Below are 113,393 nucleotides of genomic sequence, written 5' to 3' on the forward strand. Positions count from 1 at the left end.
CTATGGACAACATCTAGTCGGCATCTTTTAAGGTCGTGTGTATACTGCTTCTTCGTGGAGGTCACTAGTTTTGTGGAGGAGTTGTAAGGCAAAATGATGGATATAGGGGGGTGGTGTCTCTCTTCAACATTTAAAAGAAAATCGTTTTCCAAGGACACTGTAAAGTTCATATTAGAGCTGAGTACTAAGTCTAATAAGACGCCTCTTCCATTAAAAACGTGATTAATTTGTTTGAGACAAAAAAGTTCCATCAAAGTAAGAACCACTCCAGATGATGGAGTGTGGCCTCTGTCCAGTGGATGGTCCCAATTAATGCCTGGAATGTTGAAGTCACCGACAATAATGATATCAGTAAAATTCTGGCCGGAGGACACGACTTCTTCAACTGAGGAAAGAAAGCTGCTGTACTTGGAGACGTGCTGATGTGGTGGTATATAGCAAGCTACTAGAAGCCAGCTAGTGCCTTTACAAGGTTCAATTTTAACCAGCAGATGTTCCACTTCTTTTACATTTGATATCAAGCGAGTCGAAGCTATATTATCTTTGATGGCAACTAAAACACCTCCTTTGCAGGACTTAGAACTGGTTAGTGGAGATCGATCACACCGGTAGATAGTAAAATTGTCGGGAGATATTTCTGCATCGAAGACATCATCTGAAAGGTTTGTTTCTGTCAAGATTATTATGTCAAAATTACACATAGAAATGGATAGTTTGATGCTGCCTAATTTACCCCTCATGCCATTCACATTCTGATAATAAGCTCTGAGATGCCCGTTGGATGTAACTAGTTTTTTGACTGCTTCACAATCTTGGGAACGCCACTGTGGTACTTGATGGTGAGGTCCTTTTCACCTGCCTTCTTCCTTTCTTCAAGCGTTGATAAAAGTTCAGTTAAATGCGTTCGCTCCATTAGTGTGCGGTCTCGAGTGATAGCAATGGTGTGTCCAGGAAAGGCATTTGCACATTTATCAGGATGAAAGTGTCTGAAGAAAGTAAAGGCCTCTTCAGAGTCTGCGAACGAGAGTTTAACTGGGCGAGGTTTATCAACAGCGTGCTTACCGATTCTCATCACTTTTGTGATGCGGAGATTATTTAGTTGGAGGGCGTCAAGAAGGGTGTTCATGCATTCCTTGTCGTGATCAATTTTTGCTTGAATTTCATTTTTTGTGGATTCAGGAATCCCGTGTAGAATAGCGTTTTTACTTCGTTGGGATCTATCATTCATTTCTTGGATTAACGTATTGGGGTCGTTAGACGGAGTTTTCTCTAACAAATCAACTTTAGAAACTAGATTATCGATTTTAGCTTCATTTGCAGACACCCGTGGTTCTAGTTTCGCTATTTGTTCTTTTATTTGACCAATGTCGGATTTTATTTCGGTAATTCCATGAGACACTTCAGTAATTTTCTCTATCTTATCAGACCAACTATCGATCTTGTTCATTAATTTATTGAGGCTAGTCGTTAAGACAAGTAGGGGATCTTCGCTCGGGGATGCGCAATCAACTCTGCCGCAGTACCATTTTTTGTTGGCATCCTTAGAGAAAATAGAGTATTCGCTCTTGGATAAATTTACACAGATGCGATGAAACCAGCGAGAACAGTTAGATTCACATGCAATTCCCTCTTCCGAATCCAGAACCGTCTTCATGCATATTTTACACGTTGTCTGAGAATGAGCCATGTCCTGTGGATATTTAATTTGGCCGGGGAATATTTAACACAATGGGATCCTTTTGAGAAAATCCCTGGTTAGCCACTCAATCCACCAGCAAGAGAGCCAGATAAATGGAGTTTTTATATAGTATTAAAAGTGGAAGCAGAGAACGATATCTATAAGGCTGTGGCCAAAAAGTAGAGTAGCGCAGATCCCTCCGTGGCTCATGTGACGTCAGAGCTTGTTGACAGTAACACAGGGGGAAATGGAGTTGACCAACACAGGTTAAGTTTGCAGACAATTTGTTGTTAGCAGCTAGGGTAAGTGTCAGTTTGTTATTCGACAGATAATAAAATGAGAAATTGCTGGATTTTACACATATTACAATGAACTCACGAATCAATTAGATAAGGACTATGCTGCAGTGGAGACAGAGGAAGAGTGAGAACTGTGTTTAACCCGCTAAAAGTGGGAGCAGAAAATCATGCATCCGATAAAGTCAGCCATCTTGAGTTTTTTGTCTAAATTTTTAGACAAAATACTGTTATCAATGGACTGTTATCAATGGAACACCAATCCTTCTTTGTAACGGTCTATTTAAAGGCACTGAATTCTCTGCAGTGATACAGGAATGACTGTCACACAACTGTGTCGCTTGGTCAGTGGATATGATTGTTGGTGACGTCATATGATTATTGGAAAAACTGTTCTTTACTTTGTGGTATCACTGTAAGTTATGCACCCTAGGCCTATGTATTATCCATTATGCATTATCCTATTAGCTTATATATTTGTTCAATTATAAACAGTTAATGAAAAATCTGTTTTTACTTTACTTTCACCTACAATCATAAGAAAATTTAACTGTCGCATTTATGTTTAAGCTATTTCAAGAAAAATATACCGGTAATAATTTTAACTAAGTTATTGTCTTCGCTATAGACCGGTGCGACATTACAAAAGGTGGAGTTAAATATTATGAAACAAGAATAGGCTAAAGCCTTTATTATTTACAAACAAGATTGAAGAGTATTACAAAGTAAATGATCACTGTTTAACAGGTTTGTTTCCATGGTCTGCGCGTACTGTTAACCAAGTGACAGCCAGTCTATAAGATTAAATTGTAAAGGCTACTTTGGCCCGTGGCAATAATCGCGGCGTCACATAATATAGGCTAACTTATGCGACGCTCGTTAGTGAACGTGTTATTGGCACTCGTGAGCCAATGATGGTGACATGCTGGCTGTGTTAACTAATTTAAAACGTTTAGCTGATGAGAATGTAAGTCTTCCTAAATACGCCATTTCTATTATCATACATGGGCAATCTGTAAGCTTATTATATAGCCTAATTTTAATATAGGAATTCCACACAACACCATCTGTTGAGCTTTACCACTGTCCAGTCCACAGTAGGCCTAGGCCTAGTAGGTATAAGTGAAGAGATGCCTTCACCAGTTTGGCAATCGCTCACAATATCTCGAATTGTCCCATAATTTGATCCAGAATTTATAAATTAATGGCCGAGTATACCACCTTGCCCTAGGGTGGCAAAGTCTAAAACCACGTGTTTCGTTTTAGTCAATGCTACGAAGGATGTCCACCTAATAAATTTTGTTTGTTGGACAATCTAAAATTTGTTGGACGTTCTAATCTCGTCAAAACTATTATCTCAGACTTACCATTGTGTGGAGCAGCAAGTTAAGTTCACAGAAAAGACTAATTCAATCTGAAAAGATATCTAGATTATTACAAACTCTCGGCGACTCAGGTCGCTTCACTGAGTTATATTTTCAAGTTATTTCTTGCAACAGAAAAAGGCAAAAATTAAACTGCAATGTTAAACGACAACGACACACTAATTGTAAACAAAAACAGGCACCAAATAGACGCGAACTTGAGGCGGCCGTAATAAAAACGTAGTACGGACGATGTACAGCCGGCAGCGTGGGTACTTTGAGGTTATGTCAGTTTCTGTTTACATGCTAAAAATAGCTTCCGGGAAAAACTCAAGAATCGAATGCCGTATTGACCATATCCCGTAGCATCGACATAAATTCGACCTTGTAGGATAGCGACCATCATGGATCCCACCCCACGACAAAAAATTGGGAGAATGGGCAGTAAAAGAACATGATTCCCCAAAAATGTGGTGTGGTTTTGATAGTGTCTCCGGCTTTCAACTTCCATGCAGGAGGGACGAGTTTTTGATTCAAGGCTCACCCACATCACGGGGTTTGACTTGTTTGGACCCCTTTCGCCAAGAGTCTAAGCATTGACTACAAGAATAGATCAAACATACTCCTCAAGGATTATGTTTAATCTATGCTATAATTAATGACATATCACTCTTTAAAAAAATACTAGTCTACTACAAATAATGTGGGTGTAGAGAGGTCGTTAGAAAATGGCAAGTATATACCAGTGTAATTTACAAGAGTAAAACTTTATGAAACACACTTGCTGTCTACACTAGTAAAAACCACTATTAATACTAGTCCCTACACTAGTAACTAGTATTTTACTCTAGTAGGTCTTTGGAGGTTTTTGAAACGTATACTTGTAAAATACACTAGTATTACTTGTCCATGGACTAGTAAATACTACTGGTATTTTTATAAAACAGGGCCCAGTAGTTAATGCGTAATTGAACTTCAAACAAACAAACATACAAACTTTCACATTTGTAATACATATATAGGCGCATATTGAGCTGTGCGGCCATGGTGGAAGGAAAAAACAGCGGCACGGTCCCGGCAGTGCAGCACAACACAGGGCAGTATTGGGTAAAAAGTCTGCGTTGCACAGTGGACATCGCATATTGGGAAGCAGTGTGTCGTACAGTTCTCGTATCTGAGTGATACAGTTTCTTAATGTGAGCATGTTGTTAAATATTAGGATTTGAGTTCTGAGTCAGATTCGGATGCTGATCTAAATTTATTGTTACTTCTTCAACAGAGAACAAGAAAGAAAGGGCGAAAAAATGTGCAATGTTTAGTGATTTTCGTATTTTCCCCCAGATTTAATTCTTGTAATTAATCTGTATATACTTACATGACTGGTAACGCAAAAACTGGATAAAAACGCATAATTTCTATAAATTATCCCCTAGATCCACCAAATCTGCTGGTAAGAAAATACGAAAATCACTAAACATAGCAAATTTTTTCGCTCTTTCTTTCCTCTTCTTTGGAGAAGAAGTAACAATATTATCATGCTACTCACATGCGATAACGGTACGAAACTGCTTCCAAATATGCGATGTCAACTGTGCAACACAGACTTTTTTCCCAACGACTGGGATGGGTGGCGTCGTCCTGTAATCCAGCTACTACTAGGAGGTCACGAATTTATTGTGGATAGGCATGCACTGTGGATGCGATACTCCCTGGTGTGGATTAACGTCCGCACGAGTGAGTACTACGACTATCCGCAGTACTATCCTGATAACTAGACAAATTCGTATATACCAAGGCGAAAAATGTGGTTCGGATTCCACTATAAACTGTAGGTCCCTTAGTTGCCATTAGCTGTATGGGCTATTAATTAACAGCTGTGTCTAAGGAATGTCGGCTTTAGTCACTAACAAGACTACAAGATCGTGCCACTCATCTCCATTCATACTTGGCTTAAAATACCTACTACGTATGGTCGCCATTTCATAATACCCCCGCCGCAGCAAACCTGCAGACTAAGCGAATTTCCATTTGACTGATTGGATTTACACTGAAATGTCTACTTAAAAATATAACATTTATTCCCGATTTAAATAGAATTAGTTTAACAAGTACTTAGGTTTGCTGCATCAGGGAGGGTAAAACTGTTTTTTTTTTGTAAAATGTTAATAGTTAGTAAGAAATAAAAACATTTTCCAAATTTGATCAAAATATGTTCATAAACAAGCAAACTACAACAGTTTACTCATTCTCCATAAAAATAACATGGGAATTTTAAATTTACAATTTTTTGGAATTTTCTCCGTAACCATTAGGCGCATAATAACGCTTCAATATACTAAATTATTTGTTTTTTGAAGCTCTACAAAATGGTTTGGAAATAAATTGCTAAATTTTATGTTTTTTGGGTCAAAAATGGGAAAAACCTATTTTTACCCCATAAAACCCCCCGTAAACACCCGTTCCCATGGTCCGATCATGCTGGATCGCGAACTCGTTCGAATAAACGTAGGTTTACACGTTTGTACCAAATTTCATCAAAATCGGATCATTTTTGCTCGAGTTATCGTGCTGACGGACACATATATATATATATATATAAATATATAAATATATAAATATATAAATATATAAATATATATATATATATATATATGAATTTGAACGGATGGTGTTTTTGGCCTCTAGGGACCTCAAAACGAAAAAAAAAATCGGTCCCGCGTCCAGGTCTTACCATGAGTACTACGGTAATAGCTTATTCCCTATATGGGAAATTCGCTAAAAAAGTATTAAAGTATTAATGCTGCCCTGTGCTGTGCTGCACAGCTCAATATGCGCCTGGGCTGACTCGGACACAAGTACGCGCAGTCCACGTGCGGGACTGCACTACCATGCCCTGCACTGTGCCACAATATGCGCGTACCCTAGCGAAAACGTGGTTTACAAAAAGCCTTGTGCTGCGCTGCGCTGCTCTGACTGCGTCTCATGAGCCAGGCGTTTGGCCGGCACAGATTGAGACGTACAAGCGTCTACATCCTGACAATCACTTTCTCACAATATCGCAGCAGAAAACATTACCTAAAGAAAGTAAGAAGAAATAAGAACTTTTAGAATGGAATGGAATGGAATAGGAATTCCGAATCGTTTAATTTCTAATTTCAATGTTCATGCTGCATATTTATGCCTTTCATCTGGTAGCACTAAGCTCTTAGTCTTGTGTAGGGCTTATTGTAATTATTTACGAAGTCAATGAAATGTTATAGCAGCATAAATAAAATGTAGGTCTTCTCTCTGTATATCTTACTTCTCTGCCTGCTTAATAACGGGTGGGTCCCATATGACTGACATGACATCCCATCTCTAGTAAACCGTGTGATCTGTCTCATACGTAGGCTGAAACGACTTGTCTCCAAGGATTTTCTTGTTACAGTCTACTTGTCACTGTTTCATAGCCACATCATCTATGGTCTTGAGCTGTGGGGCCATGCCTCAACCTGCACTAAAATCCTAGTCCTACAGAAGAAAGCTCTCCGAATAATAGACTCCGCCAATGATGAAGAGCACTGCAAGCCCATATTCAAGAAATTAAGCATATTTACAATCTTCAACCACTATATCTTAGTCAGTCTTCTTCACATTCATCGAAATTTACCAACGCTACCAATACGAGCAGACCAGCATAGTTATAATACCAGAAGGAAAAAACACATTGACCTACCTTTCTGTAGACTTACCAAAAAGAAAGACTGCTACCCTGTCCTGGCTATGAAATTTTTCAACCTACTCCCGGCTGCCGTCAAAGAACTAGAACCAAGGACGTTTGAAAATAAAATTGGGACTTGGCTTAAAAACAACCCCTTCTACACACTTAATGAGTATATAGAAGCCGACCACTCCTCAATAAAATGAAGTGACCTGCCGCCAAATTTTAATCAAGATCTAAGAATTAAATTTCTCAAAGTTGTTTGCTGTAAATATATGTTTTGTGTAGTATTGACGCCATCTATCCAGTTATACTGGTCAACGATGAAGAGAAAAGTATGAAGTATGAAGTATGAAGTGTCAGGTAACCTGATCGCCAACTGCCTTGTGCAGTTGAAGCGCGATGTGTTGGCATAAAATAGGTCGGGTGAAGAGCTGAGCTCCCAGCTTCATGAGGCGTGGAATCATGCTACTCTAATGGTAAAGAGTGGGTTACTGTTATCCTGATTCCTGAGTAATCATACGGTGCATGTAGGGAGGGACGTGAAATTGAAATTGGTGCAGTTACGGTCAGTTCACATCCCCAGTCCCCACCACCAAGGTGGAAGGAGAGTCCCCACTAATTAATTATGGGTTCAAATACTCACTTAGGTGGCGTACCCATCTCATTTGTTTGTAATTTGGTTAAATTGTAAATTATCGGCCGATAATTTTTGATGATTCTAAATAATAGAGAAAGAACCAAAATCCCCCTACTTCCAGTCAGTGAAACCAGTTAGTGATGCCTTCATCAGTCTCTTTCCTTAGTTTCATTTTAGATGTCATGGGACAATATCAACTTACTTGTCGAGCTAATGAGATGTCGACATAGACAATCGGCTCTTAAGAGTACACCTTTTTCTTTTTACTCTTTCCTATTCTTTACATTCGGCGTCGTTGCCGGTGTGTCGTTGCGTTGCTGTTTCTGGCGTTTCTGCCATCTTTCTCTCTTTCTCTTCCGCACCACCACTGGAAACAGTTCAACGTGATGGTCCTGCCTCCTTCCTGCCAATCTTTTCTTGTTAAAATGTAATCTCTGAGTTATTAGTGAATTTAAGTGATGTACTGAGGACTTGTTTCAAATGGACACTTGTGTTCTGACCCTGCAGCTATTACCATTTCAAGGTAAATATTGACAATATAACTCTTAGTAATCAAAATGGCGTCCAAGCTAGGCCTAGGGCCCGAGACCGATGACCAAACTCGATTAAGATTTCAAGTGGAACTTGAATTTGTTCAGTGCTTAGCTAATCCAAACTACTTGAACTTTCTTGCGCAGCGTGGTTATTTTAAAGATCAATCGTTTATTAATTATTTGAACTATTTAACCTATTGGAAACAAGCAGAGTATGCCAAGTTTTTGAAGTACCCCATGTGCTTGTACTTTTTGGATTTACTTCAGTATGAACATTTTCGGCGTGAGTTGGTCAATTCACAGTGTGCTAAATTCATTGATGATCAACAAGTTTTATTGTGGCAACACTACACCAGGCGAAGAATGAGACTTCTTCAAAACCAGTCTGATGCGGTGGCGAATCTTCAAGCGACCAGCAATGTTTCTTCAGGTCCAGGATCGAACAATGTTAACAACATCACTAATGGAACCGGCCAGCCTTCAATGAAGAATGCGTAGACCACTCTAAATGTATCTTTGTATATACTGTATGTCCATTTAATTACAAGCTTGTAAGTTAACTTTAATCCTAACTTAGCCTATTTAGGCTACCTAAGTTACTTGTGTTTTTTCCGTTAAAATTAATGTTTTGTCTTAAAAATGAAAAACCTGAAAACTTTTTTTGATTTGTTTATAACTGTCCCACCTAAGTTAATATTTATCTTAAATTTTACACAGAGGATACGCGTCCGGTAACCAGACGTGGATTAGGCGTGCGGTAGTGACGTCACCGGGTTGTGGGGTCCCGGAATGCCATTACCACAACGATACGATGATCGCCCAGCGTTGTTCGGTGGTGTAGTGGATAGAGTGCTCGGCTGATATTCTATAGGTAGGTCCCTGGTTCGAAACCCATCGGAATCTTTAACTTTTCGTCACAGATTTTGCTTTGAATGTAATTTCTTCTTAACTGTACATCTTTTGTTAGAATTTTTGTCATTTATAATTTTAGGCTATGTTATGAAGAGAATTGAACCTTCATTTGATTTTTTCACTATCAGCAAGTTTGGTTGGTTAGGTTAGGTTATTACAGTAACTGCCGGACGCCTAATCCACGTCTGGTTACCGGACGCGTATCCTCTGCGTAAATTTTAACTAATATAAAAGGAAACTCAAATGATACACGTACGGTAACCGAACGTGGATTAGGCGTCCGGCAGTGACGTCACGTTGTGGGTGCCCGGAAAAACATTAACACAAAGATACGGTGGAATGCTGTCAGTGTTCGTGGTGTAGAGTACTCGGCTGATGTTCATGAGGTATTGGCCTACTTAGATCGAATCCCATCGGTGTCACTAACTTTTTGTCAAAGATTTTGCTTCACTTAACTTACGCTAGAATGCCATTTCTCCTTAACTGTAGGCTACATCTTTTGTTAGCCTACTTAAAAAGAGGCATTTATAAGTAACTTTATTTTATGAACATAATTTAAAAACTTCATTAAATTTTTTCATTAACAGCAAGTTTGGTTAGTTAGGCTAGGTTAGGTTATGACAGCAATTGCCGGACGCCTAATCTATGTCCAGTTACCGGACAGGTATCCTCTGTCAAAAGGAAATTAAGGCTAAGTGAAATTAGGCTTACCTTAAACTCAACTTACGGAGATAAACTCACCTTTAACTCATTAACTTATTATGAAGATAAAAACAAAAAAGAGTTAGTCCTATTTAAGTTTAATTAGGTCCAGTAACCTTAACTTAGTTCTTAGGTGTATAATTCGAGTTCTAGGATCCCTAAAAATGTGTTAGGCCTGTTGGACTAACTTGACAATTTTCACATTTTACTTTTAAGATAGGCTAAGTTAAGCCTAACTTACAGTAACTTACAATTCCAATTATTAAATCAATTGAGACCGTAACTTAAATCCCATTTAGGTAACATAGGCCTACATTTTTAATAGCTTTTTTTAAAGGCCTACATACAGAAAATAAGCAGAGAAATGCTAAGCTTTTACTTACTATCTGCGAATGCAGAACATGTCTATGAAGATAAGTCATCTCGATCCAAAAAATTAACTTATGCTTTGTTGTGATTATGGAGGACGATTGTGATTTTACGTGACCTCAGGAGACAATAATCATGTCTTCTTAGCCTAACCGCAGGAAATAAGTAGCCGATGCTATTCAAGATTTGGCCGCAATCAGGCAAAACTTGAATGACTTGAGTTTCCATGACAACGGGCTCTACTTGACCCAGGGAGATATTCAAGATTTGGTCGTGATTAAGGAAAACCGGTGACGATTTTTTCCTTGACCGAAGGAGACGATTGATGTTTATGTCTACAGGACTGTGAGAAAGGTTTTTTAAGTTTGCTGTGATCACGGCTTCTGCCTTCTTTTAGGCATGTGAAGTTACAGTAGAACCGCGGTTAACCAAATTCGGGTTAACCGAAACGGTTCCATAAAATAATGCATGGCCAAAATATAGGCTAAGTTATAGTAATGTTAAATACTTAATAGTAACTTCAGTTGTTTAGTTTAAAGTATTTTCTATTTTAACCCATTGTAACATTTGTATAGCTGAAATAAAATACTGTATTATAAAGACATTGTTTTAAATTCAATATTTTTCCAACTCACTGGTAAAGTTTAGGCTATTTTTAGCATATGACTGGTTAACCAAAAAATTAGTTGCCAGAAACTGCTCTTTCCCCTTTATTTCGTTGGTAATTATTCCGTATAGGTGCCTCCAAACGAATTTTTAATTTTGATATCTTACTTTATAGTTTTTTACCTCCTGAATCCAAATATACCATTATTTTTCACAGCTGATGAATATTTCTCAAGATATCGCCGTAATAATATACAACATTACAATAAACAAGGTAGGATGGATGCCATTTAAAAGTGGAATGTACTATGGGTATTTTATCCTTATTAATGATTTATTGATTTATATTTCGCCATTTAGAGATTACATACTAAAATGGTGCTATTCTAACATAACCTTTAACCTAACCAAACCTCTAGAATGTGTAAGCAAACTCCTTTTGATGTCAGAAAAGGTATGTCAGGGTGATAGGTCGTGCTTTATGTGAATTGGTGACTGCATTAAGTCCTTTGAAGGTAGGTTAGATTAGGTAAGTTAAAGTTTAGGTTATAATGTATCAAGTTGTTAGTTTATGCTACCTGCAGACTATTTTTGTAAAATTAAAATCCAGAAAAAACACTTCAAATTACTATTTCAAAAATGCAAGCATTTTTGAAAAAGTACTTTAAAGTGTTTTTCTCAGGATTTTAATTTTACAAAAACAGTCTGCAGGCAACATAAACTAACAACTCGATACATTATAACCTAAACTTTACCTTCCTAATCTAACCTAACTTCAAAACACTTAATGCAGTTACCAATTCACATACAGCACGACCTACCACCCTGACATGCCTAAATAAGAACTACAAGTAATTAGTCCACCAGTCCATCTATATCCCCATAATGTGACGAAATTCCTATTATAGAGAACATTAAGTTATTTGACTACAGAATCACTTGAAATGTTATCCATCCTATCTTGTTTATTGTAATGTTAAGCATGTTTTTACGGCGATATCTTGAGAAATATTTATCAGCGGTGAAAAATAATGGTATATTTGGATTCAGGAGGTAAAAAACTATAAAGTAAGATATCAAAATTAACAATTCGTTTGGAGGCACCTATACGGAATAAATACCATTTCGTTTAACCGGGGTTCTAACTGTACTGTGATTTTATTATTTCAATTGAATTTTTTAAATTATTTCTCTAAGCAGTTGGGATAGTCGGTGATTCGTGTAGTAAGTTACTGGTAGTTAAGTTGGATTCCCTTGTAGTTTTACTGTTCTATATAACTTATTTCTTATCTTCAAGAACACATTTAATCCTACGAATTTTTAAAGCAAATTTATGAATTGCATTGGACGCCGATTAAGATTAATGTAAATAATGTAATATAGTCTAACTTATGATAAATATTAAATTTATTTATTTTTTTTTATTTACAGTATTTAGCCTACTATAAAGTTAAAGTTGTATATAACTTAAGTTAAGGTATGAAGGTGTTTTAACAATTATGGAAGAAAATACACTAAGATAAAGAATGTTGATACTTGTGTAAATCTTCACAATTAAAGTATTTGAAAAATAAAATTCTTTAATAATATTCCCTTACAAAGCTGTAGGCCTAAGTTTAGTTAAGGTATCCACCTTTAGAATTTCTATATTTTTTAATTAGGGTATTTTGAAATTATAATTTTAGTTAGATTTTAGCCTAGATTCCATAAAGAGTCTACTTGGTGGCACGTTTTTCATAAAATCACTCTACAGACTGAAGGATAATCTAACTTAAAATCTTACATGAGTATTCCCTTGTTTGGAATAAAAACAACTTTATATAAAGTAAAAAATTAAACTTGAATAATATTTTGTTATAATTTTTAAATAATTTTTTACTGAATAATGGTCCACTTAGAATGAATACCAATTTAACTTAACTTATTGCTAAGTTGAAGCAAATGTCAACGCCTGGCTACCATCAAGTTTGTACTTGGAAGCTCACAACAAGTCTAAGGTAAAATAATCATTCTGTTCTTAACTAAGTAATTTTGGTACACACTTATAACCTATGGTACAAAAGGTATGCTTGGTAAAAAGGCAATGTTATAATTTTGTTGATTTTTGATTCAAGTTTCAGCAGAATTTGAAATGATGCATTATTACATGTTAGACTTATGAGTCTCATTGATTATACATTTTGGTCCGTGTTTCTGATCAAATTCTGCAACCAACTTTGTCTCGTAAGAACTTATGTAAGGTTTTTAAGATTGAAGGGAGATAACAATACCGAGGCTAATTAAGGCATTTTCATCTGAAAGATTATGGTTACTAATGAATAAAGTCCAGCCTAATTCAACTAGTCCAATCCAAATAATTTTGAATACAATTTAAGTTTGACATGCTTAACATTTTATTTGTTAACTATTTTGCTAATGAAATATTTATATCGTTGATAAATAGGCTTCTGTGACCAACTAATGTAGGTAATCATGTTCGGGCTGATTGTGGGATTCCTTTAAAATAAGTCTCACGTTTTAGGCCTCTATCCAAATTTGGGCTGAACAACTAAAGTAGGCCTACCCAATAAAAATCTGTGTTAGAAATCATGGAAGTGTAAGTTAAGTTGTAAACTGATGTTTCCTGTGATGATAAGAGTGTCTGAATATTTTGATGATCAAACACCCTTCATAACCCTTTAAGAAGATCTGAGGAATCATCAAATTGTCGTAAAGGAGCTTGAAGGCTGATTCTGCCTGAATGAAATGGCTATGTTCGATTTGAATCATGATTCAATCAAATTGAGCCATAAACCTAACAGCTTTTCTAGTTATTCATTATTGATTTATTTCTTAGGAGTCATCTCTTATCAGCAAGACTTGCGTATAGGGCTGTTTGATTCAATTTTTGTTTAATTTATTCTTTTGTTAATTCAAGAGAGCCTTTTAAAATTTTGGGGTTTTTTAATCACAGAGTTAATATATATAATAATAATACATATAATGTAGGTATTTGAACGATCAGTAACAATATTTCTCAAAATAACTTCAAATTTGGCTGGGATGTTCATTTCCAAAATCTAAACAAAATCTGTCTACAAAATTAATCTGAAAGAGTAACCTTAATTATTTTTTAAGAAGAGTTTATTAGGCTACTTAAATTCCCTCCCTCCCCCTTAAATTTGAATTTCTCTTTCGATTCTAAATGAGTATGTTTTAGTAGACAGAACAATCTCAGAGTCTCAAGATATGAATCCAAATTTTAAAACGTTAAATACAAATAGAGGCCTGTGCTGCTATTGTGCTATTAATTTAAGTTTCCTGTGATGATAAAATGTCTGAATATTATGATGATCAACACCCATAATCCTCTAAGAAGATCTGAGGAAACATTGATTTTTTTTAATGAGTTATTCAATGGACATCTTTTATATACTTGTTAAGGATTCTGAAAAATCAACCTCAATATTATCTCTGGGAAATCTTAAGAATTCAACATGTTAAGGAAGTCAAGCAAAATTATAAACTACACCACACCAGGGTACTGCTTATCTCAACTCTGCTAATCCAACCCACCTGTTACTGTTAGGGTAGGCCTAAACAAAGCTACATGATGTGAAATACCAGCCAAGGTCTAGGCCTACAGGGAAGCAGGAATTGTATATACTTAAGTGTTGTATATACTTGTGTCCAGGAAATCGTAAATTTTGTTTAGAACCGTGATACTAAATAATCGCCAGTAGCCTGTTATTCATTAAGGGTGTTCTGTTGAAGTAGAATGTGTTGGTGTAAAGATAGTGGTGTCTTGGTCATCGTGGGAGCAGTATATGGACGTTACAGGTTATAAAATACATTTTTTAATGCAATTTTACAGCATATCCAGCTAATCAAAATAATTAAGTAGGTACAATCCTAACAGGGTTCAATTAGTTTAGATTAATAGGACCATTGTGTATCGGGAAATAAATATGGTTCTAGTTAAAATCTGATGTTTCCTGTGATGATAAAAGTGTCTGAACATTCTGATGATCAACACCCTTCATTACCCTCTAAGAAGATCTGAGGAATCACCAATTCATTAGCAAGGGAGTTGTTTAATAATCATATTTTGTATGCCTATTTATTAATTAATCCATATAATTTACTTCAAAGTGACTCCATAATTACTTCAAAGTGACTCTTACCACAGAAAACATACTACTATAACCCAGAATGCCAACTGCACGGTAAAAAGCATTAAGTGTTTTGAGAGAGCTTTGCCTGTCAATTCGTAGACAGCGCCACCAGCGTTACTATGCTGAGTGCATGGCAACGCTGGTGGCGCCGCCTACGAATTGACAGGCAAAGCTCTTTCAAAACACTTAATGCTTTTTACCGTGCGGTTGGCATTCTGGAGTCACAACCCTTTCCAGTTCCAGCATTGCCAATTAATGCAAAGGGAACAGTTAACTTACTTATAGAAGCCATTTTGAATAACTAGCTTACATTAAATTTCAGTGAAAATGGAGGTTCCTTTATAATTTTGTTATTTTGAAGCGTTAAAGAAGAAAAGAATTTATTTTATAAACAGAAAAAGACGAGCATAATTAGTTAAGGATTGATCATTCTAGAACAGTCGATGAGCGTGAAAGCCATTTCTGCTATCAAAAGGAATTTTTGAAATGTTACATATAGTTAGAACAGTTTCATTTCAGAATTCGTCTATCAAACGGGGATTTTGAAATGTTACAGCAAGTTTGGTTAGGTTAGGTTAGTTAAGAACAGTTTCATTTTATAATCAATATGGCAGATAACGTAAAGTTGATTCCATCCATTTCGGCTAATAAGGTACAGTAGACCCCCTCTTAACCGACCTCGTATTAACCGATAATCGGATTATCCGCCTTCGATCGTGAAATAATACAGTTTGTTTTACCTGACCTTGCTTTGAGAGCAGTTCGGTTTAACCGCCGCTTTCTAGGAATCTCGGCATTTCCGCTCCCACGCTGGGCGATGAGAACTGAACCATACACTTATCTCCACAGGATATGACTAAGAATAGGTTATTTTGTGTTGATCACAAAAAATATAGCATGGCCTATTATCAGTTTGTCATCATCGTTCGTTATCGTAGCTCGAGCACATTTGATCTGATATGTTATCTGTGTGGCAAATTTATAACATCATAAAGTGCGTTACGATTTTGAGAACTGATTATCTTATCGCTGGAGTAAACACACAACGCAACTTGTAGGGAGGGCAGGGAAGAGGGGTTAACAACTCCATGGTCAAGCTAGTTTCTGTGCCTCGAGCCTCCAGCCTACAGTGAGAGGTTATAAATAAACATCCTATCCCTTGTAACAAAATGGTTGCTTGTATCTTTAATTTAGACAAATGGTTCTGTACTGTATTACGATGGATTTAGAAAGCATCAATTAATACATTACAGTACTAAAGTTATTAAGATAGGAATTTTATTGACTGTTGCCTAGTATTATAATATATTCCACTGAAAGTAGGCCTATTAGACTTAACCGTGTAATGTGTTTATTTGTGACTTTTCTATCAATACTAAAAATGAGATAAGAGTAGTTTAATTTATAACTAATGCAAAAATGACTTCAAAATATTGATTATATAATTCCAAATGGATAGCATTTCGTTATGTTGTGATTTTAGGGATTGCCCGTTTTAACCGACCTTTTGAGTTATCCGACGTAGGTCCGGTCCCATTAGGGTCGGTTAAGAGGGAGTCTGCTGTACTACCGTTCCTAATACTAGGTTTTCTTTGTGTGCAACCTGTTCCCAAATATTATAAAAGTAACTGGATTAGGAATGTAATGTGACATAATTTGGAACAGACGTGCGCACTAGCGGCTCCTGATAACAGTCACCAAATCCTGTGAAACTTAAAAGGAGGACTCACTAATCATCAATAAAAATTTGAGTTACGTAAATCTATGCTATTCCCTTAAATCATTTTGAAAAAATATCAAATTACTTTGTTAGGTTGATCGCTTGGTAAAGTGTAGGCCTAGGCCTATTATAATTTTGTGGGGTTTTCTGACTATTTTAAAGGCAATTGTGATGTACCAAAATACGAGGGAAATTTAGATAAAGGCTACCCTATAAAAATAATTGTGAATAAAATATTATTTTGTAATCTTGCTTCAGTTACCGAGCTAGTTTTTCACTTGTTCAACAAACTGTTATAAGGCCTGGGCTGTCAAATGTTAATTTTTGATTAATGGATAGTAATATTTAGTCACATTTTAAAACCCGTCTTAGAAATTAAACCTTGAGGCTTAAACAAGTAGCCTATCACATTTGAAGAGGAGCACTAAAACCATTTTACCACCCAGACAATTGAAGCACATTCAAATTCAACCCAAATTTCTAATTTATGCTGTGCAATTATAATCTACAATTAAAATATTTTACAGGTTGACAAAGCAAAATGTATCTGTACAACTTGACTCTTCAGAGAGCCACAGGGATCACTCATGCCGTCCATGGAAACTTTTCCGGCAGCAAGGTAAAATCTTGTTCCTTAACCTAAATGTATCCAATAGCATATCATAAGTAATTAGGTTTTAACCATTTAAACCTGACTATAAATGTTAGGTTATGCAACATTTTCCTTCAAGAGAAACATTTTTAAAGATCAAAATAGGTTAGAAATTATTTCTATGCCTTTTAAAACAAGTTACCGTGAACTACTTTTTTATGCAATGTGCTCAGATGTTAGCTTTGACTATTACCCAACTAGTAATTGCACTCTGCATTCAAATAAAATTGTCTTAATGTTTATGATATTATCAAGTATATCGTCTAACAAAGTTATTTCTGTCGTAGACCCAGGAGGTGCTTGTCTCTCGAGGCAAGATCCTGGAGCTTCTGCGGCCAGACCCCAACACTGGCAAGGTGCACACGTTGCTCACTGTCGAGATATTTGGCATCGTACGCTCCCTCATGGCCTTCAGGCTCACTGGCGGCAATAAAGGTAGGTTCGACTGGATGAAGTACTTGACAATTTGTGCTGTTTTCTAGATTTTTGGGAAATAAAACCCCTAGATTGAACGTTTTCCTTTAATTCCTAAACCACTTAATAAATATTGTGAAATTAATATTCAACACTGCTGGTTAGTTGGTTTAATCACTAAATTATGCTTATAACGCTCCATATCTTGTAGACTTGATGATTAACTGACATAGGCTAGATCTTGAAATAGTGTCAAGTTGACCCTTTCTGTGGGTGTGTAGAAAATTTTGATGACATTAGATACTTACCATACACGCTATTTTATTATCAAGTGTTGGATCAATCTAAAATGTAATTATTGACCCTCATTTAAACAGGGTGGTCTTGTTTTCAGACTACATCGTAGTGGGCTCGGACTCCGGCAGGATAGTGATCTTGGAGTATCTGCCCAACAAGAACATCCTGGAGAAGGTACATCAAGAGACTTTTGGCAAGTCTGGGTGTAGAAGAATTGTCCCTGGACAGTACTTGGCTATTGACCCCAAGGGCAGAGCTGTCATGATCGGTGAGTGTCCGTGGTGGACGTATTTAGAAATACACAAGGGCCTAGAAAACTAGTTAATGTAGAGGTCATTCCAGTGGAACGTGGTGAAGTTCTAAGTATGGGTCAGATTTTCAATTTTACAAGTGGCGGAAGTCAAATTGTTGTTACAAACAGAATTTGAAGTGATGAAATTTACATGTTAGACTTATGAGTTATCCATGATTTCAACTATTTGGTCCGTGTTTCTGATCAAATTCTGTGGCAACACTCAATTTCAGTGGTATAACAAACTATTTACTTCCGTACTATTTATTAAGAAAACTATTTTATTCTAATCAAGGTGTCCCAATATTTATTTTGTTTCCAATTCAGGTTTGCATTCTAGCCATTGGTCTATTTACTTGTCTTTGGTAGCCAGCAATGTTGATTTCAAATTTAAAAGACAGAGTGCTAAATTTACTTGATATTTTAAATAAGCAGAATTTGAGATGATGTGTTATTACATGTTAGACTTATGAGTATCTATGATTATACATTTTGGTCCGTGTTTCTGATTGAATTCTGCAATCTTTTTGTAAAAACCTTTTTTTGTAAAGGGTTCTCTAGTTCTCGATCAGTCATTATATTTTTACTCTGTTTTTTGGGCATTTTGAGGCAAATGAGTATATCATAGCTATTCTGAAAACTATATTTTCATTCAAATTCTATATCATTAAAGGTGCACCAACTTCTAATACATTCAAGGCTTTTGCCATGAGTGCTTCGCTAGTTGGTAAAGAAACACCATATTATTATCCTTCTGGCAGATTTTTTAATTTGACAGAGTGGAATTGATATGGGACATATAATATATTTTTAACTTGATGAGTTTGGCTCGAAAGGAGTATGAAAACTCATCTGAAGAGCCTATTAAAGGTGCCTCAGTCACCCTTGCCTATTAAAAAGCTTGGTGTCGTTAAGTTTTGAATGTGAAGGCAAGGAATTCTAGTTTGGAAATTTCAAGTAGCCTACTAGCATGTAGGGCTTTGTTTTTAAAAACTTGATGTTTCCTGTGATGATAAAAACGTCTGAACATTCTGATGATCAACACCCTTTATTAACCTCTAAGAAGATCTGAGGAAACACCAATTCACTGGCAAAGAAGTCATTTTAATTATCATAAGTAGCTCTGTTTCTGTAGGCTAATTTTTATAATTTCTCTTAAATAAGGAGCCAGTCACTAAAAGTCACTTCTAAGATCCTATTGGAGCCTAGTCACTAATTTTAGACAACATAAATAATTTTGTTTGGACATTTTCTGTTTCCGCATATATTAGTAAAGACTTAATTTGTTGTTCGTTACAAATTTTTTATAAAATAGTGAACCATTTGCTTGTTTTATTTTGAAAATAGACCACATAATGATGCTATTTTATGTCCGTGTTTCAACTGAGATCATTATGATTATAATACAACATAAACTGAATGTGGTTTTATGCATTTTTGTTCCAAATCAAGGAAATGTTACAGATATAAAGGTAGCCTTGAAACATATATGAAATATCTAGTTTGGAAACTGTAGGCTAGGACTATGATTTTTAATTTAGACTGTTTATATATCAATATTTCTATATAATCCCTCGAGTTTGTGCCTCTCCATAGCTTAAAAGTTAAGCTTAATTAGTTATTTTACCTAACCCGCCATGTTAAACTTCCCTATCCCAAGCGTGATGTATACAACTTCCTTACTTCTCGAGTGATGTAAAGTATCAAAAACTCACTCGGTGATGTAAAGAAACCCATTTAAATAACATTGAGTGCATAACTTAAAAAATATACCTCTATGGAGCCAATGACATTCAACACTAGAAATCAGCTGTGCGCTTGAATTTTATTGTTATGCTTTAAAGTATTTTCCTAACCTAGCTTTTGTTTGTAAAAGAACGTTACTGTTAGAAGATGAGTGAAATGGATAATGATGAAAAATATTGTACGTAAACCCATGTATATTGTCGGGTCAGGTAAAATCTTGTACGTTACACGTTACGCAAGAGCGTGTAAAACATCACTTAGGTGAATTATGCAACTCGCCTCCGCTCGTTGCACAACATTCACCTGCGTGATGTAAAAACGCTCTTACTACACTTGTAATGTAAATAGCTATTAAAAACTCAACCACATAATGATGCTATTTTATGTCCGTGTTTCAACTGAGATCACATGATTATAATTCAACATAAACTGAATGTGGTTTGAAAAATCCTGTCTGAGTAAGAACAACTAAGGAAGTTTTTAATATCAACTGTTCAATCATTTTTTACTTCAATACTCTCTATGATGACTAAATAATCTGAAAATTGTGATGTCTAACACCCTATTTTACCTCTAAGAAGATCTGAGAGAGTAATATTCATTATTATTTAATATTTTCATACTATCTTCATTAATACATTAGTAGCTTTAGGATATAGAGGGATATTGAAATTTGTTGTATCGAAGTTGTGAGTTTATATTTGTACTTGTTCTTCCACAGGTGCTATAGAGAAGCAGAAGCTGGTATATATATTGAACAGAGATGCCGAGGCCAGATTGACCATCTCCTCACCCCTTGAGGCCCACAAGAGCAACACTCTGGTCTATCACATGGTGGGCGTTGACGTCGGCTTTGAAAACCCCCTCTTTGCCTGTCTGGAGATAGATTATGAGGTACGTTCATCGTTGATAAGTCTTTATAACTTCGGTCCCTGAGATCCTGGGTTCAAATCCCGCCAAGTTACCGATGGATTTTATCCAAGTGATAATGCCGCAACCCCTAGGTCTAGCCTGAAGTAATGTGAAAAATTAATAACGAATCACACAAGTTTGCCTCAAAATGTCGTAATTGACATTTATGATTTCCACGTGTGTATATCAACTGGTGTAAAGCAATACAGTTGGATCATTATTTGTGATTTAACTCGCTCTTATGCCATACATTCTATTTTATATTATTTAGGTTAACCAATGTAATTGTTTTGAATTAAATTAAATAGTTGGATTAGACATAACAAGAAATTATACAGATTTATTTTAAAACTTAGATCATTAATCGACTTGTGTTTTTTATTCTATGAATTTTGCCCTGAAAAGATGTCACACATTTCACCAAAAAAATTGGTCAAAAAGGTCACTAAAAAGTGACCCCTGAAACACCTGTCTGCCTTTTCAGCCCTTGGAGCTATAACTTGCTGTGATTATTTGTAGTTCATGTATTGATTTAACAAAGTGATCATAGCTTTCAGTGATGATTAAGTTACTGAGTAATTTGTGATGTTTAACACCCTTAACAATCCTCTAAGAAGATCTGAGAAAGCATTTAACTTATTTTGTCCTGTCTAATAAACGCTGAGCAATTTGCTAGTTTAAAGAACGAAGCAGAATTTTAATTGTATGACTTTAGAAGTTTTTGATATTGTGGGAGAAGCTGGAGTAACTGGGTAAGCTTCTTGGAAGCACTGAGGTTTACACACCATTAGATTACTGTTTTTCAATATCATAACCAAAAAATCTAGTGTTATAAAATTGACAACGCAGAGGATACGCGTCCGGTAACCGGACGTGGATTAGGCGTCCGGCAGTTACTGTCATAACCTAACCTAACCAACCAAACTTGCTGATAGTGAAAAAAATCAAATGAAGGTTCAATTCTCATCATAACATAAAATTATAAATGCCAAAAATTCTAACAAAAGATGTACAGTTAAGAAGAAATTACATTCAAAGAAAAATCTGTGACAAAAAGTTGAAGTTACCGATAGGTTTCGAACCGGGAACCTCTCGCATATCAGTCGAGCACTCTACCCACTACACCACGAACACTGATGGCTGAACATCGTATCATTGTGGTAATGGCGTTCCGGGACCCCCTACCGGACGCCTAATCCACGTCTGGTTACCGGACGCCTAATCCACGTCCGGTTACCGGACGCGTATCCTCTGTGTATTGACAAACATCTAGTTTATGCCAACAGCTGATACCTACGTTACTGGGTGTACATAATGTACAACATGCCAAAACAAGTTTTAAAGTCTTCTTGCAGCATGTAAATGATAAAACAAAAAACTATTTTCAAATATAATTTTAATAAACTAAAACTATTAGCTGTTGCACGTTAAAGTTATTTCCACATAAATACATATATCACACAAGTTTGCCTCAAAATGTCATTATGGACATTTATGATTTCCACGTGTGTATATCAACTGGTGTAAAGCAATACGGTTGGATCATTATATGTGATTTAACAAGCTCTTATGCCTTACATTCTATTTTATAGGTTAAGTGTTACAATTCATTTAAAATGTAGTTTAGACATAATAAGAAATTATATTATTATTAAAATTGGTCTGTGGTTGTTAAATTCTCTAAAATTTCCCTTTGAAAAAATGAAACATGCATTTCACAGGTAGCCTAATTGTTTTTGGCAAAATGTTACAAAAAGTTACTGTTTTATATTTAGAGGAAAAAGTACTAAGCTATAATTTGCTGTTCTTGTTTCAATTAAAGTAACCTTTAGCTTTCAGTGATGATTAAGTTTTCTGAGTAATTTTTGATGTTTAACACCCTTAACAATCCTCTAAGAAGATCTGAGAAAGCATTTCACGTAATTTATTGTTAAGCCTAATAAGCGCTAAGTAAATCGTGCAAATATACCACTTGTTTGAATGTTCTACATGAAGTTGTTAAGTTTGACGACGTAAGTTTTGACTAGCCTAGAATTTTTATTTTTTACTTGAAATGTGCTGTATTTGGGTGGCAAGGAATCGTTAATTTATACCTTATTGTGGTGGTTTCACTTTTAAACCAAATGGTATTAATTAAATATATCGGTTCTGTTCACACAAGTTTGCCTCAAAATGTCATTATTGACATTTATGATTTCCACGTGTGTATATCAACTGGTGTAAAGCAATACAGTTGGATCATTATTTGTGATTTGACTAGCTCTTTATGCCTTTCAGTCTATTTCGTAGTAGGGATAAAACATAATTGAAAATTTTATATTGATTAGGTATCTTATATTAATTAAAAACCTGAATGATAAAAAATGTTTTTTTTTCTTCATGATATTAGTTTATATTTGATCATCATATTCATAAAGAAATAATCATAATTTTAACAACAATTTAACCTAATCGTAAAAGGAAGGAGTTTGGGTACCATTAGTTGTAAGGATTACAATAATGGTTGTAGTAGGGTAAAATATTTCAGGACTTGTCCATCGTTATTTTAAATTGCTTATTGCTTGTGTGCTCAAAAGCCTTGAATAAATAATGTGATTGTTTGCAGGAAGCAGACACAGACGTGACAGGTGAAGCTGTACACAAGACACAACAGACGCTGACATTCTACGAGCTGGACCTGGGTCTGAACCACGTGGTGCGCAAGTACTCCGAACCACTTGAGGAACACGCCAACTTCCTGGTGTCCGTGCCCGGTGGCAACGACGGCCCCAGCGGAGTGCTCATCTGCTCAGAGAACTATCTGACTTACAAGAACTTGGGCGACCAGCACGACATTCGATGTCCTATACCCAGGAGACGAGTAAGTGGATGTGAATCAGTTTGATAACCTATGCCACTCATCCTTGCTTACAGCATGTACAATCCAAATTTGAATGTTTTTCAGATCATTGCGGTATAAGGTGGCAGTAGTCTTCTTCTTTGCGGACTATCTTCTGCACCATTCTTAATATTACCTGGCTGTAGAATGTTATCGGCCTACTACATCCTATAATTTTCCAAAATAAAATAGCAAACCATCAAAATTTTTAATTTATTTGGAGAAATCTGCCCATTTCACTCAAAAAAGAGCACAACAGACCTAAATTTTATACGACTAAAAATTGTTTTAAATCCATGGCTGTGTAAAAGAATTTTCACAATAATATTTCATTCTCAGTAACTTCAAACTACATAATGATGTTTTTAATATCCGTGTTTCAACTGAGATTCATGATTATCAAACCTTTCTGAATGTAGTTTGTTATCAACTGTGAAGTCATATTTTTACGTGATTTATTTTACTTAGCCTAATGACTTTAATAAACAACATACTATATTAATGTTTTAAAAAATCTTTTTGCTTTAACAACACAACTTCTACTGCTTACACCCAACTAATGATGAGTTTATTGTGCTTGCTTGTATGAAATTCTGATTAGAAATTCTTCTCTGAAGTTGGAAATCATTGAGATAAATTTATAACTATGGTTTATTGCTTGGTTGATTATCAACAATAATAATATCATACAATTAAATTATTGTTACAAATCTTTTTGTAGTAAATTATTGTTTAGGGACTCAAGTTGCTCCAGATTACTGAGCGGTCTCTAAAATCAGCCATTTTGACAACTGTAAATGCTGCTAGATTGTCAAATTTTCTATAGAGAATTATATAGCAATTTTTCTAACTTTGCCAGGCCTCAAGTGATTGCCAGTGCACTTAGAACCATACTAAATCCAAATACTCGCTCAGTAAAAATCTCTTAAACAGTGGTGAGTTATCAGAGTATAAAGCACTCGGGTATCTCCAGCCTGTCTTGTGACATGTTGGTCGTAGTAGTGCTACAGTAATGTAGAACAGCATCGTTGGTGGTGAACATGTGTTCATCTCCTGGTTATATGTCTACTACATTGTTTTGGGCGTTGATCAGGCTGCAATAGTTTGTTTTGTATAAAATTGAATAAAACCGATTTGATCATGCACTAACAATCAAACTGTTTCCGCAGAATGACTTGGATGATCCGGAGAGAGGAATGATCTTTGTCTGCTCTGCGACTCACAAGACCAAGTCCATGTTCTTCTTCTTGGCTCAGACTGAACAAGGCGACATCTTCAAGGTACATTTCATGCTATATTTTGCTAATTTTGATTTAAAACTTTTTTTGTATTGTGGTGTAGGCTAGTTATAAAAGGCTTATAGCTGAAGCTCACGACAATATTTGAATTGAAGATGTAGTTAGTTGAATTGTAGAATAAAATTTTGTACTTAGTTACACCATGGGTTCTCTTACTAGTATCCATATGTTCAAACTGGGCATTAAATGTAATAAAATCTGAATAAGAATGTTTTGGAAAATTGTGTTTCTGCTATCAATGTGAATTTAAATACCGTAGTTAAGGGATTTTTGTCATTGACCGAAATCCAATGATGTTTTCCCAATCGTGGGAAATGATAATTATAAATAAAACCATGACTAGGGGAGTCTGTCACAAAATGTTTATGTGATTTAGGATTAAAGTGTTTTGAAAAATAATTGAAAGTTTAAGGATTAGTCAAAATTAAGCAGTCATAAGAATCCATCGTCACAGTTAGTTTTCATTGTAATTTGTGAAGACTGTACAGTTATTTATTTTCTACATAGGTTACGCTGGAAATGGATGAAGACATGGTGACAGAGATCAAACTCAAGTACTTTGACACAGTACCTGTAGCCACGGCCATGTGTGTTATGAAGACTGGGTTCCTGTTTGTGGCTGCGGAGTTTGGCAACCAGTAAGTATATATTGTAGATTGTAAGGTAAAAGCCCAATTATTTAGTGACATTCATAGGCTTTTGTCATGTGAAATTTTACTCTCTAAATCAGTCCATGGATTCACTATTCCCAGAGTAGCTAGAAACACCATATCTTGAAAAAAGAAAAAAATAAATAAATCTTCAATTAGACCTATGGTTTTTTCATTTTTTTGACATCCAGCTCAAATTCTACCATGTATTATTATGTATTGTTTACATGGATTTGATTTGAGCTGTGTATGTTGGATAAATAAGGTGTATAAAACTTACATATAAAATGTAAAATCTGGCGCAGTAATGTTCTCTAGGAATATTTCAATAAAGAATTTGTCTATTGTCTAGACTTATCACTCAATAGCTCAGGAGCTAGCTTGGAAATGTACTTTGACATGGCCTATTCTGGAAAGAATATTTTATTGATCACTGTAAATACTAGGGTCAGAATATTGCTGTAATCGCCCAGGTTAAATTAGGGATAATCAGATTTTAGTGGGATGATGCACAAATGCTTGACCTTAGTGTAATTCAGGATCGTTCAAAAGAAAACTCAAAAGAAAACTAGATTTTAATTTGTTTGTAAACTTGTTGATTTTCATTTTTATTAGGAAATATATTTATAATTTATTTATCAATGCTCCTTGCATGCCCGGATAAGTTTTTACTTTTAACCAAAGGTTTTCAAAAGCCATTTATTTGCAATGTTCATCACACCAGTTTGCCTCGAGATGTAAATTTTGACATTTCTGATTTCCAGGTGTGTATATAAACAGGTGTAGATCATTTTGGTAGAATTTTGACACTTTAACCTCATCTTCTTACCTTACATGCATTAACAAATAACATTTAAAGATATATCAGCTTAGCTATTCGTAAAAGATTTGATTTACATTCAATTGGTAAACCTATCAATTAAACTATTTCTGGCATATTCAATTAGTTACAAAGGATTAGTTTGCTCGGTAAAACTATGCAGACTTATATGATGAGCAAGCGCTTTGAAGTGATGCTGTCTCCCTAACGGTTGAGACCTCACTACTGTGATTCTTCTTAAGTTTTCAATCTGATAAGTCTAAAAATTTTAAAAGACTTCTAGATGACATCACCTCAGGTCCATAAATGAAGTAACATGTTTCTGTATTTTAAACACCCTTGGTTAAAAAGATGCTTTCTATGATGATCAAACATTCTGAATTGTGATGATCAACACCCATCCATACCTCTAAGAAGATCTGAGAAGGCTTGGTCATTTTGTAGCAGTACCAAATTAATCACTGTAAAAAAATAGAAATGTTGTCTTTCAAGGATTGTAAAGGTTAAGACTCGTCTAAAACACCCTATGCGTAAATTTAAGTGTTTTTTCCTTTGAGTCAAAACTCAATTGATATCTGTCGATGTTACTCCTTAAACCCAACTAATGATGAGTTACTTGCGCTTGCTTGCATGAAATTCTGATTAGAAATTCTTCTCTGAAGTTGGAAATCATAAAAATAAATTCACAATAACACTTGTTTTATCTTTTAAAAGTTCCTATTTAACAAGCACTTCTTGGTTAAGGTTTTGCCACAGTACCTCACTTAACAGCTTGCTCAATGTATCTGTGAGATTCTAAATATCCTCAAAGCACACCTCAAAATACTCGGAAACAACAAGTAGGTCATGGGCATAGCACGTAGTATAATTGTTTGTTTTTGTGATGGAAACACCTGATTCTTTGTTAAACTTCCCATAGTTGTCGGTTGTCTTAAATACAAGATTTGATGACCTCTTACATTCTTCGATTTGAGGGCAAACAAGTCCACTGTAATTTTGTTTGAGATGGGATCTTAAGTTTAATCTCTTTTCAATTCAAACAACTTCAACCCAACTAATGATGAGTTAATTGCGCTTGCTTGTATGAAATGTGATTAGAAATTCTTCGCTGAAGCTGGGAATGGCAGATTGAAACAAATTATATAAAGTAATACTAAAAATCTTAAATATCTTCCTGTGATTGCAAACATTTGTCTATTTCAACAGCAACAAAATTGATAAATAAAAAAAACAACCAATAATTTTCCATTGATCCACTTTAATTTTTTTTTCAAACCCAACTAATCGCTAAAATACTTAAGGAAAATTATCTATACATTTCTTTATTGTAAAACCACATGTTTTACAACATATTTCACAAGTTACATAACTTTAAAATAGATTAGGCCTAATTGAACTCATTGGCAAAATTTGAAATGATGTAACATTACATGTTAGACTAATGAGTATCTATGATTTAAAACTTTTGGTCCGTGTTTCTGATCAGATTTTGCCTTTATTGTGTTGGTAAAATGTTGTCTTGCTTGTTGAAATATTAAAGTACTGATCAAGATAGCCATTATAGCGTCTTGGGTTTCTAAGCCTTCACTTTAGCCTTGAAGCAGATATTCCTCGTTCAAGGTCACCTTAATTTTATCACTACAGCCACAGGCTTGTCCTAACGACTTTAACGTATTACTTTTAATATGCTATGTTTTTTAATTTTTATTTTTTAATTATTGCTTTAATTTTAATTTTTAAGCAAATCAGGTAATGTTGAGTTAAAAATTATTAATTAACACAGATAGATACAGTCGCACATTAGGGAACAATATTGGGCTATCTTAATTAAATTAGTTCCTTACCAACTTCTAATGCATTCAAGGTTCTTGCTTGAATAGTTTCGCTAGTTGGAAAAGAAATGCCATATTATTATCCTTCTGGTCGATTTTATAGTTGGACAGAGTGGAATTGATATGGGACATTTTATTAAAAAATTGTAATTGTATCTTAGTTCTTAATGGTATTGTTTTTATAATAGTAGAGTATAAAATTAAATCAAGGATTAATATACAGGGCTTTAAAAGTAGTAAAGATGAAAAGCCCAATACAATGCTGTAATTTTTTTTTTATACTCCAGCAAAGCAATGGTGTTGGAGTGATTGATTTTACTTTATGCTTTCTATGATGAGTAAAATATCTGAATCGTGATGATCCACACCCTAATTAATCCTCTAAGAAGATCTGAGAATGCATAAAGTAAAACAAAAAAAGTGAAGTGATTACTGATTAAATGTTTGGTATTATTATTGAAATTTTACGGCCTTAAAACTGACGACTTACATAAAAAATCTACCCATCCCAAACCTAACTAACGCAGATACAGCCAAGTTGAATTAAGGTCCAATGTAAGGCTATCCTCTTGCCAGCGTCTTATGCATTCAAGGTCACGGGAGACAATAATGATGTCTACACAACGGCGGGAGATGAACTGAGAATTTTTCCACAATCGCTTCACTGCTTCTGCCTTCCTTAACGGCTCTAATTACTAAGTTTTGGGTTTTTTAAATTATTCCTGGAATTGATTCGGATGATTGGCGATAAGTAATTTTATAGAGTTACTTGCTAGCATAACTGAGAAGGTGTCCAGCCAGGGACTTAACAATGGTTGCACAATATAAAACTGATTCTCGTCCTATTGTCGGACTTCTCCAGAGAGCTGATTTATTGATGAGAAATGTCAAGTTCTTGTCCTCAAAAATTATTTAAAAAAATCTTAAACCACCGACATGGCTTCTTCCTAAAATACAACCTAAATATCCTCAAAACACACCTAAAAATACTCAGAAACAATAAGTAGGTCATGTGCATAGCACGTAGTATAATTGTTTGTGTGGTTGAAACACCTGATTCATTCTTTAACTTCCCATAGCTGTTGTAACTAATAAGATTTGATGACCTCTTGCATTCTTCGATTTGAGGGCAAATATTTTTTATTTCAAATTCAAGTCCACTGTAATTTTGTTGGAGATGGGATCTAAAGTTTAATATTTTTTCAATTCAAACTACTTCAACCCAACTAATGATGAGTTAATTGCGCTTGCTTGTATGAAATTCTGATTAGAAATTCTTCGCTGAAGTTGGGAATCACAGATTGAAACAAATTAAATAAAGCAATGCTAAAAATCTTAAACATCTTCGATTGCAAACATTTGTTTCTCTCAACAGCAGCAAAATTGATTAACAAAGATCTATACATTTCTTTATTCTATTGTAAAACCACATAGTTTACAACATATTTCACAGGTTACATAACTTAATAGACTAATTGAACTCACTGGCAAAATTTGAAATGATGTAACATTACATGTTAGACTAATGAGTATCTATGATTAAAAACTTTTGGTCCGTGTTTCTGATCAAATTTTGCCTTTTTTTGTGTTGGTAAAATGATGTCTTGCTTGTTGAAATATTAATTTACTGATCAAGATAGCCTAGTGATATAGCGTCTTGGGTTTTTAAGCCTTCACTTTAGCGTTGAAGCATATATTCCTTGTTCAAGGTCACCTAAATTTTATCACTACAGCCACAGGCTTGTCCTAATGACTTAAACATGTTACTTTTAATAGGCTATGTTACAAATTTTTTAAGCAAATCAGGTAATGTTGAGTTAAAAATTATTAATAAACATAGATAGATACAGTCACACATTAGGGAACAATATTGGGCTATCTTAATTAAATTAGTTCCTTACCAACTTCTAATGCATTCAAGGTCCTTGCTTGAATAGTTTCGCTAGTTGGAAAAGAAACACCATGTTATTATCCTTCTGGTCGATTTTATAGTTGGACAGAGTGGAATTGATATGGGACATTTTACTAAAAAATTGTAGTTTCATCTTAGTTTTAATGGTATTATTTTTATAATAGTAGAGTATAGAATTAAATCAAGGATTAATATACAGGGCTTAAGAAGTAGTGTAAAGATGAATAGGCCAATGCTATAATGCTGTTATACTCCAGCAAAGCAATGGTGTTGGAGTGATTGATTTTACTTTATGCTTTCTATGATGAGTAAAATATCTGAATCGTGATGATCCACACCCTAATTAATCCTCTAAGAAGATCTGAGAATGCATAAAGTAAAACAAGAAAAGTGAAGTGATTACTGGTTAATTGTTTGGTATTATTATTGAAGGTTTACGGCCTTAAAACTGACAACTGCTTTAACAATCGACCCATCCCTAACCTAACTAACATAGATACAGCTAAGTTGAATTAAGGTACAATTTAAGGGTATCCTCTTGCCAACTTCTTGTGCATTCAAGGTCACGGGTGACAATAATGACTACATAACGGCGGGAGATGAACTGAACATTTTTCCACAATCACTGCTTCTGCCAGTTCTAAGTTATAGGTTTAAAATTATTTCTGGAATTGATTAGGATGATTAGCAATAAGTATCTAATGTGAGGTTGAATTTTTTTATATTATAAAGTTACTTGCTAGCATACCTGAGGAGGTGTTTAGGGACTTAGAAATAAAAGGTTCCACAGCATATCGCAGATTCTCGTCCTGTTGTCGGATTTCTCCAGATAGTTGATTTATTGATGAGAAATGCCAAGTTCTTGTTCACAAAAAATATTTAAAAAACCTTAAACCACCCCATGGCTTGCTTCTTTCTAAAATATAACCTGGGCTGAGTATAATCAGTAAAAACACTTTCTATGATGACACAATTTTCTGAACTCTTGATGATCAACACACCCTCAATAACCCTCTAAGAAGATCTGAGAAAGTGTATTTTGATGATAAAGTCAAATAGTATTGTAAATGAAAATTATAGTATTTTTCAATAAAACCTCGACTTTGGCTGGTCCATTTAGATGGAATGTCTACTTCATCTTAAAGTCAATGATAATATCTATATGATAGTTTCGGGAATTTTCCTTAAGTTCTTTATCCTACAGATTGCTGGGTTGATTATTCTTAGTTAGTTGATGTTGATAATCAACATCCCTGTGTCTCTTGCAGCTACCTGTACCAGATAGCACACCTGGGAGATGACGATGATGAGCCGGAGTTCAGTTCGGCCATGCCTCTGGAGGAGGGAGACACGTTCTTCTTTGCCCCCCGACCTCTCCGCAACCTGGTGTTGGTAGATGAGATGGACTCTCTGTCACCCATCTTGGCGTGTCAAGTGGCAGATCTTGGTGAGTCTATCGTTCACATATTAAAATACAGTTGGACATCAATAAATTTGAACTAACAGAGGGGCAGATGCAGATATCATTCTTTTTGGTTACTCGGTGGTTTGAATTTAAAGGCTATTTTGGTTTAAAGAGATCTACAATATTATTTTATTTATTACTGTCATCGTAAACTCTATAACCCTAAATAATTATCAATTGTTTTCTGTACTTTAACAACACAGTGATTGCCAACTACGAAAAAACAACCAGACAAATACCTACTATTCTAAGGATAAAATACAAAGGGTTTCAATAGCAGATAAGATGGGCAGGTCAAAGCTGTATAAATTTTCCCTTCCTGTATAAAGCATTGCTTTATTCTGGATTTACTTTATGCTTTCGATGATGAGTCAAACATCTGAATCGTGATGATCAACACCCTAATTAATCCTCTAAGAAGATCTGAGAAGGCATAAAGTAAAACCAACCAGAATAATTTGAAGCTATGATTGTTGGTTAGCTGTGATTTCAGTTGTTTTAATTTATTGCAAATGAGTTTTGTTAAGTTTTTACTGATAAAGTATATTAAATAAATATATCTAATAATTTACTGAATCGTGAGCTGTCTCATTTACTGTTACTCATTAAACACAGAATGAGCCTGAAGAACATATTCATTTAAACCCTTTTATAAAATATGTAAATTAATTTTTCACAAGTGGGGTTACAAGTGATGATTCCTATAACTAACTTCCCAGAATATAATGACGGTAGAAACCGAGCTTTTTAACACTGATGTACCCCAATTAGTGGCCATTGTGTAAAGTAAACTTTGTGCTCAAATCATACAGTCACTAATGCTGAGTTACAAAATATCAAATGAGTTAATATACCGTAAATGTCGTGTTTTGTTAAAAGAAATTTTGATTACAATATTTCAGATGGGAGAAAACCACAACTGGCACAAAGTCTTAATTAGTTTCTTGTTAAAACGGGAAAAATTAGCAAAGTGTTTACTTGAGTAACCAGTGAGAACGAATGGATGATAATGATGATTTCAACAAGAAAATTCCAGAATAAGATGATGGTTCAAATCGAGCTTTTTAACACTGATGTCTACCCATTCATTCTCATTGAAATACAAAATATTACAACCGTTTTTAACATAATGTTTTAGTCTGTTGTTGTATTATACTTGTATATTTGGATTGTGGATAACATTTGATTGTTGCAGCCAATGAGGATACGCCCCAGCTGTACATGGCCTGCGGGCGAGGACCAAGGTCGACAATACGAGTGTTGCGTCACGGTCTTGAGGTGTCAGAGATGGCTGTGTCCGAGCTGCCCGGCAACCCCAACGCAGTCTGGACTGTGAAGAAGAGAGTTGATGGTCAGTAGTGGTCAAGTTTATATGTAGTAGTTTGGTCACACTTACACTATGTTGACAGACTCATTTCAGATTGCCAGATTGATATATGCTGGTTATTTGAATCACAATTACTGTCATTTTATGTGTCAAGTAAAATAATCATGGGTATATAGAACCTCTCCTATCTTATGGACGTCAAGTTGCTGTAAAACACATGGGTAGTTAAATTAATTTTTTATTACAGTAGACTCTCACTCATCCGGATCGGCCTTGTCCGGACTCCCGGTAGTCCGGATCCGTAATCGTGATTTTTTTTAGTGGCACAGTACAGTAGTAGTCCGATTATCAGAGCGAAACAGGACCGAGACTACCTCGAATAATAAAAAAAATCGTATAACACGGCGGTTAAAATTATTACCGGTGGAAGTGCATATGCCCGGGCTATCATTACTGTGGACCTGGAACAAAATTTGGCCGAAAAGATTATTACCGGTGGAATTGCATATGCCCCGGCTATCATTACTGTGAACCTGGAACAAAATTCAGCCGAAAAGATTATTACTGGTAGAATTGCATATGCCCGGGCTATCATTACTGTGGACCTGGGAAAAAAATTCGGCCGTAAAGATTATTACCGGTGGAAGTCCATATGCCCGGCTATCATTACTGTGGACCTGGAACTAAATTGAAAAAAAACGGCCATATACAGTACTGTGTATTTGCTCGACTCTCGATAGTTTGGATTTTTCGTAATCCGGACTGGACGTCCGCCACATTAGTCCTGATGAGCAAGAGTCTACTGTAATAGTTAAGATATGGGAGGTATTAGTGTACCGTATCTTTTTTTTTTGTTTTTCTCTTGCACTTATTTTGAAGGCTAGTTGACTTTTGTAACTTAATAATATATTCTCTTTAAAGTTTTGCTGATCATAATTTTGTTTGACTTCATTTAATCATAAGGGTAATTCACAGGATGAAAGAGGATGAAAACTATTATATTGCTTCTGAAAAGTGTGATGTTTACAAATCGAGCTTTTTAATTCTGATTTCATCCTGTAAAAATAGTCATTTGCTTTAAAGTACTATTCCATATTCACATTTTTTCATTGGGAACGTTAAAAAAGTTGTACAACTGTTTCACATACATTTGATTGTGTATTTTGTTACCAATGGTAGTTTGAACTGTTGAGCTATGTATCTTTTTTGTCAGCTTTGCTGTTAACATTGCACAATCTGTCCCGTCAGTGAATGTTTTCACATACATTTGATTGTGTATTTTGTTACCAATGGTAGTTTGAACTGTTGAGCTATGTATCATTTTGTCAGTTTTACTGTTAATATTGCACAATCTGTCCCGTCAGTGAAAGTTTGCTGATGGTCCACTTCAGTGCAAACATTAAATCCAACTTGTCGCCTCTTGCAGGAAGTTGCCTGCACGAGTGAATCAAGGATGGAACATCGATAACAAAATTTGTTCCGATGAAGTGAAACATCGCGTAGCTTAAGTGATGAGGCAGTAATTGTGTTTATAGATAATCAATCACACATTTTACGTAATTTTATTTTCCATGATTATCAAGAATCTATGTAGTTGTTGAGAAAATAACATTCGCATGTCTTTGGCAACTTCATAATTTCCAACTCTTCTTTGGACGCCTAGGGGCTAGTCTTCCATCCTAGTTTTTCTTCCAGTTTTGTTTTATTAGCTGTATCACCTATACTTATCACAAAATGAGCAGTCCACGTCAAACTTATACCTGAGTGTATTGCTTGCTGCACTTTCTTAGACCATTGTAATAATAACGTTAAGTCCTATCTTGATTGTAATGTGGCTTAACCTTGCTAGATTATTTCCATTAAAGACACACAGTTTGAAAATTCCAAAATTAATTTAAATTTAATTCTGATAGGTATAGTGAATAATGTTATCAGTTGGAAAATGATGAAAGATTACTAACAACCAGAGAATAATGATGGTGTTAATCGAGCTTTTTAACCCTGATTCCAACTGTTTTCAAAATTTAAAAATCTACGTTTGCAGTTGGTTAGAGCTATTATTTTGAGATTTTTTGGTCTTTAAATGTTAGGGGTCTGCGGGTCAGACTTTTTTGGTTCGGGTCGGGTCGGGTCGGGCCGATAATTTTGGTCCTCGGGTTTCGGGCCAAAATCGGGTCGGGCCAAAAATTATTAATTACCGGATTTTTTATATTTTTTTAACTCCTATCTGTGTTTTTAATATTACTTGAAAATAACATATGGGGAAAAATGTATTTATGTATATTATTTCATGTTCATAACTTATTTACAGCTTAGAAGTTGCCTCAACTGCAAGAAAGAAGAAAATAACTTTTTATATCAAGCCATTCTTTCCCATTTTCATAACTGTTGAAATATCTAAACAGCTATATTACAACAAGTTTGTAATGGAACTTAATATAAAAGGATCATAAACAAATCAATTAACCTTATCACAAGTTTAGGGCCTGTGGACTGGCTTCAAGACTGCAAGCAAGAAGAAAATAAAAATTCTATGTTTCCACCATGCAATATGAATCATTCATTCCCTGCCTCCTAACCTCCTAAGTACAAAAACCTCACACTTACAATAGCATTATTAGTTACATCATCATAAATAAAGAATTATCTATTATTGGCATTAGTAGGCCTACAGCTTTGCATAGGAATTATTTTTTATAGGGCCTAAAATAGTAATAGACTAAGCAACATGACAAGTGGAGAACTCATTGAAGAAAATATTTGTGTAAACTAATTTACTATAAAACTCTAAAACAGTAAAAATAGCACACATACATTGTTTATGGTATAGTTATAGTAAAGACTGTAAAAATTGCATATCATGTCATAGGTACACAGTTATAGATACACAGTTATAGGCACAGTTATAGGTATTGCAAGAGATCCTAAAACAACTGATTTTAGCTAATAAATGAAAAGAATTAAAAATCCATAAACTCAAGTCAAACAATATCACAATTATTAGGTACCCAAAAAGGAACTCTTAACACGTTGAGTGCGGGCATCATCAATAGATGATGTCCGACACTAGCACTGGTGGCGGACATCAGCTAAAGCTGACGTCATGCCACTCTCTCCACATTAGTTTAGTGTGAGCTCAGCCATTGCCGGGGAACGTTTTAATCGTTATCAGTCTGTAGCTTAGATTATAAGCTTTAGTCTGGTGTAGGTTGGTACTAAAATTTCCCGTAAAATCCCGTCTAGCAATACTTTTGTCCCGGTTCCGGCAATTTTCTCTTTTCAAGCCACTTTACAAAGACACTGGCTACGAATCCAGGCAGTGCTGCTACCTTTGGGTGTTTCAGTGAACTACGACCACTCTCGGGCTAACACAGCACAATCACCGCTGCTCTTTTTTTATTCGTCAGACTGAAATATTTGAATGCCAATCGCGTTCACCGATTCAGTTGCGCTGCGGGGCTTCGCCCGGGCCTCGCCGCCATTATCGAGCGCCTGTTTGAAGGTTTTCCGCACTGAACGTGTTAATATATAGAAAATTATATTAAATCAAGAGAAAAGAAAGTTAAATGCTAATTTGGCAACATAAGCAGACAGCAGAGACATTATAGTGCCCTAATTAGCAACACAACTCAATGTTTTTATACTGTAAGTCAATGTTTTTGAAACCGTAGGGTCTTTTTCTGGGAAGGAAGGGTAGTATAATGTAAACAAAAAACCATGAATCACTCTCACAGCCGGCCCGGGACACTCAAGGTTACAGACCCTCCCCCTCCCCTCCCCTCCCCTCTTACACAACCCGAGCCAGGCCCGGGGACACTCAAGGTCATAGACCCTCCCCCTCCCCCGCCCCTATTACACCACCTGGTTGTTCCAATTGCTGACAAAATGCAAGTAACGAAACAAGGAAGTAGAGACAAAAAGATATATTTTCTTTATTCAAAAATATAAAACTGTTACAGATAATTTATAAAGAAATTAATTCATGGTAGTTTGTGTCTTGTAAATATTGTATTGGATCTTAGAAATATCTTTTTTGAAACTCTATCTAACCTAAGAAAAAAATAATTTTACTGATGAAAACTTTCATAAAATAAAATTATAAAATATTTAGGCCTAACCCTTTGTAGACTTGCTGATACTTGATACTTTAAAAAAAAATGAAATAGTGACCATACTATGCCTAACCAGACGATCAGATGTGTTGTTTTGTTTTGTTACTGAATGACAAAAAGGACAATAGGAAAATAAAAGAACAAGATACAGATCTGTACACTATATAAGATATTTCTTTTGTTTATAATTTATTATGTAAATAAAATACTAAAATATATTTTAAACAATAAATAATTAAAATGGGACCTCTGGATAAATAGTCTTTCTTTTGACTTCGTTTTCTTTGCACTGTTGAGTCACGGCTTTTGTTTTGTCAGTAGACGACTGGCTCTGGCTAGTGACAGTAAGGCAATTGCTCTGTTGTGTCTTTGTTCTTAAACGTGAGCAAACTTAATATTTAATTCTAATTTTAACATTTTAATTCCTCTGTAATAATATATAAGAGTGTTTCTTTGAAAATTACTTATTATAACTTTGAAAATAATAATAATTTTTTTGGCCCGACCCGATCTTGGCCCGAACAAATCTCTGACCCGACCCGGTCTCTCGGGCCTTCCGCTGGCCCGACCCGACCCGAAAAAATCGGGGACCCGCAGACCCCTATTAAATGTGTAACTGGGCCAATTAATGTGTTAAAAAAACACAGTTCAAATATTTGGCTTACAGTTTTCCATAGCTAAATAATTTAGGCTATTCAATTCAATAATATTTACAAATTATAACAAACTGAAGAAGATTTTGCCGATCTTTGCTAAATCTATTTGGTTTATTTGTAACATAGGCTATTAAAAAACACAATGGCTTCAATAGTTTCTTGCACCAATAAAAAATTTGTTATCCCTTTATTACACCTAATTAACAAGTTTAGCTAAGTCACATGATGTAGACATATTACAGTGGAACCTCAATAACAAGTCCCTCTTGATAATAAGTGTAATTTTCAAATCCTGTTGAATTTATTATAGCCCTAATCAAATGCTATTGCAAACCTCGATGAGAAGTCTACCTTTATAACAAGTCTTATTTCATCATGCCCTTGAGAGACTTATTGAGGTTCCACTGTTTTACTATGAATGCTAATTGATAAAGTAATCCATTATTCATCCTACATATCTTCATCTTCTAGTAGGCGTTCTCTATCATCATCTATTCATGGAGAAAGGACCTTGTTCAATTTTGTTTTGTATTCTCACATTTCCAGGCAGGCTGGCGGTTGGCAATGCTGATGTTATTAAGTAAAAGTTACTAACTTAACTGGTGTACATTAAAAATTGATTGTACACCAGTTGTTTTGTTTTGCAGGTTTCGCTGCCTTGACTGCCCGATAGATGATTGACAAGGTAAGAAAGAAGACTGGAGTCGAGGAGAAATTACGACACGTCATGATTTCAAGTGCTTTAATTTCCAAGTTTACAAATTTTTAATATACCAGAGGTTTTTGAAGCTATTAAATTAGGTAAATTAGGTCCTGAAATCTGCATTTTCTTTTAAAAATTTAATGACAGTTGTAACTCAACATGATGATAATTAAACTGAAAAAAAAAAAAAATTGGAAAGCTACTTTCTCAGTTTATTTTATTTATTTTTTTTGTAAAGATGAAATTAGAGCAAGATTAATAAATAATATTAAATTTGTAAACCGCACTATTTCTTTGAATTTTAATAATTTTAACCTCTTACATTAAGGTTATTTAATTTGAAAATGTATATAATAGTTGTTTTACTTTTTCTAAATTATCCAAGTATATTTTGTATTCAAAAGTAACATCATAAAAACAATAATGAAGAACCCAAGATTTAATTTTAATTGTGGTTACTTTATATTGATGTAATATTAAATAAAGTTAAAACTATAGGTTACAATTATTGTTAACGTCTAAATGTTGATGACAAATGTTTACAAGTGCTAACTTAAAACTCTATTTCAAGTAAATTTCTGGGTGAGGGGATAAATAAATATTCAAATTTTAAATTGTCTAGTTTTCAGTCCTTTTTCTTTCAAAATGGCATGGATTTGGGTGCCAATCTGCCTAACCAACAAACTGTTTTACTTCTTCCAATCAACTGTCTTCTTCTCTTCAAGTGGCTCTCGACATTCTCATGTCTTTGTCCACTTTTTAACTCTTGTAAATTAATACCATTCGTTGTTATTTTTAATTGCTTACATTGGTTGACTCTTAAACAATCAGTTCAGTTCCACCTAAAATCATGCCCTAATTCAGCCTGTATTCTCATAAAACCATGTAATTGTCTTGGTACCTGAGTGGCTTATTGCCGTCTAATACATTTTATATCATACCTTCAAATCTGAATATTGTTGGTTTGATTCTGATCGATTGTTCTTTACTCAGATGCAATTTATCGTTAGGCTGTCCAACAAAAAGGTTGAAGTTAGCAATACGACTTAAAATCTTTTAAAAAACACCAATTGTATAAATACAACACTCGCAATGATCATTGCTCATTCAACATCAGTGCGGAGCTTGTTGCTGTGAAGTAGAGTGTTTGTGTTGCAGATGAGTTTGACGCGTACATCATCGTGTCGTTCGTCAACGCCACTCTAGTGCTGAGTATCGGAGAGACTGTAGAGGAAGTAGCGGACTCCGGGTTCCTGGGGATTACTCCAACCTTGAGTTGTTCAGCTCTCGGAGACGATGCTGCAGTTCAGGTGAGTCAGCTGTCACTGTTGTCATGCGCTATATGTCATTGTTGTTTTACATTGAGACCCAGGACGGTTTTTATAGAATTAAAGCACATCGATTTTCAGCCAATTGTGCACGTTAATGAGGAACTTAATCCTCAAAATTGTAAAATCCCAGATAAAATAATGAACTTAATGATTTTCCTTACTGTTGTTCCCTGACCTTTTCCTTGCGTCTGGGAGTAATTTCAAGGGATCTCAAACAAAATGAGCCATTCGAAAATAGTTAAATGACAATGAAGTTAGTTGACCTGTTGTCGTTGCTGGTCAATCCAGTCAACCTGCTCCTATTCTTTTTATTTTGTTCCACAGGTTTGTAAAATTTTTTCTATTTACCGAAAACCAAAATCTCTGTTGCAGGTCTACCCCAATGGTGTGAGACACATCAGGTCTGACAAGAGGCTGCAGGATTGGAAGGTGACGGGCAAGAAGCAGATTGTCAAGTGTGCTGTGAACCAGAGACAAGTGGTGATAGCACTGACGGGCGGGGAGTTGGTCTACTTTGAAATGGATGCGGTGAGTCCTAATAACTTGACTGTCTTGCTGTATGTTTCTGCATTTCTTTTAAAATCATCCTACAAACTTAACTTATGAGATGGTTTTCATTCTACAAAGTTTGCTATCAGTACTCCACCTAAATGTATACCAAAGACGGTGCAGTAAGACTTTGTTGAAAATAATGGAGGTTCCACACATTTTGTTGTCAAAACCCTCGTAATCTGGTTTTATAACAAATGCTCGTTCATTTTCAAGATGAGCTCATTCGCATCTATCAATCATGTCCTGGTGATCTAAAGTTTTGGTTGTAACCTAGGTAGGTACTCGTTAAACCAGTGTTATTTAAATGGATTTAATTGCAAATCAATTCAGATAAATGGAAATTCCCTTAGTCGGGAGGTTAGCTACGGTGGGGGACCAAATTGATCTGATTCTCAACAAATCTTTGTAAATATCACAAATAATATTTTTACACTGAGCATTGGTTCGAGAGGCATTAACACATTATATTACATATTTGTTGTCATCCTAGTTTCAAGAACAGGAATTATATCAGCAATGGCTCCTAACTGGCATTAAACAAATAAGAAGAATTAATTGGATAAAGGAGACCCCTGAAGTAAATCAAAGCTAAAAAAAAGCCTAATCAAAGTGTGTCTAATAGTGTGGGGGTGTGGCTAATCAAAGTAAAAATTCCATAGGCCGAACCGTAAGCATGGTAGGTTATGCTGAAACTGGGAGTTCTTTCATCTTATAACAAATATATCTACTGTACTGTAAGACTCTTAGTATGTCCATAACTTAGCTTTTGTTGAATTTTCAGATGTATTGTAAAATTTTTTTAGACCAGATAACTTGTGATTTTTAAAAATAAAAACTGATAGTCCACTGGGATGCCAAATCATTGATTGAGAGAAATGTCTGGTTTTGTAAATAGCGTAAATACCTTGACGTGGCTCTCACCAAAAACAAAGAATTTAGTGATCATTTATGGGTACTTTGACATTAAACTGACCACATCCATACAGGCTAGGTTATGTTAAGTTTGGTTAGGTTATGTCTAGACTATTAGTACTTCTCAAAAATATGTAAAAACTTATTTCATAGCCATTAACACACTATTATTTTGATCCAATAAATTGCACATTGCCACTGTTATACATAATGTATAACGGGAGTAGAGTGTGCATACAGTAACAGGCAGAACATAGGGGAAACGGTAAGATTCAGTTGAAGGGCTGTCAAGTGAAGTATCTTACCTGGCTATGTTAGCCTTACATTTACAATATGTCGACTTGATAGATAAACTTACAACTCTCTTTTTTCTTCCTGAAGTATTGTTAAGTAACCCAAGTGAAAATACCAAAGCTAAAACTCCAAAGATGTACGGTATCATCTAATTTTGACTTAAGAAGAAGCAATTGAATAATAATTCCAACTTTTTTCATTCTTATAACAAATGGGATAGCAGGGTAGCAAAGTCCCACAGGAGACAAAGTAATGTGTTTTTTGTCTGTTCTAAAAATGCTTATTACTACTCTCACACCCCCAGTTACATGCTATGCTAACGAGTATTGCACGACGTCCAAATCTCATCATGTCCAAAAGTACATTCTGCAAGAAACATAGTCTTTCTACAAGCTTTGGTCGTCGTGCGACAGCGCACTTTATACTCTTAAAAACTTAGCAGTAGCACCACGTCCAAAGCCGCTGCCAATTGTACGATGTCCATAACATCAGCGTTTGGTTAAGCTAGGTTAGTAAAGAGGTGGTGCAACTGCTAGTTTTTTAAGAGTGTTAAGTGCACTATTTCACGACGATCAATCTCATGACGTCCAGAGCTTGTATAAAGACTATGTTTATTGCAGTTACTGTACTTTTGGATGATGAGATTTGGATGTCCTGCAACAATCAAATACTTTATATGTGATGTCGCGAGGCAGCTCAAGAACTAGATTTAGGACGTCGTACAATGTATCCGTAAGATATCCAATGCTCGTTAGTTCACTGCCTCCATGGCTGTGGTACTTCCAGTATATTGGTACATCAAACCCTTTGATTAGCAGGGTTGGTGTTTTGATTAAACAGCTAACCTTACTGTCATTGGAACAATACTAAACAGTGTTTAACAGACCTGTTTATTCAACACATCAGAAATAGCTCTAGTGCTAATGTATTAGCTATGCAGTAGATGGTAAGCAGAATCTCAGTGATGTGTTAGTTCCATTTTTTACGGTCTTGTTCTTGACAGAAAACGGTTCTCGGTTCCCTGTTAAAAAAAAATTTACACACACTAAAATTTCAATATCAAACTACCCCTTTTAGAAAACACAGATTAACAGAGACATTAGACATTATTTATTTGCACATAACATTCTTTTAGATATGATAACATAAAACAGGTGCATTGTCAAAATTGAGCCTAGACTAGAAAAATACAAAGTACAAAGTAACAGGAAAAAAATAACTAGCCAAATAATGTTAAGAAAATTAAAAACAAAAAATTAACTCAAGGGATGGTTATAAAATTCTTCTATTTTATAAATATGAAAGATGAAAGAGATGTTCACTCACAGCTAGAGTCGTAGTTTATAAAATAATACTGAAAGGAGTCCAATGCTCGTTAGTTCACTTCCTCCATGGTTGTGGTACTTCCAGTTATTGGTAAAGCAAATCCATTGATTAGCAGAGTTGGCCATTGATTTAATAGCCAACCTTACTGTCGATGGAACATTAATATACAGCGTTTAACAGACCTGGAAAATCAAGGAAATTAGTTTGGGGTCAGAGAAGTTTTTAAAAAATGACTGAAAGTCACCAATAATGTCCTGAAACAAAAAATAGTCAGGGAAGAGTGTACGTTGTGTTTGTTACCTCAAAGTAAAAAAAACATTACCAGGGTGTCTACCAGTCGGGAATTCCGGGAAATTCGGGAAAAAGTCGGGGATTTTTAAAGGTCGGGAAAAGTCGTGAAAAAGTCATGAATTTCGGCCGAAAGTCGGGAATAATCTAAACTTTCAAAATTAGGGATGAACGGGTCCCAAAACTTTAAAAAAATGTTCTGGATCTTATATTCCTGATCATTGGGACGGGATTACATTTGAGGGGTGGGGGATGAAATGAAAATGCATCGGAATTCCAATTCGATTCAGTGATGATCAAAATAACGATTTGAATCATGGGCATTCAGTGTCCATAATATACGTTTTTGAATCAGCATCCATATACGTAGTTGACTGTTACATTGATAATGTTACTTTGACTATCAGTATCCATATAACTTATTGACATTATTCAAATGATTGACATTAATTATATAAGCTATTCATTGAGATGAGACATTGCTTAGCCATACAAGTTATTACCATCCAAGTACATGGCATACACTGAGACATTGCTTAGCCATACAGGTTATTGCCATCCAAGTACATGGCATACACTGAGACATTGCTTAGCCATACAGGTTATTGCCATCCAAGTACATGGCATACACTGAGACATTGCTTAGCCATACAGGTTATTGCCATCCAAGTACATGGCATACACTGAGACATTGCTTAGCCATACAGGTTATTGCCATCCAAGTACATGGCATACACTGAGACATTGCTTAGCCATACAGGTTATTGCCATCCAAGTACATGGCATACACTGAGACATTGCTTAGCCATACAAGTTATTACCATCCAAGTACATGGCATACACTGAGACATTGCTTAGCCATACAAGTTATTACCATCCAAGTACATGGCATACACTGAGACATTGCTTAGCCATACAAGTTATTACCATCCAAGTACATGGCATACACTGAGACATTGCTTAGCCATACAAGTTATTACCATCCAAGTACATGGCATACACTGAGACATTGCTAAGCCATACAGGTTATTGCCATCCAAGTACATGGCATACACTGAGACATTGCTTAGCCATACAAGTTATTACCATCCAAGTACATGGCATACACTGAGACATTGCTTAGCCATACAAGTTATTACCATCCAAGTACATGGCATACACTGAGACATTGCTTAGCCATACAAGTTATTACCATCCAAGTACATGACATACACTGAGACATTGCTTAGCCATACAGGTTATTGCCATCCAAGTACATGGCATACTGAGACATTACTTGACCATACAGGTTATTGCCATCCAAGTACATGGCATACACTGAGACATTGCTTAGCCATACAGGTTATTGCCATCCAAGTACATGGCATACACTGAGACATTGCTTGACCATACAGGTTATTGCCATCCAAGTACATGGCATACACTGAGACATTGCTTCGCCATACAAGAAGTTATGTATTCCTTGTAGTTCTGATTCTATCCTCTTATTTTATCAATGTAAACCAATTGAAAGATTCAGTATTTAAATCTTACAAAGTTTTTTATTTGTTTACACCCAAACATATCTTTATTTATAAAATGAATAAAATAAAATAGGTAACATACTTAACAACATGATGCTGCAAGTAAAAATTATGAAATAGGCAAGAAGCTCACTGATATTTCCAGAAATACTGGTTCTTCTAATGTATTATTGAAAACAGATATTTCACTCCACTGAGAAGTATGAATAGAAAAATTCCATGTTGCTTCGAATCGAGTTACATCAACATTTTTTTAAATCGAATCGTTGCTTTGAGTTGAAATGTTTTGCTGCTTCACACACCCCTACATTTAATACGGGATTTTCTTGGCATGTGATACGTTTCGGTCGTCAGTGATTTCGCTAGGTCATAAGTGACAACATATGTTGACGAAGGTACCGTGACCGCAAGACGGAAAAAGGTGTAGTAACATGGAGAATGGACCGAGTTTTTGGTCGGGATTTATATAAAAATGGTAATGAAAAGTCGGGAAAAAGTCGGGAATTCCATTTGAGAAATCTGGTAGACACCCTGATTACAAATCCATTGATTAGCAGAGTTGGCCATTGATTTAATAGCCAACCTTACTGTCGATGGAACATTAATATACAGCGTTTAACAGACCTGGAAAATCAAGGAAATTAGTTTGGGGTCAGAGAAGTTTTTAAAAAATGACTGAAAGTCACCAATAATGTCCTGAAACAAAAAATAGTCAGGGAAGAGTGTACGTTGTGTTTGTTACCTCAAAGTAAAAAAAACATTTTTTTTAGTTAATCCTCCAATTAGTTAATATTGTATAGAATCCAATGCTCGTTAGTTCACTGCCTCCATGGCTGTGGTACTTCCAGTTCATTGGTAAAGCAAACCCATCGATTAGCAGAGTTAGTTGGTTTTTGATTTAACAGCTAACCTTACTGTCAATGGAACATTAATTTACAGTTTATAACAGACCTGAATGGTCAGGGAAATTAGTTGAGGGTAAGGAAAGGTTTAAAAGACATCATAATATTTTTAGGAAAATGTGGCTAGCCTGAGACCATTTTCAGTTTTCAAATACCTTTTAAACCTTAAAGATGGTTTCCTTTATGGTTAACTTCAACAGTGCAAGGTGTTAACTTGTTTTGTTGATTGTAGACTGGAGAGCTGAAGGAGTATGACACACACAAGGAGATGGCTAGCGATGTAGTGTGTATGGCGCTGGGCAACGCACCTTCAGGCGAGCAAATGTCAAGGTTTCTGGCTGTCGGACTTGCCGATAATACTGTCAGAATCATCTCACTGGACCCTGATGTAAGTATAGTCTGCAATGATTCATAAGTGTGATAGGAGTCATGAGGAATCAGATGAGTTTGTAAGCTTTGCAATCAAGCTGTTGTTTTTGTGTGCAATCTGAAAATCTCAAGTCCATTGAATGAGAAATGAACCAGATTGGAAATTCAAGCACCCTAATTTGAGAATGAAAGCGCTTAGTATATTTTGTTACAAATTATGGTTGTTGCAGGACGGACTGTCCCCGCTGAGTATGCAGGCGCTGCCAGCTGCCGCAGAGTCTCTGTGTATTGTAGAGATGGGGGGAGAGGAGGGAGGTGGCGGCACGTTGTACCTCAACATTGGACTGACTAATGGAGTGTTGCTGAGGACTGTGTTGGACCCTGTGACTGGTGACCTCAGTGACACCAGGACACGGTACCTGGGCAGTCGTCCTGTCAAACTCTTCAGGATCAGGATGCAGGGCAGTCAAGCGGTATGTCCCTACATTTATTATAGTGTTTTAACTGAGGATCGTTGGAGTTTTAAATAAAAAAAACTTATCTTCCGTGGTTAAAAGTACAAATTCGGTGAAATATTGTAATTGTTATTTCTTGGTTTGGGAGATGTCTGGGGGTTGAATTGGTGAAAGTACTTACTATAGTTTCTAATTTGCTGAAGAAATCTAGATGTTAGAGGCAAGGTCATATTTAACTTAATTGTAGCTTGTCTAAATAGATTACTGCACATCCAAAATTTTAACCAGTATTTTCAACAATGCAGTCTATTCCAAAGGTTCAACAATCTACTTAAATGTTGAAGCCGACCTTCAAGTTTTCTAGTTAGTAGAGTTTTTTGTTTCCTGTGTTATTTCTTTTGTGTGTGTGTGTGTGTGTGTGTGTGTGTGTGGTTTTTTTTTTACATATGTGTGTGGCATTATATCATAATGAAAGATAAAATAGGATTTTAGGTTGTGGCACCTCATTTTTTTTCTTCTATTTACCTCTTTTTAGATAAAAACCTACACCAATAAATATAATTTGTAGCATTTTACTGAAGCAGGGTTTAAAGAGCTATTTGAACTTGATACATAAAGTATAAGCTTAGAATTGAATGTGTGTTTATAAAATTTAAACCAGATTTTCTCAATCCGGTAAAAAGAATTTTTCTTTTGTTTTTGGAAATACTGGCCAAGATATACTCTTTCTTACTTAATAAGCCTACTATCTCAACATAATCAATAAAACGTTTACCCTTGTGTTCTATGTCCCACCTTAATCATATGACAAAATTTTAACAGGCAGCTGTTAGTTCATACAACTCTTTGTCCAGGTGCTGGCCATGTCAAGCAGGTCGTGGCTCAGTTACAGCTACCAAAACCGGTTCCATCTGACTCCGTTGTCGTACGAGTCACTCGAGTATGCGTCTGGTTTCTCCTCAGAGCAGTGTCCAGAAGGTATTGTCGCCATTTCTTCCAACACACTGCGGATCTTGGCTTTGGAGAAGTTGGGAGCTGTTTTCAACCAGGTTAGATTTCAAACTTACTATTTCATGACAGGGGTGGTAAGAAATTGTTATGGTAAACACAATTAAAAAAATATTAATACCCTTTGAAAAGTACCAATTAAAAAAATTAAACAGAATTTTCAGAACTACTTTTTGTTTTAGGTGTCTTTTCCTGTAGAATACACACCAAGAAAGTTCATCGTGCATCCAGAATCTTCTAATTTAATCATTTTGGAAACCGAACACAATGCTTACACTGAGGAGACGAAAAAGCAGCGGAGAATACAAATGGCTGAGGTTGGTAGACTACCTTATTATTTTAAATTGAAAATAATTTCAAAAGTGCCGATAACTAAAGCCATTCATCACATTTTAGTAAAACTTGCTCTATTTGCACATGAACCCTACAGACTCGATATTTTGGAGACTGTTTCAATTTGTGCATACATTAAAATGTTTGCATACAGTGCATCAAAGGAAGACGTTTATTATTTTTTCCTTAGTTACTGGCAAACAACATTTTAACATTGTGTTTGTGGATGAAATTATCGATGTCCGTTTATCAAATCTTTTATTTATGATAAATCACAGATAACTTTTTTCTACTTGTTTGATGATAGTTTTTATGAATTTCAGTTGATTCTTTACTCCATACTATCTTTAGGCTGTTTGGTTTCGTTTAACCTTTATGGATAAATCCGTCTCTTATTTGTTTTAAAATATAAAGAGATGATCCCCTTTTTTATATTTTTTAATACTTTATTTTATAGTGATTAGTGTTGACTTAAATGTCTGAATTGTGGCAGTTTTGCAAGGGAATCAGTTCACCTAGGCTGTATATCTCTGTTTTTACTCATTTTGCACATGAACCCTACAGCCTTGACATTTTGAGGACTGTTTCAATTTGTGCGTAGAATAATGCTTCATACAGTATATGAGAAGAAAATTTTTATTTTTGTCGAGTTACTGTCAAGCAACATTTAAGATTATTTCTTTATGATAGCTTTTCAGTGTTGTAATAATTAATTTTAGACAGTTTTATATAATCAAAATTTATAACATTGTGTATGAGTTGAATTTAAAAAATGATTATTCTGAAAATAACAAAATTCAGCACACATAGACGTTGCTTATCAGTCAAGAGAAGTGAAAAAGTTGTGTGCAAAATAAAAAGAGCAGCTGGGAAAAGAGACACTTGCTGGTAGGTGTTGTTTGACAAAGGCGTGCCACAACATATTTTATCAATTTAAAATTTCTATTTACACAGTTCAGCAGTTAGAAGTTTTTTGGGGCAAAATGATGATGGTGACACTCTTGAATTCTGTGATATTGATGTGTCCTGCAGTTCTGACTGGCCCTTGAAATAGTAGTTGTTGCTGACTACAATTTGATTATGCTGTGAACAGAACAAGAATGAACTTGATATGTTTTTGAAAGGTATGTCCTGAAAATGACTTGTTGTTGTACAGGAAATGCAGGAGGCTGCTGGTGAGGAGGAGCAGGAGCTGGCCAGAGAGATGGCCGAGGCGTTCCTGACAGAGGATCTGCCAGAGAGAGTGTTCTCTGCACCCAAGGCAGGCGCTGGTATGTGGGCCAGTCTCATCAGACTGTTGGATCCTGTCGAGGGCAAGACTCACCTCGTTCATCGGCTGGAGCAAAACCTCTGTGCTGTCTGGTACGTCAACTTTTTTTTTTCAACTTTTACTTAGTCCAATTCTATCACTGGTTATATCAACGGTGAGTTAGTGGCTAAGTGACATGAAATCAAGGTAGCCAGTCGGGTTTGCTAGTATATTTCATTGTTGTAAATAAGTTATTTTCTTGGTTTGAATAGTAAAAGTACATTTTAATGTAACACTTTAATAAAGACAAAAATGATGATAAAAGCACACAATGAAATCTGTGATATTTAGTGTGTCCTGCAGTTCTGATTGTCTTAATCCAAAGAACAGGTTTTTATCTTGATCATCTATCACGTTCAAGCATCACAATTATCTCCTATGCAATTACAGCAACATTCTGATCAGCCAATCCTGCAATCTCATGTTTGTTGTGAAGTTCAGCACACTTTAAATGTCTTCTGGGATGGCAATAATATCACACGATTAATGACCTGAAAAAATGTGTGAATTATTTATGTATCCCTAAACTTGTCATTACTCTGTCTAGAATCGGAAAAGAGAATTTAAGTCAACATCTTAGTATTAGAATTAAACCATTTTAAATGAGACTAACCTCTAATTTTGATTAAAAACTCTTTAACTCAAGTTAAAAAACTCTTTTTTATCTCAAGTGATGATAATAGCACACGATGAAATCTGTGATATTTAGTGTGTCCTGCAGTTCTGATTGTCTTGAACAAAATTGCTAGTTTTATGGCAGCATTGAAGCATAACTCTCCAACTATTTGCTGATTTTTTTCTTGCAGTCTGACACTGGTCAAGTTTGCAAACCAGCCAGAGACTCAGCAGTTCCTTATCCTGGGTGTGGCCAAAGATCTCCAGCTCAACCCTAGACAAGTGACTTGTGGCTACATATACACCTACAAGTAAGTTGACATTCCCTCCTCCCCTAGTCTATTTTATTCAGTGCTCTTTGGTTCACAGTTGGTAATCTTGACATTTCCAATTCATTTTAATGTAAAAAGTATCCTTGATGAAATGTGACAAAGTTTCCTCAAGATATGTGCTTGTTGTCTTTTGAGTTGACGTTTACTTGCAGTATCCTAAGTCAATGGTTGGAGTTGTAGGTGATGATGAGTAGCGCAGGGGTCCTGAAACCAGCTGGTATGTGGGCTGGCAGGCTCGGCCGAAAGAGAGTCGAGTCTGGATTCACAGCGCTTACTGAACCTGCATCTAACTTAAAAGTTTTTTATGACGGTTATTACATTAATGTTCAAAGACGGCTTTTGTAAGTTCGGCGACTCAATGAATTCGTTCTTCACATTTGTTGATTCTAAAAGAATTTTTAAACTACTGTATTAGTGTTAAGATTTAAAGGTGGTCACTTGTAGATCCATCTACTACTAGTACCCAACTGATGATGAGTTATATGCGCTTGCTTGTATGACAATCTGATAAGACTTTCTTCTCTGAAGTTGGGAAACAGAACGAAACCAATAAAATTAATACGCCAGCTATTTCGGTTTTGATAAGTTAATCTACTTCTCTACTCACTCCATTTTTGGTCGTAGTTAAAATGTTTTACTACCTGTCAATCGTAGTCAAATGATGTGTGTTTCCAGAATAGACGCAGCTTGCACACAACTTGAGTTAGTACACAGGACCCAGGTTGACGAGGTGCCTACAGCAATCTGCGGCTTCCAGGGTCGTCTGCTGGTGGGCGTCGGCCGCATGCTGCGTCTTTACGACATGGGCAAGAAGAAGCTTCTGCGCAAGTGTGAGAACAAGGTATAACTATGATCAGTAACTTTAAAAAGGTTTTATAGCCATTTTTGTGAACGATTTACAGTCGTTGATCTGAGACACCGACAGATTGTTGTGAAACAAATTACTGATTTATTTTGAGTCAACTAACGTTAACCGGGTTAACTTGATAGGATGGCTTTACAAGTAGGCTATAGAATCTTTTATTATGTAACATCAATTATCTCAAAACGCAAAGGAATTAAGGAGAGAAATAAAATTGTAGGCAGTAATGCTTTGTGAGGGGCCCATTGAACTTTTTTTATAAAAAAAAGATTGTCTATGTAGGTCGGATGTCTACTTCAGTATCCAAAAGTCATTGAAAGGATACATAACACTTTTGATATTTCGTCCTGCTAAAACTTCTCAGTGTACATTGATGGTTCATTTGTCATCGATCTTAATTGTATAATTATTATGGAGCATTTCTTTTGTGGTGACCAATTATTTTATAGGCCTACCTTCAAGTAGGCCCTGGATGCTTACTTTTCTAAAGTAAACAATGAACTCGATCTTATAAAACCAGCAACCATATTTTTTTTTTTTTTTTTTTTTTTGGGCTTTATGGAAGTGGATTTTTAATCTTAATCTTGGGGACAATTACAACTTTCCTCCTTATGTCAATATGAAATGAAACAAATTCATTGACCCAAAACTTGTGCCAGATAACAAGCTCTTTAAAAATTCTGAAGTGCTTACAGAATTATATCTCAAGGAATGATCAATAATGTGACAAATGTGTGATCACACTCGGGGGTGCTACACGTGTTGTTTTCAACATGATGTGATTAAATAGTGTGTACATGAACAGGTATTGTAGAGGAGTATAGTTGATCACTCCTGTGTTCAGCTGGCTCTACATCCCTTACATTCTTATCGATCAATTTAAGTCACGTGTCAAATCTGAATCTAAAACCCATTGAATCTCAAGAAACTATTTGACATTTTAATGATCATGTTTCTATGATCACCAGTGATGCCCATCAATGATTTAATGTAATGCATTAAATGTGTTTATTACACCTAAGATAATCTTCTCTCAGGTTTCTCTTGGGCATGGAACAAATCACACGCTTATTTGTATTGCTTTATCACTTTGATTATTACCTTGAATTGTAAACACATGTTCCAGCACATCCCTAACCTGATAGTGGATATGAAGGCCATGGGACACAGAGTGTTTGTCAGTGACGTGCAGGAGAGTGTGTACTACGTTCGCTACAAGAGACAGGAGAACCAACTCATCATCTTTGCTGACGACACACAGCCTCGCTGGATCACCACCACCTGTGTGCTCGACTACAACACTGTCGCTTGTGCCGATAAGTTCGGCAACATATCTGTGGTACGATATCTAGTAAAATTCTCACATACAGTGCTTTTTATAGGATTTAAGGTTTGGATAAAATCATTTATAATTGTGAGAAGGATTATAATTCTTCCCCACCACCACCACTTGCAGTATAAACTTGATTATACAAAACAATTGGGGTCATTCGGATAACTGATTTTTCCAGATATTCGGTCATTGACAGTAAAATTGAGATGTATTACTTTACTTGTCATTGATGACATTTGATTTGAATACATTTTACATACATTTTTTTACTAGTTTTGATTGTTTCCTGATTAAGTGGTAAATCATAGCAGAAATTCTGCTAAAAGAAAAAGTCAAAAGAACTCTTAATTGGTATCAGGCAATATTTCAGTTTCACACCTCATTGCCGAGTACCACCTAGGCTGATTACATTTAAGGATTACTCAAAGTAATAATAACAACTAATTTCCTGTAAGTCTCTGCCGGATCATCGTCTAACTGTATTTCTGTGACAGATCCGACTGGCCCCCAGCATTACTGATGATGTAGATGAAGACCCAACGGGTAACAAGGCTCTGTGGGACCGCGGACTGCTGAACGGAGCCTCACAGAAGGCAGACTTCATCACCAACTTCCACATTGGAGAGACAGTGATGTCGCTACAGAAGGCCACTCTAATCCCCGGGGGTTCTGAGTCGCTGGTGTACACAACGCTGAGTGGCAGTGTGGGGGTCCTCGTACCCTTCACTTCCCACGAGGACCAGGACCTGTTCCAACATCTGGAGATGCACATGAGGTCGGAGAACTCTCCGTTGTGTGGCCGCGACCATCTCAGCTTCCGCTCGTATTACTACCCTCTTAAGGTACGGCCAGGTCAACAAATAGATGTTTGAAACTTGTGCAGTACATTACAAACTTGGGGTAATGTTGACTAATGTTACAAAATGTTGAGTTGGACAAAATCGTCAATTAAATTTAAAGTAGACATATCTAGTATAGTTCTACTTTTGCAACAGCACATTATTGAAATAAATCAAATAAACTTCATAAAAATTCAAGGTCAAACTTCTGGAAAGTGCTCCAAAATTTAAGTGCCCCAGCCTTATGTCCACAGATAGCACTAAGACCAAATTTCAAAGTCAGTCTACTATTTCAAGACAACTATGGAAAGCTACACAGTTTTGTAGTTTACCAACATAGTTGCTGGTAAGGCTTTAGGTCGGTAGATATTTATGTACACATCGGTGTCTGTTTAAATTCTTCAATTATTTTCTGTGTTATTTCATTGTTCAAAAAGACTATTCCTGGTTCTATAAAGTCAACTCCCAAGTTTCTATCTGCATAAAATTTTGTAAAAAAATCATGTTTTTAACTGTTTTAGTAGTGGTTTTTCATCATCAAATTTTCTTCTAAAAACTTGTGGGTATACTAAAAGTTGTAGATAGTTAAGTATAATTCTGTTAATTTTTGTATTTATTTTTTGCAGAATGTGATTGATGGAGACCTATGTGAGCAGTATAACGCCATAGACTCGGCGAAACAAAAGAGTATTGCAGAGGATTTGGACCGAACACCGTCCGAGGTATCAAAGAAGTTGGAAGATATTCGCACAAGATATGCGTTCTAGACAGACATTTCTTTGCACACCTTGTATTATAGTTTTAACATGTCTAACTTTTTGTACTTTGTATTAGAGCTTTATTTATCAATTTGTTTTGGATCTCCTTGTATAGTTTAAGAATAAATAAATGTTTTAAAATTAGCTGATTGACATGTTTCCTTCTAACGTTCAAACCTTCTTCTTGATTTATTGATTGATAACCTGTATTAGATGTTTATATCTGTTAATCACATCCACCGAAATCAAACTTGCCATTTGACATTTCTACCAGGAGTATTTACTCATTCAAGCTACTAGTACTTTGACCACAACAGCTTATTGCCTGAATACGGTACTTTACATTCATTATTATCAATGATTTTTTCAATATATCGATATTTTTGTTTTCGGGTCTATTATGAATTCACAACAACTAACTGATCTTGTTTATGCTAAAATAGTCTATTATATGGATTAAGAAATGAAACTGTTCTAAGCTAACATAACGACTTACCATTTAAAAATTACGTTTGGGTTTGATAATAGAAAAGGTACCCAAGTTAATCACGGAATTTTTAAATGTTACAGCAAGTTTGGTTAGTTATGTTAAGTTATTTTTTTTTACAATTTCATTTCATTATTGTCTGTACTGAACAATATTTATCAGTTGTCAGCTGATATGTTTCAATTTGTTAATATTGATTCTTCGAGAAAAAAATCAATGAATGTTCCCTTTAACAGGAAAGTACAGTACCCTAAATACTGCAGCAGTGGGAGCTTCAAAGGTTTGCATATGCAGCAATATCCTGGTAAAGATCTAGTAAATTAATCTTGTTTTGTTTTTTAAATGTAATATAATGTGTTTTGAATACAAACTCTAACATTTAGGTGTGAAAAAATGCTTGGTGAATATATAGCTACCAAAGTTGTGTAGAGTGTTAAGAAACCTGTTTACCCTCTACTGAAAAAAAGTACACAAGTGGATAAACTTTAGGGAAGAGGTGAATAATTTTGTAATGATCTGCAAGGACATAATTTTTTTGAATTGAATAAATAAGAGATAATCTCTTCCTTATATAGTTATGATTTTTTGTTACAAGTCATATATTTGACTTAAAGAATGTCCTGTAAGTAAACAGCCAAACTCCCGAGATAGTTTTATGGGTCATAATTAACCGAGAATGAAGAAGAAATTTAAAAAAAATGCCTTGTTGCTGATTGTAGCAAATTGTGAGAATTTTCTATTTTGTTTTTTAGTATGTAAAAATGTATACAGTACCTCCTAAAATATCAAAGATATCTTTATTTAAAATTTTGTATGTACAGTGACTAAATAAAGTAGCAATAAGCTACTTCATTAAAATAAAGTATTTGTAAACAAATAATAAAAAAGAATATTTGTTTAAAATGGCAGTAATTTTAATTTTTTTTTACCAAGATTGTAAAAAACTTTGCCAGTTTCATATAAAAATTTCAAGACAGGGTAAAATGCCTAAATTTTGTGTTTCTACCTACTTAAAATTTTGGATTTACCGCAATTGTACATGGCGACAATGACGTTTTCATGACTATGGAGACGATAATGATGTCAGTATGTTTATTTTAATTTTTTGTAAATATCCCAAAATCACATCCTAAGACGCTAGATTCTAGTCCGGGCCTGTTTTACACATTACTTAGGCTAGTCCTAGAGGGTTGCAACATTATGACATAGATAAAATCAATTAGTGATTGGCAGGGATTTGAACCTAGGATCTCGGGCTCTGAAGCCCTAAGCTCTACTGCTAGACCAGCTGCTCCCCCCCCCACACATGGACAGTAGAGCTAATAATAAATTTCTGTCACGTCATTTTTATTTTAAACTCTAAATGACCTGAAACTATTTTAATCATATTGTAAATATCAATATATGCCAGTGTGAAGACCACTGACAGAGTTCACTGACTGATGGATTGAGGTGGATCTTGTCCTGTCTCCTGTCCTAGTGCACAATACAGTCAGCCACAAATGGGCATTTTGTCCTCCCTGCTTGGTGCTCCAGAGCCTGTCAAACCTGAGTTGGAGTTCCTAATTGCAGCATCCTAACTATGAGCTTCTCCAGAGCCCCTTGGCATTGTTCCAACAAACCAAGAGTGCTTTCCATGACCTCATGCAGAGCTGTGCGGTCATAGAGTATATGCTCTGCAGTCTCATCAGACTGCCCACATTTCCTACATGCAGTATTGCAGTATCTCCATTGTAGATCCTCAAATGATGTAGGGGGATTGCACCCAGGAAGCCATGGCCTGTAATCTTTCTTAGTTGCCTCATGTCTAATCGACTAATCGTAGAACATTGGAGGCGTCCGGTCCGGTCCGTCTGCCGTCTGGGAAGGGGAGAAGAGTGAGTCAGTGAGCTGGCTTGCCCTATGTTGAAGCCTAACCCATCTTCTCCTGAGCCACTGCCAAGACTGACTTACATGCATACCCATGATAAATTCCAAAGTCTAGGGCTGACATTTGTCAACTTGTCAGTCACCTCGTTCTCGTTCCTTCAGTAACGCTCTGTTAGGTCCCTGGAAGGCCTGATTGTCCAGGGACCTATCAGAGCGTTACTGTGTTACATTTGCCCAGGGAAAATCATGTTGTGAGGCAGTTACAGACCACCTTGGACTTGAGGGAGTGTATGTTTTATCTATGATCGCAGTTATCTCAACCTAGAACGCAGTTGGGTGCGTATAGGCATTTTTAAGTCCATCCCATTTTGCACTCCATGAATTCCAGGTCCAGCCTCTATCACACAATCACACATACTTCTTACCTTTGAACTCCGATACTTTACTATTTGATCTTTACAAAGATTTTCAAATTGACAAGAAACTGTCAACATTTTTTTAAATCAACGGCTAGAAATAATTTAGTTTTGAATGTTGTTTAACCTGTAATCCTGTCCAATTTCCAATACAATATGTTTTTTTTCTGTTTATTTGTTGTCTGCGTGCGTCAGGCGTCCGTCATGGAGAGCACAAGTTCACATGTACAGAAACCTTATACTGACGTCATAAATAACGAATGTATATATCGATTGTACCGGGTGGTTACGGGTTTTTCTTCGGAATGTAAGTATCGGTTGCACCGAATAAGTAAAGGGGTTTTTTTTGTAACACTTTATTTGACGAATTGAATACTCTCGGTAGTTTATCCATTATAAATCAAATAGTAGAAATACAATAATATTCGTTACAGGCTGGGAAAAAAATAATTACTGATAGGCTACTTTGGATTGAACATCCAAGATGTTTGCAATTGTTTTCGTATTTACCTGACTTATAAAATAAAAACTTGAGTTCACAGGACGTTGAATACTAAGAATTTATTTCATAGCATCCACAATAATACAATAACTGTAATTAAAGTAGACGAATTACAGGAATTATTATCGATTCTAGAAGAGAGTGAAATAATAATTGTAACTTTGACATGTTAACGTTATGTTAATGTTTGGGAATGATTTACTAACAGATATTGCCCATCAGTGTAAGGTGACAATTTAAGAAGCCCAAGAGGACTGTTTTAGATATATTATTTTATGGAATTTACAGTCACGTAAAATAGGCCCTACAGTTTAACCATTGACTAAGTACTGTGAGTACATCAATGGTTTAGGTTTAGAGAAAAAAGTAGAGCTGTTTCTCATTTTCCCCTTTAGTACATCTTAATAAAACACCATAAGTTTTACCCAATTATATTATTCTGGCTCCATTTAATTCACAATAACGTTATGCTTTTACTAAGCCTTATCTTGTTATTTATAAATGAAAGTACTGGGACATAATATAAATAAGGAAACATTAAGTAGTAGTAATCCGATTAATTTGTAGGATAGTTTATTACTTTTTGATCGTACCACATTCTATATTATTCAACTCGAGCCTACGCACAGGCCACTAGTGCCCATATAGTCTCGTTTCCCATCAAATTTATTTTTACGTTAAGGAACCATTTTAATTTTTTTTATTAATTATGTTACATGAATTCAATGTAATAAATCAAATTTTTCTCATTTTAGTTATATACCATAAGTCCTTTCATATGTAACATTACTCAATTACTTTTATTTATATATATATTATGCTTCATATATAATTGCTTTCTTGCATTATTTGTTATTTTTGTATTTTGGTGGAAATAAACCTTGATTATATTAGAGTGCATAAATTGATCAGTTCAATTTAAAAATACTTGGAGCACAAATAATTACAAACTTGGATGTGGTAGAAATTTCATGTTCTCTTAAAACATCTAAAAATTCATCATAGCTTTTAGCCCACTTGTACTTTTCTGGCTCCATTTAAAAAGTAGTAGGTTTATTGAAAATAATCAGAACGAGTCTATTAACATGGTCACCGGGCACAGCAAAGTGAATAAGTGACGATGTAAAGCCGTGTCCCTTCGTCCTTCGATAATCGATTGCATAAACCATCACGATTCCGATAGCTGAAAAGTAGTCGATAGTCATGTGACGTCATTATAAGGTTTCTGTACATGTGAAGAAGTGGCCTCCGTCTGGCATAGTGCCAAATTCATAGTTCTGTGTTGATTTGTCAATTTCAGCTTCAGCATAGACCTAACTATCAATTAATAATTATTTTTGTCCGCACTGAATGAATGTACTTGTACAGTTGATTTTAGTTTTGTTGTAAAGTACACACTTGATTTATTTTGTTGGTTCGCGCTGTCAAGTGCCAGTGAATGCCGCATTTTCAAGATCATGTTGTGAAATGTAATTTGTTTGTAAGCTAGCCTATTCTTACTTCAGTTTGTTGTAATATATTACCTGCCTCCGAACTGTAATACTGGTGCATAGCTAACAGAAAGCTACCAAAATCTGTCTATACAAGTAGGTTCCTGTAACATAGCCTATTTTGGATTGAAAGAGGTCTCTAGACTCTAGCCATTAAAGTTTACTAATACAATATTATTTTTCACCAGTAAACTGTTTACGTAGGGGATAAAGTTTATAATAAACATTCAATATATTTTAATTATTCAAATAACACGGTTTGACTGTTGACTATGATGGAGCCAACAGAAGAGGTTAATATTAATGTCAGGCCTATGCTTGAAGAAACGTTTTACATTTTGTCAAAAAAGAACACTGTTTATAGAGTGAAATTAACTGAGAAAGGTTTGTGCCTACAAAAAGAACATAATGGCAACATAAAAAATGAAACAATATCATTAAGTGACATCATTGGTTGTAGATGTATGAGAAGGAAAAGACGTTCCGAAAATTCTTGTGCTTGTCATCCCAGTTCAATTAGAAAACATGATCCAAGGGTGGTAGAAGAAAATTCAGCAGACAAAGATGAGTCAGATATAAGTGCATATTTGTACATTTACTCGTACATTTTAAAAAACTGTAAAGTTAAGTCTGGACAGAAACGCGATAGAATGACTATTACCTTAAGATTTAGATCATTTGATAAATATGAAGATAATATGAGAGAAGCACAGAAGTGGAAATCTTCTATCAAGCACCTAATTCACAGCAGAATGAATCCTCAATTGTCACCAGGGAAAATAGTCCTGACAGAGCCACTCATAGGTAAGATAGTGCAAAAATTATCATATCCTACGATTGATTTAAGAGTCATTGGATCCTAGACGTTCTAACTCATAAACCAATTAAGTTGGTACTTAAAGAACTACTAAGAAAATTTCTAATCTCACAGTATACTACCTATGTAGATAGCCTATTTAAGTTACAATCACTCTGGTGTTTGAAAAAATATTTTTGGATGGTAATAAACTCTTCAGCGGCTGTTTGAAATTAAGTTAACATTGCTCTTATCCTCAATTAATCCAAGATTGCCGTTAGCTTCCATGGACTCCATTGGAGAATAATCAAAACTACAAAAGAACATTTCTAATCCCCTTGAAAACTAACATTTTTGGTGTTTAAAAAAATATTTTGGATGATAAATAACTCTGTAGCAGCGGTTTGAAATTATCCGCTAGCCTCCAAGGACTCTTAAGATCAAAGATTATGTTACCGTACTTAGGCTAGGCCTATAACTTATGAAGATATCATTATTATCACTTATGAAGGTATCATTTCTAATCCTTGAAGCGTTAAGTTATAGCACTTAATAATAAACAAGCTTTTGTAGCTCAGGCCTACCTAAGTTATCTTAAAAATTAAGTACTGTACAAGTTAAGTTTAAAGCTAAGTTACAAGACAAATAGAACTAAATAGACCGACAGCAGTGCTGCAGTTAGCATAAGTTCTGGCGACCACCGCTTGGAGCGCCGTGTACACAGGGCACTCCTAGTGGTGGACGACAGAACTTATGCTAACCACAGCACTTCTGTCGGTCGATTTAATTAGATTTTGTCTATGGTTACGTCTTGTTTGACCTCACCCTACTATTTTTTTAAATTATTGATGTTTTAATAAAATATAGACAAAAATTAAATGAACTTAGCCTATAATAGCCTCAATATTAGTTTGTCACTACTAGTGATTGAATTAAGTTATCGGCAAATATTTCAACTAACTGTCCTTGTGACTGATCATGCTTTTGTTTTCGTTTTGACAGTTTTAAGGTTTAGGCAAATAATTTTTTTATTGTCAATATACTATTGGGGATTTGGCATGGCGCTTTTTGTAGGTAGTAGATCCGGTAAACTTATTTCTTAAATTGACTTTAAAAAATATTCTCTCTTGTTTTAGTAACTATGCGATTTTGATGAAATTTGGTATACACATCTAGACCTACATTTATTCGAACAAGTTTGCAAACCAGCAGGATTGGACTACGGGAACAGGGGTTTATGGGGTAAAAACGGGGTTTTCCCTTTTTTACCCTAAAAAATAAAAAAATTTCAATTTCTTTCCAAGCTATTTTGTAGAGCTTATAAAAACAAATAATTTAGTATACCTATTGAAGCGTTGTTGTATGCATAACGGTTACGTAGAAAATTCCAAAAAAGTGTAAATTTTAAATTTCCATGTTATTTTTATGGGGAATAAATCTCTTATATTAATACGTGAGGGCTGTTTTTTGTGAACAAAACTCCTCCGTTATTTCTTGACCGATTTTAACGTTTGAGGTGTCAAATAATTCGTCTCAATTCGTAGTTTTGCATAAAGGCTTTAGAATTTAAAAACTCTTACCCTTAAGGGCAAGAGACACTCTCAAAGGTCGCATTTTCCCCATAAGAATTACATCGAAAACAAATTTAAAAACAAAAACAGCTGTACATAAAAAGAAACTCACCAGCTTTTTGGGAGTAAATATTGATATTTGTAATATTTAGGAGGTTATAGACAAATCTAAACAGTCAATCAGTTTTGTTGGAAGAACAGACAATTTCTTGAGTTTAAAGGAGAAATATTGAAAACAGGAGGAGGAGACAATTAATAGGAAATGAGAAGAGTAGAGGAGAGACCTGGTCTCACAGTAACGAATCCAGGTACACAATCATTTGGGGAGATGAATCATTTTGCCAGTTATCCTAAGCAACTTCTTTTGCAAGTAAAAAAAAACCATGATGAAGAATATACACATCATGTTGCACAGTGGTAAAGTAAACCTACCTAAAGTCAGATCAAAGAAATACATGCAAGAAATGTTTACTGGTAACAGCTTTAAGTCGGGAAACATTTGTAGAAAACACTAAAAAATAAGGCCGGGTCCAAAAAATGCTAAAATATTTTTACAAGAAGTGTTTAATTATTATTTCAAAGCGCTATTAAATAGCGTGAGTGTTTCAATTAGTTACATAATCATTTAGTCAGGTCTTTTAAACTCATAGAAAATTATGACTGTTATTACCGTACTATAGTTTTAAAATAACTTCTGTATAATACCGGTAGGCCTACTTGACAATTGCTCGATTTCGAGCATCATGTACACTAGTAAACTGCTTATAGCTTGCTTGTCTATGCACATATATTAATGACATTTAAACATGTTTTTTACTTCATAGGCCTAGTTATGTTTTCAATATTTTAATAAAAAAACAACACACCTTATTGTCTTTCCTGTAGCAGCAAACCTAAGTATTCTTTATAAATAATGATATTTTTAAGAAATAAATCTGACAATTTTAAGGGAATAATTTTGTGGAATTCCAGCCAAGTATAGATGGAAATTCGCTTATATATTAATTTGGAGCTCGTTCGCTACGCTCACTCACCTTTAGGTTGGAGCTCGTTCGCTGCGCTCACTTGCCTTCAGGTTAGCTCGTTCGCTACGCTCACTTGCCTTCAGGTTAGCTCGTTTGCTACGCTAACTCGCCTCCAGGTTGAAGTTCGTTCGCTACGCTCACTCACCTTTTGGTTGCAAATTAGCTGTTGTCATAAATGTAAAAGAAATAATAGTGCTGCGCCCTGTTGGTAATCCTTGTAACTTTAATGCTATTGAACATCATAGAACAGAACCAACTTGTTTAATTGAAACAGCTGTTAAGATTCATTAATTCCATTTCTCATAAGGTTAACATGGGAAACTCCAGAGCCACTGGGGCGGAGCCGATTGGACGGATCACGAAATTGGTATAAACCTTTTCCATGACATTCTACACGTATGTACCAAGTTTCGTGGCAATTGGTTCAGCGGTGTCTGAGTTTATCACTGCCAAACAAACAAACAAATATATATACAAACATCCTCTTTTATACTTATAGATATATATATTTATATATATGTGTCCGTTAGCGCGATAACTCGAGCAAAATTGATCTGATTTTGATGAAATTTGGTACAAACGTGTAAACCTACATTTATTCGAACGAGTTCGCGAACCAGCATAATCGGACAATGGGATCAGGGGTTTATGGGGGGTTTTATGGGGTAAAAATGGGTTTTTCTCATTTTTGACCCTAAAAACTTTAAATTTCTAAATTTCTCTCTAGACCATTTTGAAGAGCTCAAAAAAACATAATTTAGTATATTGAAGTGTTTTTGAATGTTCATTGACTAGGGAGAAAATTAAAAAAATTGTAAATTTAAAATTCCCATGTTATTCTTATGGAGAATAAATAAACTGTTCTAGTTTGCTTGTTTATGGATATATTTTAATCAAATTTGGCAATTTGGTTATTTCATACTAAGCTATCAATATTTCAATTGAAAAAACACACCTCAACATCTTCCCCGTAGCAGCAAACCTAACTACTCACTAAAATTAATGTTATAGGAAATAAATCTGAAAATTTATAGGGAATATTTTAGTAGAAATCAAGCCGGGTAAATGGAAATTCGCTTAGTATGCAGGTTGCAGGTTTGCTGTGACGGGGGTATTTTCCAATTTGTTTTCTGTAAGGTAATATTCTAAAATCAAAATAAAAAGTACAATTTAAAAACTTTTTTCCGATTTTTGCAAAATCACTTGTCAAAGCATAATGACAAACTGAACAGTAAAAATTCTCTACAGCATTTATAGTGAACAAAGGCAAAACCAGCAAACATGACTGCTGACTCATGACAAAAGGTCGGCCTTGAAGTGACATGGCTTTTACATCATATCTCAACTAATCACACCATTGCCATTAATTAGGGACTGGTTTGGTGATTCAACCAGTTGTATAGTAATTTTTACTCAAACAAAACATTACTCAGAATGAGAATCAAAAATCTTTATTCATATTGTAAATGTACAAGAAAAGTGTCAAATTTCATTGTCAGACTAACAACTAATTCTTTTTATTTTTATTTTGCAGAAAAACCAATATTGCAAACAGTTTTTATTACAGCAAAGGATCTTCTTTACTCACATCAACATGTGTTTATACATTTTATTTTGCATTTTTAATGTTGATAAAGAAAAAAAAATTAGGCTAAACTATTTTAAAATTAGGTGTACATATCCCAAATAAAAAAAAAATAAAAATAATGATGTTGAAAAAGGCAACAAATTTTTCCATATAATTAGTCAGATGTATTCTTCAAAATAATCCACACACTATCTGTTCTAATTTTCTCATTTTCAACATCTAATTTAGCTTTAGAATGTGTGAGTGAAAACACGGTTACTACAAAAAATAAATAATAAAAAAACGAATTAACTAACAAAAAGGAATTAAATGAAAGTAGGAGTGGAAAAATTACATTCACTGTGTTTAAAAAATCTTATCTGTTGTCTGAGTACAGTATAGGGACAGGCAGGGATTGTCTCAATGTCCTGCTATAATGTATAAGTCATATCAAACAGGAAAAATAATTTTAAAAATACACAATTTCTTCATACTCATATCATTCACAAGGAGGATCAACATGGATATTGGATAACTAGGGATTTTTTTGCAGAGAACAAAGTGCTGGTACTTCTAAACCCTAAGTCAGGCCAGGGGAAAGGTCGAGACGTGTTCCAGAGCAGAGTGGTTCCCTTACTGACGGAGGCTGATGTCAACTACGACCTCCACGTTACAAGATACGCAGACGACGCTCGGACACTCGTACGATCCTTGGTAAGAGATCCAGTAGCCTCCGTGCCATAAGTTTGAATTACTTATTGGCTCATACCTTAAAATACCTACTTTGTTTGGTCATCATTTAATAAGAAAGTATTAAAGTATAATATAGATTGGATATTGTCGAAAGGTGAATTTGAGTAGCTAAAAAAAGCTTAAGTATTTGAAAGTCTTTTAATTTCCTATTCTCAATTTAAATCATTAGATTGCACCAAAGATACTATTTTCAATTCTTATATTTCTCTGAATATATAAAGTTCAGTTCATTGCTGCATTTGTCCTAAAAATGACTATTTAGGCCATTCAAGTTATTTATGGAAGGTGAAAAATAACACAGCTGTAAAATTGGTATGCATTTACAATTTTTGTAATCAAATTTAAACTATAAAAAACAAGAAACTTTTCAAAATTGGTTTATAAAGTAACTGGTACTTAAGTCCCGGTACCTAATTGTAAATCAATTTTATGTTTAGGTTCACAAATGATTTAGAACTAACTTATGTTCGTTAAATATACAGTAGAACTCCAATTATCCGAACTCCAATTAACCGAATCTCCAATTATCCGAATCGCTTATTTCAACAATTTTAAAAAAGTAAAGCTACAGTAATAAGTTTTGCAAAATATCAAAGAATTGTTATTTAACACATTTAGCCAATTTTGGACTTTGATGGAACACTATTGACTTAATAACATGTATAGAACACTTGTACTATGAGCATTGTAAACAGTAAAAATGTTCTGATTTAAATTATTATTAATTAAAAGTTCACTTAGTACCGAAAATGAGGATTTTTCTTTAAAATTCCCGGAATTCCGGTAAAATTCCGATTATCCGAATTTTTGATTATCCGAATGGGGTATGGTCCCTATTGATTCGGATAATCGGAGTTCTACTGTACATTTTTTTAAATCAATTATTTTTAGTCACTTAGCTCTCTATTATTTCTGGCTTGAGCGCATTGTCTGTCAAATTTAAATTCAAGGCAAGATGAGTTACAAATAGTAATTTCCATATTGAAATGTAGCTTCCAATTATTTCTCTTGTACAGAGTTCCAACATGTAAATGCCATGAGATGTTTTGAACGTAATTGCTTACACAGGTGTTTTGTAATTATATTTACCACAAGTTGACTCGTCCCATTATGACTACCTCGTGGAAAAATTTAAAGAGCAGACTCTAACATAAGCATTCAAATGATTGTAAATCATTAGAACAAGAGTAAGGAGGATTAGTAGATAAAAAAAAACCTAAGAAGCTAAAAACAGCATTTAGCATTTCTATACAAAATTATTAAAACATGTATGATTATTTAAACAGCTTCATATTTATTAGATAAAGTATATAGGTAGATATCATACTAACTAGATAAAATTGAATCTTGCTGAAGTTTTACAACTAGCCTACATATTGTGTGAATGTCTAACATACAACAATGTCTAACATAATGAATATCTAACTATTATTTTGTTCCAGACAATCTTTGATGGTTGGCAATGCTGACACTTGATAATAAAAAATGATTATAATTAATGTGTGACTGAATAAAGTGACACTCATATATAAGCATTGGATGGTTCGAGACGTAGGAATTGGCTAACTCTGGAACTCGCTAACTCGGTCGTGTTTCGGAACTGGCTAACTCTGGAACTGGCAAACCGTCCCAGTTAGGAATTGGCTAACTCCGGAACCCGCTAACTCGATTTTGTCCCGCGGCGGAATTCGCTAACTCTGGAAGTCGCTAACCCCCACTGGAAGTCGCCTCGCCCACTGCACGGAGCGTTGCCAACCTTGTACGACGAAATAGTCGTACACAGACGCATTTCAAAATGTCATTGTCAATAAAGATACAGTAATTGTTATTATTTGTGTTATCAATAATACTTTTAACAGCACTTTTAAAAGGCAATTAAAAAATCATTAAAAGTGATTATTTTTATTTTACTGTACAACTTCCAATTAAATGTTTATGATTTAGATCTTAAATATAAATGCTAGTATTATAGGAAAATAACAGAATATGAAACATATTGAAAATCCAGTAGTACCGCCAGGCCTTTAAAGAATAAAATAGTATAACCTATCAGTATAACCTAGTATAACCTATCAAGGACAAGAATTCAAGGTTACAAGCCCAGTATACAAAATACGAACTTAATCATTTTATTTGCAGCAGTTCACAAATGGTATTAGTTGGAATAAAAGAATGAAATTACCGACTGTGAAAATAGATATTTCATAACCTGTAAAAGATCCAAATTAAATGTACAATTTTTTTACATCCCAATAAACTGCTATATTTAAGTAAGAAGACCATAGAAAAACATACTCCCTTAGTAGATTTCTCATCCTTATGGATCAGCTAGTTCTGTCCGGTGCACTGTCTGTAGAGTGTAGAGGTAGAGTGTTTTGTTTACAATTTGTTTCTTGTTTTCAGTCATATAGCCTATAGCCTCGTTTAACCAAATAAAACGTTCCAACCATAACTAACAACTCGTCCCCTAGTTATAAAACCAAACCAGTAGAGAACAAATAATGAAATTAACTATAAAATAATAGAAACAAAATTTCGTCGACACTAGCGATCAGTGTCACCGGACACGAACTAGACACGAAAAACGAGCTTCAAAATTTGCAATGGGATGGGGAGTCTACTTGTGTTGGTTAGTCTATGGTAAGACTATAATAAATTTTCCGCCCTATATAATAATCATAAGAATAATGATAACAAACATGATTCTGAATATACATTTATTTTATCGACTACATTGGTCTTACTCCTAATTATTCGTAGGATACGAAAATATGGTACCGATACGATCTTAGGTACTACACTTTCGGCAACACTGGCCAACAATCTTCGTGCTTGGCTCCCATTGGATGGCGCGCGAGGCTTTTGATTGGGAGTTAGCGAGTTCCGCCGAGGGACCGAGTTAGCGACTTCCGTACTAGGACGGAATTCGCTAACCCGGCTCTAGAGCGGGTTAGCGGGTTCCGAAGTTAGCCAATTCTGAAACTGAACAAGTTAGCGAGTTCCTCTCATCGACCAAATTTAAAGATAGGGTTTTTAACATGGGGTTAGCGAGTTCCAGAGTTAGCCAATTCCGCGGACCCGATGGTTCTGTTAGATAGGTCGGGTAAATTATTTTGTGATAAACCCCAAATCTGACTTTTTTGCTACCTTTTTTACTTAACCTTTCTGTGTGTGCCCACTGAAAACTTAAACATAATTATTTTTAAATTTATATTTAATACACAATAGACAAACATATTTGTATTGGTAATTTCGTTACGAAATACATTAGCGTCAAAGATGAGGGGGAGTATTTAAAAGAGACACAATTAAATTTCTGTATTGCATATGGAGTACAAAGAGTTAGCCTAAGTAGAATAAATCTAGGTGCTTTGTACTGAAGGTTTCTTTAAGACTTAAACTAGTTCTTGTTTATAGTCGTAACTGAGAAATCTTTTCAGAATAATATTATCTCTCATCTCTTAGCTCTTTTGCTTGAATTCATCAGTGTTGATATTGATTTTGCTGTTTCGCAGGACATTTACCAGTACGGAGGTGGACTTATTGCTATGGGAGGTGATGGTATCCTGTTTGAAATCATCAACGGAATGATGGAGAGGCTCGATTGGGAAACTGCGTTTCAGAAACTCAAGTTGGGAATAATACCTTGCGGATCTGGCAACGGACTAGCCAAGACCATCAGCCATCAATTCAAGTAAGTTTCAGGCTACGTATAGTAAAAAAACTTATTGATAAGCATTCTGCGTGCTGGAACTACCATAGCTCATGGGTTACTTTTCAGGTAGGTGTGGAATTTGGTCTGTTAGTACCAGCTATTTTAAAGGAATTTAGTTGTTGTGTCAGTAATTGAGATTTGTTGTGAAGAAATCGTTCAAATGTTACCCCTTATGTTTCAGTGAGCCGTACGACCACAGCCCAGTGTTGGTGTCGGCTCTCAATGTTGTGAGAGGGTTCACGACTCCGATGGACCTGGTTAGGGTACAAACCCCTTCACAGGTAGCCTTCCATGTTTACATTATTTTTCTGAATAATTTTGATCAAGATTAGGTACAAATAAAACCAAATTTCCCTCACCACAGCAAATCTGCAGATCAAGGGAATTTCCATCACCTCAATTGGAATTTTACTAAAATATATCCTTAAAAAAAAATTTCAGATTTACACCGGTCTATTATAAATCCTTATCATAATGTTTTCATGGCAATAATGGTGATTGCGGCCGTATCTAGATCCCCACCTGCTATTGCGGTGAAAGTTTCAACATCTCCTGCGATCAAAGCAATATTGAAGGTGTCTCCCACCCCCATGCCTACGACCATGGACATCATTAATTTCTCCCGTGGAAACAGCAATATCTCTAAATTACTCCGAGGTCACAAAGTCATCGCTATCACCTCTTGTAATTGCTAAACTATCTCTACGTTCCACCCTGGTTGCGAAGACATGACTATCGCCTTCAATAATAATGGCAATATCTCTACATTCCCCTTGGTCTCAAAGACATAATCATCTTTTCCCATGATCGCGGATAAAACTCTTTGTTCATATATGGTCATAAAGACATCTTCATCACCTCCTGTGACCACAATTATAACTCTACGCTTCCTCGCGGTCGTGAAGACATTATGATTCCCTCTCGTGGTCGCGGCAATATCTCTACATTCCCCTTGGCCATGAAGACGATAATTAGATTATCTGGTCCATATAGATGAGATGTCTATTTTTGTATCCCATAATCAATGATTAACTATAGTACATTAAAAGGATTGTGGTTTTCATGTTCTAGACCATGTTTTCGTTCCTGTCCGTGGGCTGGGGGCTTCTGTCAGACATTGACATAGAGAGTGAGAGACTGAGAGCATTGGGAGGACAGAGGTTTGCGGTGTGGAGCATCGCGAGGCTGATAGGTCAGTAGCAATCCAACCTGATACAGCAATGTCTGGTAAAAATAAGGATCAAGATTATTAAAATGTCGTCAAAACTACAGATTTTGGTTGAAGATTTCGAGCCTGGTCAGGACAGTGTTTTTAAGTGGACTCTACCTTCTAATCTAACCTAAACAGGAGGAGAATTTGTTTTTCCATCTTGAAACACCTTATTAATAATGATAAGTTTCTTTAGTAAACTGTTAAAGTGTAGCACTTTTTAACGCACTACAGCCATCAATATACCATGAATAATGTTCTGGAAAATTCTAATGTAAAGTAAAACTGAAGAAAGGATTATTTATGTACTGATGCTGATGGCAACATCTTCATTTGGTTTTGTCTTTAAAAACTTATATAGGCTAATTTATTCCAATAAAAAAAAATTACAGTTTCAAGGTGATTTTTATTGGCTAATTTATTCCAATAAAAAATTACAGTTTTAAGCATAGTATTTATGCTAAATTCTTGGTTTGCCATCTAGGACTGAGAACTTACACCGCCAGGTTGTCATATCTGAGGATTCCTGACCATGAGTTGTCGCTGGTGAACTGTGCGACGCCTGTTACGCCAGGCATCACCGTAGCTAGTCAAGACAACCTCAGTCTGCCTCACAGTGCAAGCCTCGGAGACAGCATCAACCTGGAGACCGAGGCCAGCGAGGTTAGTCAATAAATATGCTCTATTATCAAATAAAACTTTCAACTCGTTAATCTATGAACCTCATGTGACCAATGAACTGCTAACATACATATAAATTTAGAGTTATTGGTCAATGATGGCTTATTTGTAGTTACGAATGTTGTTTTTTAATTGACGTCTCCAACGGGCTCCTTTTGCAATGAGGCAAGCTCGTTCAAATTCGACAAATTGTTCTCGTACTCACATACAGCTTTGTACCAATTTCCCACTCTATGCGAGACTGTCTCATCATTGTCACAGTAGATAAAAGTAGGGGAAATTGATTCTCCATATTTTACGTTGATTTTGTTGTTGTTAAAACACTTTTTTCTGCGAAATCCTATAAAATAAAATATCAGATTTTCACAAAAATGGCTCAAATGATATTGGTTAACATTTAGTGAGTTTTAGTCCCTTTAATCCTTAATAAAATTGTTTAACTTCCTGTGCTGTAAAAATTACAGTTTCAAAAGTTACTGCAACTTTTGTGATTTTCCCTATAAAATATCATTGTTACTCCCACCACTTACCCAAGCATGATAAGGGCTGTTGACGAGGTAATGTGTTGACAAGTATGTGTTGGATTGCTGATACCGTTTATTTCTGTTAGCATATATTAATTAACTGGTAATGCATATCAATAGTAGTTGACCTCTTTCCAAAGAAATCTAATCACCGGACAATTTGTACCTGGATGGCTTACCAATTTTTTTTTCATCGTCAAAGACTTCTACGAAAGAGTCAATACTCCATTGAAGTGAAAACGAGCGAGCTTAGTTATGGGGAAATAAAAATGGCTTTTGTTTGGACATGAACTAGTGAGCTGTCGCAGAAGGAGCTCATTGATCCTAATGGACAGTTCTTGTGTTTTTTTTTCTAGCTGATCAATACTTGATTTTACCCTCTGTCAAATACTTAATAAATAATATGACTTTAAATTGGTTATTTTTGTCAAACTTGTAGATTATTACACACTTGAATAAGTTAAATTGGTTTTACCTTAGTTTCACTAGAATCGAGCACACTTGATAAGAACCATCTGACAAAATCGGGAAAGTGGTAGCTGAAACAACCCTAATCATTGCATCTTGTTTGTTGATGTTTTTCCTCAAAGTTGGATGTTTACAGGAAATGACCGGTTCCGATTGCCGAAAGTTTTTCAAGATTTGCCACCCTCAAAAGCAACATATTGTGAATGCGGTAAAATCTTGTGTTTATGTGTCAGGCAGGAAAATTAACACCTTGGTTGTGGGTGGAGATTTCACTTTTGTCAACTTTGTGGACGAAAATTGTCACTGGAAATTAACTCATCATTTAATCGTTTAATGCATACAATGCATACATGTTCCCGATCAGTTCCAAATATTCCCTGGTTTGGGCGTAGACTGGCCTATCCATCTCCTGATATATCTCCTCAGTTTTTCTCCCTCCACCATCTGTGTTTTACTCCTATCTTCACATAACTTTTCAACTCGTTTATCTATTTTTTCTAGGTCTTCGTCTTGATCCCCTTCCCTCTATCACCATCATCGTCTATTTCTTCTCTTTTCACACATTTTACCCACATTTCCATAAAAAACGTATTGCATATCTTTGAGTAATATTCATGTTTTTCAATTTAGTTTTGACAAAAATCTTTTATTTGTTGAGATCATGTCTTAAAACGGTGATTGGGAATCCATATTATATGTTATTTATGTTGTAACATGTTGATGTGTCATCTAGAAGCAGAAATTAATCCATAATAAATGTATGTTTGCACTATAACTTCTACTAGTTTCATTTCATAGATCAGTCATTGTTGTAAATATTGTTTGGGCATGTGTTCAGTTATAAAGCAAGCAATTAAATTAGTAATCATTTGGGAGGAGATTCGAAGGAAAGTCTCGTGGCTGATTATGAAGTGATTTTAGAAAAAGATGGAGTGTACCTAGTTTACATGAGGAAATTATAGCATTCACTCGATATACACAAAAAAGGTACACTACATAACACTGATATTTTTCCTTGTACAGTATTAGCTTCAGAGAGTAGATGATAACAAATCTTAGTCACATTCATAACTTGTTTAGTCAAGAGTTGCAATTGGTTGATACCAAAGGAAATAATGTCACTGATGGATCCTCTTTGAGCACAATGTTTATATATAGTTGATTTTTGTATTTACATTATTTATTCCTCCATTAATTGTTTTGATAGCAAAGTGACTAGATTACTTTTAAAATGTTAGCAAAAAAGTCTACAGCCTTATTACAAACAAGAAAAATGTAAAAAGTTGTGGAGAAAGTAAATAAACTAATCATTATGAGAAACATGTTGTTTTTTATTTACGATGTAGATATAGTTACAGCATTTAGGGGATCAAGAGATAAAGCATAAAGCAATCTTGAACGATTCGTTCTGAGCGAGCTAACTAGACTCATAACTTTCACACTTACTTAACATAGCCTGGTTTTGTAGGACTCAGACGGAGTGCGGAGGGACAGTTTCTACTCCGTAGCGTCTCGCCGCAGCACCTACCTGTCAGTGTCTGGCTCCAGCTACCTGAGTCTGGCCGAGGACGGTCCCGAGGAGGTGATGATGTACGGCCCAGCCTCTAACATACCTGCTCTCTCCCAGCCTGTACCACAGGAGTGGACTGTACACCAAGGTAAGTTGTCTCCGTCTTCAGCATTTTATTGTATTGTCTTTACTTACTTACTTACCTACTCCTGTGGACATTGAAAACCAAGGAGGTCTTTTGCCTCGCCAAACATGTGCCTCCAGAATCCTCTGTCATCTGCCAGCTCCAGGTCGGCTCCCATACTCCTTAGGTCCTTTGTAACTTTGTCAATCCATCTCATCTTTGGTCTTCCCAATAGCCTCTTGCCCTCCGGAGTACATCTTATCACTTGTTTTACCACCTCTCTCCCACCTCTACATTGAATGTGGCCCAGCCGCCTCAATTCTTTACCACTCCCACAATATCTGGTTCCTTATATAATTCCCTCAACTCCCTATTTTTTCTTATTACCCACGAGTCTCCGTCTTTTATTGGTCCAAAAATCCTTCTCAATACTTTATTTTCAAAAGTAATCAGTATTGTATTGTCTTTACTACTCAAATATATATACAACCCATATTGTCCTCCACTTATATTTCATCAGTTTTTGAGAAACAAGGCGTTTTTTTTGTTGCTTGCAGAGTTGCTTCCAGCCCAGGTATCCTGGAAAACGTGGAATCATGTGTGAACTTTGAAATTTCACTGGGAAACTTATTTTATTACTGTTTTGTCGTAATATGAATCTAAGACAAATTCTTTTGCTTTGTGGCAACACTGTGCTCGTCATGGATGCACATGTATGTTCTTCATCTTTGTTTTTGTTGATTTACCTAGAACAACTTATGTGATGCTGATTTTTAAAAGTTTTCCTTAAAACAATTGAAAAAATTGTAGTAATACAGTCCTAGGATAAGTTTAATCTGTAAAAGTGGTTTGACACCCTACCTAGCTATCTTTGATTCATTGGGCTTTTAAATTGTCACCTGCGATTGTGTTAACAGGTGACTTTGTGATGGTCCACGCCGTATACAAGTCTCACATAGCTGCAGATTGCGTGATGGCGCCAGATTCTAAACTGTCTGACAACGTTATCTGGTTATCAATCATCAAAGCTGGTATCAGCAGGACACATCTGCTACAGGTAATAGCCCTATTTGTATTAAAACATAGAAATACATTGTTTTTCTTTAATAATTGTGGTTTTCTTTGATGATTTTTGTTTATAAGTCAAGCAAACTTAAAGGGTAGAACTTACTATAACTTGGCAACTAATAAAACTGTGTATGCTAAACAATTTTACCATAAGAAATCACGATCGCTGTAATTCTTTGGAGCTAGCCTCCAGCACTCTATTTTAGAATTTGAAACCAAAATACCTTCCCCTCTAATTCCACCCCCCCCCCCCCCTTGTGACTTTCTAATCAACCTCAATATCAAGTATTTTAACCGTCTCTGAATATCCTAAATAATTCCTGATTACCTGTTTAACAAGCTGTCCTACACTCACCATTCATACCTAACCATTCTCAACTGAACAACAACGACAGTGATCAAACAACGACCGCACCAGTTACCTAACCCCAGAAGCCTTACACTCGCTAATAGCTGCTACAAGTGGTGATTTTTGATACGCAGTTTTCCCCTTGTAATATTCTAAGCACTTTTCAAAGCTCCTACCCTATCCGAGGCTGATGGGGAATTAATTCCTACGATAGCCCCAGTACCTACTGTAATGCTTAGATCTTGTTGTGTTAATAATTTTTGTTTTGAGTTTCTATGCTGGTTAAATTGTGTAATGAAGAAACTGGACTAACTGAAATTTTTTGTGGTTATTGGTATTTAATACATATTGCATACATATACATATTACATATTTACATATATACATATACATGTTATATATTACATATGTATATATGTTATATATTACATACATACATATACATATACATATTACATATTAATACATATTACATACATATTGCACCAAAATCTGAGATGCTAACCAATAGACTAGCAACAAACCTGACTGTATTTGGTCTTGAAAGTCCAAACATTAAGATCACTCAAGTTTCAGCCCTCACTTGTCTTCATTTTTGGTCCACAAAAACATGACTACTCTCTATTTACCATCCCTGTATGTGTTGCAGTATCTGCTAGGCCTGTCTTCCGGGAGTCATGTGAACGTAGCCCAAACAGAGATGGTTCCTGTGAGAGCGTTCCGTCTGGAGCCTCAGAGTCCCGGAAGTTACGTTACCGTTGACGGGGAACGCATTCCGGATGGACCATTCCAGGTGGAGATGGTGCCTGTGTGCGCCAACGTGTTAGCTCGCTCCCAATAGTCGATCTAAGTAGCGGTATTTGGTTGGTTGTTGATTTATTTAATTGACAAAGAAGTGATTCTACTAAGACATGCAAGTGGCACTTAACAGTGTTTATTGCTGAAGAGAACTTAATTTGAGGGAGTAGCCTAAAGATATTTTTTGAAGAGGGTTAGAGTTCAGCAAGCTACGTGAGATAAGAGTCCAGGAGCTAAAACACAATAAATGGTCACAAAACATAAGGATGGTTGATTAAAGGGATAAACTGACCATTTTTTGTACTTCTAGTTATAAATTTAAACATTTTAAAATAAATTTTACTCTTAGATTTTGAACTATTTGGACTAATTTTGTTACATGTTAAGTGACACTTGCTTCATCATATAAATATGATATTCTGTGCCAAACGTATTAACAGCATTTTTCATACGATGGACTGACATTGAATAATGTTGTAATTGAATCTTGTATCCAATTCACATTCCTGAAAGCATGTTCCTTACTTGGGCATTCGATTGCAATAAATGAACAAACTTCAGTAAGTTGTAACAAGAATGTATATAAGTCGGGTGTAGAAGTGTAAGCCTTGTTGTTTGTACAGTTAGTTTGTTCTTTGTAAGTTTAAAGATATTAGATTGCTCAGAGTTACCTGTTTATCTACTTGAAATATTTTAATATTTTTATATTTGGAATAAATTATATTAAACATTTAAGCATTTACATACTGTTATTTAATATTCTATTGTTTATTTTACCTGTTTGAAAAGAATCTGTTGTTAAGAGTTATTAAAACGTCTAAACATTTGTTTTTAATTTGAAAAAATTCTTATTTGATATTTATTTAGGTATACCTTTCTTCATGAATTATAGTAGTAGGATATTTTCAACATCGGACCACTTTAGTATTGTTTTCTTTCTTGGTCAACCAAATTGTAGCCTTTGCTTTTCTTAGTGAGCTATGCCAATTGACTTTAAACAATGAAGTCGACATCCCATCCATATGGACCAAGACCCTAGTATAACTAACCCGCCCCCTACCCCCGTACCCTACCATACCCCCTAGTATAACCCCCTTGCATAACTTAGTGGAATTACCGCCCCATAGTTCTACTATTGGCGGTATAACATTAGTCAAGGTTGGTTAATTTTTCCTTTATACTACAATAAAACAGTAGAAACAGATATGTATAGGATTCAATCAAAATTCAGTAGAACTGGACTCCAACCATCCGAAGGTTTATAGAAAGAATTTCAAAAGCCATTTAACTACAGTGATAAGAATCGTTAAAAGAAGGCAGAAGTCATGATTGTGGCAAAATCCTGAATATCTCGCAGGTAGGTAGACATCATCACTTAAGCAATGTGTATGTTTACACTTTTGTTATTTCTGTTATTACCATGGCTATAGGCATGACGTTGTGCCTTGTATTAGAGGAGGCTATGCCATCTCCCATGGTTTATTAGACATCATCATCTTACGCGATTGCGGCATTTTCTTAAACGTCTTTATGGTCTTGTCGACATCGTCATCGTCTAAAGTCATGGAAACGTCTTCATCGTCCTCCACGATCACAGTGAAAGTGTGAATTTGTCTATTGCAAAATTGCCGATAAAAGTTCAAAACGCCAAATTTTGATAAAAATCTAATTATCTGAATAATTTACAATCTGAAAGTGGACAGTCCTAATTGATTTGGATGGTTGGAGTTTTACTGTAATAAAAAAGGACTGGCGGTTGACAATTTTTTGGTTTTCTTATAATTTCAGATTACAATTTTCATTTGGGAAGTAACATAACTTTTATGAAATTTGAAAACACCTAACTCAATCTTGGTATCAGCACTATGAGCTTAAAATCTCACATTGTGATTTATATTTTTAATTATATGTCTTACTATTTAGTTTGTAGCTGGGTAATCTATACTAACTTGATAAAGCAATATCATCTCTTTTAACCATTTTACTTCATTTTACAAGCACAAATTTATAGCTGTCTTTTTGCCAAGTATTATTCTTACCGACCAATCTACTTTCAATCATTCACAACCTTAACAATCCTAAGCACCAATGTCTTACCCCTACCCATGGGTTACTATGGGTATCTATCTACAATTATAGCTATTTTTCACTTTCTTAATTATATTTTGTAAATTTAGGTAGTAAAAACATTTTTCAGTAGCAAGTTGAATAACAATTAAAACTTTAAGACTTAGCTATGAAGTAGTGATGTTGATTAGTGATTTATAAAACTTTAGCGATAGAATGGTAAATAACTAATTTTTTAATTGCACAATATTCTTATGAAGACTGCAAATGCAGTTTTACCGTAGGTCTAATTTAGTCACGCTGGTCTATTTATACTCGCATATTTTTTTGTTAAAATTCAATATAGTTTGCTCATTGGATTCAAACGCTCACTTAAAAATTTATCTGTAATTTTTCTATCTCCATTTTGTTTGTCTTACAGTTGTTAGCATTGCTCAGTTTTAGAGCTATGCTATGTGCTAATCATGTAATAGATCTAACTTTAACTTTTTATATGTGCCAAAACAATTACTACAAACTTTCCACATTAAAAGCATGTTTTTTTTTTTTAATTTCTTAAACAAGTGTTTGGAAAACAACAATTCCCTTATATGTTGATAGGTTTGATTTTGTATTTTATAGGATCAGGCTTACCATAATATTGGCTGAGTCGTCTCATTAGTAAACACCAAATTTTAATATTTCACTGTCACTGACCATTTAGTCTATCACAAAAATAGGAAATAGATCTCATAACTGTTTCTTAAACATTTCAAGCTAAATAGACTAAGATACATACTATCTATCAGAAACATCAACATACTTTTTCTTGAGTGCCAGGTTGTATTAGTTTGTACGAGTTCCGTTCGTAAAAGCATTTGCTCACAAATAGCTAAATAAGAAACAAAGCCTTAATATAAATGTTGTGAATCTGTCCTTATGTTACATATCAGTTATGGTTTCTATAGTGAATCAAAGGTGCTTAAAATCTAATGGGATAACCTGTTTAAAAATGTTTGTGGTAATTTAATTTTTTTATCAGCGTTGATATACATATTTAAGAATATTCATTTACTTGGTAAAACCATTGATGGATACTGAAGGTAAAACTCAAAGGCTGTAACTTACTGCATAACTTATTTTCTACTTTAATATCTCATAAAATAAGTTTTTTTCATTAACCTTTATATAATATAGTTTGGTTTGAAATTATTCCTATGTTAGTCAAGGTCTGTTTCCGAAAACATAAGAAAAATGTCTAATGTTTAAAAAATGGATCTTAATCGTTAGGTTTGACATTACAAGTATAAGCATATGTTTTTATTGCACAATGTTCAAGCACTTTACTTTCTAACTAAGTTTAAAAGGACTGTTCTAAAAGTAACCTCTGATCAATTTAAGGAACAACTATGTAAAAATAATAAAACAATGGTCACACTACTTCTGGCAGTCACAAAACGGAGGTTACTTTCTGAACTGCCCTTTTTTCTTTAGATTGTGCTTCTAAAGAAAACTTTTGTGTTAGGTATATTAAAAAAATATATTATATTCTGTCAATTATTTTTCAAAATAAGAAACCAAAAGCAATTTTTACATTCTTGAATGTTTACGGGTTAACAGATTCTAATTCTTTTATTACTTAGTAATATAATTGATTGGTAAATTAAAATTGTAAGCAGTTTTTATTACTTTTTTCACACGCAGAATAAGTTTTTTTAAGCAGCATGACTCTTGTATAGTTAGAAGAAGCTTAAAAGCTGAGTAGTATAGAGACATCCTGATGTTTAAAGACTGTATAGTTTGCATCTCAAAATAAATTCTATTAATCTGTTAGCTGTTTTGTTTTTGTACTGTAACAGCTTTACTATTTTAAACCTATTTCCCTATTAACAGAGATGTTTAAGTCTGGGTATGTAATTTAAGAAATCCTAAACAATTTTCGATATCTGAAAAACTTTTACAGGACTTCTAATACAGGTAATGTTACAGTTAATATCGATTTAGACCAGTCAAACCGATCATAATCATGTCCAATATAAGACTAAATGAATGAAAATGGTGTCCTTGCCTAAATAGACTAGATTAAGATCACTATACATACGTTTGAAACAAATTCCTCTATGCTCCAACAGACTTGTAGTTGGGTTGTTTATTTATAAATTTGCATCTATCTTCATATTTTTCTTAATAAAAATATACAACTCTATCCAAGCATTCGTGAGATTTTCTTTTTTACATACAGTATTTTGAGTCTTCGTCAGCATCTAATAACCCAAGGACAACACAACATTTGACCTTCCCAGTTGTCCCACACAGAGACATGGCACGTTTCTTTTAATGAATGATATATTTGTACCTATGAATAAAAAATGGTTTCTTTTAGGCCAAGGTTCAACAAAACCATAATGTAATGTGTTTATGGTACAGTATTAGGGTTACCAAAAGCCAAAAACACCTTTCAAATGATTATGAATGACCAGGGTCACACGAGTGTATTTAGTAACCAAGTAAGAATAGAAGACGAGCTTTTTGAAGTGTCACCCCCTCAAGATGGCTGTCTTAGAAACAAATTTTAAGATGGTTTTAGGTGTTAGACTAAATCACAACAGAATTGAAACTGGTAGCCTAGATCAACAAAAATCACTCTGCAGTAATGTGTATAGGGAAAACAGAGAAAAAAACACATTAGCTTTAAATATTTTATTACCACTGAACTCTTAACTTTATACAACACTATATTAGATAGTTCAATATATACAAAAAAACCATAACAAAATGTTTGTAAAAAGTGAACACTCTTACCAAAGCACTACACACACTTAGCTTTAGTTGGCATTTAATAAGTTATGGAGTCTTAAAATTTATGTAAATACTTTTGTTTAAAATACAAAGACACTTGGGATGGCCCTGATTTAGTGTACACAACAAGAAACAAGTTTTGCATGGTAAATGAGACCTAAATGTCAACTCATTTTGTTTTTCTAAACCACACTTGTAAATTTATGTTATAATTTAACATACTTTATACGTTTATAACATTTAAAATAAATTATTCAGTCTTTCTAAAACTACAGTAGAAATATTAAGTCTCCAGGCAGTATTAGATAGTCGGATAATTTAAGTGTACACACAGAGTGTTCATAAAACTGTCCACAAACTGTATGAATATTGTAACATAACTAATAAAATAAAAATAGCTAACAAATAATAAAACAAAAAAGGACCTCTCCTGAAAGTACTACGCAGCATAACAATAATGGTAAAAATACGATATATAGTTTCCATGGAATAATATCAGAATATATAATTTAACTCCCACTTCTACGAGTAGAAAACTGAGACTTAAAATATACATTGTTTCATTACCTAAAATAACAAGTATACTTATTCGACTAAATATTGGAAAAAGTTAATTTTTTTAAACCATAAATCCTTTTGCGCACAAAGCTTAACACAGCAGCAAAAGTTAAACGTAATTATAATAAATGAAAAAAACCAGACTATTACTGGAAAAAAAAACTAAAATAATTTTAAAGAAAAATAAAATTCAATCTCATTTGCAAAGTATGTAATGTCTGGTCGGAAATGATTAAGACATTATGATGAACTGGAGATATCCAGTGCACTGAGATTGGTGAGAAGGTCGCAAATCCCGCTCTCCACCTGTTCTGAAGAATCGCTCACTCGAACGAGCGACTCAAACTTGTTGAGCAGCTCAGCGTCAAGACTCGGTGCTTCCTTGCGCCTCATGTATTCAGTGAGCATCGAAATAACCTGAAAAACAAAACTGTGTGTCATAATGTGATAAAAAAAGCTAGGATTTGGTCTACTCCCTACAAAAAACTGTCAAAAAAGCCAATGGTGTTAAATAAAACAAATAAAATAATAAATTTGACTACCTAATACTTTTTAACAAAGGCTGATAAGGCTATGACACTTTTAGTTTAGCACAACAATAGGAGTAGACTAATGAAAAATACCTGTTTTAAGATGTTGTAAGAAATATAGGGATGCCTCACTACATCAGCTATAAACTACACACATTATAAACCCAGAGGATCACAATAGAGTGAGTTGATGGTCAGTTCCTTGTGGACAGTTGTTTGTGGATCTCTTTTTCACTTCTTCTTTCCCCGCCCTCCACTACCTCCTCTGCATCGTGGTCTCGTCTCCTCCAACCCTACACTTACTCATACTCGACCCCACTGATGCAGAAAACCCCACAGGTTAACCGAGCTGTGTACTTAAGTATTATACCGATCACAACTTATTTGAGTTAGGTAGGCTACTTATAATGACCACACAACTAACCTAACCTAATCGCCGCAGCACGCTGAATATGGCCTACTTAGGTGTGGTCGGTATAATACGCCCGGGCTGCACTAAGAGGATTAGCGGACGGAACGCTGTCCTACACATACCTGAGCGACTTGTTCCTTGAGCACGGGGTGAGGCATGGCTGAGCGCTTGATGATGTTGAACTTGGTGATCGCCAGCTGGAGGGGAGAGTTGGTAGACGATATGTGAGTCCCTGCCTTGAGCAGCAACGTGATCACAGGCACGCTGTTGGTACAAGCGGCCAGGTGCAGAGGGGTGTTGCCGATCCTGTCCTTGGCGTTGGGATCCGCTCCAAAGTCCAGCAACAGTCTGTTAGATATCCAACATATTATTGCAAATTGTGTACATTGTACACAGTTACAATGTACATACATTGTATATACATTGTAACTGTGTACATTCAGTAACTGTTTTCAGTGAAAGACTATTCAGTACAGCAGGGGCAATTTGTGACCAGAAAAGAAATCGTCTGGACCCAGAGAGGATAAAAATGTTGGTTTTTCTTAACAAAAACATTAAGTAGGCGATGCCTTAAAGCCATCCATATCTCTCTTATTTTTTTGTTATACACAGAGATAAATAAAAAGTGCTTAGTTAATGTTTGTTTTTTTATTTTAAAGTCCTGTATTTTAAAAGGTGTTTTAATTTAATAAATCTGAGATATATGACTGGAGAGAAAAATTTTACTCCTTACAGGTAAGTCAGGTATTATACATATACTTCGATGGTATCGGTATCGAGAATCGATTTTCCTTGTATCGGTATCGGTATCGAGAATCGATAAATTTTGGTATCGACACATCCCTAATATATATATATATATATATATGTTGATGATCATAATCGATATAGGTACACCAGATTCCGGCAAATTGAACCACCAGTTGGAGAAAAACAATTACTAATGAAAACAATGCTATGTGTTCTGGAATAATAACAGCCAATCGGTAAGCCAGGAAAACTATAAACATTGTATGTGTACTTTATTATGGAACCAGGACTTTTGAAAATAATAGCCACTGGCCTATGGCTGAGTGTCCATTCATTAACGGCTTTACATTGGTTCTCCGTTAAGAGCGTAGTGTAGTATGAAAAACGTGATCACTAGAATGTTCACATTGTTGATACGAGGGCTGGGGCAATATGTGTTCATTTATAGTAAAAAATACATAGTTTGATTTTTTATGTGATTCTACTGCATTTCCGTCTCAGAATATTTACTAGTCCGAACAGGCTCCAGTCCCGATTACTTTGGATTAGCACGACTCTAGTGTACATACAACAGGCTATTTTGCAGAGTTTGCTGAAGTGCTCAGGAAAAAAATAGACAAATAAAATAAAGCACTCAGCAGAACAACTGCTAAAGACATTATAGAATCTATGGCCTAACTATGCAAAATAACCTTACAAATGTGGAGAATGGTTAGTTTATGATATTAACCCTTCAAGGCAGTTTGACAAGCCTTCCTCGTGCATAAAATGACACTGCTATAATTAGATGAGAGCCTCAAGACACAACCTGTTGTTCATCTGACGGTGAATCAGTAAACGAACAGAATAATGATTTAATTGGAAATTTCCATTAATACTTGGGTCATAAATCCATTATGAGTATTTACCCTGTGGGTGTACAAACCAAACAAATAAACTAAACGTGATACTTACTTGACCATATCTGCGTAGCCCATGCACGCAGCCATGTGCAAGGGAGTGCGTCTGTAATCATCTGACACGTTGGGACTCATCCCGGACTCGAGCATTTGACGCATCGCCTCCGTGTCGTTCTGACCGGCCGCCCGGCGCATCCGTATCGCTTCTGTAATAACATCCAACTTTGAACAAGCTAGTCTAAATAAAATGTATTGTAGTAAAAAGCACTTCAAAACCTCCACAAGAGGCGTGAGGATAGTTATCGTAACCAGTTTGACAATGAACTAGCAATGGCAATATTGCTACAATTATCTCCATAGACCTGTACTGCATGGTGAACAAGGAATAGAGCATAGATTAGGAACAAGGTGTTGTTATGTTAGGAACAAGGCGTGTTAAGTCTAGTACAGGTAGTGTTTCTAAGAGACACAGGTAGACAGTTTTGCTGGTCTGGGCTCAAATCCTGTCAAATCAATGTTTAGTAATGGGTAATCAAAGTAAGGGGTATTTAAATTATAAGTTTTTTATCCCCCTTTGACTACAGTAATAAAAATTAGGCATTTTCATGTTTTAACGAAAAAAAAAACCAGATACAAAGAACATTTATACCCCATACCACTCGGTCTTCATTGCCCGATCTTGCTGGTTCACGAAATCATAAAAGTTAATTCTCCCCGAAAAAAGTTAATTCATGCCAAATTTCACCAAAAAGCTCGAGGTATTACATTTAGAACAAATAAACACATTTTATAAATAAATTTGAATGGATAGTAGTTTTAGCCTCTATGAACTTTAAAATGAAAAAGCAAATCAATTCTGGGCATAGGTCAATAGGGCAATAACTGTCTACGGGAGACCTTACTCCACAAAATGCCAAAGCCAAAAATAAATAGCCTTTAGGACACAAAATGTAAAAAAAATAAGATTAGATTAAAAAAAAGTGAAACATCCATTGAACCAGAAATTAACAATCAGTAAGACAACATCACTATCCGTTGTTTAAATGTGAGTAGGAGTGCAAGTATAAACAACAAACAGTGACAAATTACAAAACAGTTTGTCAACTACGATATCTTTCCATATCAATACTCACCCTTGACTCGGAAATAGTCGGATGGATCTCTGTGGCGCAAACACCTGAAGTGATGGATGCGATGAGCCGGATGCCTCAACTTGCGGACGAGCTCGTTTCCCTTGTACTGTATTCCCAGAGGTCCACCGGAGACAAAAACTGCAAGCAAAATACTCGTTTGGAACCGACAATAACAAAGTTACTGCAGTATTAATGTAGATAAACATTTAAAAAAAATAAGGTGCTGATTAGTGATGGGTCGGTACTTAAAGTCAAATGTCGGTTCCACCGGTTCTTGGGAAAAGTACCGGGACAGAGAATCGATGGTGAAATGTCGGTACCGATACCTATTTTTATTTACTCATTTACAAAATTCAAATTGTCAAACATGATGATTATTTCACTTTAGGCTATTTGAAACGGCATATTTATCATAAAATATTATCAATAGTAGGCTATGGGATGATTATTTCAGTATTTGTTAATTAAGTTGTCGTCACCGTCGTCAACTGATAGTAGTGGTGCAATCCTCAACACCAATAATTTGCTCCACCATCTTCAAGCAGAAGACAGAAGGCAAGCTTAATAAAGACTGGATCAAATAAATGATTTATTTTGACTCATTATACGATTCAAGGCATTATTTAGTAAATATATAGTTTTAACAAGATGAGTGGAGAAGATGAAGTTTGAATTGCAACACTCTTGGCCAGTGTTGAAAGGGAGATTCACAAACGACGCATATGCACATGATCATTAAGTAAACCAATCATGAGTTTATCAACTAGGAGAGAACCACATTATAGGACATTGCAGTGCAATTTAAATTAACTTCTTCTTGAATATATTCTTGTAAAAGATTTCTTTATATACTTTTTTTATAGAATAATAGTTTCATTTTAGTTATATACTCTAATTATTTTATATAAGAGTTCACTAAACACATTTTTGATGTTTAAAATTAAAAATAAAACCTAATTTGTGCACAAAATACAAATATTACTTCATAAATGTTTGTTTTATTGACTTGGAAGTAACCTCCAGGTGCACCCTCTCCCGTTTCAGAAACCTATGCACCCTTTCAAAGATTAAAAATGACTTACCTCCGCCGATGTCTCTGCTTGGGCGAAAACTAAGAGCAAACGCCGTATCGTGTGAAGGATGTGTAGCATGGTACTCGTATCCATGCACCAGGCTTGTAGGGTAAAGTTGGGAGATGGACTCTCGAACTTGCTGCCGAACAAAATAACAAACGGTTTAAAAAGATATTTGAAAGTTTGGATTTGTTTTAAAAATCTCTTTAAATAACTCAATCATTCTTATGGCACACCCTGTAATTTATAATTGTTTTAATGACAAATGTGTACAAATGTTGAGTCTAAATGTGATTAAAAACCTTTTTATTCTTGACATTTGTCCTCTAATACTACTCGTTAGGAGTTACAGCGTATTATACCTAAGAAAAAATGGCTTGCAGGGTAAATTCTGTGTTCTGCAGCACCTAAACGAGTAATTTAAGAGAGAAAATGCAAGGAATAAATTAGTCTCAATATTGCACTGATTTCTAAAAAGACCATAAAATAAATATGTCAAATAAAAACTGTTTAACTTCTTTTGATTCCAGTCAAATAGGAGTCTGCGGAAGTTTTAGGGTCCAGTTCTATTTTTAAATGTAGTGTACTAAGGGTCAGGCTCAAATTAAACAATATACGATCTAGTATTTACAAATGATAAAGATAATTGAAGAATCTGTCATAATAGCATTAATAGCTAACACTTTTTTCATTAACTCTTCGTAAACAAATCTCCTTTAAATTGTAGCCTAATGAAGGAACCCCTTATAACTTAAATGAACACTGTCAGAATTGATTAACAGGAGTGTAATTGTTAACAATTTAACCAGCCTACATTTTAACTCAAGTTTAGAAAAGTTAGGGGTATAAAGGTATGTTTCATATGTTTAAGTTGTTTGGTAAATGTTGTGTATCATGTATCTATAACAAATTCATATTCCTAAGAACTATTTTCTGTAATCACAGCACTAACGAGATTATCAACAACGATCTTGGTGACGTCATAATTATTGTCTACATTCTTAATAACATCATGATAATCTGAACTTCGTAAAGAATCAACCAAAACAAAAACCAATGGGCTGGGTTGGCCTATGCATATTGTGACAATAGGCTAAAATGTGAAATGGAAAAACTTTAGGAAGACATTTTCTTATAGGCTAACGAAATATTGGAGCATTTTTTATTCACGCCAAAAAAACTACCTACCTATTCAAATCCACAAACATAAAAATTGGGAAACAATTTTTTTGAACAATTAGCATTTAGAATTCTTATAAAGCTAAAACGAGTCAATCCCGTTAAACAGAGAATGTTCTGAAAAATTATACAGAAACAAAAAATAACAAATGTTTTGCAAAATATACAGTCTACACTGTAAGTAGGCCTACAGCCCTGCTTTTCTTATTCGCTACATACTATTCTGGTGCACAGCAGACCGTTCCAGTAGTTGGGAGTCCCAGAAAAAAAATTTATGGTCTCTTCACTATCCACCAAAATTGCTCCCAAGACACATAGTTTGGAGACTGCTGCCTTAGACCGCTTGGCCATTGATCAGGCACAACTGTCACCGCAATTACAACCAAAGCCCAAGCGTATCGGTTCTAATCTTAACTCCCAGGCTACAGAAAATGTCAGATTTAGCTTTCAAGCGTAGGCCAATTTGTTGAGTCAATTTTGAGTAAATGGTGGGGGGAGACATTTTTTGTATGGAACAGCCATCATGACTAGGCCTACTAAAGTTGGTCATATCCATATCCGCTAGAGTGCACTTTTAAGTTAGCGTGTTTTATCTGTCAAATGTAGGTACCTACCCTAAACATGAAATATACCCTAATACAAAAAGTTAAAAAATGTATTTTTTTCATTTAGGAGCAATGGGAAAATATTACATGATGATCTAACTTAGAAGTAAGTTACCTAGAATTCTGCACTTCATTTAACATTTTTAAGAAGAAATCTCCAACTTATTTGGTAAATTGATAGAATGAAATAAAATAAAATGCTGAATTTGATCAAAACATAGGCAGATCCATAAGCGAAGTACAACAGTTCCTTTTATTAAATGAGCATAACATAAGAGTTTTGAACGTAACACGAGAGTTATTGTGCTTAAAGACGCATTTTTCGCTAAAACATGGGAAGTAGGCCAAAAGCTAAGTTTAGGCCTAGGCTAGGTATATTTATTTATCCTGCGTGGAAACTGAAAGTTCATATAGGCCTTCCTCCCATTTTTAAGTAATGGATTTAAATCCATTTTTAAGCTAGGCCTATAGATGTGGAGCTACACAACCAAAAGGGACCATATACGAACAGTGACATAAGTTATAAGTTAAGTCGATTAAGTTAGGAGTTTGGAACACGTTTTATTTACCGCCACAGCCTGTTTAAGTTGTATTGTTTATATGTATGTAAATAGTAGTGTTTATTTTTAAATGTAAAGGTATAATAACGCAGTCTATCCGACATTGTCGGTCAACGACGCAGCACACAAGTATCAAGTAAGTAAGTAGATGCATCGAGTGTAGGCCTAGATTTGTTACAGACTAAGGGGCTATATGGTCTGACTTTAATTTTTTAGAAAAGTAGCCTATGTTATAACTGAATAAGTCTAGGTGTAACCTAAAAAGTAACGTGCGTTTTAAAGGGGAAAGCTCAAATTCTGATCTTATTAAGTTAGCTTTAGCTTTACCAAGCTATACGAATTGAGTAGGCTGGGTCATGTTTTGGGCATTCCTAAAATAGCAAACGATGAACGCTTTGTTAATTAAATGAGTTTTGTAAATGTTTTATTTTACATGTAGGCCTAGACATTTAGATTTAAATGCACAGTATGCCTATTCCTAAGAATAGATGGTAGGTGTATGGGCTGCACTTTACTTTAAGTCCTACACTCATTTGAATGAAAATATCGATTATTCGATTGTTTCATTCGATATATCGATCGATATTTTCATTCGAATGAGTGTACTTACTTACTTACTTGATACTTGAAGTCTATGTCGTTAAATGATGATATCGGTATGACTGCGTCATATTTACTTAATACTAAGAAAACTATTTACACACTACTATCTACACTGTGGCAATGGCTAAAAAGTGGCTCGTTGCCTAGTTCTTCAAGGCGTAGGACCTAAAGTAAAAGTGCAGCCGGTGTATGGCTAGGAAAATACTAGTTGTAATTGGCTAGATGTATGGCTGGAGAAAATCCCTGATAGGGATAAAAAGTTTGAAAAAATTTCCCCGAATGGAGATAAATAACGTTCAAAAAATCCCACTCCCCAGAGCCATACACCTACCGAATAGATGCCAGTGGAGGTTTATAAACTAAGAATAGTGTATGCTACGCCTAGGCTATAATATAAGATAAATTACCAAAACGACATCAGTGGAACTATGAGCCTTCATGAGATCTTCCTTGGAGAATACCAAAGATGAGAAGTCTATTTCTTGAGCCATTTTCTTCATGGAATTCTCTAGAACCATGTTTTTAACAATTTTATCCTGAATTGTGCTGTCGTTACTTTCATTTCCAGTCTCAAATCCAGAATCAGCAGCGGACGCCATCGCGTAAGTAAATACTAGTAAAATTGCCTATGAAGTTTCTGATTAAGAATTTAGCGCTATTAGGTGTGAGGTGAAATACTCCGTAAATATAAATAGCTAACACTAATATTACAATGTTGACTGATTAAGATTAAACATGACAACGTTCACAGATCAAAATACAAAACGAAAACAATAAACAATATTATGATGAACCAAGAATAGCAATACGAATAAAAGAATAATACACAGTAGCCAAGTTCCAGTTGTAGCCTTCAGATTCAGTTCACATATCAGAATCAAATCAGCAGCAGACTGGGACTAGACAACGTCAGTCACTCAGTCAGTCCAGTTCAGTGCAGTCCTGTATTTTTTGTTCTCTGCGTCGACTGTGAACAGGTACAGAGCATGCAGTAAAGCTGGGTTTTCTTTTCCTAGGCGCAGAAGCGGAGAGCGGAAAAGAGATTAACATGATGTTCCGCTCCGCTTCTAAGAAAACAGTGACATTAATTAAATTACCTAAGACAAGTGGAGTCCGCTTTCCGCGTTCCTCTCTCCGCTCTCCACTTCCGTGCCTAGAAAACCCCGGCTTTAAGGAGGACTAGGCGCGGAAGTGGAGAGCGGAGAGCGGACTCCACTTGTCTTAGGTACCATCAGTAATTTAATGTTACTGTTTTCCTAGAAGCGGAGCGGAACACCATGTTAATCTCTTTCCACGTTCCTCTCTCCGCTTCCGCGCCTAGGAAACCCCAGCTTAAGTTAACTTTTATCAGATTTTTCCCCATTTTCTGTACTTCAACACACTTTGGGCTGGCTTTCTGAAAAGTGAAACCACAACCACCTACTGTAAAAATGCAAAAGATTTGATTTATTTACCTACCAACACCTCTCTAAAGAGTACCTATCTGAATTAGGGAATACAAATAGATACCATAAAAAAAACTGAGTTAAATATAGAGTAAGCCCTTTTCCAATGTTGTCAAACAGGAGTTTTCTACCTTCTTTGCTCCACACCTCCATTTTAAGTCCTGAATTTTTCTCTTGACCCCCCTGTAAAAACTCACATACTTTTTAATTAAAGCATTGTAATCACTCTGTGTTATTAATTATTTATATTGGTATTGGATAGGGGAGCGATCTGGTCGAATGATTGGTCCCAGGTTCAAATCCCTCCAATCACCAATGGAACTCAGTGTCCTAGAATGTGAAGGTGGGACTAAAAAACTATATGGATCAGATACCTAATAATTTGATTTGTTGTTTCCATCCTAAATTAATTTTTCATTATTTTGTACTTTATCTATTATTTTTCTAGGAGTGCTCACACCCCCCAGGTTGAGAACCGCTGTTGTAAACTGTGTTCTTCAGTACAAAGTTAGATTTTGAAAATTTATTATTCATAGATCGAAACAATAGTTTTGCATCCCCCATAACACCCAGGGCCGCGTTAAGGGTCAGTGGAGCCCTGAGCAAACCCAAAAGCAGTCCCCCTTTTTCCCTAGCGCGGGCAGGCGTTGGTTGTGGGCCCCCCAAAATAACACTTGAGGCCGTTTAAAAAAGTGAGCCTGATAACGCCTGTGTTTTTAAATACTTTACACAATTACACAAACGACTTACCTGCTTATACACTGGTCCTTACTACAATGCTGTAGGTTTGCGGATGACGGCCGACTTGTCACTGTCCATAAAAATAAGGAAGACCTTTAGAAATCGCAAATCCTTCATTGCTGTTATGTTAGCTCACCACAAACTTACAATCCTCTAGTAAAAGACTGTGGCGTTGATGCATGGCAACAATTGCACAGAGACAATACATCATAAATTAATTAATGCAACAACTGTTTTAGTATGGCGGATCTGTGGTGTTACCACTGATGACCTTGTATTAGAGGAGACCATGCCACTTAAATGTATCAAACTCAAATGTATGTGCCTCTTTTATATAAACAGCTAGTGTATTATTTTTTAAGTGTTATTAGACAAATTATTGTTATTTACTTTCTGTCAATTGATCTGTACACAATGTAAATAAATACCTTTCAGTTAGCCTAACTTTAATCTGATTTATTAATTGCTTTGGCAGGGTAAGAGAAAATCTATCTTGTTACTTAGATAATTTGTTAAGGTAAACAATTTACAAACTTTATGTTTTGTGACAAAATTTAGCTAAATGGTGCAGTTAAAAGATTGACAAAACAGTTAGTTCATCACATGGGCTAAAAGTATATTTTCTACTCTCAACCGAGGCTTTGTCTCAGCCGTAAAAAGTATACAAGAAGAAGAGTCACATTGAGCCATTAATATGACATAAATATTAAAAGTTTATAAACAATTTAAAATTAACTAAATCGCCAGACAGTTTTGAGTTTGTGACACGGAAGGGGTAAAGGTTATAGAAATAAACACACAACCAAAGTAAAAAAAAACACATAACTATTATTTAAAATGTTTATTTCCTGATAGTATGAGAACAAAGTTGATTCCATGAATATAAAATAAATATAATGTAACAGAACACAACTACCAGCTACATTGTTTTCCATTTCTTTTAATTGTACCTAAAAATATCACAACTATCAACTATATACAAAAACGATACCAAACAAACCAAAATAAACTAAACTCAATTACTCTATGTTATTTACATCCCTTTATAGTACAGTAAATTATATTGAAAAATTAGTGGTATTTACATATTAAATCATTAAATGATATTACAAGTACTTTCCTATCAAATTAAACTAATATTAACTTGTATAATTTCCTATTACTTGCATAATAACTTAATTTGACAATATTGGGCTACTATGAGGTTTGTAGTAAATGCTTCAATGGATAAAAGCAAAAATAAAAGCAATATTAAGGGTATAATCAAAGTTACGAGTTTATAGTTGAAAAATGAAATCAAGGATGTACACAAAAAATACTCTTTTTATGATGAAATTGATGGGAATATTTACTTTTAGGAACATTAAATTACCTGAAACTAAGTCAAAGCAAATAGAACTGACGAGGTTTTGAAATAGACCAGATTTTATTTTTGAACCGCCAGTTCTGTTTGAGTTGACTATAGTAGTTTCTTTATTTAGTTTGGACAATGCGTTAATTGGTATGTTTACGTTAATGTCTTACCACTTAATAAGTCTATTGTTCAATCCAGTGGAAATTTTTTCGGCAGACAAATACAATGAGGTTTAACTATCAGAACATCAAATTTTGAAAATGTTGGTTGCTGGTTTTGTTTTAGAAGGATGTGTTCAGGACTTAATTGCCACCAAGTCATTAATGAATGATACTTTCTAACAAAAGGTTAATATTAGAGAGTAAAGAATCGACATTTCGATGATTATCTACCAAAAGGAAATGCCACTGGAACACTGACACGATCAAAAGATTAGGTAGTCATATTCTTTCCAGATCATAGGTCAGTATTAGGATGAAATAATTACGTTAGAGTTTGTTTAGTTGGTTTTATTCTTATGAATCTAAAACATGTCGATGGGTACAAAGAAACGCCTGATTGGAAGTATGGCTCACAATTTAATAATGTCCAGTCGACTTTCACTCAAGCCAGCATATTTTTTTAGGTTGGTCTCTCTGACCAACTCAGCGACTAGGGAGTTCCTTATGAGTCACTAACCAGACCTGACCAATACAGGATTCAAACCCATGCTAAATAATACTGTCACCGACCAAAGTGACAAGGCTTACTTTAAGTCTCGAAAGGTCATATCGACCATCAATAGCAACATAGCCGAACCTTCACTTACGACTATCTATGCAAGTATAAAGAGGTGTATAAACAGGTGCTGCAATCTGTGAGCCAATGGAACTACTACACTTAGGATTTGGGTTAACCAGTATAGGAAGTTTGACCGTCGAGTCTGACCACATCCAAGTGGTTTGACAAAGAGAAAATACCGTAAATAGAGGGTTTGAATCCTCCCTCGGCCAGGTCCGTGAAACTTGCAGCGTCCACCAGTCTGTGGAAGGGCTTTGGCGGGAGAGATTCAACTAACTGCAGATGGTTTGAGTGAAAGTCGAAAGGGTGATTTTTTGAGAGCTGTACCTCTAATCTTGCATTTTGTTAATTTTTACTCATCCTTACATTGAGCAAGTCCACTGAAAACTAGTTTTATGTGAATTTTTACTTCAAAATTAAGCCAAGTGACTTAAGCGATTAAAAAAAATGGAATTGTTCAGCCAGCTTAACTGATAAATTTAGTCTAGGGGATAATACATTATAATATAGAACTTACAGAGAGAAGGTTGAAAAGAAAATCATTCACACAATCATTTGTCTCTTAAACCTTTTGTCTGAAGTCCTATAAGTGTTATTTTTGTGTCCTTTATTTTTCTTATCCATTAACCCCTGGCTGTTATCTCAGGTAAGCTAGCTAGTGCAAGGTTATAGAGCTCACATGGCAATCAAAAGTTTGTCAGTTTGATCCTGAAAAAAGTCGATAGCTTTTGGATAAAAACTGGACCCAGCTGTTGATCTCTGGGCTTTGAATGAAAAGTCCTGAACAAACTGGAAGTAACTACTAATAACACAAAACTCAAATAAAAACATTAGCCAATTTGGGTAGCTAAACACAAATTTTACCACACAATTGTCTTGAATGATAACCTAAATAAGAAAAAAGTTTGATATTAAAACCAAAATGTACTTTCACTTAAATAAGAAAATATTAAGTGATACACGTAGGCGGCATAGAAATACATTTATAATAGGAAAGTTGAGCTGATATAGATACATATTAAGATAAGTTTACATTACCTTCATACAAGATTCCCAAGCATTTTGTTGACAAGTATTATTTTCAGTTATTCGACCTAATTATATACTATGGTAGCACCCTTAAAATTTTCAAACAAATAAACCTGGAGTGGAGTATTTTATTATGATCAATTCACTTTCAAGGACAAATTATATTGCATTTTATGTAAAAAATAATCTAGGCATATTAAAGAAAATAGTTATGAGTTTAGACATATATAAAAAAAAACTTGTACACACGTTACAAATATAATAGGTAGTTGTTATAATATAGTTAATTGAGAAAGGAACAATAGAACAGTGAAACACCAAAAAATAATAACCCCTAAGATTTTAAACTCAATTTAATATACTAAAATTAACGATTTCACAGTGTTAATTACAGACTAAACAAATTGCCTTTTATTCCTAGTTCTGAAAATTTATCTAACAAATCAGAAGTCTAAAACTATCAAGAGGTAAAAACTTTGGTAACTTTCAATATACAAATCAGTGAAGAGTTAATTCCTTGCACATTTCACTACACTGTCCAATTTTAAATGTGTTTCAAATAAACATTTATATTATTATAGTTTAAAAAATATTGTCTTGTTAAAACTTACATTTGCACTAATCTTCAGTACGATAAAGATGACCATTTAGCCTATTTTAACTCAGTAATACCTTTACGTAAAACAATATGACTGAAAGAGATACTTAATATGTACATTTTCAACTGTTGTTGTTACAACATAAGTTTTATCGAAAAACTTTTAAATAGCTTCAAGCTTATTCATACTAATTGGCCGACTACTGAAACGGTACAAAATTTATTCCTATTACTTTATCTCTAATCAACGTCTCCAAGTATTATTGTAGTGTTGGTGTCTGTTGTTGTTATTTTGGTACGTACGGTGGTGGTTGTTGCTGTAGGTTCGGTAGAAATGGTGTCTATCTTTGTACCAACCGTTGTTTTTGTGGTTTTGATGCTCCTGGAAGTAATTCCGTCTTCCGTTAATCTCTCTGTCGTTTTTCTGGTAATAGTTGTTTTTCACTTTCTTCACCTGGGTGTAAAGAAATTTATTAGTTAATACTAACAATAAGTTTTAAGAGCATGTTAAAACACACAGATAACTCTTGATAGCTCGACATGTATGGGCCTGAACAAGTGTTGGATTACTTGACCCAAATAAAAGTCAATTCATGAATCCAGGTTATACTTCTCTATTACAGTAGAGTCCCGCAAACTCGGCACTCGATAACCCGGCAGTCTGGATAACTCGGCCATCACCTGGCTCAGAAAATTAGTGATTTTTTGAGTCCGAGTTAAACATGGGCTCAAGTCAAGGCATTTGCAACTCGTACCAAGGATTTGTTGTACTGTATCTGATGACTTAATACCTACTTGTAAAATAAATATAAATAAATAAGGCAGCAAAATTGTATTGTTCTTATTTTTAACCCTAGTTCCCGATAACCCGGCATTTCACAAACTCGGCACCCTTCCAGTCCACATTACGCCGAGTTTGCGGGACTCTACTGTATCAGACATACGTTGATCAGTTTAGACAATACTTTACATAAAAAAGATGAAAAAATATATTTTATTTTGAGAAAATTGTGTCTTTTGAGGAAAATAAAATAAGGTTATATTATTTTAAGCTCAGTTCATTTCATCATATTTATTTTAAAGTAGCTTACTTTAACTCCACATGATAAGACAAGATTACATTTTGCAAATAAGTTTTGTGACAAACTAACTTATTAATACTGCATTAGGTCAAATCATAGCCTCCTCTAATACAAAACCGGGCCAAGACAAAAGTGGTAACGTTGCAGACCCGGCATACTGTAACAACTGTTACACTAATAACAGAGCTTAAGCGACATGTTTATGTTTACAAGTTTGTTATTCCTGTAGTACCATGAGAGTGCGACAAGGCCACACACCAACGCCGTGGCCTTGTATTAGAGGAGGTCAAATCCATTAGGCCTATATTAAAGAGCTCGAGTTTTTCCTAAAGTTTGATTTGGAAATCTCAGGCTTGCACACCTTTACTCTAAATGAATAGTACATCTCGAGAAAACGAATTAAGTGTGGCTGACTGAGTTTTGTAGATAAATCTCTAAACACTCTAACAGACTAGAAACACAAGTAAAAAATTTGAGAACACATGACTACTAGTATTTACCTTCCCGTGATCCATCTCATCTTCATACATCTGATCGTAGGAGCGTTTACGTTGTTGTAGCCTGTCCATTTCTGCTTCTTCGTCTACTTGCGTTCTACCACCATTCCATGTTGTTACTGAAAACATATTTCCAATGAAAACTTGTGACCCAGTTTCCTATAAACAATGATTCGAACCATAAAAAAACTACTCTCTTAGGATTGAACCAGGCGCCTTCTGACTATAAGGAGAGCACTATGTAATTATGAATGAATTTAGTAGAGGTATCAATAGTTTAAGGGTATGACAACCTTAAGTAAAATAAAAATGTCATTCTCTCAGTTTAATGAAATGGAATATTTTAACTAGACTTACCATTTCTACCATAGCCCTGGTGTGAATTTTTCTTGAGGTAGTCAACTGTGGAATTGTTTCTACAGCCGTCCCAACTCTTTCCGTTAGATATTCGTCCATTTTCCACAGATCCGTTAGTAGCTTTCTTCGGTTCGTCACCGTTACTCATTGCGCTATGGCCGTTCTCCACAGGTTTTTTGTGATCTTTACCATTGATGCCATTATGTGATTCTTCCACTTTCAGCTGACTAGATTCTCCGTTTTTTTCTGCGGATCTGAACAAAACAGTTGTAAAATTATAAGTGAATGTAAACAAAATGGTCGACAATCCTTTTTATAGCAATCCAGGGGACCCACTGGCGACTCTCGCGGACGTCTGCTGAAGGAAGAACAGATTAAAAACCTTTAAGTAAATTTCCAATTTCTTAAAACATGGTTGAGATTAGCCTAGTTCAAAACATTCAACAATGCCTGTGAGATAATGTTATTATTATTCAATCATTCAAGGCATGCAAATTGGAAAAAGTTTTAAATGGGAGCTGGAGCAATGTATTAAAAAAAGAGTTGACCGTAATTATATATTGATGTCTAGATAGAATTATTATTATGATTGGGTAAATCACACCATGTAAAGAAACTAGTGGAAGTACCATAGTTATTGGTTGTGAATAGTTAGGTATACACTTGTCTCCAGTCTCATAATTAATATGATAAAATGTAAATAATTCCTCAAGTATTTTAGCAATCTTGTGTTTGTTTTCCAGTTTTCTTCTTCTAAGGTAACATGTTGTGATATGTCTTTAATAGTACCTATTTCAGGAAAGTAACTTAACTTAGTGTGTGTTTGTACGATACTAGTTATTAGGTTAGCAATTTATGTTTAAAAATTCATATCAATGTCAGCATTTATCAAATTGTAAAAATGAAAATGTTTACTTTGATCCACAAGACCTTGTAAAGTCGCAAATGCAACCAAAATCAATGCACCATTTGCTCCAACATATTTTTCTTGTTAAATATTCTAAATAAAGCAATATGTACAATCTGTGTGGCGAAGAATGTTTTTGTACATTATTTAAACACTGACTATGATAGGTCATGATAATTAAAGGTAAGAACAATTAGGTTTTCCCCGACTAGTTGTTGTTTTACTTACTGCCTCAGATATCTTACATCTTATTGCCCTACATCCTTACATTTTTAACTTCTTAAATACTTAACGAGAAAGACACATTGAAGCTTAGAAGGCCTAATCAGTTTGGAAAAATATACAAGAAACAAAATATCTGTTGCCTCGTGTAGGCAACAGCTTAAATGAGAAAGTGTTTTTCTTTGGTTTCAGCTGTTAACTTGGGAAAATAAAAGACCCTTTCTCAAATAGGTACCATAACCTCTAACCCTAAAAACTTATAATGATCCTCTCGCTTTCCCAGAAATACAGTTGCATAATACTTTTATAGACGTTGAATACCTTGTTGCCACGTGTAATTCCAGGGATTATGTTGGCAAAAAAAGAAATAGTATGATTGTTAAGCAGTCTGGGGAGCAGCACCTCAAAATGAAGGAGTTAAATAAGTAGGCTAAGTTAAAAAACTTCAGGAATAGAAATTCAAAAAAACTGTAAAAAAATAAAAAATATAAACTTGGTGTAGAACCTAATGTGGCAATAAACTATTAAAAACAAATTAAAAATATTTTTGGTTCAGAGTGGGGTCATCTTAAAAAAAATGGGTTTTCTAAATCTTTTTTATAAGGCCAAGAGTTTTTATGGCGAAGGGTGAGAACAACTGAACCCGTGTGCCACAGAAGATGTGCAGAGAAGCTTGACCTTGACCAGGATGAGGCTTAGGTCTTAAAATAACTAAATGCCTGAGATTGTGCCATGAGGGCTTTAGGTCACATTTTGACCTGACCTGAAGAAATGCACCAAACAATCCCAGGTCTGTGCCCAACAGAATAGAGGGTTCTGTAGTCTCACACTACATCAGGCTGGCCACCTGTGTGCGTAACGGCATTTTCCCTACTCTTCCTCAAAAAGGTTTTATTCATTAAACGGTTGGCATATCATGGATAAGTGTGTATTGCCAAACCCCAAAAATAGAAATAATTTTATGTAGTTCACTAGTCAAAAGTCATGATATCAATTGTGTTTTGGCCTATATATAATTTTATCAAGTTAAATTTCAGTTTTAATGTCATTAAAGTGAAATTTTATTGCTGCATCTAAAATAAAGTTTAAAACTCATCTGAGGACAAATGTTTTAGATGAGCAAGGAACATCAGTCGGTTGGCCTACACGTTTCCCATTAATGGTTGTAATGTTAGGATCAGTTTCTCATCTTACGTTATATTCTTGTTTTATATTACTACCTACTAGTAGACTTTCTTCAATAAGCAATACATGCTACTTTTTCATATTTAAATAAAAACACTCTTGATGTAAAAAAACTTAAAACAACAGCAACCAACAAAGAGAAAGCGTTAGTGACATGAATTAATAGTTTTACTGACAAATATTATTTTAAAATTTGATCTAGCATTAGAGTATTTTAATTTATGTGAAAGTATTATTTCAACAACAAATTTTACACAAGTGCCCATGTTAAAACACACAACTTTCCAGTCACCAAATGAACATATTTGCTTACTTGGCAGCAGCTGTGTCAACAGAGATGACGGCCCAGTTTTGCGGAGGGTTGTACAACGAGTTTGCCACGCTCCTTTTCTCTACCACTTCCGTCACGTGCCAACCGTTCACCACCACTTCACTTTTACACTCATCACTTTTACGAGTACTAGTTTTGTTCGGCGACGCGCCGATCGAACAGTTACTAAATTTCACAAAACTTGAACTTTCTTTCGCAAATCCGTTTTTTATCGGCGACGAGGTAGGCAGGGTGACGGCGGCTTTTTTGGAAGTGGCCGGTTCAGACTCACTGTCGCTCGACTCTGTTGAGTAGGGGACGAGACTCTTGTGTGACGAGACACTGGTCCTACAACAGAGAACTATGTCAGCGTCTCCCTACTCTGTCGCAGCTCTGTCAGTGGACAGTCTACCATGCTTCACATCCGTACTGCATTGCAATCATTAAGGAACTGGTTTCTAAAAGTTTTGACTTGTTAAAGTGAAATATGTGATTTCAATCTGACTCCAACCTGAAACTAGCCTTACCTGAAGACTTAATGAATCAAAGAGCTAAATGTTTGATTCACCAAAATTCTAAGACATAAATTTTCAATATACCTGCTGCAAAGTAATGTGTGATTCCCATCAAAGCACAGTGAAATATTTCCTTTTAGTACATAAAAGTTTAGAAGTCCTCTTGATTGAAGATTTAACTCGATATAAAAATGTAAAATTTTGTACTATTTGCGGATTTTGATATACTAGTCTATATTGCCAAAACCCGTTACACTGACCTTGGATTTGGCAGGCTCTTCAATTCCCGTGAGGAGCCAGTAAACATCGGGACTTCTACAGTTTACACCTGTACATTTGAACTTCATTATTAAAACTCCAAAAACTTTCAAATGTACTTTTAAAAAGTTATATGTATCAAAAGGAAATCTTATCGGCTATCCCATCGCAGCTCGAGGCTTCAAAAGTTTCATCCATCGTCAGAATACAATTACAACGAACGTTAATTCAATTCCCGAGACTTTTGCCAGCACATTCCGTTGACGATGGGATAGCCTCGGTATAGGATTATCTCCAGAGTAAATTGAAGGCAAAGATGAACCTACTTTGCGTTAGAAGAGTTTGCCGTTTTTAGAGGAGAGCCGAGCATAGACTTGAGAGGCGTGGTGGGCTGGGAGTGTGAATGGTTGCTGGTTCCGTTGGAGATGGGAGATATCGGACGTCGCATACCGTTGCTGCAACCAACCACCGTGCTTGTGTTCTGGCTAGGCTTGGTCACCGTGCAAGTTCCGTTAGGTGGCGAAACTTTGCTGGCTGCACCTACCGAACATCTCAACTATTAAAATTACAGTGAATTTTGTAATTTGTACCTAATGAACTTTACTAATTGACAATATAATAAACTGTCAGTTTCATCATTTGGGTCTGAAGTGACTCTTTTAGCCAAAAGCTCAAATTTACTAACAGAAGGTTGAAAAGACTCAGCCTAACTGGTGAACTATAAGAAGTCTGAATTTTTTTTAAATTAATTTATTGTGCTGCACAACTGTGATACCTCTAGTGAGGTTAATCATTCAGCCAAATGTTTGTTTATGCTATGCTTGCAGTTTACAATTGTTTGTGTTTACTTTGAGTAATGACTTTCCCTTAAGGCTTTTGGACAAAATCCAAGACACAATTTAATCGTCAACAGGTTAATTATAGAAATACAACCCTGAATGTTTTGAAGGCATACTCACTGTTTAGGGAGGGGTTAGGTGAGGTGAGCTCATACATGATTATGTACGTGTTGTTGCCACTGACGGAATGAGTGGATACAAGTCTGACCTGTAAACATTTAACAATTAATTCAACAACCGAACAACCAATGTATGATACATTTGATACTACCCTTGCAGGAAAAACTGAAAATATGTGCAACTCGAAAATACAAAGCAATGTCAAGTTGAAGCGATATCATACTGAAATAGAAGTTCAAGTCTGAAGTTATAATTAACATTAACGGTTCTGAAAAAGAATCTAGTTTACTAGGATGTGAAGGTAGAAAAAATATTGATGTTCTATAAATATACATATGTTAGAGACAGCATGTCCAGTTGTTAAAAAGGTGAATGGCAACTAATTTTAAATCTTGAACCTAACATGACTATAATAATATTTTTGCCCCAATGGACAATGTCATGTATTTCAAGGCGGGAACCTACCAAACTGTCGTCAAACAGATAGAACTGTCCCGAGGAGGCGAGGCCGACGGCTGTGTAGTGTCCGCAGTTAGTAGATGGTCCGATGTGATTCACCAGTGACACGAGACGATAGTTGAGTCTGACGCCGGGCTGACTCTGTTGGTGAACCCAGAACCTGGTCAGGTCTAGGCTGGTCTGAAGCTGTATGTGCTTGCTGTTCTTGCCTCCGGTGATGCCAAACCTGTACAACAATACCACTTGTAAAACGGTCTCCGTAATGAAACATTAACACAATAAAAGTCATTCATCTAAAACCTCCACTGGGGGATAGGATTTAAGTAACAGTGGCAATCGGGAGCAAACTAACTTACAATAGAAGATAGCTAATCCCAAATGGATTAGCGGTACTGGATTATTGAAAATGTGGGATTAATGAACGTGTAACGATTATTGTGAGAATAGCGAATATAATAGTGTCAAAAGAAATTGGTCGGTGGGTCTTTATTCCTTTTTTTCTATTTTTTTAGAAATATAAAGATGGTAAAACAGAAAAACAATAAAACGACTTCGATCTTTTTTCTTTGGTACCATACAGTTAGCAACAATAAAAATTACTACATTTTATAATTTAAATTGATACCTCTCTTTGATCTACTCTCAGAATCATTATACCTCTAGGACAAAAAAATCGATAGGCCTATTACACGATCATTGCAGTCCATTTCATTACAATGCATTTATGAGCCTTCGGGATCTAACTTTATCAGGATCTTTGATAATCTCCAATCCAAGGCATACCCTATACCAGTCCTCACCTTTTGAGCTGTATACAGAGGACATTAGGTGGTTTTTCAACAGTGAACTTCTTGGTCGCAGCAACTCGACGGTGGCATTTTTCACACTTGTACGCCTCGTCGCCGTCGCCAAGACGTTCACAAGTGAAATACGACTCTAACGCCTGGTCGAGCGTGGTGGCTTGCCGAATGTCCAGTAGTAAGTCTTGGAAATGCTGGAACGTCAGCGAGATGTTTCGGCACTCCAAACATCTCACTAGACAAACCGTAGCAAAATGTCACTGACTGTATTTTAACACGCTATTACAATCTGACACAGCTCACTTATCAAATGTATAAGCGTAATGGAAACACAAATTGAATTAAGCTTAGCTAACAAAGGAAATACAATTGACTTGATAAATGGGCACTTTTGGGACGGAAGGTTTTTGTTTTACTAGAAATGCTGGATTTCATTGAAAAATAATTTGAAAAGAAATGAAAAAATTAAATCCAAACCTATAAGCAAATTAAGTAAATCCTTTGACTATTTGAAGTAAGAAAAATTGCAGTTCAAATTGATCAGTTTAGGTATTGACAATAATGTTTATTGAACAAAAACACAATTCGGATTTAATAACAACTGTCAAATGCATCCATCTGTAGGCCTTTATTGGACGACCGAATAACGTTTAACTGTAAAACCTATAGTCTTAATTCCAATAGATTCAGATTGCATAGGTTTAATTTCTAAATGACTTTGTACTCCGGTTCTTTGCACTTACGATACGCTAAACTATATGTAGGCCTAGTTTCTCCGTTACAACCCCAAAAAGCTAGAATTGGCTGAATGTGTCACATTGTCAAATGTCAACTCTAGGCCTATTTAAAATGTCCGTCGTTTAATTGACAGTTATATGACGGACAACAATGACTGGTTGATTTATACTATGCTTGTTAATTTATACAAACAACTAATAAACTAAACAAGCTACAAACAAATTGAATTAGAGGGCTCTTAATCCATGTTAACACAAATTCATGTCTTACCTTCTGTTCTGAGGTAGCCTCCGAATATTTGACTCAGGGGAGTTGTCTCCTTGCTGTAGCTGTCAAGACTGAAAACACAATAACTTGATGAGTTTACTATTCACGGCTAATTTTCAAATAAAAACAATGCAAAATTTGTGTTCATTACTTTTACTTTATACCGTAGGGTAGTTACCTGGGTAAGTAGCATAGTAAAATAGAAATGTAGATATTTCAATTTTTGTAATAAGTTTGAAGCCCTAGTGGCATAGTTAAAAAGCCATGCCCGTATTAATGTGCTAAACTGTTTCAGGCTAGTCCTAGGAAATGAGGGGGTTTTTAGACAGTAGTCCAGGGACATTGCGCCCGCGGGAGTCCGGCACTTTAAGGACGAAATTGTCAGGATCATTAAAGCATGACCTAAAGCTGAAAGGTCCAGTTTTGAACTATTAAACAAAGTTTAAAAAAACAAATCATGAACACCACACCATCAAGATACGATAAAGGGTAGGTATACGGTATACTTACTTGTTAGCCTGCATTATGCGAAGGTAGGAACGGTCCATGCTCTCAATGAGATACCTCATGAACTCGTGAGCATCTTCTTGATGACCATGCATAAGCCTCTTGCAAATCACTTGACAAGAACACAACACATCAGACATGCGATATATCACATCAGCTAACTTTCAAACTTCAAAACCTTATTTTTTAACACGACCGGTCGCACTATATCTCTCAGATACCGTACATGTTTTCTTAAAATTGTTGTTGATTACTTTAGACATATATTTACCCCCTTAATTTTTAATTTACTTTACATAACAACTCTTTACACATATATTTTAACACAGTCAAAGCATTTCTCAATTAGAAAAAACAAATTGTTCAACCATACACATTCCTGTATAGTGTATCCATTAATACAGTACGACCATGCCCGTCACAATGTAACATTGAATTCAACGTTTTCTTTGCTCAATTAATCAGTTTCATTTATTTCTAGGCCTATATTAAATGGAATTATTTAATTTTTGTATGATATAACAGAAATATAACAGAGACATATCACATAAAAACTAGACTGGTCCCGTTTTTATTTTAAGATACACCAAAAATTAAAAACAGGACCAGTTGAACTGTATCTATCAGATACAACGGAGCAAAACAAGGCATGTGTGCACGGGACGACACTAACAGCGACACTGAGGAGTGTGGGGAGTGTTTTGTGGTGGGAATTTTTCATGTTGGGGTATCTAATAGATTAGGTGCGACCAACGGAGGGTTAAAAAGTACTTTGCCATAACATAATCTGCTGTTACTGTTACTTCTGGTTAGGTGGACCAGAAGTAACAGAATTCTGATGGAAGAGGCAGTCATATCATACAAACACATAAATATAGATTTGTAAGAACTATTTAAAGATTGTAGCCTACATGTTTTAGTTTGATTTTTTACACCGATACAGTAGATTACCACTTGTTAGGTCTGTTTGGTTCTCCAAAACAAGAGAGGATGGCATTACATTGTTTGTACTTTGGTAAGTTAACTTACTATTGAGTAAAAATGTGGAGTTCAGGCAATTAAACTCACTAAAGTCTTCACTACAGTTTGAAAACTTTGATTGGTAGGCCTAGGTTTACTACAACTCTTGACGACTATATCATAAAACTGTTAAAACTTGCTGTTACTTTAACTACTTTTAAAGTAGGATAAAAAATAGCTATATGGTAAGAAAGTTTAACCCTTTGTAGACACCCTGAACAATTTAAAAATAGTTCAAAATCACCCCAAGACAACAGATGTCTTAAATAGAAAAAAAATCATAGCAAGTATAAAATAAGTGATACTTACATTTTAGTTTATTATAAACTAAATGTGGCCTGATGGAGTTTGAAGCACTGTTTTCCAAGGATGATTTCAGTGTTTTCAGCATTGCGCAAATTAAACAGTCAGTGTGTGTTAAGCCATCTGGAACAGGTAATTTTTTTTGTAAAAATCCCATTTAACAAAGTATATTCGATCAATTATTCCGAGTTAATCAAAGGTCTTGGAAGTAAATTAGCTTAACTAAGTGTAAAATCTTAGTTCTAATCTTAGTTCTGTGAGATAAAATGACTGAGAACAAGAATCTACCATGTGATTGGTATTGGTAGCCTAGATAGAGCCTAATTCATTTAAAACTGCAATTAATAAGTTTTTTTTACGTAAGTATCTTGAATTATGACAAATGGCTGGTGAATGGAGTGATATGACTTGTGCTATGTTAACCTACCTAGGCTACTATATTTTCAGCTCTATCTTTGGTAATGACCATAAATTATAAAGAAACTAAATTCTCACTTTAAAGCAATTAGGCTATACCGTTACTTTAAAAAATATGTCAAGTACATCTAACAATAATAAAAAAAATCCAAATAAACTACCAAATACCTAGGCCAACGTCAATATAAGTTACTTACTCAGGGCTTCACATTTGTCTTTGTGGGCCTTATCATTTAGCAACCAGTTCACAAACGCTGGAACATGGAAGAGTGCCTAAAACACAAAATAATGCTTCATTTTAATTGTCAGTCGATGGCAATCAGATAAAATCAGACCTGCCAGCCAATCCAGTTGTAAAATTTGAGGTAATTGCCTATTTCAATTTTAACAAATAGTACTAAAGGATGTTTTTACAATCAAGTAGATCATGTGTGTGTAAGAATATCGCAAGTTCCGACAGCCTATTTTATACTGCAACAATAAATAATTACGATTCAGATTCAAGGCTAATTAAGTAAGTTATAGCTTAATTAGATCCCAAGAGTATATTTTAATAAAAGGAAGATTTTATGAAAATCCCTATCTCCATGCACATCACATTTGAGTTATCGGGACAGAGCAGAAGGCTTGACCAGAAAACAATTAGGCCTAGATCAAGCAGCTAAAAAAAGAATTCTATACTGAAGCATAGTGGACCATTTGTGGGATTAAGTTAATTAAGAGTTTTCAGTGGAATGGTAGCCTAGACTAATAAAAGGGAGGTTACTGTATGGATGAAATCAAAATTTACCTGAAGTGTAGAATTTAAATAACACGTGTTTCCTAAATTCTCCATTCCGGCACCAACAGGAACTGTCTTTGTTTGCCATCCTAGCTGAATCTTTTCCGGATCGAACAGCACTCTTTTAGGTGACGGTAAAACTGCCTTGTTGACTCCCGCTGGACTTGAAGGCTTAACTATACTACTCGAAGCTTTAGAAACTGACGATGATTGCAGAGGTTTAGAGTCACTCAGAGCTGGCTTAGGTAAACCGTTTTTCAACTTTACTTCACCATTTTCAGAGTTCACGTTGGGTTTTAAAACTATATATTTAGATTTCAAATCTTCTAGATTACTGTTAAAAGTGCTGGTTTGCTCATATTTTATTTCAGTCAGTAACACTCGCTTTGTCGATCCTATTAGCTTGGTATCCAAGGTATCACTGTCTGACGAGAGCTTGGAACTGGCAGCGAGTGAATGTGAGAGCGCTGCGCTGATAGGATCTCCTGTTGAGGCAGGCATGATTGCAGATAGTCACACCTGTAAATGTCAACAATTGACTTAGTAACATTTTGTTAAGTTAATGAAAAAGTTAGCCTACTTACACTAGCCGGGATCAAGTGAGGAACCTTTTCCATGGCTATCTGTGGCTATTACTTTAAAAAGTTTTAAATCCCGAAGCACATAGAAAAATGAATAGGTGAGTTTACTGTAGACTGCTAGGAAATTGCTAAATAAGTGGAGAAGGGCGTTTTTCAAAACTGAGTTAAGTTAAGTCTTGAAAGTTAAATAAAGCTTAGGCCTACCAAGTTCAAACGGCATGGAATAAAAATTAGTAGGCTAAGGCTAGGTAAGTAAGTTATTTTGGGGAAAAACTAACTTGACCTATTTAGCCTACGACAAAAGGCTTAACTTAAATTACTTGTGTCCGTCAAGTGATCCTAGGTTGTATAAGGTAGTTGGTTTGACTACAGCTGTTTCGTGTTTACAAACACATCTTCAGGTCAAATGTTGCATTGATTTATTCCATAGAATGGTAAGTGATGAGGTTATAAAAGTTCACAAATAACACTTAGGCCTACACATAACATTAAACATTAATTGGCCAAAACACAAATAGGCCTAGGTCTACATAAAAAACGGTACATCGGACACGTGCAGCTACGGTAGAAGGAACCATAAGTAGTCATGACCTAAGTACCTTCTACCGGCGCCGGACGTGTTTCTGATGTCTTGTTTTTTTATGTATTTGTGTTATTGGCCTTATAAATGTTTAATGTTTCCTTAAAAGTGTTATTTGTGAACTTTAACCTCATGACGACCATTCCATGGTATAAATAATGCAACATTTGACCTGAAGATATGTTTATAAGCAGCTGTAAGCTAGTCAACCAACAACAATCTAAGATCACTACAGGTAATTTAAGTTAAACCTTTGGCTGCACTTTACTTGACGTCCTACACTCATTCGATTGGTTTTTCGATTCGATATTTTCATTTGATATATCGTTTGGTTAGTTAGGTTAGGTTAACCTTACCTAACTAAGTTAAAACCAAACGATATATTGAATGAAGCAATCGATTATTCGATATAGTTATCGATCGATATTTTCATTCGAATGAGTGTAGGACGTCAAGTAAAGTGCAGCCAAACCTTTTGTTGTAAAAATCAGTGATCCAAGAGGCTACTTATACCATAAAAATTACCTACTTAACAAATCTGAGTTAAACTTAAATATCAAGATGCCAACCTGCGACATAAACACTTCTCTGTTTCGGTGTGTAACTAAGTTAAAAACTAGCTTGAAGAGATTTTGTACTAAAGATAGATAGCCTAAGACTCAAATAGGCCTAGCCTATGAGAGTGGCCTACTTAACATGGGCCAGAGCCTAGACTATTTTTGACAGAATAAATAAATAATGGTTTCTTATTTGTATCCGGCCTATGAATTAGCCAAGCTAACACCTCCATCAATAAGATAATGTTTTAAACTACGGTTCAACTAAGTTATTGCCTATGCCTAAATCAAACCAGTGTTTACAAACTAACTTAAGTTACTAGGGCCTACCAAAGTTCAATACTAAGGCCTAATTGTCACTTATTTGTTTTGTTTTTAAACTGCAATTTTGTAAACAAAAAGATTTTTATGAGACAATCAAATGGGGTTTGCATAAATAGTTATGTGTCTCACTTCAAACTTAATTAAACAGAACGCAACCTTGGAGTTATGGACAAAATTAGGACAGTTGCCATTTAGACCCTAATATTGGTCACATGGCTTGATATTCTTAAATCCTTATAATTTAAACTTTGAAGACACACAATTAACACTAATATATTGTAAAATTAAAATAAATGTATTTATTGGGTATTTTGTAGAACAACTTTACGTCATAGATGGTGACTTGAAAATGATCTGCCTTTCTGGTTGCGGCAACAAGGAAACTGAATGCCGTGCCGAAGCCGACTCCAACGTTGCCACGAAACCAACTTATATCTACATTGAACACTCTTGTAATAAGCTAATATTACCTTTAAAACAGCAACACAACGCTGGATGAAGTTAAATAGAGAGAACATTTCACTTAACACACCACGATATTCAGTTATTCTACAGAAAACATCACCGGCGAAAAAGGAAAAGTGCGGGCGGACGTACTGTTCTGCAACTTACTAACGTAGTACTAGTACTGTAGTAGTAATTTAGTGGGGGAGAAAAAAGGAGAAATCGAACCGTCTGCCTTCCGTGTTTTCATTCTGCCTTTGGATTATTTATTTAGCAAGGTTACATTTGAAAGACTATATAAAAAGTTGCGTGAATGTATAAATGTACATCAAAGCCATTGCTTATATATATCTCAAGGTGTTGTTTATATAACCTAACAAACGGGCAGAACTAATTTTGCAACTGTCTTCCTCTGTCTGATCCATAAAGCCCTGTTTACACTAGGCCAGTAGCATGGCCACCTTTAACTCCAGCACGGCCTGGTAGAATTGTCATGGAATTGTCAACGTTGCAAGAGTAGTGCTGTTTAGAGCCTGTCGTCCCTTTAGATAACATGGCAAACAGGTGACACCTACGGAGTTAAAGGTGGCAGACGGCCACCTTTAACTCCGTAGGTGTCACCTGTTTGCCATGTTATCTAAAGGGACGACAGGCTCTAAACAGCACTACTCTTGCAACGTTGACAATTCCATGACAATTCTACCAGGCCGTGCTGGAGTTAAAGGTGGCCATGCTACTGGCCTAGTGTAAACAGGGCTTTATGGATCAGACAGAGGAAGACAGTTGCAAAATTGTGTACCTGCTCATTTAATCACGTATTATTAGTTTAAATTTAAATTTATGATTATAAATTTATGAAAAGACTGAAACCAAAACATATTGTGTTCTAAACCAAAACGATATATAAACATCTAGGGCCTTTGCTGAGCAGTGTGTGACTTTTCGTATATTTTTATCAAAAGATTCTACTGAATGGGCCACCGGCCACCTTTTAATGCAAGAACAGGCAAGAACCCACCTCAGTGTTTCATTTCACCAGGCTCTGTTTTTAACAGCCGTTCCTGTATGGGGCTGTGAAACACAGAGGACGCTATTTTTGTTCAGACTCCAGAGGAGGTGATCCGTATTGTGTTCTCCTTTCCAAAGCGTCACTCCTGTAAAGAAATATTCAGATAATTCAGTATCCTAACTTTTCCATCCATCAATATTCTGGAAACGTCGTCATTCGCTAAGAAAAACATATATTTTTCACCACTCCAGTCAACCACAGATATTCTTTCCGGAACACTTAAACCTTTGCCATTTCCCGTCATTCAACTTCATTTTTCCACAAGCATTTTCAAAGCTGTGAAGACAGGATGTGGGCAAGGTCACACTAAAAAAACTTTTTTTAGGGTGGCCTTGATGTGGGTAAATTTAGAAGTGAGCTATAGTATAGTCCATCCTGATAGATATATGGCTGTATAGCATCCGTGAAAACTGGTAGACTTTACTTGTAAACACTAGTTAAATTAACTTGTATCGGTAGTTAATGCTTGTAAATACTTTAGTTATTTTCACTGTAAGATAAACAAGATGTTTAATCAATTAAGTATTAATTTAACTTAGCTAATGCATGTATATGTTGATCTGGCCTAATACATTACTTATTGACTTATTATATTGACTTTTTAGTTCAGGAACAAGAAAGGAGCTGACTTTTATTCTAGCTTTTGGCCATTTATTATTTTATACTGATTCAAAATATATACTGTTTAACTCTTTTAACAATACGAATTACGAACTGTATCTAGTTTCATATTACTGTATTTTATTATTTATTTTAGAAGACTGAAATAAGAAAATTTAGTCTGATTTATAATATACTACCGTATATATTTTAGTAATCATACAATGTAATGTAATGTATTGACAAGGGTCTCATTTCAGATTAATTTGTAATCATATCGCATCACATTATATAATGTTAAGTAACGTAGATTTAATGACAGCATAACTTAATAGGTTTGTATATGCTTTTCAATACCATTTACAAATTATTTAGCAGTTCATGCATTTATTGTTATACTTGTAACACTACTGTGTTATACTGTGGTACCATCAGCCGGCTGCAGTTTCTTAACTGTCCCGCAGAACAACCGAATGAATACATCGAATCTTCGATATATCGATTATTTCATTTGAACAATCAAGTTTGGTCGGTTAGTTTAACCTAATCTAACTAACCGAACGAAATAATCGATATATCGAACAATCTATATATGAAGCAAAGTACTGTCTGCAAGATGTTGTTCTACTCAAACCAAAGATTACTCTGACTGCCTTCTTCTGGAGTCGAAGAGGAAAGACGTTTCCCACACTCTCATCCCCACACCAGCACTGCGTATATCAGGTGTGGAAAAATTACTCTGTACTATGCTGTAATTAGTACATCACATTTTGCAAACTTAGAAAGTGTACGGAGGAGAAAGATTCGTACAGAAATCCTTCTACACACAATGTCAATATGGACATGAGAACGCAGGTTTCTGTCGAGCACCAATCCCAAGAACTTGACATGATCAGTTGCCTCGAGCTCAACAACATTCAAAAGAAAATTGTTACTGTTTTTTTCAGCTGAACTTATTGCAAATTTACAAATTCAGTTAATTTTGCATTTAGACTCAAGGAGGTGTTCTCGAACCACTGCATCATGGAGCTTGCTTGCAGAAAGGCTTTTATTTCGAGTTCATCGAAATTTTGACCAGTAACTGAGAGTGACGTATCATCAGGATCATCAGCAAACAAGCAAATGTTTCCGGAATTTACAACTGATGGAAGACAACAACTGATTTACAATGAAAAGAAAAAGGACCAGACCGATGACTGACCCCTGAGGCACGCCAACGCATTGGAATTTGTTGTTTGAAAATGTTAATTTAATTTCTCAATGGAAATAAAGGATATTGGTAGTGTTATATTGTCCTACACCAAATGGTGCCCGTGATGCAATTATAATACTTGAATCGTATCATTGACTTTATATCTACACGAGTGAGATATTCGTGTAGATATAAAGTCAATGATCTTATTCATCAAATAGTGTAAGTATCGAAGTTTATGCATGTTTTGTATAAAACCAAATAATGTATGGAAAGTAAAATGGATTATTTGATTCAGGCAGTAAATTCTGAATAATTACGAGTAAATATTTCACAACCAAATATTTTTACATCTTAGCAAAATCACATACACTGAGCTACTTGAAAAAAAGTATTGAGATCATGTTATAAATGCTATTTAGCACAAATTTAATCATAGATAGATCTCAAAACTGTGTTTGTACCACAGATTTGAATCTTATCAAAACATAAATTAATGTAGCTAACGGTGGCCGTGAGCTAAGACACTGTCCTGATTGACTTTCGAGCTACTCATAGTCCTAATGATTATGTAATAATTACGTGATAATTATAAGATTCACTCGATGAGAAAACAGTCCATCAATGCCTAACGTTTACATAGAAAGGTTCAATATTCTATAAAACACGAAGGTAAAACTTTCTATTTCAATTTAACAACACACTGATTCCATGAACAACACTCTAAAGAGTTCAAAGGCGACGATTTTTCCGATAAATTAATTTCCCTGTGAGCTTTGACACCGGCCCCTAGCAACTTGGAACAACAAAGGACCTGGAGGTGGGGAAGGGTTGGGAGGGAAACCAGGTTTCCCTGCGTTGGCAACACTGCTAGGACCGGCCAATCATAACAAATCCATCACATGGCTTTGTAGAGACACTATTAAATTGCATGTTTATTAGTTTATCTTCGAAAATGTGTTTGTAAATTTGACTAGTTGAAAAAATATGTTGAAATCAGTAATCTCATAAAATAGAGAGTTGTTCAATTTACAAGCGTAGCCTAATTGTCAGTAACACATTCACATTGGCTGCATATTAATTTTTAGTTTGATAAGATTTTGAAATTTCATGGATATTTTAAAGAGCTGTTATTTTATCCACTCATTTATACTTGAAATCATTGACACTCGCAGGTTAAAAACCGTCAGAAGAAATGAAAACCCCGTAAATTTTATCAGGGGATAGGGAAGATATCACTTATTGCAAAGAATTTTAATGTATAACATATAAAAACATATTTTTGGATGCCTAAAGGCTGGAATTTTCTCGGAAAACATTGATAATTTAATTCAACGTTCAAAACTGTACAAAATATAATTTTATCCCCCTCCAGTAAGAAATAAAATTATAGTTAATCACTCTGACAAAAGTGCCTTTGCGATCCTAGCTCATTTTCCCGTTGAACTTGAGGAACATTAGACCCAAGTAACGAAGGTTTACATGTATTGTTACCAAGCTAAAAATAGTTCTTTTTAACCCTGGGCCCGGGGAAAAATCGGTTGGAATTGAGGTAGTCAGATGTACATATTTCTAAGACAGGAAAAAAATAGTTCTGAAAAAAAAATAACGTCGTTATCACAATTTATTTTATTGCATATTTTGCTACGATTAACGTCCCTTATAGCTATTACTTATCGAGAAACCCCATAAATTTCAACTTTTTATTGCAATGGCGGAGGAATATTCACTAGTGTAGTCTATGTTTGTGTTTACAGCTGTACTATTTTCGGAAATAAAGTACTGTATGTATATTTTGATTGGATTTGAAAGCCACTTGGTCTCTAACATCCTTCAAATTAATGATGACAGAAGTTCGTTCAAAGCCAGTTAGAAGTCATTCCGCAGGTTAACTCATAACACCTAACAAATCTCACACAAGTTTAGTTTGTCAATTAGTTAACTTAAAGAATCGTGCAGTACGGGGAGAAGTATTGTTCATCACCCTAAAAATGTATTTTTAACCGTCATATTTTTTCTTATCTTAAAACTTGCGTTCGTATCGTATAGTCACTTTCAACCCAAGTGACGATGTTCTCCATTGTTTCCATTATGTTTGCATACCATAATTATTTTTATCAATCGTTGTTTTATTTAAGAACTTTTGTTTCTTGTTTTGACCGACCACTTTACAGTTCTCTATGTGGATTTTCTTTTGTGATTTTCCAGCTTTTGCTAAATTCGGGTACTAATCTTTTCTTGTGTCCCATGGGAGTCCAGCTAACTTTTCCCTAAAGGGGATTGAGGGTACGGATTACGGAATAACGCACCATAAAAAGTAGGACTCAGGGCCCTCCTCCGGAAAATATTTTAAATCAAGTACAAAATGGTTGATTTTACAAAATTTTGAATTAAATTTGCTTTATATAATGTGTAAGTTCTTAACGTTTGTTTCCATAATTTTTTAAGTTGTAACAGTTTTTTA

General features: G+C 35.1%; 5 protein-coding genes and 4 non-coding genes across 13 annotated transcripts in view; 6 read left to right on the plus strand and 3 right to left on the minus strand.

Moving 5' to 3' along the window:
- Window positions 1-3,566, minus strand: part of LOC129004191 (NHP2-like protein 1 homolog) — a 12,495-nt gene extending 8,929 nt beyond the window's left edge. The window contains exon 1 of the mRNA XM_054432663.1: window positions 3,342-3,566. Within this exon, the coding sequence (XP_054288638.1) occupies window positions 3,342-3,344 (3 nt within the window). The 5' untranslated portion in view covers window positions 3,345-3,566. The remainder of the gene's footprint in view (window positions 1-3,341) is intronic.
- A 4,476-nt stretch (window positions 3,567-8,042) lies between these two features.
- Window positions 8,043-54,125, plus strand: LOC129002211 (splicing factor 3B subunit 3-like). 2 transcript variants are annotated; one of them, XM_054429857.1, is made up of 22 exons: window positions 8,045-8,201; window positions 17,202-17,293; window positions 17,614-17,761; window positions 18,135-18,305; window positions 20,797-20,969; window positions 23,593-23,847; window positions 25,035-25,145; window positions 25,671-25,801; window positions 31,646-31,824; window positions 33,038-33,193; window positions 39,799-39,950; window positions 40,344-40,499; window positions 46,001-46,156; window positions 46,368-46,610; window positions 47,447-47,641; window positions 47,783-47,917; window positions 49,090-49,295; window positions 50,049-50,168; window positions 50,865-51,030; window positions 52,178-52,390; window positions 52,879-53,226; window positions 53,850-54,125. In XM_054429857.1, the coding sequence occupies exons 2-22, from the start codon at window positions 17,216-17,218 to the stop codon at window positions 53,988-53,990; spliced, it is 3,633 nt and encodes a 1,210-aa protein (XP_054285832.1). In that variant the 5' UTR covers window positions 8,045-8,201; window positions 17,202-17,215; the 3' UTR covers window positions 53,991-54,125. The 2 variants fall into 2 exon arrangements, with proteins under 2 accessions (XP_054285833.1, XP_054285832.1); XM_054429858.1 differs by lacking the exons at window positions 40,344-40,499; window positions 46,001-46,156; window positions 46,368-46,610; ... (6 more) ...; window positions 52,879-53,226; window positions 53,850-54,125 and adding an exon at window positions 38,585-38,622 and having other exon boundaries at window positions 8,043-8,201; window positions 39,799-39,890.
- On the plus strand, window positions 32,529-32,604 carry LOC129004531 (small nucleolar RNA SNORD36). The gene has a single exon (XR_008491733.1). It is a non-coding gene; the product is annotated as a small nucleolar RNA SNORD36 (small nucleolar RNA).
- Window positions 32,847-32,922, plus strand: LOC129004534 (small nucleolar RNA SNORD36). The gene has a single exon (XR_008491736.1). It is a non-coding gene; the product is annotated as a small nucleolar RNA SNORD36 (small nucleolar RNA).
- Window positions 34,147-34,224, plus strand: LOC129004532 (small nucleolar RNA SNORD36). Its single transcript, XR_008491734.1, has one exon. It is a non-coding gene; the product is annotated as a small nucleolar RNA SNORD36 (small nucleolar RNA).
- LOC129004527 (small nucleolar RNA SNORD36) lies at window positions 35,106-35,180 on the plus strand. Its single transcript, XR_008491730.1, has one exon. It is a non-coding gene; the product is annotated as a small nucleolar RNA SNORD36 (small nucleolar RNA).
- A 4,455-nt stretch (window positions 54,126-58,580) lies between the features above and the next one.
- Window positions 58,581-78,746, plus strand: LOC129004144 (sphingosine kinase 1-like). 2 transcript variants are annotated; one of them, XM_054432582.1, is made up of 10 exons: window positions 58,581-59,549; window positions 64,258-64,418; window positions 67,973-68,151; window positions 68,354-68,453; window positions 69,244-69,364; window positions 69,867-70,045; window positions 71,192-71,263; window positions 72,524-72,713; window positions 73,607-73,746; window positions 74,756-78,746. In XM_054432582.1, exons 1-10 carry the CDS (start codon window positions 59,018-59,020, stop codon window positions 74,945-74,947), a joined length of 1,866 nt encoding a protein of 621 aa, XP_054288557.1. In that variant the 5' UTR covers window positions 58,581-59,017; the 3' UTR covers window positions 74,948-78,746. The 2 variants fall into 2 exon arrangements, with proteins under 2 accessions (XP_054288557.1, XP_054288558.1); XM_054432583.1 differs by lacking the exon at window positions 71,192-71,263.
- Window positions 78,747-79,635: 889 nt separating this feature from the next.
- On the minus strand, window positions 79,636-88,822 carry LOC129002848 (ankyrin repeat domain-containing protein 54-like). Its single transcript, XM_054430940.1, has 6 exons — window positions 88,459-88,822; window positions 85,114-85,243; window positions 84,032-84,169; window positions 82,954-83,104; window positions 81,372-81,597; window positions 79,636-80,724 (listed from the first exon to the last, which is right to left on the minus strand). Exons 1-6 carry the CDS (start codon window positions 88,648-88,650, stop codon window positions 80,548-80,550), a joined length of 1,014 nt encoding a protein of 337 aa, XP_054286915.1. The 5' UTR covers window positions 88,651-88,822; the 3' UTR covers window positions 79,636-80,547.
- Window positions 88,823-92,485: 3,663 nt separating this feature from the next.
- On the minus strand, window positions 92,486-108,206 carry LOC129004077 (ubiquitin carboxyl-terminal hydrolase 36-like). Of its 3 annotated transcripts, none has more exons than XM_054432466.1 (14): window positions 108,095-108,206; window positions 105,592-106,101; window positions 104,999-105,074; window positions 104,391-104,507; window positions 103,065-103,173; window positions 102,558-102,625; window positions 101,550-101,784; window positions 100,756-100,975; window positions 100,291-100,378; window positions 99,658-99,871; window positions 98,562-98,906; window positions 95,935-96,188; window positions 95,581-95,696; window positions 92,486-94,452 (listed from the first exon to the last, which is right to left on the minus strand). In XM_054432466.1, the coding sequence occupies exons 2-14, from the start codon at window positions 106,081-106,083 to the stop codon at window positions 94,243-94,245; spliced, it is 2,544 nt and encodes an 847-aa protein (XP_054288441.1). In that variant the 5' UTR covers window positions 106,084-106,101; window positions 108,095-108,206; the 3' UTR covers window positions 92,486-94,242. The 3 variants fall into 3 exon arrangements, with proteins under 3 accessions (XP_054288441.1, XP_054288442.1, XP_054288443.1); XM_054432467.1 differs by lacking the exon at window positions 108,095-108,206 and adding an exon at window positions 107,953-108,024; XM_054432468.1 differs by lacking the exon at window positions 98,562-98,906.
- Window positions 108,207-113,393: the final 5,187 nt, after the last annotated feature.

This window comes from Macrosteles quadrilineatus, unplaced genomic scaffold (genome assembly GCF_028750875.1).
Source record: "Macrosteles quadrilineatus isolate MER2022 unplaced genomic scaffold, UCM_ALF_1.0 Scaffold_9__3_contigs__length_116548681, whole genome shotgun sequence".
Lineage (NCBI taxonomy): Eukaryota > Metazoa > Arthropoda > Insecta > Hemiptera > Cicadellidae > Macrosteles > Macrosteles quadrilineatus.

Excerpts from the sequence above, each read along its gene's own strand:
- LOC129002211 (XM_054429857.1), top strand. The coding sequence starts at position 17,216 with ATGTATCTGTACAACTTGACTCTTCAGAGAGCCACAGGGATCACTCAT. Across the intron at positions 17,762-18,134 it reads GCTCACTGGCGGCAATAAAG|ACTACATCGTAGTGGGCTCG; the intron begins GTAGGTTCGACT and ends TCTTGTTTTCAG. Across the intron at positions 23,848-25,034 it reads GTCCTATACCCAGGAGACGA|AATGACTTGGATGATCCGGA; the intron begins GTAAGTGGATGT and ends CTGTTTCCGCAG.
- LOC129004144 (XM_054432582.1), top strand. The coding sequence starts at position 59,018 with ATGATGGAGCCAACAGAAGAGGTTAATATTAATGTCAGGCCTATGCTT. Across the intron at positions 68,454-69,243 it reads GGGTACAAACCCCTTCACAG|ACCATGTTTTCGTTCCTGTC; the intron begins GTAGCCTTCCAT and ends TTCATGTTCTAG. Across the intron at positions 71,264-72,523 it reads AGCAACATATTGTGAATGCG|GACTCAGACGGAGTGCGGAG; the intron begins GTAAAATCTTGT and ends CTGGTTTTGTAG.
- LOC129002848 (XM_054430940.1), bottom strand. The coding sequence starts at position 88,650 with ATGGCGTCCGCTGCTGATTCTGGATTTGAGACTGGAAATGAAAGTAAC. Across the intron at positions 84,170-85,113 it reads AAGCAGAGACATCGGCGGAG|TTTTTGTCTCCGGTGGACCT; the intron begins GTAAGTCATTTT and ends TTTTGCTTGCAG. Across the intron at positions 81,598-82,953 it reads GGCTACGCAGATATGGTCAA|ACTGTTGCTGGACTTTGGAG; the intron begins GTAAGTATCACG and ends GATATCTAACAG.
- LOC129004077 (XM_054432466.1), bottom strand. The coding sequence starts at position 106,083 with ATGCCTGCCTCAACAGGAGATCCTATCAGCGCAGCGCTCTCACATTCA. Across the intron at positions 98,907-99,657 it reads GCAAACTCTTCTAACGCAAA|GACCAGTGTCTCGTCACACA; the intron begins GTAGGTTCATCT and ends TCTCTGTTGTAG. Across the intron at positions 94,453-95,580 it reads ATGAGATGGATCACGGGAAG|GTGAAGAAAGTGAAAAACAA; the intron begins GTAAATACTAGT and ends CTTTACACCCAG.